A 144,179-nucleotide genomic window follows, 5' to 3' on the forward strand; every position below is an offset into this window, starting at 1 on the left:
GTAAGGGAAAAATATTCATGGTGGTTCCTTTTATATACCTGCAACTTTATGAAAAGTAACTTGAGAAGATTCTAAAAGGAAAGATGAATTAACTCGTTCCACCAACCTCAAGGTGTTGTGGGTCTTTGGTGCCAAGGTGGAGGTTGGAACATTGAAGTATTCTTCATTCCCTTTAAATACATCACCTGCCATGCCTCGTTTCATATTTACTTGTTTCCATGTTTCATCAAACAATCTATCCAAACCAGGTCTCGTCACCAGTGAACATTCATAGTATGAATAATATGCATACGTACTTAGAATCGTGACAGTTAGGAGTTACTATTACTTGATAAGCCTAATTATTGGATATAATCATATAAGACATTAATTTGTTCTCATAGTAATGTTGTATATTGTATCTTCTTGTTTTATATATCTTTTTTAATTTTAGCATTATATAAAGTGAATATTATCAGGCCAGCTTAAGGCCTAGGCAGTGCAAGTAAGGGATTTAGGCTTCCAAAAAAAAAGACTCCAAATTTTTTTTTTAGTATTAATATACCTCAAAACAAATTTATTGTAAAAATATATTTAAAAATAAATTTTAATTAAAATATTATAAGTAACTGTTAATCTTTTTATTAGTACCGTAAATAACAATTAATGAGTAACAACTATTCACCAATATCATAGTTTTGTTTAGAAAAAGAGATTTAATAGTTAATAGCTAAAGAAATCTAAAAAAATTTCTTTTATTTCTATTCTTTTTATTATCTTCCTATTCAATTCTAATTTTGTCTTCTTTTCTCACTGTCTCTCATACTTTTCTGTCTTCTCACCTGCTTCTTTAGTTTACTTGATTATTGTTTCACTTTGACACATTAGTCAATAGCTCTCTAATTTTATTCTCATCTCTTATGTGCATGTGTCTCTATTTGGAGAGTAGAGGAAACAATTGACATTTCTTCCTTTTGAGTGTGTCAATATCAGGTAAAAGTCAAAAATAGAACTTATTGTACTCTTATTTACTCAAATTTTCTTTTGTTGATAATTGTTACATACTTACATGTTCCTTTATCAAATTATAATTGTTTTTTCTATTGAAAAGTGTTAATTTAATAATCTAAAATCTTATACATACAGTAATAGTCGCATTCATTATTGTATTGACAAATGACAAGTTTTATATATATTATTAAGCCTCTATCCCAAATCCTGATGAATTGCGAGATTGATCTCAAAATAAGTTTATTTTTTATTGTTTTATTAATGAATAATGATTAATCTCAAAATAATTTATGCAGGTTTAACAAAAAGGTTGAAATTTGGAAATTAAGTTTAAGCATTTACCAAAGAAGAGAAAGAGACTTGAGACTTCAAGATACTACGATCAAGTTCATTTTCTTGACAACCAGAATCAGGTTTTATTGTTTTAGCTCATTCTTATTTTATATACTCATTTGTGTAGTGTTTTATATATTATAATTTTTAATTTCATACAAAAATATATATAATAAGTATGTCAACTAGAAAATATGAATCAGGCTATTCAAAACTTCAGAAAAAGAGAAGAGTCAAGGCTTTAATTGCATCGCAAAAAGGAGCTATGGATAAATTTATAAAAATAGATGAGAAACATGAATTAGAAAATATAGGTGGGTGCTCTTTGAATGAACAAGATAACAATTTAGATATATGTTAAAGCAACAATAGAGAAGTAGTTAGTGATGAGGATAATTATAATTGTGATTCTCAAACTCATGATAATGAGGAGAAGATTGGGAGACTAGATGATTCTACTTTTGAAAATATATATGATCCAAGCCAATGGAAGAATATTGATACAACTTTGAAAGATTTATTAGTAGAAAAAGATCTTATTAAAGTTACTGATATGGATTTCCCAAAGGATAAATATTCTAGGCACTTTTCTTCATCGAATTACATTCAAAAATTGCCTAATGGAGAGAAACATAAAAGAAAATGGCTAATTTATTCTAGAGATTTGGATAGAGTCTTTTGTTTTTGTTGCAAATTGTTTAATGTTGTTTCTTGTACAAGTAAACTAGCTAACGAAGGTAGTAAAGATTGGAGAAATCTTAGAGCTAAGTTGAAGAGTCATGAAATAACGAATGAGATTACTAACATGAATGCATGGATTGATTTGGAAATGAGATTGGAAAAAAATAAAACAATAGACAAAGATGTTCAAGAACAAATAAATAGAGATAGAAAACATGGGAGAAATGTGTTGTTAACAATTGTTGCAGCTGTTAAAACCCTTGGTAAAAATAACTTAGCCTTCCGTGAAAAAAATGAAAAAATCTACCAAAAAGCTAATGGAAATTTTTTAGTCTAATTGAAATGATTGTAGAATTTGATCCAATCATGCAAGAACGTATTCGTCGAATTAAAGACGATAAAATTCACAACCATTACCTTGGGCATAATATACAAAATGAGTTGATAAATCTGTTAGCAGGCGAAATAAAAAAAAATTAAGGATGCGAAATATTATGCAATCATACTTGAGTGTACTCCAAATATAAGTTATCAAGAGCAAATGCCTTTTGTATTAAGGTGTGTGGATATTTCATCAACTCCAATCCAAGTTAATGAGTATTTTTTAGAATTTTTAAAAGTAGATGATACAAGTGGAAAAGGTCTTTTTGATGCTATTATAGATGAATTAAAAATTGTTGGACTTGATATTAATGATCTTAGGGGACAAGGATATGATAATGGATCTAATATGAAAAGAAAACTTCAGGGTGTGCAGCAAAGATTCCTTGATATTAATCCTAGATCATTTTATACTCCTTGTGGTTGTCATAGTTTAAACTTAGTACTTTGTGATATGGCTAACTTTTTTCCTAAAGCTACACCTTTCTTTGGTGTGTTACAACGTGTGAACACTTTATTTTCTTCTTCTACAAAAAGGTGGAAAATTTTACAAAACCATATACATAGCTTAACTTTTAAATCATTGTCACAAACACGTTGAGAAAGCCGTATTAAAAGTGTGAAAGCTGTAAGATTTCAAATTTTACAAATAAGAGATGCTTTATTTCAATTATCTAAAGCTAGTGATGATCCTAAAATAAAAAGTGAAGCTAATTGTTTAGAAAATTATGAACTTGAAAATTTTGAATTTTTGTTAGGCATGACTATTTGGTATGACATTTTATTTGCAGTTAACTTAGTTCGTAAGAATTTACAATCAAAAGATATGTGCATTGATGAAGCTATTGAACAATTAAAAGGTCTTCTTTCATTTTTTGAAAAGTATAGGGAAAATGGATTTGAAAATGCATTGATTTCTACCAAGGAAATTGCTTTTGAAATGGATATAGAGCCTAAGGTTCGTGAAAAACGTATTAGTCGTAGAAAGAAATAATTTGATGAAAATGTTGAGGATGAAATTGTAAAATCTCTTCAATAATCATTTAGAATTGATTACTTTTTGTACACCGTAGATAAAGCAATTACCACACTTCAATGTAGATTTGAAAATTTTAAAATATATGAAGATATTTTTGGTTTTTTATTTAGTGTTAAAAAATTAAAGTTACTACATTGTGTACTTTAGAAATGTCTAAATCTTGAAAAATCTTTGAAACATGATAATTTGTTTGATATTGATGGATTAGATTTATTTTCAAAAATAAATATCTTAAAGGAAATTATAGGATTGAAAAATAATAAACCAATTGACATTCTTAATTATATAAAAAAGAATAAATTCTTTTCCAAATGCGTATATAGCTTAAAGAATAATGTTAACAATACTAGTATCAATTGATTCATCTTAAAGGAGTTTTTCAAAGCTAAAATAATAAAAACTTACTTACGATCAACAATGTCTCAACAAAAATTGAACGGATTGACGTTATTGTCTATTAAAAAAAGAAATGTTAAATAAAATTAATTATGACAATTTAATCGATAATTTTGCATCACAAAAAGTCCAAAAAATTAATTTTAAATAAAACAATGATAATTTTAATAAATTATTTTATGAGTAAATAAAAGACCTCATTCTTAAATTTACTTTAAGTCTCTCAAATCCTTGAGTTGCTGGGAAGTAAATATATTCAATGTCTTGAAAATATAAAATGTATATAATTTTTTCTTTATTTAATGATAAGTAGCTAGGAAGATTTTTAAAAAATATTTTATAAAAGGATTTAAAAAATATTCTATTTGATAGAGTTCAACTTCAACAAGTCGGAGTTGGTCCCTCCCTTATATATACAGAAAGGTGGGTTCTTTCAGAAATTCACCCCAAGGTGAAAATGCATACAGAAACTCATTATATGCAAAAGTAAATAACAAAAGAAAATAACACATTAGTTATAAAAAAAATACACAAAAGCGTGATAAAAAAAATACAGAAAGCCCAATTGATTTGGATAGGAAAAATGATTGTGATTATTATACAATATGTTCATAGTACAACATCTAATTCATACATGAAGTCGGCAACACGTGCAAATAGAAAATTATTTCATTAAAAATGGTATGTGTCAAAATAACTGCTCTCAAAACAAACCTAATAACAAAAAAAATCTGATATTAGCCCATAAAGGTAATGGTTAACATTTAAGCCATAACTTAACAGAATAGAATGGAAAAAACATGTTACACCTCCATGAACAACATTTTAAATAAAACCCATAACGTGGACGCGTAAAATCAATCACCAAATCAGATTTTCAGGTAATCATTCTCTCTTTCTTAATTATAAATTTTTTTTCAACTAATTCACACATTTTTAGAAAAGTAATTATTATATTAAATTTATTAATTATTTGTACTATGATTATAAAATTATTTTTTCTCTCTATTTACTTACTTATTTTTTATTAATGTTTGAAAAAGAATAATTAAATAAGAATATATAAGAAGAAGAAAAATTAATACATCTAAAAATTAAAAAATAATCTTATAAAAAGAAATAATTAAATTTTTAAAAATAATATGAAAGAAGTGTTGATTAGAGTTTCACTTAACCTCCCACACAAAGGCACAAAGATGCATATATTTACACACGCTCCATGAAAACCATGCACACCCGCTCCCACAAACAACCACACACGACTACCTTCACGCATCCACAAACATACACGAATGACAAAGATCGTGCACCAAGGCCCCACATCCATGAGACACTTCAGTAAAGGGAGAAGGAGAAAAGACAAGCCAAATATAATGAAACCTTAATGTAATTCGACCCCTTTTATGTTTGTGTTCTAATTTTAAATTCTATTTCATTTTTATAACAAAATGGGGGGAGTCTTTGTTTTTTCCCCAAAAATTATAATTATTTTAAAATAATTGATAAATTCATGACAAATGGAATGGCATTACATAAAGAAAGATTTTTCCAATATGTTAGGAATCAATCTACTCTTTTATATCTGGTCCTTTAGTAAGGACATTGCTCGAAAGTTCAAAAACTTTCCTTCAGAGATGTCCATTGTGGCATCGACGCACGTCACCCCGTTAGAAATGTCACCTTTTTTAACTATAGTAAACGATAGGGACGAAATTTGGAAAGTTTACAAATATTGTAAGGCGGTTCAATTTTTTTTTAAAAAAAATATAAGTACTAAAAGAAAAAAATAAATTACAAAGACTAAGTTCATATTTAAGCCTTAATTATACTAGTTGGGTTATCTATGGGATGTACGATTTTAGTGATAAATTGATATGAAATTATTTTTAAATATTAACTTTTCCTCAAAGTTGAAGGACTTTAAATTAGCTTTTAATTTCAGAGGATTTCCAAGTCATGACATCAATTGATGAAACTGCTAGTTTTTTAATCTGGCATCCGGCCAGAGGGAGATGTATGCATGTGCATTTTGGATCAAATGGATTTGAAAAATTCTTTTTTTTTTTTTTGTTTTTTAAGAAAGGATTTGAAAATTTCTTATAAACATAAAATACCGTCATTTTTTAACTTTTAGAAACTATTAAACCATGCTAATTTTATTGAAATCGTGAGTTTATGTTTAATAAGCTTGTGCACTCAGGCACAATTAGGTTGACCTAAATTATATCCATGGAATGGGAAGAATAATAGATCATCTGTTTCAAGTTGGACTTAAAATGTGTTGAATTCGTCTTTATAGCTTTATTAGAATAGAAATTCAATAAAATAATTGGAATTGCTAGAAAATCATTTAACTAAACATGTTGAATATGATAAATATAATACTAATGCAACAACAATAAAAATAGATAAGTCCATATAAACCAACTATCCTTCCAGTTCCAAGGGAAGGGAAACATAGTATTCGAGCATTTGGATTGGTCTCATCGTAAGGCCAATGCGAGAAAGGAGGGAAACACTAGGGGGTAGGCCCAAGCTGGAGGGACCACAGTGGTGAGAAGGGTGATTTACTCACTTCCCAGAGACATTCCAAGTGGTGGACTTGTGGAAGATTTTTGTTAAATGGGGGAAGGTCTGGGCTGTTTTTATTTCACATAGGAGGAGTAAAAGTGGCCATAGGTTCGGTTTTGTAAGATTCAGGGATGTCAAAAACCCAATATGGCTAGAAAAAACAACTGTTTGAACAGGTGGTTGAGTGGACACTAGATCTGTGTTTCAACAACAAACTGGTGTGGATCAGAATTGGAAGGGTGCCTTTAAATGTCTGGAGTAAGGAGTGTTTCTTAGAGATCATTGCGGAAGTCAGAGAACTTGTTCTAATACAAGAAGAAACTAAGGCTCTGTCCAGGATGGACTTTGCTCGTGTTTTGGTTAGAACGACGTCTCTGAAGATGATAAATAAGGTCGATAATAGTTAAGATGCTAGAAGAAAACTTGTTTTGGGAAAATACTCATTCAGTATACCCAGCTGAGAAAAGGGATGATTCTGACCAGGAATCATCCATCATGGGTTGTAATGCTGATGGAAGATCAAGTGTATCAAAATGTTAGGGCACTGGATGTGTGTGACGACAACGTTGGGACTCTTAAAAAGCTGCTCTCAAATTTCGAAAAAGCGGAAAGAGAAAGTTCTCAACGTCAAATGTCCAATAGTGATGGGCCTAAAGTTAGAAAGGAAAATAGTAGGGGGGGCGAACGTACAGAAGCTGCTCAAAACTCCTTAATACTTGGAAAAGAAAATCAAGGCACAACGTTTTGTATCAAAGGAGTAAAGGAAGATAAAGTGTGCTCCGGAGGAGAGGAGAGAAGGACGACAAAGAGAACATGCCACCTTAGGCATATTCCGAAAAGTCTGTTCACATATTGGGAGAATGAATGGACTATGTAGAGCTTACTATTGAGGTGTTTGCTGGTCACAGAAAGAAGAAACACAAAGGACTCTCGAGAAATGCTAGGAAAAAACAATTTAATGATTGTTGTCTTTTCAAGAGGAAAAAGTTCTATTTGGGCCAAGTTCCTAAGCCCAGATACAGCTATAAAGCTAAAAAGATTACACCAAGTGATGAAAAGATGAGTGGTAAGGCTGGTGAAGGTACGTTATTTGAGAAGGACTGTGGTGAATAATAATAGGCCAACGAAAAATGGGTTGCTGCATAGTAAACAAAGCCTAAAGGGGGATGATGAAGTGGTATTGGTGACTGGGACTAATGATGTTAGCCCATATGATAAGGAATTTCTCTTATTCAATTTAGACAACAAGGAACGATGGGAGGAGATTGGTAGATGCCGTGCTGAACCCGTGGCCAACAAGATTGAGAAGAGACACACTAAGGCTTCTCCGTTACAAACCCAAGATAAGAGAAACATTGGTGTGATGACTATAAAAAGAAGAAAGGAAGGGGGTAGTAGGGACAGTGCAAGGACGAGTGATGGAGGTAAAAAGCAGAACCAGAGTAGCGACATACTTGTGATCAAAGATGATAAAGCGGAGAAAAAAAAAAGATTTGAGAAATGGCAAAGAATATCCTGGCAAGGAGCATGTCATCGTTGCAAATATTCATCGCCTGGGAAATAAAGATAAAAGCCAGAAAGGAACTATGCATGCAACATCGGAGGGGTGTTCTAAGAAGGTTTTATAAAGATCTTAAGCTATAACATAAGGGGGTTGGGGGGCAAATTGAAGAGAAGGGCTATTAAAGATTGCATTGTTAAAGAAGAGGTTCAATTTGCATGCATCCAGGAAGCAAAGATGGGGAACGTGTTTAAATCCTTATGGGGAGATGGAAATATTGATTGGAGGGAATCTCCGGCTGTTAATTCAGCTGGACGATTACTATGTATGTGGAGTCAAGATGTGTTGGAGGTAATTGATCCTTTTATCGGGGATGAGTATCTAGGAATAAAAGGTATCTGGAGAGAGGGAAATCGTCCTTGTGTAATCGTTAATGTTTATGCCCTCTATGGGCTAGAGGAGAAGAAAGTGTTATGGGATCAACTTTTGAACTTGAATCCCAGGTGAATGAAGCCATGTGGTGCCTTGCTGGAGATTTTAACTCAATGAGGAAGGTAGGTGAGAGAAGGGATGCACTTAATTTGAATACTGGGTGAGGGAGATGGAGCATTCAACAAATTCATAAGTGATATGGAGGTGGAGGATATACCTTTTGTTAGGAGAAGATATACTTGGTATAGATCAAATTCTCATGCTAAGAGTTGGCTTGATAGATTCCTTGTCTCTAAGGAATGGATGATAAAGTGGCAAGGAAGTACACAATATGTATTGAATAGAAGTTGTTCTGATCGCTGCCCGATTGTATTGAAAAATAATTATATCGATTGGGGACCTAAATTATTCAAGGTCTTCAATTGTTGGTTTATGGAAATGGTTTTAAGGAAAAAGTGGAGAAATTGTGGAACTCTTTTGATATCCAAAGAAGAGTGGTTATGTGCTTAAAGAGAAGCTAAAGTTACTTAAAAGGGGGCTTAAAAAGTGGAATTCCCAAAGCTTTGGCAACCTTCAACATCATTCTAAGGAGTTACTTGCAATGATTAATCTCTTGGATGTGAAGGATGAGGAAGTTGGGCTATCTACAGAAGAAATTAAGAGGAGAAGGATTTGTTTGGGGGAGTATCACAAAGTTGCTAAGAGACATGAATCCCTTGCTTACCAAAAATCAAGAACCAAGTGGATCAAAGAGGGTGACGAAAATATGAAATTCTTTCATAATAAGATCAATTGGAGAAAGAGGAAAGATGGTATTAAGGGCCTAGAGGTGGACCGTGTATGGGTGGAAGAACCAAAGATTGTTAAGAAGAAGGTGATGGAGTTAATTGAAAAAAGATTTGAATAGTATCACTTTAATAGGCCAAAACTTGATGGGATGTCGTTTAAGCAACTTGGAGATGAAAACAATATCTCTCTTTGTAGCACTTTTATGGAAAAGGAAATAAAAGAGGCGATTTGGGAATGTAGTGGAGATAAAAGCCCGGGTCCCAATGGTATAAATTTTAACTTTATTAAAAGATGTTGGAAGACATTAAAACCAGAAGTAGGAGTATGATGCATGAATTTTGGGAGAATGGTGTTATTCCAAGAGGTGGTAATTCCTCTTTCATTGCTTTGATACCAAAAAGAGACAACCCACAGTGGCTTGAGGAGTTTCGGCCTATATCCTTGATTCGATATGTTTACAAAATCATATCCAAAGTGTTGGCCAAAAGGTTGACGATGATGCTTGAAAAAATTATTGATGATGAATAGAGTGCATTTGGGGGGGGGGGCAGACATATGCTTGATAGTGTACTTATAGCAAATGAGGTGGTGGATGATGCTAGGAGATGGAAGAAAGCATGTCTCATTTTGAAAGTGGATTTTGCAAAAGCTTATGATTGTGTTTGTTGGGAGTTTTTGCTATACATGACGAGAAGGATAAGGTTTACTGAAAAATGGATTTCTTGGATTAAGGTATGCCCGGAGTCTACATCTATTTCAGTCTTGGTCAATGGGAGTCATTATGAGGAATTCCATCCTGGGAGAGGTCTTAGACAAGGAGATCCTATTGCTCCCTTCCTCTTTCTTATTGTGGCTAAGGGTTTGAGTGGTTTCACTAAGGAAGCTTTGAGGATGACATGTATTCTGGTTATAAAGTTGGAAGACAGCAGGTGGAGGTCGCATTACTCCAATTAGTAGATGATATATTTTTCTTTGCGGATGATTTTATGGAGAATATTATGTGCATGAAAGCTATTATGAGATGCTTTGAGTTGATGTTGGGCTTGAAGGTTAATTTCTACAAGAGCTCTTTTGGAGGAGTAAGGATGAACACATTTGTTCTCCATAGGTACGCTTCTATCCTTAACTGTTACCCTATGGTTCTATCTTTTGTTTATTTAGGTATTCCCATTGAGGAAAACCCTAGGAGGGAGAGTGTATTGGTGCCTATTTTAGAGAAGTGTAGGAAAAGACTTAGTAAGTGCAGGCAAAAAACCATTTCTTAGGGTGGGAGGGTAACCTTAATTAACTCTGTCCTTTCTTCTTTAGCCTTGCTTTTTTTGTCTTTCTTTAGAATTCAGGTGGGGGTTGCTAATAAAATTGTCAAAATACAAAGGGATTTGCTTTAGGGGTGTGAGGAAGAGGGTAGAAGGAAAATTGTTTGGATAAAGTGGAAGGACATTTGTAAACCAAGAGAGTTGAGTGGCTTGGGAATAGAAAATGTTATACAATTTAATTCGGCTTTACTTGGGAAATGGAGGTGGAGGCTATTGAGGGAGCATGGTTCGTCGTGGGGTCTTGTCCTAAAATCTAAATATGGAGACATATTTGGTACACCTATAAAAAGGGTGTCAAATTTTGATTCCATTTGGTGGAGTGACTTAGTTAAGGTTTGTGGTGAAAATGAGGGTGGATCATGGTTTGATAACAACATTTGTAGGAAAGTAGGTGATGGGAAGAGAAGTAGTTTTTGGCATAAGAAATGATTTAGGAATGAACCTCTAGCTACCAAATATAAATGGTTATATTTGAATTCTAAACAAAAGGATAACATTGTGGGGATTGTTGGAAGTTGGGAAGATGGGAGGTGGGTTTGGAATTTGGTGTGGAAAGAATGATTTTTGTGGAGTTACCTTTGGTGGAGAACTTCATGGCTGATCTGAGGGGGGTAACTCTTAACCAATATGTGGAGGATAAAGTGCTTTGGAAGAATAGTTCAATAGATAATTTTACAATGAAGCTAGCTTTTGATGTTATATCAACTAATTTGATCCCTATTGAAATGTTATTCTATAAGCAATTATGAAATTTATTCATCCCGGAATATGTTGTTGTGTTCATATGGAGGTTATCGGTTGACAAATTGCCAACTCTGGTAAACCTAAGATCAAGGGAAGTGAATGTGTAGGGCTTAGGATCATCATGTTATTTCTGTCAAGAACAAGAGGAGAACGCGGAACATATGTTTTTCACATGTAAATTTGCTTTGAGGGTGTGGAATGAATGTTACTCATGGTTTCAATTGTCATTAGCACAACATAGGGACCACTTTAAGCACTTTTATCGGCATGAGTGCGGATGGCTTAGGGCTATGAAAAATAAAATATGGAAGTATGTCTGGTGTGCAACAATGTGGACCTTATGGGGACATAGGAATGGTATTGCTTTTGAAAACAAACTACTGGATTTGGATCATGTGTTGGAGACAATTAAATTTCATTCATAGGCATGGTTGGAGTCAAAGTTGATTGATTTCCACTTTTCCTTATTTGAGTGGCATTCTAACCCATTAACTTGCATGCAAGGTCTACGTTTATGACCAAAAGTTGTGCCTCATCTTCTCTTTTGATTGTTGTGCATTAATGAATAGGAAACAACAACAAAGTATGTCAATAACATGGTTTTTCTGTAGGAGACAATAAAGAGGATACTGAATTTGATGAGTAATTTGGGTCATAGTATTTATTAATTATGCAGGGGTTATTAATATACTGGGTCATGGAAATTTGATAGAGTCATCATGTAATATTCTTGACTTTGTATCCTCAATTGGTACTATTGGTACCCTCTAATAAATTTTTTTTGCTGATCAAAAAAATAATCCATATAAACCAATCTACCTATCTTCACAATTACTAGAGTATATATTAGTAGAATTTTAGAACTTTATCTTTAATAGAACTCATTTATTATTGAAAAATGAAAATCAAGAATCCATAGCTATAAAGATTAATTGTTAAAGATATTTTATAGATGAATTCATATATCAAAGTCACAACATAAACTAGCTTTCATATTTCAAATGAAAGATACAACACAAAACATTTAAAATCATTGCCACTAATAACAAAACCTATTAAACAACATACATTCAACATTCACCATAGATACAAAACTACCATTTGAATGTACTCTGAATCTTGGTGTCATCTTAAAATGAGAATTTAGATTAACAAAAGCACTATATTATAAGATGAAATAAAAATGAGAAATGATAATGAGAGGCAAAAGAGAGAATGAGGGTTATCAATTTTTTGGAAGCCATGGATGGAGATCAAGATTTGAAAGATGAAGAAAGTTGTGAAAAGGGACAGAGCAAATTAAAAGGGAAGGTAAAGAAATAGCTAGAAAGATCACACCTTTGGCCATCATTGCATTGTTGGAGCTCCTATCCGCACCTCCTATCACGTTCTTCTCTCACACAGACTTGATTCGTAAGCAATAAAAAGGAAGTATATATTGTTGGGTCACATCAAATTGGTCCACTTTACTTTTTTTAGTCTAAATTTATATAATTTCAAAAAGAAAAAAATATTGGCCCAAAATAAGCCAATTGAAGCCTGAGACGTGTTTCTTGAGTTCAGCTTGTCTTGGTTGACCTATTGGGTAGAGTCGAATTAACTTGATTCTATTTGGGTTAACATTTTTTTAGTTCAGCCTAGTTAGACGGGCTAACAGGCAACCCACTTGGCTTTGCCCTTTTTGTCGTCTTTCGTGTCAATTATATAATGTCAACATATGACACCTTCATTTTTTAAAAAAATTCTTAAAATAAATGTAATTTATCAATCTTAAAGTGATTTTTATAGACAAAAAATTATAAATTCAAATTTTATAAGGATAAAAATAAATAAATAATATTTTAAGGAACTAAAACAAGAATTCATTTATTTTACAAGGATTAAAAACTAATTTTAAATTTTAGAGAGATGATTTTTTTATAAGAACCAAAATCAAAACAATTTTTTTACCTAAAAAATACAAAAAAATAAAAAATTACACAAATAATACAAGCTAAAGATTATTTATCCTAATGATACAAAATACTATTCAAGGTGAGAAATCGGTCCCCCCGAACCAATTTCTCACCTTCTATTTTTCTTTTACTTAATTAAGAAATTGGTTCTTCCACTTTATTTTGTAGTACTCCTTTTTTTTAACCCAGTTAAGAAACTGGTTCCACCAGAACCAATTTCTTATTTGTAATATTTTTATATGTTTTTTGTTATTTGTTTTTATTTTTTTGTTTTTATTTTATTAATATATATATATATATATATTAATTTTTATAAAAATAAATTTTTATTTTGTATACATTTTAATTTTATATTAATTTTTTTCGTTTAAAATTCTTTCCAAACATTTTTTATTGTGTTGTCAATTTCACATAGCATGTCAGGAACATTCATTTAAAATTAATTTATTTAAAAAAAAACACATGTAATATATTTTTATCAAATAATATGTTTTAAAAAACACTTGTAATATATTTTTTTATCAAATAATATATTTTTTAAAAATAATTAATCCTTAAATGAAATATTTAGAGTAGGTGACATAATGTGAAAGTAAGCGCACCTAAAAAAGAAAAAAAAAGTTGAAATCAAGTTTATCATGATTGAAGAAGATGAAAAAAATAAAGAAAACATAGATAAATAACTCAATAACTAACATGATTATTAGAATAATTAGTTTAGACAATGACTACACAAATTTATCATGCATCAGAGTAATGATCTCATCAACAATTCTTGGTATGTGCAGCAGGACAGATGAAAGGTGGTTCCAAAAAGTGCACATGTCTTGTTCTCATGTTGTTGCTGCTTGTGAAAAACATGCTCACCATGAGTATAAGAACTACATGAATCTTGTGTATATGTTGGAAAGTGTCTCCAACATTATCGCATGGGACTTCACATTGTTCAACCAAAGAGGTAGAGAAGTCGCAACAATGATTACATCTGATCAAGTTTATACACAAGTACTAAACAAGGCTACAAAATACGCACAGAGATAGACAAACTCTCACATTGTTCTTGAGTTTGATCGATGTAACATATGATTCTTAGTCTAGGAGACAATTAACCTGAGAGAGGTTCTACCTATTGGAAATTTCATGGTCAGGTTGGATGAAAGGTGGTGTGACTGTGGCAAATTCCAAAAGGTGCACATGCCTTGTTCTCATGTTGTTGCTGCTTGTAAAAAATGCTCCCCATGAGTATAGGAACTACATGAATCCTGTGCATACATTGGAAAATGTCTCCAACATTATCGCATGAGACTTCACATTGTTCATCCAAAGAGGTAGAGAAGTCGCAACAATGATTACATTTGACCAAGTTTATACACAAGTACTAAACAATGTATCCTGTGCATACGTTGGAAAGTGTCTCCAACATGTATTGTTTGGAGAATTGCACAATGAAGCATATTGGACACCGTGTCATGAGCCAAGAATCTGCCCCGACCCAAAGATGAAAAGAAATTCTAAAGGTTGTCTTGTCTCCTCTTGTATACATATCGAAATGGACATCCGAGAATCACGTCAACCAAAATGATGTTCCATGTGTCGCATCCCGACCATTCAAAAAACAAATGCTCTCATCATGTAGGCTCAAACCAACAACGTTAAGTTTATGTCATATTGTTTTTATTTTAAAAAAATTTGTTGTATTGTTTCAAATTTAAATATTTTGTTCTATTGTTTATAATTTTATATCTATTTTGTAATTTTAGTTCAATTCAACTTCTTGATTAATATGTTTTTTTTAATTTCAATTATGTATTTTAATAATCAAATAAATTGAAAATAGAAAGGATTTAAAAAAAACATATGCATAATGATAGTTTTTTAGCTACAACATATGCAAAATAATATTTTTGCTTAACAAAAAAAGATAAATATAGACAATTATTAAAACAAAAAATACAAAATAATTAAAAAAATTAAAAAACTTAGTTTAGAAATCGGTTCTTGAGGAAGTGAAAAATTAACTTCTGCACAATAATTTGTATTACTTATGTAAATAAAAAAAGTTGTATTATTTGTGTATTTTTTTTTTATTTTTGTTTTTTTATGTAAAAAAGTCAATCAAAACATACTAATTTTATAGGAACTAAAAATATATTTAAGTGTAAATTTTATTTAGTAAAAATACATTACTTACCATGATTAAATTTTTTCAGAAAATATTTCTATTTTGAATTTCTGTTAAAAAAAATACTCTAAGGTACTATCATTGTTTTTCAATTCTTCGGATAAGATGGGAAACATTGATTTGGTTTATTATTTTCAGTTTTGGACTTATTTTATAAAATATTTTCAAAATGTTAAACAAACTTCGAGTGAATAGACAATTTAGTCCCTGAGATTGTACCCATTTTGCATATTAGTCCCTAACTTAATATTAAATTCAAAATAGTCTCTATCTTTGCATAAGTGTTGCAAAATAGTCCTTCCGTTAAATTTTAAAGTAACGCTGTTAGTGAGATCAATTTTAGTGCCACGTGGAATATCCACGTGGCACTAAAGGATGACGTGGCATGACACGTGGACGTGCCTGATGCCACGTCATTTGATGATAACAAAACGAGTAAATAGGTAATTTAGTCCCTGACTTTGTATCCCTGTTGCATATTAGTCCCTAACTTAATGAAAAATTCAAAATACTCCCTATCTTTTGCATAAGTGTTGCAAAATAGTCCCTAACTTAAAAGATGCCAGAAATCATGCTTAAAGTGTCCATGCATTGCAAAGGTTGTGCCTAACACGATTTCTGGCAGCGCAGATTCCTCCTTAGATTCCTTGTCATCTTTTGATTCCTCTGGTTTTTTCTCTTCTTCTTTCTTTTCTTCTTCATTTGCTTTTTTCTCCTCCACTTTGTTTTCCTCTGGTTTTTTCTCTTCTTATTTAAAACACACAAAAAATCAGAACCCAGAATGATACATTGATGGTAATTGAAGTAAAAAAAAAAGAGGAAAAAAGAATGGTTATGCAGACCTCGCCCATTGGTGTTGACAGCTACAGAGATAAGGTTGTTGCTGTGGATTTTTGGTTCTTTTTATTTGTGCAAGTGTGTGTGAGTTCTTTTTCGTATATATGTCTCAATTGGTTCAAAACCATCAAATTTGAAGAAGTCACTCATTCTATAATCATCAAATGACGTGACACTAAAATTGACCTTACTAACAACATTACTTTAAAATTTAACGGAAGAACTATTTTGCAATACTTATGTAAAAGATAGGGACTATTTTGAATTTTTCATTAAGTTAGGGACTAATATGCAACAAGGGTACAAAGTCAGGGACTAAATTGCCTATTTACTCGTTTTGTTATCATTAAATGACGTGGCATCAGACACGTCCACGTGTCATGCCACGTCATCCTTTAATATTTTGCAACACTTATGCAAAGATAGGGACTATTTTGAATTTAATATTAAGTTAGGGACTAATATGTAAAATGGGTACAATCTCAGGGATTAAATTGCCTATTCACTCAACAAACTTCAGCAAAAGGTTTTGTAAAACAAAGTGGTGCTTGATTATTTGTTTTCTCGAAGATAGTAAATATTGGTGATCTGAACTTAGCCGATTGGCACAACTAATGATTATACTTAAATCTCAGTTTTGTAAAGACCTTCTAATTAATTAGTTTTAACCCATCCCCACCTGTCTCTTCGTTTTCCTACTTAACTTCGTAGAGAAGCCACCGATTCTCACTTTCCCCCTCTCATAGCAACTCAGGTATATGTTAATGTTACTATGTACATAGTTACATACAATAAATCTTCTTTTTCCACAAAATATATGTTTTGCTTTTGCTTTTTGTTGTTGCTTTTTTTAACCAATGCATTGAACGTTTTCTTTGAATCAAACACACTAACATATGAATGCAATAAATTAACATATTTCGACAGTGTAGTGTGTAACACCGATCACTCGTCAGAAAAGCATGTCATAGCCATTTGAAGCATACGAGTCATAACTAAAGTTTTTCTCTTTATGATCTCTAGTTAAGCTGGCACTACACGCAAGAAAGAAAGAATCCGAATTGAATCATTAGAAGCTGAGAAATTAATTCACACAGATCATAGTAGCCATAATGGGCGTGCCTTCGTTCTATAGATGGTTGGTTAACAAATATCCCAAGGTCGTGCAAGACGTGGTGGACCCCACCATGCAAGAAGACCCAAATGGAGTGAAGTTTGGTAACTTGTATCTTGACATGAATGCAATCATCCACCCATGTTTTCACCCCGAAGATGATGACAATGTTGGTTACTCACTCTTTCTTTCTCACTTGTTTTTCATGCTTCCTTTTATTCTTCTGTTGTTTTTCTTTCCCTTAATATGTAGGCTTAATCTGTGCTTTAATTGTGAAGTGTTTTCTTTTTATCAGCAAATATTAGTTTGTTAGTTTTGTTAGAAATGTCAGCAGGTGATGTGTTATCTTTTTCAGATTCCATTTCCTACAACGTTCCAAGATGTGTTCAGGAATGTGTTTGACTACATTGATCGGCTTGTTGAAACTGTTAGGCCTTCGAAGCTCCTTTACATGGCTATTGGTGAGACACGAGACTTTCATAGTTTCATTAATTAATTCATCATGAACCCCACTTGATACTTGTTTTTATTTTCTTGCCTTAGCAACTGCAACTGCATTTTGCCTCAAATATTGGTTTGGGCTATCAAGCACTAATACCTCTCTCTGTTTTAAGCATCAAGTTGACACATTTATACAATTCAGACACTTGAGTCGATGCTTTTCTTATGAATGGAATAATGCAGTAGTATTATTAAGAAAATATTTATTTTTTAATTTTTAGAAAAGTCAGCTAAAAATATGATATAAAATGTAAAAAAATAATGTTTCTTGCCTGTTTTAATGTGAGGTTTGTTATCTTGAGAAAAAATAAAGTTTTCTTAAGAAGGTGAATATACATTTTTGGTGAAGTGATCAAGTTTTTGTTGTTATTATAATGTGTCTTGGTATTCTTATCTAAGGTTCATTACCATAAGAAAGAAAAAGGTGAATACAAGAAGAACATGCAAATATTGATTATCAATTTAGATTAATTGTTATGTTTATCTTATTTGATTTCATTAGTCTCTTTACATGTCTATGTGCAATGTTCAGATGTCCTATATTTTAGACATTGATCATGTTAGAGTGTCGAGTCGAGTCTGATATCTGTGTCAAAGTATCAGAGTATCTGCTTCATAGGTTTTGGGTGCTTTGTTGTTGCATATGTGTTCACCATTAGTACTTTTTTTTTTTATTGGCAAATGTTCTGTTATCTTAAGTTCACTACTAGTAGTAGTTGCATGAAGTGAATGCACATTGATTGGCTTAGAGAACTTGCCCCATCCATGCAGAACTAGTTAGTGCTTCAATATCTTTGCTTGTCTTTTAATGAATAGTTCAACAGAAGAGGCTCTGTGTTTCTCGTGCATAGACGGGGTTGCACCACGTGCCAAAATGAATCAACAATGATCAAGGCGTTTTCGAGCTGCCAAGGACAATGAAATTCAAGTGGGTCATTCATCCTTTTCTTTAATCTTTCTTTTTCTCATTTATTAAATGTTTGCCCTCATCATTACCACAGTATAAGAAAATCTTTTATTTCATTTTCTTCTTGTATATTTGTAGGAAGCTGAGGAAGAGAGGCTAAGGAGACAATTCGGAATGAAAAGGAAACAAGTTCTTCCTAAACAGCAATCTGATGTGTCAGATTCAAATATCATAACACCTGGCACTGAGTTCATGCATGAACTATCTAAGGCCCTTAAAAGCTACATCTCTTCAAGGATAACCTCTAACTCATTATGGAAGGATATTATGGTATGACATGCATAGTTCACAATGCCTGATGTGCTATCTCGCACTAAGAATGTTCCACTCACTCCATCCTTAATATTGTAAATCACTTTTGTTGTTTTGTATCAAGATAAATATTTTTCTCTACTTGTTAATTTTAACTTAGGTAATTCTTTCTGATGCTAATGTTTCTGGAGAAGGGGAACATAAGATTATGTCATACATAAGGAAACAGCTTAGTCTTGAGGGATACAATCCAAATACCAGTCACTGCTTATATGGCTCAGTAAGTAAATCATAGTTCAAACAAATTAAGTTGTTTTGACAAACCGCTTTTTTCTTCTGATGTTTCAATATTAATACAAGCTTTTGAATTTGAAATGCAGGATGTTGATCTTATAATGCTGGCAATGGCAACTCATGAGCCCCATTTTTCAATATTAAGAGAGGTGATTTTGACAAGATATCAATAGATATAATCATGTGTAGTTTAATTTGAAAAATCAAATATCCTGAACCATGTGATAAAGTGATTTTTATTTTTAACACAGTATGTAGCAATAGCTACAGATTTGAAATTTACTATTTTACCTTTGTATACAAAATTAATTCCTAACATTCTAGGCATGTACAGGATGTACCAATACAGCGGCAGCACTCAAAAGATGCCGCTAAGCCTTTCAAGGTATAATAACCGATTTACATTCTACAACTACAATTTTGCTGTTGATATCATCATGAGCCTTATGAATTTAATAACTGTCTGCAGTTTTTGCATATTTGGTTATTGAGGGAGTATCTTGAGATAGACATGAAAATAGAAAGATCCTCATAAAAATTACAGCATTGAGTTTGAGCGAATTATTGATGATTTCATCTTCATTTGCTTTTTCGCTGGAAATGATTTTCTGCCCCACATGCCAACTTTGGAAATTTGTGAGGTTATTAGGAAACTCTTTGTACGATATGGTGAGTTCATCTTTTGTTATTTTTTTTGGCTCAATTTTGTCAGGGGGCTATTGATTTGCTAATGACTGTTTACAAGAAAGAATTCAATAAACTTGGAGGATATCTTGTGGACATGAGCATGAGCAGAGTAATACTGTTACTGTCTTGTTTCTTTTTTTTTTTTTAATATCCTTTTGTTTTTCCATCCCTATATTCCATTAATTGGAAATCTATTTTATGAGCAATGCTTGTTTGTCTATGATATGAAAGCAGATTGGGGAGAAAAATGCTGCTTTCTTGAAGTTATCCAGACTTGAAAAATTTATACTTGCTGTTGGTGCATATGAAGAGAAAATCTTTAAGAAAAGATCTGAAATACGAGAAAAATATCTGCGAAGGTTTATTAGAGATAGTGAGGATGCTGTAAGTAGAAATATATTTGAAAAATGTACATATGTAATCAAATTTTAAAGTATTTAATTCATGTGCTTCCCTGATTTCCATCCAGAAGCAGGACGAAGAAAATGCAACATGTTACTCAGATCTTGATGAAGAAAATACTTCTGATTGTACTCTTCTGATTAAGTCTGTTTTGGTCAACAATGTTTCAGCTACACATGCTGAAGTAAGTTGATGTTTTGTCAATCAGGAGTTTGTCTTCATTTATTTATTTTTGTTGACTCCTTTGATTATTCACAAGCATGTATTGATGGAGTTTAATGATGCTGATTGTTGATAATGTTTTTTCTCCTTAGTATCAGATTGAGCAGAACACAAAGGATTTGAAAGACGAATTGAAGATATGTATTAGAGAAAAATGTGACTTGTTTCAGAGCGGGAATTTCCTAACAGACAAGGTATATACTACAAATTTAATTAGAATACACTCCCGGTATATAAGTTTTTTGTATTATCATCTAATTACATAGAAAGTTGTTGATTTTTATAATAATTACTTTAAAAGTCACATCTAAGATGATTTTTTATAGATTACACCAACACCCCAAATGAAGATTAAACTCATATACTTTTGCCCCAAAGGCTTTTTTTAGTTCTTGGTTGATTTTTTTTTTTTTAATTTGACTTTTTCTTCCTCTGATCATTGGATATGAAGCGTGCTTATTTTTCAATTGGATACAAGGTTGGTAAGTGCTATTGCCATTCATTTCAGATAAAATTGGGAACAACTGGTTACAAAGAAAGATATTATAAAGCAAAGTTTTCTGTAGAGGGACCTACCGACATTGAGTGCAAAAGAAAAGAAATAGTGTGTGTTTCTTCACACAACTTTGCCAGCTGCTTTCATGTTTGGTTTTGTTCTTTTCCCTTCTCATTAGACATGCACTAGCAGAGTACCTTTTGCTAGTCAACTTTCAATGGTGGTGGTGATAGATTGCAATTTAATTGTAGGTCCAGAAGTACACGGAAGGTTTGGTGTGGGTTCTTCAATACTATTTTTCATCAGTTGCTTCATGGACATGGTAAGCCAATATGGTTTAATATTTCACTTGAATTTTCATGTGTTATACATTATATAAGTATGGAAAATCTGAAAATGTGAAATGAACACTGCAATGTACAGGTTTTATCCATTCCACTATGGTCCATTTGCTTCTGACTTAAAAGGCATGGGTCAGGTGAGAGTAAAATTTGAAAAAGGTGTCCCATTTTTACCACGTGATCAACTTTTAAGTGTCCTTCCCCCAGCAAGGTAACTTTCTTATGTTCTCCTATTTTCCAATTTCAACCCATTTGATACCATAAACTTTGAATTTAATATAGATTTCTTTTACCATGTTAAAATTATCTGATTTTACTCCTAGTGCTCATGCACTTCCAACACACAAATGTGTTTAATACTAAAGTTGCCAATGTTTTTTCTTAATGTCCTCTAAATCTCCTATTGTGTTTTATAGGAAAATGAGGCCATAAGAAATTCAGTCAAAGCTGATAGCTTGTTTGTTAGAAGTGCTAGCGAATTAGCTGAGAAATTTGGTTCTCTTTCTCTAGACACAAACCCACCATGCAAATTAGAAACAATAAGGTTGGTTTACAGTGATTGATTGTTGTTGTTAGCAATACATATCCAACACGTTTTTATTAACATTCTTTATTATTAGTTAAATTTTCTTTTGAAAATTATAAAATATTGGTGGTTAAAAAGTGGGACTTGCAGAATTGTGATTTTCAATAAATTTCATCCAATTCAATGATAGAGTATCTTTAAAAGAATGTGTTAGAAAATGTGTTGTTAGCATTTTTCAATAATAATTTTATCCAGTCTTTTCTTCTGCATGTTTCTTCTTTGATGGTAGCCTTGCATGTACTTTTTTGTGTTGGAAATAACAGTTCAATTTTTCCTTTGTTTTGTGTTCTTATACTTTTAGCAGTGACGGCATTGGGGGTAACATAAGTCTTTGTGACGAGTTCATTGAGAAGCCTTGCTTGGACATTTGCGACAACAAAAAAGAAGACAGTGTCTTGTATGCTATTAGGAAATAGAAATATACCTTTCATTTTCATAATTAGCATTCAACTTCAGACAACTTCCTATAATTTTGATATTGGTTTATGTTTCAGATGTGTCTATTACGAGCTTCCGGCTGGTAGTAATCATATTCCTCGTTTACTTTCGGATGTGAAGCTTCCAGAAAAGGTAAAAAAACTCAATTGATTCTTTAAACAACTTTATGATCAAGAAAACTATATGATAACTTTATGTAACATAGTTCGTTCCTGAAAATCATTCCAATTTTTTGTAGACAATCTTTGAAATTGACATTATGGAAACAGAACTCTGGCATGAACCTCAGAAATATTATAGTCGTTTTGAGAGGTACTCTTCCTAATCCTTCCTTTTACTTTCAGTTTCCATAACTCCTAATAGCATGTTGTCAAGTGTGTTTTTTCATGTTTCACCATCATTGAAAAGCTAATAGTAATAACTTGAACATCCGTGACATGATTTCTTACTTCTTAAAAGGTTTCCAAACATGCATGTAATTGACCAACTTGAAATTCAGGGTGCAAAATCAAGACAAGTGGAGGAGTGAAAACACAAGCAATACTTCAAGGTTTCCCCCCAATGCAAGTAACCAACATGCAAGAAGCTTTGTTTACAAAGATGCTGGTGTTGGATTGGGTTCGGGTAGAGGGAAAAGAATTGATGCAATGGCAAATGAGAGTGTGCCAAACAACATAAGAACACAGCACTTTGTGGACAACTTTAGACAACTCAGAATATCAGAGTCTAATAATCATTTTCCGAGGCCTGGTGGTGGCAGTTCTCAGTCTCGACCGCATAATATTGGTCACATTAATCAGTCAAGAAATGCTCCTTATCATCAAGGCTCACAATATAATAATGGTTACATGAATCAGCCAAGAAATGCTCCTTATCATCAAGGCTCACAGTATAATAATGGTTACATGAATCAGTCCAAAAATGCTCCTAATCATCAAGGGTCAAATTACCTGACTGTGTCTAATGTTGGTCCAGGACAAGGTAGGGGTGCATCTAGTAACAGTTCATTGCGGCCTCAATGGAGTGGTGGAAACTCTTACCAAGTGAAAGATCAAAATCTTTGGTAAATTGTTATCTTCTTAATGTAGCTTGATGGTGTAGTGGCTGAAGACTATTGTTTTGCTAAATGAAATTGAGGAAAAGCAAAGAGGGGGGATGTTGTTTTTTTTACCTGATAGCATTGTTGATTAGTTTTGGGTTTGGTATGGTATGTTATAGTTGTAGATGTCTATTTCAGGGTACAACATAACAGGATATGTACTAATTTTTGTATCTCTTGTTCATGAGTTCTTTTAACATCAGTAAGACTGTGCACGGTGATAAGGTCAACTTGTGCTGCTTTTATGCTTACTTCATGTTTTTTTATGGAGGTGTAATTATGCTTACTTCATTTTGTCTTACGCCACACTAGCATCTTGAGAATTTCTCAATATTTCGTGGATTTGCTATTTTGCTTTATCTTTTTGTTACTTAGAAAAGAAAAGTTGGGTCATGCAACTTTTTCTAAAAAAACAAATAGTTGGACCAGGTCTTGTACTACACTATTATTATTTCCATCTTTATTTATAAGAACATTTTAAAAAAATTGTTTTCCCTTTTTATTTTTTTATTAAAAGATCCTTAATTATTTTACAATTTTTGTAGTTAAAAAATAATGTTATAAACATGATATAAATTCATTCATTCTCTACCAACAAAGGTTCATGGTTGACACACATAGTCTAGACTTATCATCTCCGATAAATATTAACCACGGTTTCTGATATGATTACTTTCAATTAATATCATGGTTAAAAAAAAAACTTTCATTCTTTTTTTATAATTTGAAAAAATGACTAGCACATTGATATACAATTGCATAGATGAATTTGCAGAAAGTTGTCATATGATGTATTTAATTTTATTTATTGAATAAAATCTAAAACCTCAATGGCTAAAATCAAGAAAATTTCAAAAGAACTAATTAAAATTAAGAGTCAACTACTTATCAAGAAGGGAAAGTGTAGTGTTTTTTGCCGTTGACTTGAATCAAATGAATGATAAGAGGAAAAGCCCAGTCCAAGAGGATTAACAGGACACGTGCCAACTTTCTAAAATGGTAAGCATCACTGCATCAGTAGTGGTCGAGTCTTGCGAGGCCAGAACAAACACGTTTAGGAAAATAAATGAGGTTTATTATTTATTACTAATTTGATGGAAGAAAAGAAGATTTCTTCTCTTTTATAAAAAAAAAAAAAATACCATTTTCTTAATGATTTATGCCAACGTAAACCAAACTTTAAATTAATACAAGGCGCGCAAGCGCAATTGCCAATTTAAACCGTCTTTATTTTCTTTTTAATTAGTAGAATAAAACAAATTCTGATACATAAATTAACTTCCTCTAAATAAGCCTCTTCTACATAGTAATCTTTAAAGTTTAAAGAACTAATTCTCATAATTTGTCCGTTATATGAAATAAGATGCCATCCTTAATCATTCTTTACTTTAATTTAAAAAGTCAACACAACAATTTTAATCAAGTTTATCACTTAATCATTCGTTATCTAACTCAAGCTTCGTATTTAAAATCCCATCCTTAATAAATAATTAATCTAGTCCAATTATAGTACGTGGTGGTTATGTTGGGAAGTGGAAGCGAAGTTTGAAGGAGTATTGCACATGTGATTCGCGCTGAACCCTAACGGACTAGAAGCGGTTTAAGGAAAAGCCAACTTTTTTTGTTCTTTCTAATGAAAAAAATAAATAAGACATGAAAATAGAATTTAATTAAAAGAGACTCATAGTATAAATGTTTTTTTATGCTCCTTTTAATCATAGAATGTTATCTATATTAAGATTATTGATTATTTTTGTAGATATTTATCTGTAGAGTTTAATTAATTAACAATGTAAATTTTACATTAATAATACATAAACATTTAACTAAAAAAAACCACTCATAAAAATTTGATAATAGCTAAAAACTAATATCAATTGTTACTTTACACATTGCTGACCCATTTTATCTTTTCAACCATATATAACGGGACAGATTCTCTCTCCCTTGTTGATATACTATAGCTATATATAGTTTATAATTTATAATATAATCTTAATTTACTTTTACAATAATACTACAGCATTATGTTTGAAATTAATTTTTCTCATTCTATTTCATTTCACTAAAGAAATGCAATCAGGTAGACACAATAACAATGACAATATCCATTTCAGTTTCTATTTTTTTTACCAATTTTATTTCTTTAACTCCATGTCATAATTTCATTTTCTTAGAATATAAATATTTTTTTATTTATTTAATCTATATATTTTTAACTTTCCGTTTATCAAAACTTATTAGTATAATCAATAATATAATTTTATTTTCTATATGCTCTTTTCCTATTCTTTCACTTCAAACTAGTGGATACATCAATACTATCATGTTTTTTTTTTTTTAACAGAGTAATCTTGAGTGGAAAAGAAGAGATTAATTTCTGAAATAATCATATCTATTTAAAAAATTAATCTTTTTTAATAAATATTTTTCATATATATTACATATGAATCATGAATTGATCTCATGATTATATACTTACCGGACAAAATTAGTTACTATCAGATCCGAACATTTGGATTTTTATCCCGCTAAATTTAATTATTATTAATTTACTCTGCATTGACGTAAATGTTAACTTTAATTAATTTAATAATATCTCTATATTTATTCTGAATAAAAATTCACAAAGACAGATCGTGCATGTCTTGCACTTGTGACCTGTGAGTGACAGTAGTAATAAATTAATAATAATAGATGGTTCATTTTTATTTTTTTTACTTGTTGTGAGAGAAAAAAATACATATAATATATTATTTATTTATTTGGAAATTATTGTAAGTGCTTCCCTCCACATCTATATCTAAACCAAATTCCCTCCTTCTTCTTCTTCCTCTTCTCTCTCTTTTTCTTTCTCTTCCTCTTTCCCTCGTTTTCTGCTCTCTTTCTCTCTCCCGCTTTTTTCATTTTCCGACTCGCCAAACGATCAGATCTCCGCCATTCCCTCTTCCGATTCCCCCAAATTCCCGCCCCCAACCCTCCGACCCCCTCCGCCGCCGATCGCCGCCCGGCGCATGTCGGCCTCGCGCGCTCCCCCCGCCGGCGCCGGCGCCTCTAAACCGCCGGACCAGATCATGCACTCCATGAAACGCCAACTCCCGTTCTCCTCTATGAAACCTCCCTTCGTCGCCGCCGGAGACTACCACCGCTTTGCCCCCGACCAACGCCATGACGCCGCCGAAGCCATCGTCGTCAAGACTCCCGTTAGTTTCGTTTTCATTCTCTAAAAATTTTCGGTCTTTTTTGTGTTTTTTTTTTTTTGTCGCTGTTGAGTTGTTGGAGTGGGTTTTGTGGTTTAGTGTTCGTGGCTCGAGGACTTTGTGGAGAACTAGAGATCTGCTCAATTCAAGGGTTTAATTAGTTACTGAGTTGTTAATTTTTTTGAATTAGCCGATAAATTAGTTTATTGGAGCTAAATTGTAACTTGGGGTTTAATAACTGGTAATTGTGATTAAGGTATGTGAGAGATTATATGTGTTTTTATACACACACACACACACACACACACACACACATAAATTGTTTAATATCTTTTATAGAAGGTGATAAACTGTTTCTTCTGTTTAGTCTCTTCAGTGATATGAACTTTTTGAGTTTGGTACTAGAGCAATTAGGAACTTGAGAGGATGTGCTTGTTGATTATCCAGAAGTTGAGTTCATGATGTGATTGTAAATTGGTCAGGTCAGTTTCAGGAGGAAAGTAGTGAGTGAGAGGGAAACATATTGGTTGTCTTAGCTGCTTTGAAGTGTTTATGGAAGGCCCCATTGAGTTTATGTGCTCATTTTTTTCTTTTGGCCTGGTTATTTTTAAGTTGAATCATTTTATTCAACCTAAGATTTAAGTAGGGGCCTGCAAAATGCATAGGTTATTGGGCATTTGACCACTAATGAGTTGCTCTATCCATATGTTCTTCGGTTAGGAATTCTGAATTTGGCCATGATGCATTTCTTTGGGGCTCCTTTCATACTGTCAGATGAAAGAAGTTGTACATATTTGTGCATGTGTCATGCCTAACCCTTTTGTGTTTGGGGCTTCTGAGGGTTTCACATTAAGTGATCATGTGAAAAAATTAATTATGCATAGTCTTGTGATGGATTGACCTGCCAATTGTTATAAATGCAGCTTTTATATTCTTTCTCTTTTAAAAACTCTATTGGCATCTTTACAAAGTAAATACTGCTTTACAATTATCTTGCAATGCTTTGGACCTAAATATAGATTGTACATTTTGGTCTGATGATTATGGTATGTGATTTATTTGTGAAAATGTATTTCTTACCATTCTAACTTCTTCTGTTTATTATCATTTCTATTGATTGCAATGATTATATTTTCACATTTCAGCAACTGAAGCGGAAGAGTGAAGCGGCTGATTTTGAAGCTGATTCCGGTGATAGGATGACTCCTGGATTCACTGAAGCAGCTAATAGTCCTTTTCAGACACCTGTATCAGGAAAGACGGGGAAGGGAGGCAAATCCTTTAGGCTGACAAAGGGCAACAGACTTGGAACTCAGACCCCAGGCTCAAATATTGGTTAATATCATCTTCCAAACTTTGTATAATAAGTTTATATATTTTTATTTTTTGTAAATATCTGAAGAAAATTCTGGTAAAAGAATATTTTGGTTGGCTGTCAACTAACACACTCCATCATTCCTTTACCGGTCAATTTTAGTGTGTGAATAATTCTGATACTTATTTTTTGTGTAAACTTGGCAGGTTCTCCTTCAGGCAATAATCTCACTCCTGCTGGTCCATGTCGTTATGACAGCTCTTTAGGTATTATAGCTTTTGATAGTTCATTGTTGATCACCAGGGTTTTATTGTTATTCAATTCTTTATGGTGCAAATTACACTTTGATCCCTTCTGGTTTCATCCTTTTTCAATTAACAGCCTCAACCTTTTTGTGTACCCCTCTTAACTTGTAGTTTATATATATACTAAAAGTAGAAAATATTGGTTTATAACTTAATTTACATATACAAAGTTTCTTTTTGAACTGTCACACACACACACACATATATGAACTTTGGTTTAAGTTGAAAATATTAACTTTTCAAATAACATTTACACGAGTTGTTTATGTTACACACTATCTTGTCATAGTATAATATTTTCACAACCTACCCCTCTGAAGTTATGGGGGAAAAAAAAACTAACTTTAGGAGGTGCATAAAGGTGGGCATAGAACCACTAACCACCAAACTGAATTGCAGACTTAACCCGAACCAGACCAAGACTAACCAAATTGTAATAGCATTCTAATAACCACCAAACTGGTTTCTATCTTAAAAGCAGTTTGGATAACTACTCTCAAGTCTGATACAGTTAACTGTATTTAACTAAACTGAGCTAATCAAATTTCTAACACTCAACTTTGCCAAAACCTCCTAAAACACATTATTCCTCTGCCACTACCCAGAGGCACAACCTGGTCCTGCTCTGCTACCATCTGTCACTTCTATCCTCCATATTGAAGGACATCCTAAAATGTTCAACTTGTGGCTAATCCAAAGAATAACTGGTGCTGTTAGTGGCAAGGATCTGATGTCTGAGGCAGATCCAGTGCTGCCAGCCCACTCTTTTATTGTGTTTTTCACTGCAAATGGTGGATGCAGAGGTCTGAACAGTCACCACTATCCAATTTTTGTGTAGTTTTGAGTAGAAAGGTAGCACAATTGATTCGCTGCACATCCATCAACATTCTTCTGCACAGCATCATAATGGAAACTGTAAAGGATCATACCCATGGTTATGTTGATGAACTGGTTAACCAAATGAAAAAGCTAGTTTTAATTTCAATTTGAACTACTGGTTTTTAAATGCGGTGTGGTCTATAAACTGATTCTGTAATTAGTTTAATTGCAGTTTGTCTCAGGTTTTTGAATCAAACCAACCAATCATGCCCTAGACCGATAGGTTGAGTAAATGTTAAATTGCCATTGAAGTTAACTGTAGCTAATGATTTTAAGTTAAACTAAAGTTGAGGAGGGTTCAGTTACAAAAAAGTCAGGTGGCTTTATCTGAAAATGGTGAAACTACTGGTGGATAAAGTGTAATTTGCCTTTTGTTTTATGTGTTAGTTTTTCTGACAAAATGAAGTTGCTATATGTTTTTTAATTATTGTATTTATCATTTTCATTGAAAAATAGGTCTGTTGACAAAGAAGTTCATCAATTTGATCAAACAAGCTGAGGATGGTATCCTTGATCTGAATAAAGCTGCTGACACATTAGAGGTTTATATAGTTTCATCTGCTCAAATGATTCCAAGCTGTAAAGTTTGATTATTTGATTATTTTCTTTTTGGTATCTGCAGGTGCAAAAGAGGAGGATATATGATATAACAAATGTTCTTGAAGGGATTGGACTTATAGAAAAGAAACTCAAGAACCGAATTCAATGGAAGTAGGAATTTCTATACACCTGTCCTTGCATATTTGTTTTCCGAGGTATTGAAAGTTTGAAACTCTTTACTGACTCCTTTGATGATTGGTCAGGGGACTGGATGTTTCAAGACCGGGTGAGGCTGATGATAGTTTTCCTAGTTTACAGGTTAGGAATGATTCAATTTTCTGCTTGGAATTAGCATGGAAAGGGTTTCTTTGGAAGATATGAAGCCTGATGATATATTCAATTTATGATTTCCTGTCTATAAACTTCCTGTTTTCATGCTGAAGCTTGTTGTCAAATCATTTTTATGTAGACAGCTTGTGAAACATTTTATTGATCGAAATAAATTACAGACCTTCTGACTTGAATTTCAGTAATTTGCTTTGCAATGGGTATTGTGATTGAATTTATGTTTATATAATTTATCTTATATATTACATTTCAATGATAATATTAATTCCTGAAATTTCGTTGGCATTTGATTTCTTTTTGTTTCTCATCTGCAGGCAGAAGTTGAAAATTTAACAATGAAGGAGCGCCAGTTAGATGAACAAATAAGGTTTGGGTGCCATGCCTTAGGTTATTCATCTTTATTGAATTATTTCATTCTTTTTTGTTATCTATACTAAAGTTTTTTAATTATTGCAGGGAGATGCAAGAAAGACTGCGAGATCTTAGTGAAGATGAAAATAATGACAAGTAATATTTATTTGCCTTTATCCATCTTTGTGTTATTTGGCCTCTATTTTATGTGCATAACTATATTTGATGTGTTTTTCTTTAATCTATTTCCACCTTCATAGGTTGCTTTTTGTTACTGAGGAGGATATAAAGAATTTGCCCTGCTTCCAGGTAGGTTTCTTCGTCTATGTTCTTTGTATCACAATATTTTTTTTTGGGATGTTTACCGAACCCTTTGTCTTTACTCTGCCAGAATGAAACCTTAATAGCTATTAAAGCTCCTCATGGAACCACATTGGAGGTCCCTGATCCTGACGAGGTAATTTGAGAGGGCATGAAGAGTTAAGTAGAAGTTATATAATAAATATCACATGCATCTTTGTAAATGAAAATCCCCCTTTTTCTATTAGGCTGTTGATTATCCGCAGAGGAGATACAGGATAGTCCTCAGAAGCACAATGGGCCCAATAGATCTTTACCTTGTTAGGTATTTTTTTTCATGGTTCTAAAGTCATTTACCTAAAGGGTTTATGATCAGATGACAATGCTAGATGAGGCAATGGTGCTTCACAATTGCAACATGTAATAAATTCAGGATTCCTGACCTCTCCTTTTTTCTTTGCCATTTTAGTCAATTTGAAGAAAAGTTTGAAGAGATTAATGGTGTTGATGTTGCACCCAAACTTCCATCCAGTCCAGATGGTACTAAACATCAATCAACAGTGGTCCCGGAGGATAGAGGGAAGGACATAGAAGTGCAGGGACAAGAAGCTCCTGGGCCTAGTTCAGATTTTACTACCTCCCAGGATTTTGTGAGTGGGATCATGAAGATTGTTCCTTCTGATGTTGCTGTAAGTATCACCTCAGTCTATGAGACATTTGTTTTATGCATTATGATTCTAGTGTTAGAATTCATCTATTGCAAATTGTGAGGGAAGAGTGTATCTTATGGACTATGCCAACAAAGTCTCAAGCTGTAGGTGGTTATCTTTCAGATTTGTACGCAGATCTATTAGGGGGTTATAAATTGTTGCATGTTTCTTTGTTGTAACTTTTAAGCATAAGTCAGTATCGTTTCTGATCAAAGAACTGAATGAGCTAGTGTTGGAGCTTATGCGAAACTTTTCTTTCTCTTTGCAGAGTGAAGCTGATTATTGGCTTTTATCAGATGCCGACGTTAGTATAACTGACATGTGGAGAACAGAACGTACTCTCTCTAAACTCCTTAGCCTCTATTTCATTCTTTAGATATATCACGTACTCTTACACACACACCCCAAGGCTTGATGATGTTCTGAAACTTCTTTGTTACATTTACAGCTGGAGTTGAATGGAATGAACTGGAACCACTCCAAGAAGATTATTGCATGACTCGCGAGAACACTGCGACCCCAAGTCATCCTTCAAATGTAGATGAAGTGTCTTCTGCACCTAAATCTACTGGAGGTTGAAGCTTCCAAAGGATGCATTGTGAATACAAAATTGAACGTGGTGTTCCTTTTCCTGCTGAGAACCTATGACATCCAGCCATCTCCCTTTCATATCCTCTCTACATGGTGCCAGAGGTTGGATTGAAGGTTCCATGAAGATGCTTTCTCATGTTTCTCCATGAAGTTCGATCGAGGAACTGAGTGGCCAATCAACTGGCTCATTGTACTGTAAATATTACATTACCTCTAAGCGACCTTAGTTCAAGATAAAAGTCTTGCTGCTTTGCTGAACCATCTTTGTATATTACATAACCCTAAGTCTTGGTTTTCTAGTGTACTTAGCTCGATGTCTTGTGTTTGGCAAGCATTAATAAAAACACTTAGGCATGCAAATTGAAAGAGTTATGCACCCAGGCAATGTTATCACCTGTAACTATTCATCCATTTCAATAGTTGCAATGCTTGCAATGTTGGTGAAATGACAAATTTCATCTGTGATCATTCCGTTTCTTTGCGACTTGGTAATTTACCTTCTCGCGTCTCTGTTTCTCCCTCGATATTCCAATGTATGTGGCTAACCAGTAACTTGCTAGTCAGCCATATAGCAATTCTAGTTAAATGGAGAATGCAATCATGCAAGCGAATTATAGCAATGTTGGTGACGTACACTTGGCGAATAGACTGTTTATTATTTTTAAACATCATTTTCATTATCGTAAAGTAATAATAAGGATGTACATGACCAGAAGGGTGGAAAATAAATGTTCATTTGAAAATACTATGTAGAGAAGCATATTACAAGGGAACATTGTTATTTGAAGGTACCACTACAAGCTACTTATCTTTCTCAACTTTCTTTCCAATCCAACCAGCTAAAATTGGGGTAAGAGCTACTGTGGGTGGAAACCTAATTGGAGATGCAGCTTTATGTGCAGCATATGCCAATGCAAAGGTACCAACTTTCTCTCCAGTCGCATCAGTTGAGATTCCAACCTGAGGATAAACACGCAATTTATTAATCCGAAGCAATTGTTTTGTTTTCAATTTGATTGCAATCTACATTAGGTTTAGTTTGTGTTGCACCTTCTGCAGTAAAGATTGTACATCAATTCCAGCGCTAATTAATGCATAACATAGTGCGAAAGAGATCAATGACAGAGTAATGGAGGTGGCTAAGTATGCTCCTCCATATTTTGCTAGCAATTCCTTGGCTTGATCACCTTTTGATTTCTGTTGTTCAGAATTATCCTTTCCTTCCTCTTTTGAGCTGAAAATCTGCAAAAGACCATAATTTTCATTTTAAAAAAAGAGGCACTTAACATTCCTTAAAGACAAAATTTCACCCAAAACCCATCATTTGCTTTTGCTCCCCAAAAGTAGGAGAAAAAAAAAACATGAGGCCAAAGTAAGGAAAGGAAAGAAAACCTACACAATTCAGGGATAAACACATAAGCAGAAGCTTAATAGGCTATGACTTAAAAAACAAAACTTCGATCAAGTGGCATCTACTAACACAACATTATCTGCATCAAGGAAGCAACTCGAATTCAATTTGACTAGCAAAACTAGTCATTTTGCCTCACTGTTCAAAGACTTTTTTACCCACAAGGTTTCTGTTTTCTTTATTGGAAAAATTCAGCAACAAAATCATATATTGGCATATCCTTCAACTATACTTATGACTTTCTCTAAACTCAATCCAAATTGTGCTTCTTTTTTGCAACATACTTAATAGAGTGGGAACCAACAATACACACTTTGCATTCAAGCCAAGAAAAAAAGGTAGCTTTATCAACAATTACACACAAAAATGAAACACCCCCAAAACAAGAAACCTTTGATTTATAAAGTTGGAATCTTTGAGCTACCTTACACTCCTAGTTAAGAAAAAATAGACGAGAAAAAAGAAATGGGCACCTGCCAAAGACCAGCTTCAAGGCCATACTTCTTTGTAACTTCTTCAGGTGAAGATTGTTGAGAAGGACTTTCAATTTCCTCTGTCTTTTCTTTAAGTGCTCTAACTCTGAAGCCCTTCTTCACATGGGATTTAAGAGTGTGAAATGAAGCACGAGTGCAAATTCTGTTAGTCCCTTTGCTCAGTATAGAAGCACAGGAAGGAGATGGGAGTAGAAGAGATGTGGTCATTGCTGGCCCCTCACGAATCTTGTACCTAACAATCGAAGAACTTGTTGTGTGATGAATGATCAAAACTGAAAGCAGAAAAAAAAATGGGAAATTTGAGACACAAAAAAGTGTTATGCGGGAAAAAAGATAGTAAACGATAATGATTGGACAAAATATCAGTTTTATAATTAGTTGTTTTTTTTTCAGTCCGCACTACACCACGGTTGTTTGGGCGTTTCTACACCCAATCAGTAAGTGGGTCAAATGATTTTTTTTTTATAATTTTTAAAAAAATATATTTTATGAATTAATTTAAAATTAATGATCCAAATAAGAATCAAACACGTTTTAAACAACTAAACTACTAAGTCAATTATATTATAAAATAATTAATATCGTTATATATAACACTAAAATTTTTAATGTATATTTAATATGTATTTAAGTTTAAATAATAAATTTTATGACAATTAATTTTGATATAATAATTAATATGTTTACATATATAAATTGTAAATAAAAATCATGTGTTTATTAATATAAATCCATTAATGTATTTTTTGACTTTATTATAATTGATTTTGATCTAATAATGTATTTTTTATATATATAAATTTTAAATAAAAATCATAGATTTCATAAAAATTCATATACATGAGCATTAAATATATATTAGAAATTTTAGTGTTATATATAATGACATTAATTATTTTATAACATAATTGACCTATTAACTTAGTTGGTTAGAACATTGTGCTAATGACACGAAAGTTACAAGTTTAATTTCTATTTGAGTCATTAATTTTAAATTAATTCATAAAATATATTTTTGAAAAAAATTAAAAAAATTGCTTGGGTCACTTACGGATTGGAAAATCCGTAAGCCCAATCCTTAAACCACATAACATATTGACCAATTTATATGAGACTTATGGATTATCCAATCCGTATCAATTTAATGAAAAGAGAAAATGAGAATCACACATAATTACTAGGTGTACCGGCAATTTTGCATGTGAGTGTAGCAACGCCCCGGTTATTTGTTGCTGAGGATGTCATGAACTCGTAGTGGCAAAACTCTTCTTTGTTCATTGCAATGGGCTTCAAAATTAAGCCCAACAAGAAGAGAATGTAGCCATGTCACGTGGCTTGAAATTTATGGTCATGGAAAGTGAGTGACACGTACCACGCAATCTGGCACAATTACTTCACTGGCTCATCTTTGTCCAATTTGTGCACCTTATTTTTTTTCATAGATTCAAATATGCTTTTAATTTTTGTAAATGAAATTTATTAATAAAAATAAGTGAATTATTATAAATCTTGATACCGGTCTTCAGTTTCTCCTATGAATAAAGAAAAATGAAATTTGTTAACATATACTTACTTATTTTAAAAAAAAAATGTTTTAGTAAATCAGGACTTTAATTCTTTTAAAATACATTCAGACTGTAACTTGCTAAAATACCCATTTTAAAAAAACGAGTGTTGTTATATCCAATTGTTTCTTACTAATATTTTCCTTGGCATTTTAAAAAAAAATCCAACTATTAAAAAAAGTAGTTTATCAAGTTATAACTTTATTTTTTTAAATACCCTCAAAATGTAATTTTTAAAATTTTAAAATATAAATGAGTGTACATTAATAAATTTATTTATGAAAATGAAAGATTTTATTTTAGATTTTTATTTTATTTGTTAATTATAATTTTAATGAAATTATTTTTTTATTATTTAATAACGATGTAATATGCATTTAGATATATCTCATCCATAATTATTTAAAAATTATATATAGTCTAAATAAATGCTATATTTATTAATAAATATGATAGGAATTATTTTTAAAAATTAAATAGATGAAAATTATTTTTTTAAAATTAAAACTAAAATGTATAATTAATCTCCATATTCAACCTATTTTATATTATTCTTGTATATCAATAGTTTTTCCTATAGGCAGTGATTATTGGTTAAAAAATTAAGATGATAATTTTTTTATATTAAAATCATATAGGAGCGCATTTAAAAAAAGTAATTTATACAAATTCTTATGAAAATTTTCCTTTATATTTTTATTTTTTTAAGCAATGCCTTTAGAACATTAATTAATATATGCCTTTAGTTAATAAACTAGCAAATAAAGGATGCCTTGATAATATGCTATGCACGCCTGCAACGAAAGATATTTGTGTCTTAAGACGAATCAAGATTTTTAATTATTTTGAGTATATGTAAATAAATACAAATGTTAAAAGTTACATATTATGTGATATCAAATTATGTTTTATGAATTATGATCCTACGTCTTATACTTCAAACAGAAGCACAACTAAATCATTATCTGATACAACATAAAATATGATATTTAGAACTTCATTTAATACTTTATGTTTGAAATTCGTTTTACAAAAACCGTCTCATAAGACTTTCTCCTAGGACATGTCGAATCCCAAGAAGAATAATTGAAGTTCAAGTTCTAAAAGTTGTCAAACAACATAAAAAATTATACTCTACAATGACAAACATGTTCTGACTCAAAAAGAAGTGATTTTATATTGTACTCCCCTCCGATCTTATATATTGATCACATTTTAAAAGAAATATTTGATCATATTTATAAGTCACCAACTAACCTATTAATAATGATTTTCCAATTGTGTCTTGCTATTGGTCCATATCCATTAATGGAGATAGTAGAGTAATAGATGAATATTAATAATGGCATGGAAGAGAGAGAATATGAGATGATAATTTAGGTTAAGCATTTAATTAGTTATTAGTGAAATTAGTTGGATGTGTAATTATGTTAGGGTATAATTGAAAACTTATTTTATTTTCAGACATATTTATTGACTTAACTTCCCTTCTTTGATCTTGATGATTTAGTTAAAAGTGACTAATATATAGAACCGGAAGGAGTAATACTCAACACCAAAGCCAACAAAAGTAGTTTTTCAACATGAAGAAACGTGTATATTTAATGTGCATTGAATATTCCAACAATCATAAACTTCAAATGAAAAAATCTATTTGTTTAGAGACAATAAACACTTAAAGATTAATGTTTATAAATATCAAAAACTTTGAAGAAATGAGTTTTAAACCTACATGTTTTCGTTCAAATTCTTTTTATAAAAAACTCTTTGTATCATGACTCGATGTCATCATTAGAATTTCCATATGTGGATTGATATGCAGAAATTTATCTTAAATTAGGCTTCACTGCATGTGTAATTTGTGATAAAAATGTTTTGAGAAGTTATTTCAAATAAATTTCTTTTCATACTACGCTAAACTTTCTTTCATATTAGGATGAGATAATTAATTAATGAAAATCTGCCGCTAAAAAATTGTTTCGTATTCCTCAATGTGTTTGTTCTGAAATTTGAATTGAAAATGATGCCATATTATAAGGTTATGTTTGGTAGACTAGCTCCAACGGATTAAATGTAAAGCTTAACATGCAAGAGAAAGTTGGTGGCATAATTGCGTTAGAGCTTTGTTTCTTAAAGTTCCTTGTACTACTGCTACAACTTCAGATGGTTTAAAATTGATCTTCCAATAAGCACAATGCGCTCCTTGTATCCAATTAATTAATTTATTGGCCTACAATTCAATTTAGAAATTCAGTTTCCATCCACGTGGTAAATCTTCCATACACATGAACATCATATAAACGCGTGATTGAATATTTTTAGCCCTGATGGCATAATCAATGAACAAAATGTTCATGCATCTAATAAAGAAGCAAGTTAGTGGGACTTCAATGTCAAGACTCAAAGTGAGTTATGGACAAGACGGCAAGACCTATTATTTCTCCACTAAAAAAAAGAGCAAATGATGGAAGGAGGTCTACGTGAAAACTTACGGATTTTTTTATTTTTTTTTTCTAGTCTTTCTATAGTACTATTAAAGAAATGCTTTCTATATTATAGTTGTTGACGAACATGTAATCATCTTGTAAATTTAATATGCAACTCAAGTTTTTTAGCAATATAAAGCGACCAGAAAATCGTAAAAAAAAAAAAAAGCAACCAGAAAGAGCAAAATTGGTGACTTCAGTATGTTGTAATATTTTAATTATAACCGGCACAAAATACTATAGCGTCTAAGTAGTATGCTAACATTTATAGCACCAAGTGGCAAATGGTTGAATAAATGACACAAAAAGGCATTTTATTCTGTTTTACTGTGCTACAAAGCAATTGTACGATAGAATGTGCCATTGAACAAAATAGGTTTAATCAACTATCTTGATTATCCACTGATACCAAATCATTTATTTGAATAAAACTTCTGGTGCCATATTTGGTTACGGCAATTTTGAATAATAGCTTGTTGTGAAATAAAGCTGCAGATTTTTGTCTAAATAAATACATAAAACTATGTTTTACATATCTCTAGTTGAAGTAATTTAAATTATTTATAAAAATATTTCCATACGTCTGCGTTTACGTTTACCTGTATGTGAAAGAATAATCTATTTAATAAAATAATTCGTATTATCTTATATATTATTTAAAAAAATGATAGTTACGCATTATAAACAAGATATTCGATTCTCATCTTTATCTTATGTATTATTTAAAAAAATGATAGTCACGCATTATAAACGAGATTAATTTTTAACAAAAAATTAAGAAACATTCATAAAATCTCTAACCTACGATAAAAAAAATATTTTCATGCTCCCCGGTGTTAGACACCAAATACAAACAAAACTTGAGCAGAAAAAAAAAAACAAAAGAGAAACATATTGGTAGAAGTAAGTCCGATGGAGGAAAAAACAATTTAGGATTCAAATAAGTCTATAAAATAGTAGTATTAGTTTGTTTCCTTGGAAGCCAACTTTATTAACAAAAGAGTATTCCTATTCAGAATAAGTAATTTTCGTATTTTTATTACGCAAGAAGTTTATTATAAATTCAATAACGTAAGGACGGCATTACTACTATTTGAAAATTAACAGTTCTCTGTTTTATTGAACTATCGTAGTATTTTTTTTTATTTTTTTTACAATATATCGTAGTATTTTTTGGTACATGAACTATGTAGTATAGCCGTAATTGGAAATATTATAGAATTTTATGGAAACCTTCATTGTATTTGAAAATATTAATTCTTTTATAATTGCTTTAAAAATCATACCTACCATAACTTTTAATTAGTGGATATAGTAAAACATGTTTACATTAATAATATATCATATATAAAAAAATATCATATTTTTATTGAATATTTAAGAGTTTAATTTTTATGTATGATTAGCATAAAAGATTACACTATCAATAAATAAATAAAAAAACATGATAGATATAACTTTTAAAATAATTATTATAAAAATTAACAATTTTTTTTTTATAAATGATAACATAAAATAATAACTAATTTTTCAATACTTAATCATTTGAAATTTAACTCCTTAATTATTGAAAACAAACCCAAAAGAAGAAAGTCATCGTGATGATTTTTTTCTTCCGGAAGATTGATCCAAATGATTAATCACTTTTACTCCTACGTCAAGTCAAATACCTTCATAAAACCCCTTTTAAACTCCAACCCATTTTTTCACCAAACATTTCCGAAAGAGACTCCCATGTAACCCCAAACCCACCTTTCTCTCCAAGCACACTAATTTAATTGACCACTCTATCCGCTTTGTATCTCTCAGTTTATCAAAACTCACCACAGAGTTAGTTTGAAAAGAAATCCTACCAACACCCCCCATTTACTTACCTCAGCATATCGAACTTCTACTTTGGTCCATTCTCATACCTCAAAAACAGAGTCCTCTGTTTTCTCTGTTTTTCCCATTCTATATATTACTACCCCTATTTGTGTATGTCAACCAACTTACGAGGTTAATGTCTTCCAATAAGAAAAGCCTTCTTAGAACCGTGTTCACAGCAAACGGAAGCTGTGGTTGCAGCAAAACAAAATCCTCTGAAGTGCACGAGCCAACACCAAAATCCAAAACAACACACATTCACCAAAAGGCTAACAACAACAACAACAACAACAACCACAACCTTAGCAGCATGGCTTCTTCCACCACTTCCCCTGAGCAAGTTGATGAAGAGGAGTTCACTTCCACCACAATCTCCGAATCCGAGACATTTCACGATCACAACAACAACAACGACGACGACAACGTTGTACTCAAACGAAGCCCCCTTGTGAATAGCGTGGCGATTGAGAAGGATTCGTCGAATCCGTATCATGATTTCAGGCATTCCATGCTCCAAATGATCTTTGAAAAGGAGATCGAGTCAGAGGACGATCTTCAAGACCTTTTGCAATGCTTTCTTCAGCTGAATGCGCAGTGTCACCACCACGTCATTGTTAAGGCCTTCAATGAGATCTGCAAAGAAGCATTTCCTCACAAGGTTAGTACCACTCCTGCCGTCTCTGAACCTTCTCCCTCTCACCGGAGCCCCCTCATCGTTCAAAAGAGCCGGTGAATGCAGCCGCAATACCATTGTACACATAAGGTGTGCTGGTACGCCAAAGAAGATTAAATCTAAACCCTACATCTATAGATGGATAATTTAGATTAATAATCACATAATTATGTACTTAAAAAGTCACACAACTTTGTGATTTAATTCCAATATTTTATGATTTGATTTAATTGTCATGATTCACTCTTTTCACTTAAAATTTTATGGTAATATCCATGCCGGAGCTATGTTTATATTTTCTTCTTTTCATTGATTGTGTCTACACAAAGTATTGTTTCATGGCAATGGATTCTTTGCTAGCTACCTAAGATAGGCCACACGTGTCTAGCTAGGACATGTGCAGGCATTGAATTCACGCGTGGGAAGAGGATGCATGTAAACATCATGGTTTAAAGTTGGCTCCTTATTCATTCTTTGATAAGTAATGCATGATATAAGTGTGTGGGGTTGAAGTTGGGGTTTTGGTTGAAAAGTATAAAAGCTGGGCGAGCTTGAGAATTGCAAGTGGCTGTTGTGTAAGTTTAAAAGAGATAATGGTTTGACTATCTTTTCTTCATTTGTTTATATAATACTCTTTTTTAGTTTGATATTAACTTAATTAAGACCTTAGGCTGCTGAGTGGTGGTCAAGATATTTCTACAAATTTCAATTAGTTCAATCCACTATGGGACTAATACTCATACTTATATGATACTCTTTTGATGTAAATTATTAATTAGTGGAAACCCAAGATTTTTTCAAACTAGTAATTATTAGGAGTAATTGTGCATTCAATATATTCCGGTTACTAGCTGCTAGATGCTCACTTTTGATAAATGGATTTTCTTGGCGCTAAATCTAAGTTTTTAATTTATCAGTTGTGCCAAGGCTTAGAGGAAAAAAAAGTTAATTAATATATATTTTGGAATCACATGTTTATGATTCTAACTATTTTTTATGTTATATATAATTGAAAATTTTAATTTAAAAAAGGGTTAATAAATAATAAATTTGATCATGTATTACGTAGAAATTGTTTATAGTTATAGTGGTCCTAAACTATAAAATAAAATTTCATTTTATAGACACTTTTTTTTATATATATTTGATGTTCATAAAATACTTTAATTAGTTTCTTTCTTCTAATTGCTCCTCGCTAAGCTTAGCAGATAGGGGATCCGGATTGCTAGAAGTATGTATACTTTAAGTTGAAATTACAGAGAATTTATCATATGTAAAGTTTAATATTCATGAAAATATATTCATGACTAAAAATGTTTGAGTATATGTAAAATATATTCGGATACATTTTAATATTCATGAAAATATCTTTTAAAATTAAAAATAATTTAAATAAAAAAATAAGTAAAAATAGAAGTTGTTGGTATGTTAGAAAATAAATTCTCTTTTAACTAAAGAAATATTATTTTCCATCCCTTCTCCTGAAAATAAAAGTGTAGAAAAATATAATAAAAATGAAGGTTATAACTTTCCCAATAGTCAACAATACATTGAGAATAATTTTTCAAAACTTATAACATGTATATATTTTCAGGAATCAACTTTTAATCTATAAAAAAAACAGACTCAAATTTATACTCTATATAAGCTGCCACTTGATTACAATAATTTGATTATAATAGCAGCTTAAAAAATCTTATCTCACAACATATTATTGATGATATATATAGGGAGAATATAAAACAAGATGAACGTCAGAAATGAGAATTATAAATCTGACTTATATTTATATAGAAAGATTAAGATTAAAAGTTTTTATAAAAATTAAAATTAAGAGTTAATGGTGATATAATCACTTAAATGTGATCTAATGATTTATATTTATAATTTTAATTGTTTAGCATAAGAAGAGTTCTTATTTGATTTGTTTCATACGTATGTGTAACTAATAATTACTCACATGTTTTTAAAAACTAATATTTTGATAAATTATAATTTCAATTTTTTAAACCATACTTAAAGTGTATTTAACTTAAATATTCTTGATACATGTTTTAAGCTTAAATTTATCATTTTGTTAGGTGATCACATTTGAAGTATTATTTGTTTTACAGTTGATTTAAGTCTTATTTAATATCTCAACCATAATTTTAATTCCATGTTGTTTTCTAAGGAGAAAGATGTTTATAAATAACCTTTATTCTTGATTCTTAAACAACGTTAGAATATATTGGTATACTAGGATAGTATTAGTCCCAAGTCGAGGTTAAAGGACTAGAAGGCCTGTTGTTCCTTGTGTGTGGCTTATGCTATTTTTTAAGCCAAATTTTGACTTCAAGTCTAGTAATTACATCGTTCTCCTAAAAAAAAGTCTATTACATTGCTAGGGTCATTAACTCATCATATATGAGATATCGTTCGTTTTGATATTAGTATGGAACTTTTTTTTTTTTTTTTTTGATAAGAAATATGAATTTATATTATAATGAAGGGAGCACTAGGAGTACTCCAACCCATTACAAGAATGTCTCATATGAGAAGTTTCAAACTTTACTACATAGAAAACGTGAATTCCACCAATCTGAAATATTCGATCCACCTACCCCTCCTACCTTTCCCATGAACCAGGCCCAACATATGTGCTTAATTTGATTGATAGTCTTGGGGATGTCTTTTTCCTCCTCCTTGAAGATGCTATTATTGCGCACCTGCCAAATGATCCACAAAGTAGCCAACCAAAACATAAAGGGCACCTTGTTTCTGCTAGTGTTGTATTTGAGGAGCCTATCATATTCCCAAAAATGTTGAACTCCCCCCACTGCTATAACATCGACAATCCCAATCCAGCTCAAAATTTCTTTCCAAATACATTTAGAAAAATCACAGTGAAAGAATAAGTGTACAACATTTTCATCACAAGAATCACATAGAGAGCACCTACTATTATTAATGACCACATTCCTTCTAATTAAATTATCCTTGGTTGGCAATCGATCCAATAGTAACCGCCAACAAAACAAAGCTACTCTGGATGGCACAGGAACTTTCCAAACTATAGATAGTATATCCAGTATATCGCTATTCATTTGTGTTTGATTTACCAAAGACATGGCAAACGAATAACAAGAACTTACAGTGAATAATTTGGAGTTGTGTAAGGACCACTTCCACCTGTCATGAGATTCTGCCACTAGATGCACATCAACCAGAATGGTCTCCAAAGAGTGAAGTGACTCTTCCTCATTCGGATTTAACTGTCTCTTCCAAGTCAAGCCCCACGTCCATTGGTCTCTCCTCCATGAACCTGCGTTTCCTACAGACACCAACTGCTGAGATGAAATTGCAAACAGCTCCGGAAAAGCATCCTTCAACGGCTCGGACCCTAACCATTTATTATACCAAAATAGAATTGATTGTCCATCTCCTACATCACAACTCACTGCTCTTTGAAAAAAATTCTGGTTTTGTGACAAATCTTTCTCCAACAACATCAAATCCCGCCACCATATTGAATCTTTTGTGCCCCATGATCGATTAAGACTACAAGTTTGCTTTGCTATTAAATTACCATATCTAAAAGCTAGCAAATCCCTCCAAAGTGCATTATGATCATGAATACACCTCCACTTCCATTTAGCAAGCAAAGATATGTTGAAAACCTCTAAATTCTTCACACCCAACCCTCCCTCTTTCTTCGGTTTGCAAATGTCTTCCCATGACACCCAACAAATCTTCCTTTCCTCCTCATGTGATCCCCACAAAAAATCTCTTTGAATTTGTGTTAGTTCCTTAATAACCACTTTAGGAGCTTTGAAAAAGGAGAAAAGATATAGAGGTAAACTCGAGAGAACCGAATTAATAAGTGTTACCTTTCCTCCGATGGATAGATTACGTCCCCTCCAACAAGACAATTTAGCCCTCATAGAATCCACCACTGGTTTCCAAGTCGATCTTCGCCGCAGGTTGGCACCAACCGGAACACCCAAGAACTTAAAAGGTATTAAAGTCATACAACAAGAGAGAAAGATTGATGCTGACTCTAGAAACCCTTCATTGATATTCAAACCAATCAACTTACTTTTGTGGAAATTGACCCGAAGACCAGATACTAACTCAAAGCTTCTGAAAATATTTTTGATGCTCCACAAATTCTTCCAAGACCCCTTACCCAATAAAATTGTGTCATCAGCAAATTGTAATAGAGACAAGTTCAAACCATCTGCCACCTGATAACCATCAAAATTTCCAACCTGAATTGCCTTTTGTACCAAACCAGAAAGTCCCTGTGCCACAATGAGAAATAAAAATGGAGATAGTGGATCTCCTTGTCTTAAACCTTTATGAGCTGTGAATTCATCCGTGGGGCTCCCATTAACCAAGACTGACATAGAGCTAGAAAAAACACACGCCTGTATCCACCCAATCCATCTCTTATCAAAACCCATTATGTTCAACATGTAAGTCAAAAAACTCCAGGAAACCGAGTCATATGCCTTCTCAAAGTCTACCTTAAACAACAAACATTCATCCTTTCTACGTTTGGCAAGATCAACTACCTCATTAATCATCAAGACACCATCTAAAATTTGTCTTCCTGAAATGAAAGCTGACTGACAAGGAGATATAAGTTTAGCTATTACCTTCTTTAATCTAGACGCCAACACCTTGGAGAGAATTTTATATAGGCACCCAATCAGACAAATGGGCCTATATTCCTTTAGATTCTGGGGGTTATTGACCTTTGGAATCAAAGCCAAGAAGGAAGCCGTAATAGCTTTAGGAAGCACACCTGTGATATGAAATTCTTGTAAAAATTCAACAATATCATCCTTGACCAACTCCCAACATTCTTTTATAAAGCGCAAGTTGAAACCATCCGGACCAGGGCATTTATTACCATCACAACTCCACACTACATCCTTTATCTCCTCCTCTGAAAATGGTGCCTCTAAGAAAGAATTTTCTTCCGACCCCAAAGTCTGAAACTCTATCCCCCCCCTACACCGGTCTAGAAAAAGAAGTTTCCTTGAATCCTTCCTCAAAAAATCGACGCACTTCCATCTTCACTTCCCCAACCTGGTCCACACAACGCCCCTCCACTTGTAAGGATAAAATTTGATTCTTTCTCCTCCTATCTTGAAGACAAGAATGAAAGAATTTTGTGTTAGAATCTCCTTCTTTAATCCAACGCAACCTAGATTTCTGTTTCAACAAGCTCTCCTTCATCATTAGTTGTTGCCAAAATAATGCATTTGCTTCTTTCTTCTTCACCACCACATTAAGATTACACCCCTCCTCTATGCCTCTGTCCAACTCATTCATATCAGCCACTATATTTTCTATATTAAGGTCTAGCCACCCAAACACCTCCTTATTCCACTTTTTCAAACTCTCTCTAATAATTTTCAGCTTCTCCTTTATGACATATGCCTTTCTTCCAGTAATCTGAATCTTCTTCCACTCCTCAACAATAAAAGACTTGAAACCATCATGTTCAAGCCAACAGTTATTAAAACGAAAAGGCTTAGGACCCCAATTAAGATTAGAACATTCCAACCATATGGGGCAATGATCAGAAATGTCTCGTTTACCAACCCTCTGCCCCTTTACTTGCCATAGATTCATGATGCCATCCGAAACAAGAAACCTGTCCAGTCTACTAGCAGCAATACCATCAGAGCAGAAATAAGTAAATTTATTCCCATGCAAAGGAGGATCAATAAGATTCATTTCATTCACAAAAGCATTAAAATCCACCATATCAATATACCCCCAATTTTCGCTTCTGCCCGTCCTTTCCTCCCTATTAGATACCGCATTGAAATCCCCCACCAGACACCACTCTCCCGCAGAGCTACCATATTTGAGATTATATAAAGTCTCCCACAATAATCTTCTACCAGCAGTATTACATGGAGCATAAACATTAACGAAGAAGAATAATTTCGACTTAAACTCAACACAAACACCTATGAAGCCATGACCAGAAAAATTAGACTTAACCACCCATAATCCCTTTTTCCACATCATTAACAAACCACCCGACAAACCAAACGAAGGCAAAGCTATCCAATCAATTAACTGGTTACCCCACATATTTTCAACAACATAATCTTCAATAAATTCTCTCTTAGTTTCTTGGAGACAAACAAGATCAAAATTACCTGAATTGATGATTTTGGCCAACCTCCTTCTCTTTGAATTGTCTCCCAACCCTCTCATGTTCAAAGACATAATATTCATGAGACACCATTGTTGTTCACCCTTTGCTACTTTGCAACTGCATCTCTGCTCTCACATAAATTAATCTGCTGAATGTACACCTCGTCCTTCTCCGTGCCTTCCACCCCTATGTGACGTGCCTCTTCCCAAACCCTCTGCGCCACTGATTTGCTCTGTAAAACCCAGAACTTGTTGTTACATAAACGCATATCAGCGCTTGACAACGACCCACCGCACAAGACCGAGCCACCAGAGAAATACGTTGAGGCTTGCTATGTTGCTGTGCGCGACTTTACAGGAGCTTCGTTCATGGAGGATTGCTGAGAAATTGATTTTAAATCGTGAATGACCCTGTTGGAACGTGATGCCCGACCCGGTTTTGAGAGAAAGCCACGTTTGGAAAGTTTTCTCTGTTTCACGCGTGGGATCTATGAAGAGAGATTGTTTCTTTGGATTGAAGAGAGCCTTTCCACTAATGGGCTTGAGTTATTATTAAAAACTGGACCCAAATGATTCTGAGATACAATTGGGCCAAACGAACTTAATGAATTTCCTGGGCTTTCTTCACAAAAACTCTCTTTACACCCCCCTAATCCACGTGTTGCACTCACATGCGAATTTGCTGAATATTCCCCCACTTGTTGACTCTCTAATTGTTTCATAAAATCTCCAGCAGAGTTCCAACACAATAAATTATCCTTTGAGTGGTCTTTTGTCTCCTCCACGTAATCCTCCCCTAATTCCTGATTACCACTTTTACTTACCAACTCATTATTGCCTTCATTTGAATTTGAAATTGATATTCCAATTAATGCCTCATTTAATGCTGAATTATTTCCATAACTGCCAGCTTCATCATCCTCCTCCACCAAATCATCTTCCGGCGAACTCTCCGGCCACACTTCATCGTCACTAGAAGGATTTTCATCATTATATAACTCGCGCTTACTTTGATCCTGTAAACTACTCCATTGTATTGGACCAAACCAATCCTCCACCATCTTAATGGAAAAGGAGACGCCATTGATACACACTTTGCGGATCATATGAATTGTCTCTTTTTTGACTGTGCGCACCATTAATCGAGCTACATCCATTGTCTTTCTGTTCATGGTGTTATCATCAGAGTTTACAAAAATGCCAATATCCTTCGTTAAAAATATGGAACTTTTGATTTTATCTTTAAAAAACATCTCAATGAATTAAGGAATGATGGTATTTATAAACTATTCCTAATTTCAATTTTAAATTATTGTGAGTCTATCTTGATATACCGAAACAATATATAGTCGCACATTCACACAAATTGAAACTTGATACTTGGATATATTATGCTTGAGATAGGTTTTTTTTTTATTATCAATCAGCAAAATTATGGTTGAGATAGTAAATAAGCCTTATTCTTATATAATAAAAGGTTAATTAAATTTCAACAACGTCTCAATTTTCAAACAAAGAGTTTCTCTTTTACATGAACAAGTGACATTCTGAAACAGTTGTACAGTGCTATATTTATAATAAAACTTTATTCATAGATTAATTTGATTGTTGCATTTACTTTTGAAAAGTAATTAATAGTTAGCTAAAGCATCTAATAGCGTAAGAGGATGGATATGGGGCCTTAAATTTGAAAGCATTAGATGGAAAGTATTATAGTTTGTTGCCTACAACTACAAGTACCGAAACTTAAACAAACACTGTACCTTTAATTTTATCTTTTCAGTGAAGAAAGCATTATTAACAGATAAGCTAATTTGATTAGGACAACGTTTCGCAACCAATAAGGACGCTCATAAATTTAAGGGAGCGAAGTTTCGCGTCTTCCGCTATATGACTTTTGGGAAACTTGCATTCTGAAATCTGAATATCAAATTATATATACGTGTATTTGGATTATCTTATTTTATATTTAAAACAGTTTGTAAATAAAATTTCATTATTAAAAATAAGAAAAGTCTGTAAAAATTAAAATTTACCAAGCATGAACTGTAGTAACAATAAAAAAAAGGTCATGGTAATGCTAATGTATTTGATTTATCCCCACGACGTTGGTATAATTTTTATCTAGAGAAATTAAACTATTAATTTTCACATTGTGAATGTATAATATTATTATGATGTATTATTTTTTTTTATCACCTATCATGATGTATTATACTAATAGATATTTTTGTTGGTATGTATAAAAAATTAATTAATATATATTAAGGTTTAAATATTTTTTTAATTTTTATAAAATGTGTTTTTTTAGTCTTCCAATTTTTTTCATATTTGTCTATGCCTCTATTCAACTTTTTTTTAACCATTGATGTTAGGATTTCTTGATAAATATTAAATAATGACGTGATTACCATAAGTTATAAAGTAGGTCTGATATTTCCTAAATATGACAATAACTAAAATAAAAATATTATATTACGGATAAATTAAAATCTATATTAAAAGATTACAATTTTATAACAAATGAAATATAAGTTGAGTATTGCGACAAGGACTAAAATAAAAATAATAATAAGAATATAACAAAAAAACAAGAAATTTTTAAAGGATCAAAACGAGAATGATGCAAATTTTTAGAAATTAAAAATATATTAAAACCTATATTCTAATGAAAGCTCGTATTATATCATGCTGTTATTGTATACTCAAAATGTCTATGCTAATCGTTTAATTTTTCTTAAAAAGAAATTATATTAATATAAGAAATTGTAATACCTAATATTATATTTTTCATTAATATTTGACTTTTTTTAGTGTCTGACTAAGCTTTGATGGAAACGCGTAAGTTCTCTTTGTTACAGATCACTCTGCAATCAGACGATTTAAAACAAAAGGAAAATAAATTTTCTTCTATATTAGCCATAACCCAAAAAGCCAAAGAATTAAAGTGAAAATACTGCGGATTGTGAATCTGCCATTTAATTACGAATTATATTATTAACGCAATATTTCTTACAATATTTTCTACAGACTACAATATAGTGTTATTTTTAATTTTACCTTCGTCACATCAACTATTTTATTTTATACTTTTGTTATCAATTATGTGCGAAAACTGTGAAGATGTGATGCTTCCTTCATGTGCCCAAGTTAAACTTCCACTTCAATCCAAGATATGCTGAAATAGAGAGAAAGAGGGTCAAGATGTACGACTTTCAATACCTCCTTTGCTTGTAAGATTGTTCTCAACAAGTACCAGTCAAAATCAAGAAACGTAACATCTCTAGCATACGACATGCAATGTAACAAGTTCAATCAAGTTACCTCTATATCAATTCTTACGGGAAATCAAGTTATATATATGGTTGAGAAATGGTAGTAATGGGTTTTTTATGACATTTTTTGAATATACCTTTTATTACAACAAATCACAAAGTTTCCGTAAGCCTTTTTTTTTATTTATTTAATGAGTCTTATTCAATTTAATGGTAGATTTAAGACCCTAAGTTAGAGAGATAATTTATTTAAAAAATAAAATTAATAATTATTATCATAAAGGAAGTAAAAAAAAATTAAGGACATGGGACTCAAATATATAAAATTAAGAGGGACAAAATATATATATTTAAGGTATTTATATGTAATTTTTTAAAAGCAAGGGGTGTAAGTGTACTCCTTCGTTCACATGAGGATCCACTATTGTCACTCACATTACAAGAAAAATTATATATACCTATGGACAAAAATCATCACTAGATGTTAAAATTGTATAGGTAAATGTAATAAAGACTTTGTTTTACGGATATTTTATCCGTCAACATTGAGGGGGTGTATAGTGACAGATTATAATCTGTCAGTAGAGGTTTTACCTACCGATTTATTTTCACCTACAATTACATTTGATTATCACTATATATGATTTCTACAATTTTGTATAGGTAAAAGTCATTAACTTATATCTACAACCTCTAATTGTAGGTAAAAACATTAATTTGTACCTACAACCTTCAACTGTAGGTAAAATTCATTAGTCTATGTCTACCATTGAAAGACTGTATATACAAATCATTTACTTATACTTATAGGCATTAATCGTAGATAAAAGTCACATAATAAAAAACTCACATTACTCGTTATTTATTGAAATGCTTTATTTTTTCCAAATTATTATTGATATTATTATTCAGTTATCTAGATAAAATGAATATCAATTGTATCTAAGTTAATTGTCTAAGTATTTTATAAGTTCAAGAACTAATCTATGCATTAAAGTAATTGCCTTATTTTAAAAAAAAGTTCTAGTAGTTTTGAAACATTGGAACAAATATTGAAAATTGACAAACATGGACTAGTTAAACTCCTCTCTCTCTATATGAGATGACCACAACACTAAGGCTAACCACAAAATCACTTGTTATCCCTTCTCCCATTTGGTTGCAGAATTTCCCATACATTTTGCACACCTTCATCCACTGAAGTTTTGCTTGCCTTGTCCTTCCAAGCACACCAGATTGCAATACAGCCGCCACTGCAGCCACCATCATATATGCCATCACCTGTATACTCAAAGTCAAACCAAACATGTTATTGTTGTCATGTTGTGTAGTACAAGTACTCCTTATTAAACTTATCAAAAGCAATTTATACTTCATAAATGGCACCTCTGCTTGTTGAGAAGAAAATTCAAGAATGTTTGATCAAAACGACATATTCATGGATCCCAACTCCCCATTCATGGTCATCAATGTAAATTAATTAATTATAAAATCGAAATAGCCATAATCTGAATTTTTTTGATTAACAGCAGCAGGCAATTTACCATTAAATGCATTCAAGCAATAAACAACTCATTTTGTCTCTTTCTCAGCAATTAGATGCAGTTTTCCATCTTCAACAACAAAAACAAGAATTCTTCCCTAAATGTTTCAAAATGGCCAAAGGAAGTAGGATATCAGAAGCTTTGACTAGAACAATGCTAAAAAAATATAAATTTCTCAACCTATTTTGGTTGGTTCATTTTCCTTTGGTAGTACCTATGCAGTTCCAACACATTAATACGCATTATTGTCATATGAGAAGGAGCAGCTAATCATGAAGCAACCATACTCCCAAGTGTCAAGAGAATAAGTTGGTATGAACTTAAAAGTCTGGTCATCCAACAAGCGGACAAAGTGCATTTCAAAGTCTTCACCACTAGCTGGATTGTATTTCAAAATACAAATAGCAAAAGTCCTAGATGGCTCCTGGTGGCAGATACGTCGTGCATGCTCCCCTAGCAGAATAGAGCGAATATGAAGTTTTTGTATATCATCAATAGTGCCAATAGTAAGCTCACCTTCTTTTGCAATTGGCAAACTGTTTTAGTTATTAACAGTAGATGAGTATCATCACCAGTAAAGGATTTTACATTAAATTGTACAAGATCCAAGAACAACATAAGGGGATATGTAAACAACTCTAGTAAGTCAAACTAACAAAGACTAAGATACTGTCTAGAAAAGCAGCGGAATTGAAAAGACACATGAGTCACTTCCTTCAGATTCACATTACTATAAAGTAATTTTTTTTTACTACTATAAATTACAGTTGGCCGATCAGATGCAGCAAATACATGAGTAGTATTTTTGGAGGAGAAAGCCCGTAGTGTAATAGGTTGTGTCCCAAGAGATATCTTTTTCCTATCTGATAATTCACCGGTACTTGTATTCCACATAAAGTTTAAGAGATGACAATCATCGAGGGCACACAGCAAGTACGATATCTGGAGAATAAAATGAAAAAAGCAACACACTTTAATAAGATATTTTTAAGAAGGAAACTACCATTAAACTTGTGACATTTAAAGTTAAGCAATGCCTCAATTAAATATGAGCATAAGAGTAAAAAGATATTAATGTTGCTGATCTTGTATATTCCTCACAACTGTCACAAATGTGAAAATCCAAAATCTCTACTTCAAAAATAGAACTTACAAGAAATAAAGCAAGAAAGCAAAATGCCAGAATAAAAAAAAATATAAAAGCAGCTACAAAAAATAACTCAAGGAAAACCTACCCCTTCAAATGCACAAAGAACAAAACAAGGCATGATCTACCCTCCTAATTGTTCCTTTGTGATGACACTCAGATCAGGAAGAGAAAAAATTCTAACACTTATGTTTGTCCACATTCCAACTGCTGCTAGATTACTGTGATTGGGGTTTTCACCAATGGGATTTATGTTCAAATAAGCCACATTGGCGTGGGAACCCATTGCAATTAAAAAACCATTAAAAAAATATCGCCTATAATTTTTTAAGATAATGGTTTTGTAAAGCATCCAAATCACACCTGGGTAGTGTTTACCGTAGCTACATTTATTGAATAGCCTGATGGTGCATGCCATTCATTCCAAAGTTCTCTTGTTGTGGAGCTAACCAGTCTGACAGAGCTTGAAGTGACCTATAATGTTGGTTTATTAGCTAATGGTAGGTGACTGCCATAAAATAAACTAATAAAGCATAGAAGAGTACAACATAATAGCATCAATTTATGGCATCGATTTACAAAAATTAATCAAATTAACTACAAAGGAACATGCAAAACTTAAGCTTACAAAAGAAGGTTCAAGAATATTAACACATTATATAAGTTTAAATCTTTATTTATTTAAAGTTCTAACGCATTTTAATTCTTGTAGTTTGATTCCAATTATGACCTACCCACAGTTTTGTATTATACAAAAACTCTAAATAAATTTCTTATTTTTTTCAAAAAATGGACAATCTTTTATATAACAAAGAAACTAAAAAGAAGCTACACAAACATTTTGTATTTTGAAGAAATCCACTGAAAGCATACCTCATAGTAGGTACTAAGATATCATTCCTGTCTTATGTCTTGTGTAGTTACAGATAAAAAAAAATGCTTTTGGCAAGAAATCAAAATTTGTTAAAATTGAAAACATAAAAATATACACAAACACATTATACACACATCTATACTGATATTTTGATGCCACATAATTTTTATATAGGTATGCAGAAGATTAACCATGCACTAATTATTATAGAAAACAAAAAGAAAAGGTTTTATTATACCAAAAAGGGTATATATTTATAGTAATATTTCAAAACTCTCAACCTTGTTGTTTTACTATATAAATAAAGTTGTGCTCTCTAAGCTATATTTAAACAAGTACATTCAAGAGTCATAAATTCTCAAATCTAAATACAATTAATAAGCAATCAACCCAACGTAATCTACAGATTTTATTTCATATTAAAATAATGAAATAAGTCAAAGTCTCCATACTAGTTCAAAATTAGTACTTGGGGAGACAAAAATTTGGAAATAATTCACTTTCATGTTATGATCTCACAAAATGAAAATTTATAAATTAATTTTCCAGTTCATTACCCCACCTATGAATCTCCATAACTTGAACCAACGTAGACGAATGCATTATCAAGTTGTGCTTACCATAACCGACAAGATAACAATTGTAGAAGTTTTTGCCTGTTTATCCAATGATTGCAGCAAGGACAAGATAACAATTTCATCTTCACCTTAATTTAGTATATCTCCAAGTTGAATCAACACCTAATCCATGGAGAGAAAAAGAATCATATGTTACAATCTCTCAATTTTATGATACAAATTAAAGATACATGTCGGTAATAATCACTAATTAAACTTGTAATTAACAATAGAGTTGAAAATAAAGGAAGATATCTTATTGATGGAGTTACCAGAAGTTCCCTCCTCATTGTAGCATTTTCACAAACACCTTATGGGAAGTTAAAAATGGACTGAATAGTATTTTTGAAGGCATACATCATCTTCGTTCACACATCATCGACACCAGCAACGAGCTATGAAACACTAGCAACTCACCGCCAGCAATACAAGCACTCACGGTGGTTTCTCCATCCTTCGCCATGCCATCGATAAGATTTTTCCTCCTCTCGTAACTCCATTCCTCCTGTTCAAGAGCTCGTTGCCAGGGATTTGCATGACACAGTTTGGACATTCTGCCACATATATCGTGGTACATTTCAGAGTCCAAACACACCCAATAGGTTTTATCTCTAATTTCTGAATAAAATCTCATTATGAAAACGTCATTTGCATACCACTGGATTGAGTCTATTTGTAGTGGAAAAAGGCCTTTGGCCGAAGACTCTGTTTTGTTTATTAGGTATGTTCATTCATTCTTGCTTTCTACAACTTTCAAAATATCACTTTTCCTCACTCGTTTTTAATGTTTCTGTTTGTCTTCAAAGTAATTTTTCGTAGTGACGGTTAAGAGGCTTCAAAGTAAAAAGTAATTGACATAAAAAAGTAAAAAGTAATTAAAATATTTAGTATTGAATATTAGAAAATAATTACTACAAGTAATTTTTTATTATAAAAATAATATATATTAAAAATCATTTACAAGTAATTTTTATATAAAATAATTTTATTTATATAAGAAGAGTAATTTTACCTACACCAAGTTGTTATAGGTATAAGTTCTTTGAGATTTCATCTACACTCATCATTTGTATGTAAAAGTTTTTATGATTTTACTTACACTAATTGATTGTAGGTATACTTTTTTTGTTTGGAATTTTACCTACACCAAATAACATAGGTGTAAGGTCTTTAAGATTTTACATACACTCACTATTTGTATAGGTTGAATTTTTTTTATATTGAGTTTTTCCTGCACCAAACAACTATAGATATAAGTCTTGGATTTCACCTATGATAAATATTTGTAGGTAAAAGTTTTTTTTAGGTTTTACCTACACTAGATTAAACATGTAGGTATAAGTGTCTGTAGGCATAGGTGATTTTTCTTGTAGTGTCATAATTATTGTTGTGATTAAAGTGTGAAAGGTTAACTTGATTGAACTCTGGAATAACTTCGATGAAAATACTTCTCTTGCTGACCAACATTCGAAGTGTATGAACAATGACTCTCCACTCTAATATGGTTGACATATCCTAAATAGGGGTTAGATATTTGCAAAAGGTATTTTGACTCTTAAATCAATAACGATTTTACCAAAATGAAGACATGCAGTGAATGTTAAGATGCATTAGTTTGTTTGGGTTAAGGGTTTGAGTTTTCTCTCATATATTCTTCATAATTGGATCTCTTATGATTTAATGTTGAGTTATGTTTTTAAAAGAGCTCAATTTGACCCCTCTTGAGTTATTGAGAGCACTTGGTTGACAATATACAATTTAGTTCTTAAGTTAATTAGTTAAAAACATATAACCAGACGATGTAAAAAAGAATAAGTATTCTTTGATTTATCTACAAGTATTCTTTGCTTCAAGCTTCCTTATAAATTTTCTCTTCAAGCAACTATATAAGTATTCTTTCTTAACAAATTAAGCATCTTCATGCTCTCTTCAATTTCACAAAGAAATGCTTTAGGGTAAACTCACAAGGCTATTGTCCTATCACGCGAATGTACACGATATAAGCTCAAGAACTCATAGAAAGTTATTGCATACAAAGAAGACACTTAATTAGAAAGAGATTGCAAAAATTGTTCGTTTAGAATTGTTGTCTTCATTTGTTCTTCTAGAGACTTTTATAGGAAATGAGAAAATATTCATTGAAGATTCTCTATACCAATGAAAATATGGATGTTGGTGCATTTAGTGCAATAATAAATATCTTTCACTAACTTGTCACATATGAAGTCATAAAGCTTTCTACTTATCTCGCATTTTGGTAAGGGTAAGTGATTTTTGTAGGTTTTCTCTTTTCTAACACAAGCATGTTGTGTTTACTAAATTGTTGCCCTATTGCTTAACTTTTCTTTTTTCAACATTTGAGGTACAATAATTGGTAGATTTTTCTTTTACTTGTTTCTTCTAAATTAGATTTTTTTTTTGTGAAATTTCTTTAAAATGTTTGCGTATGCTTTAGATAGTCCTTTTAGATAAAATGTTAAATTATTCATTTGGTTCTTATAGTTTCATGATTCTTAACTTTTTAGTTCCTATAATTTGAAAGTGATTTTTTTAGTTCCTATAGTTTACATTTTAATTTTCTTTTAGTTCCTGTAGTTTAAAAGTGTTATTTTTAGTCTTTATAGTTTGTATTTTAATTCTCTTTTAGTCCGTAGAATTTGAAAGTGATATTTTTAGTATCTATAATTTGTATTTCAATTATCTTTTAGTCCTTACTACAAAAAAATATAAAAATAATTAGTTATAAATTGGTTATAAATTATCAATTATTTTTTTATTACAAATTGTCTTACAATAAATTAGTTACGAATTACTTGCTAATATTAATTGTAATTGATAATATTACTCATATTTTGATGATAAATATTAAAAGAAAATTAAAATTTAAAGTATATGGACTAAAAAGAGCACTTTCAAACTATAGAGACTAAAAGAAAATTAAAATATAAATTATAAGGACTAAAAAAATCACTTTTCAAAACTATAGAAAGTAAAAGAGAATTAAAATGTAAATTATAGAGACTAAAAAAATCACTTTGAAACAATAGGGACCAAAAAAATAAGAATCGTGAAATTATAGGGAGCAAATGAGTAATTTAACCTAAATAAAAATTTCTTAAAATATGAATCTTTAACCTATTCTTGTAGGATGATATGTATAAGACAATCTACAAATAAGAAAGCATAATATTCTGTTTCTCTTTGAAATACAACTAATCATATGTTTTATTTGTTTTCATGAAAACACATGACTTAAGCAAATATTTAGAAGTTATTTTAATTGACTAATTTGAATTGATTTTTATTAATCAAATATTTTTTTTACAATGTTCATTTTTTCGATTTATAAATTTCAAATCATAAATTTTATTTTAAAAAACTCTCTAAATCACAAGCCAAAACCGTACCATTTTTAACATTAATGTAACACTATAAGGAATAGTTTTACTTATATGTCAAAAACTTATAATATACTTTTATAACAAATGAAAAAGATGGGTAGAGAACAAAATTGTGAGATAAAATTTATGATGTAATAAAAATTGATTGACAATAATGAATTATAAAAATTTATTGTAAATGTAGTACTTTTCCACTTTTATAATTAGAAAGTAGTGGGAATACTGAAGCCTTTGAACAATTTTTATATGTGTATGTGTGAGTGCATGTATGTGCTTGTGTGCATATATGTGTAATCAAATTATTGTAAGAGTAATTTTAAAAGAATTAAAATTAAAATTTTTATTTCAAATTATCTTCACTATTTTATTTTTAATCTTTTTTCTTCTTCTTTTTCTCTTATTTTATTAAGACTTGAATTTAATTGTCAAAGTGAATAACATATGTTATATTAAATTGTTGAAATAGAAATTATTAATAAATAATTGTCTTTATTTCTAAGTTCTTCCGTCTCAACATTTTTTCTCATTTATTTTATTTTTTTATTTATAATTTATATGGAAAAGATTAATCATTTTATCTATTGAGAGTAATTACTTGATTATAAAACATTGTTAAATTATGTTTACAGCTAAAAAATTTAATAGATTAATATAAAATTCATAATTAATATTTGGCTAAAATACAATTTTCGTCCTCTTATTTTTTTTAAATTCATTATTTTAGTTTTTTATTTTTTAAATGAGATATTTTGTCCCTCACTTTTAAAATACTTATGATTTTAGTTTTTTTATTGTTTAATTGAAACATTTTGTCTTTCACTTTTAAAAAAATATGAAATTTTAATCTTCTTTATCAATTGCAAACTACTATGTACTTTTTTAATTCTATTTTTTTAATAAATTAAGCTTGTTAACAATTAAATAATTTTGAAAAAATATTTATTATCTAGAGGTCGATCCTTGATGAAAATAATTTTTTTTATCAAACTTTACTTACGTCCTGACCAAACTACGAATGAATCAGAATCTCTTTTCTCTAATGAATCAGAGAATTAAGACAAAAAAAATATTAAATATAAGTTTAAATAAAACTATAAAAATGTTGGATCCATTGGGAGACCTACAAAAAGTAAGCTTTCAACTCAAAGTAAGTTTTACCATTAGAAAAAAAATGAAGATGAGTTCTAGTATCTCATGTGAAATTGCATCACCCACAAAAAATAACTTTTGAATTCAAAATGGGTTACTACCACTAAGAATGCTCTAATATTTCTAAACACGACCCAACACTCATCAAACTCTTTGCTTTTAATTGTCTAATGAAGTTTTTTTATTTATTTTTCTTTTACATGAATAATTTTCAAGTTATGAAAATAATGGTATTAGGTATATCACTTTCTGATCCTCCATTTTGTAATTTTATCTAACAAGTATGAACTGATATAAGAAAGACAACTAACTATTCAGCCTAGGAACGCAAACCCTGAGTAAAAGACAAATATAACCATAATAGACAAGTTGTAACTTAGCATCAAACATACTATGCAGTGTACTTCTCCAAAGCTGGAGTTCCAACTTGCATATATTTTCCCCCAAAGCATACAATTGAGATAAAATAAAAGCCTTCAGACCAGTCAAATGCATGTTATACGTTCTTTCATTCACTTCTTCTAAATGTTTGGTGCAGGAAACAACAACTTGAAAACTAATTATGCAACGAATAGTCATAATCACCTTTCTTTTATTAAAGACTACTTTCATTCTTCCAATACACACTTTCATACGCAATTCGTTAGGTCATATATGAGACTAACACTTGCATCAATTAATATTTAATAACAACTATATATAAACCAAATCTTTCACCTTTTGAAACTCAGGTTCTGGAACATATATCTTTGTTTGGATTTGACCATCATTAGTATTCTGAAGTATTATCCTATTAGTAGGATAACTATCCCTTGGCCTTTGGGATGAACTTGCTAGATTTGGATCCAAAGGTCTGTATGAGTAATTGTTAACTTCACAGAGATGTCTTGCCAGCTGGTTGCTATAACTTTCTTCCAAGGGATATGCTTCAAAAGTTTCCCAAATTTGAGCTTCATCTAGACCAGAGTTGTCCTTGCTCCATAAAGTAAGGACGGTGAATAATCACACTAAAAACTAGTTCTCAATGTCCAGAATTTGTTTCAGCTTCATATGCCACCATGCTAAAGGAGAAAACCACTCTAACATTGTCCATAAAAGATATTCATCTTTATATGGATCTGTTAAGATGTCGTATGTCATCAAAGGTTTTAGGGCGATGAAGATTGAATATTGTACTGTATTACACCAAATGATCCATATGGTTGGTTCACACAAATCCCACCCAATCTCACGGAACAGTTCAAATATACCTTCAAAGGGTATCTCAGGGTCAAATATTTGTTCTGGAGTATATTTGAATCTCATGGTTTCATGCAGAACATGGAAGTAATGAGACTTAGCATATTCAAGGATCTGTTCAGGAGTATGGCTAATCAATCTTGGAGGGAAAACCTTAATAGTTTTGGTTGTCTCAGATAATGATTTTACCATGAATATCAATGGGAAAGAGTGAGTGGAAGTTATCACCTTAACGGTCTAGTTGTTTGGTCTGGATAAGAAATCAGGAATCAAATTATTCTTCCCTTTATGTGTTTCACAGAAAAATCATATATGGAGAACCAATCCTTGAGCCTTAAGATTTGAGGATCTGGTGGCATTTTGTTTTTGAATTCCAAAATTTTTGGGAATGACTAATTGTTCATGTGAACCTAAAACTGATGTCCTCTCAAATGAAAATCAAATTTCTTGATTCCATTTTTACTGTCAATGCCTCTTTGAATGCAGTATGATAATGTTTCTCAGCTTCCTTGGATTGTCCAGTGGCATGACCACAATAATAATTTTTCTCTCCTTCTTGTTCTATCATGATAGCTCCCTAATAATGATCTCTTGCATCAGTTTCTAATATCCTCTCTGGCCTGTTCTAGGAATCTCCAAGGCTGGGGGATTTTGGGCATGGAGAAGAACTAACTGCTATCGTCTATTCTTCTGACCATGGAGAAGAATTTTTCTTCAAAAGTTTGGACAATGAGTTGGTATATTGAGCTGATTTGGGGATAAAATCTTTGATATAATCTACCATTCCCAAGAATTGTTGGATTTGTTTAACTGTGAGATCTTTATCAGGAAAATTTAACAGCTCTTGAACTATGTGTGACTGAGGCTGATAAGTACCTAGGAAAAAATGCATCCCTAAGGAATCAATCTGGGATTGAGCAAGCTGAATCTTTTTTTCTGTGAGCATGATCCCATGCTGGTTGGCTATCTATTCAGCAATTTTTTATGAGAGGCAATATCTTTTGAGAAAAAATGAAGATGTCATCTATGTAGACAAGAGTGTTTTCTAGAATAGGTTTAAAGATTTTGGTCATGGCTTTCTGGAAGAGAGAGGGTGCTATATTCAGACCAAAAGGTAGGACTGTTCATTGATACCGAGCATTTGGAATACAAAAGGCTGTTTTATACCAGTCTTCTGGTTATAGGCCAAGTTGCCAAAAACTTGATTTTAAATCAAACTTTGAAAATAAGTTTGATTCTCTGATCAAGGTTGGGAGAGATGAGTCCTTTGGGATTGGAAACTTATCATCTTTGAGAGAATGATTGAGAGGCTTATAGTCAATGACTAATCTTTTCTTTCCCCTTAATTTTTTCAGCTTTTTTTTCCTACGTAAAAAGCTTGGCATGCCCATTTGACCGGGTTGGCTCAATCAGACCTTGCCTCAGCAGATCTTGGCATTCTTGTCTGCTTGTAGATCTGAAGGTGTCATCCCTGGATGGGTTGCTTTTGTTGGATTGATATCTTCATTTAATCTGAATGGTAGATCAACAAAGTATTCTTTGTTTTTCCAGAAAGGATATGGATGGTTGAAATCTTCATGACTGTCTGCGCATAGTGAGGAGATCTTTTGTTTAAACTCTCCAACTTTTGGTGGGGCTTCTGCTAAAGAGAAAAGCCTTGTAATTTCTGAAAAAAGGATTGAATTCTCTTTTGAATTTGATCCCGGTAGAATGTATTTGGAGTTTATTGACAACAGTATAGACATCCATTCCTATGAGGAGGTCTCTATCAAGAAATTTGCTTCCAATGACTTTGGTCCAGATGATACAATCAGGAAAAAACTTGATGCCTATTGGAGCATGACTTACTAAGTCAGTTTTGAAAACTTTCCCATCAACTGCTACAAAATAAGCTACTTCATCTTTCCAATATTCTTGTGGAAGAATATCTAGATTCATCATCGTCCTTTGAGCTCCAGTGTCTATGAAAGCAATAACTTTGATAGGTTTTTCAAACTTTTTGTCAATACTTGAATTTCAACACATGGTTGAGGAATCGATGACCTGATAAACTGTTTTTCTTGTATAGAGAAGATGGGGATTGGAGAAGTGGGAGATTCTTCGTCAGAAGAATCTGTCTGATTTAAGGCAAATTCAGTCTCATCATCTAGTTCACTCTGTTCAGAATACAAAGATTCTATATCATCATATTCATCGATTTGAAGATGAGAGATTAGTTTGATGGCCTTTTGTGACTTCTTAGGACAATTTTTTGCAAAATATCCTATCTGGTTGCAAATGAAACATCTTTGTCCCTTGGATTTTCCTTTCCTCCGACTTTTCCTAAAAAACTTCAATGACCTTCTTTTTCCCTTGGTGTCAGCTTGTAAGACTTTCTTTTTCTTTGGTGAGCAATGACAAGTCTTCTTTCTACATTTGATCTCCAAGTAAGGCTTTTTGCATGCTCTGCTATACTTGGCTTTTTTGTTCATGAGATCGGAGAAATACTGGTGTTGTCTACATGATTTGTCAACGACCTCCAAAGTGAATTGAATTGATGGATTTGTCCCATAAACATCACATCGTAGAAAAATCCATTTGAGCGGTCGCTACCATCTTGTTCAATTCTGGTTGTATTTCTTCTGGTAATGAATCTACATATGTATTCTCCAGGTTAGGATCATTGAGACTGTCGATAAGATAAAATCTCTTATTCATTCTTTGGAAGTGTCTATCCAAATCTTTTATTTTTAAAGAACAACACCTCATTTCAAGAATTCTTGCCTGATCTTTCTTTCAATGATCTTTCCTTCTCCAATACATTCTTGATGGAGAGTTCCTAGAACAGCTACAGTAAATCCCAATTCATGGAATTGGTTTTGACGCACAGCTCCTAAATTGTGATACCATTCCTTCAATGTTCCCATCATCCGACAACAAAATTCTTCAATTACCTTGTAAGGATCTGCATCTTTCATGAATTTTGTATTGAGCCATGCTCCCATCTCAATGAGTTTTTTTCCCCATTCTCTTGGGGAAGTATCATCAAGGGTAAACCAAGGTCCTGCATTCGGCTTGGAGGATGAACCCTTTGAGATCACTGGTTCTTCTTCTGTGGGAGAATCATAGAATGGTTCTTATGTGGATCGGGCCATCAAGATGTTTGAGATTCCATGTATCCAACCTCTTTTTCCTCGTCAGAATAAGATTTTTGTGCTTCTTTCAGAGATTCTTCAAATTGTTCCTTAGATTCATCATATTTTGTTCTAGTTTCATCAGGTTCGTCTGAGGTTTCTAGCTTGTGTTGAATTGATAACTGGGAGTAGGGATCTTGAGAATTGAGAATCTTGAAAGTCATGAGGATCTTTCTTTAGAGTTTCTCCTAATCTTGTGGGAGATTTGGCTGACTCTTGGGAAGAGATATTTAATTTTGTGGATTCTCTCTTTGGAGGTTCTGGTTTTTTCTTATAAGCCGAGACTGTGGGCAAAGACCAAGACGAGCTAGCTTTGGGAAGTGGAGGGCTTGGGGATGAAGAATAGAAAGTAGGAGAAGGAGGGGTTAAAAAGGAATAAGGATCTAAGACAACCTTTTGTTTTTCTATCATCTTTGATTCTATGTATCTATCTAGATCTTGGACTTGAGCTTTAAGCCTCCTTATTTCCCTCTCTTTGGCATCAGAAGCTGCTCCGAAAGTGGTCTTTCTCCATTCTTCTTCTAAGGTGAGAAATTTCCTTGGAGAGTTTATGGTATTGTTTCTCTTTCAGACAATACTATAACTTTTCATCATTTGTGCTCACTTGGGTACATATCTTGTCAATCTTCTCATCTATCTTTTTCAAGAGACGATTCTGAGCTCTGGCATTATCTGTCTGTCAGTTTAAGACTTCTTCGGCTTGGCTAGGGCTTTTAAGCTTCCCTTCTGGCCCTACTTCTGTAGGAATTATGTAAGGCTTGGTTGAAACTTTTGTCACTGGGTCTGCTTTTCTGTCAAGAGATGGAAACTCTTGATCATAGGATGTGGTGGAAGCAAACATCATGCAAGGTATAGGTGCCTCAGGGATCTTCAAAGATGGATGATTCCAGCCTAGAATTTCTACCATCCATTTCTCCTTCCAAAGAGGGTCTTCTGGATATTTCTTCTTTATCCCCGTCCACGGTCCATTTTTAGGGTCACTCCTTCTTTGTGGTGGTGGAGGTGGTTTGCAAGGCCTTGGCTCTGGCTTCCATCTGTCTTCATCATCATCATCATCATCATCATCTGTATTTTCATCTGTCTCCATCATGGTCATCACAGGAATAGTCTGAATCACACATTTTGGGAGCAACATCCCAAATAAAGTGTCTATTTACTTTATCTGAATATATCACACTTCCATCTGCCTTGACGGCAAATATCGACATTCTGCTATCTTCTTTAACTTTAGGTTTTATCATTAAAGAATGAAAAATCTCTGAAGAGTTGTTGTTATTGGCTTCATCTGGTTTCTTGAAGGTCGTGGTTACAAGCCCATCTACAGATCTTCTGAAAGTGGCCTGAGAAGTACTAACATGCTTAGTATTCTCTCTGAGCTTCTCATAACCGGTCACCCATTGAAGAGGGATCAGCTCCTGTAGTTCTTTTCTAGAGATGTTTCTGGGGATCTGGACAATAGATGGAGTTTCTTCCTGATTATTAGTCAGGATAAAGAGAGCACTATCATGGCTAGTAGGCATAGATAGATTGACAACATGATTCTGTATTTGAACTTTCATTCTTTGTGGGAGAGTGGGATCTCTCAAATTGACGTTGTAATTTAGGAAAATGGTGAGAACTACACTTCCAGCATAGAGGGTAGTTAATACAGTTCTGATCACAACATTTGCATAGTGGATGTAATTGGAGTCTAGAAGGGAGACTCTGGCAGTTACAGGAAGTCCTCTTCTACCATGTAAGGATAACACCAACCTAATTGCTCCATAGTGAAGATGGGTGTATCCCTGTTGTTGCCAACCCCTGATCAGTTGTTCAGGGATCTCAATATTAACATATTGCTCTTCAGAAGTAGCAGTTAAAGAGCACTGGTCCATTCTTGAAGACTGGACATATTCTTTCATATGGGGTCTTCTAGTAGTGATCAAACTGGTGATAGATCTTAACGAGTAACGATGTCTTTTAAATATGTTGTAGGGACTTAACAAGGGATTTAGTGACTGAGAGATCTGAGCGTCTTCTGGAATTTATGAATATTCCACAAGATTCTCTATTTTTTTCTGAAAGGGTTTTGGAGATATTTCTGGGTAGGAAAAAAGTAGAATTTAACAAAACAGGTTACTTTTCAGTGGTTCTGCCATTTGTAAAGATGTTCTCCTACTCCTCGTCCTCATATAATAAATAGAGTGCATTTTAAATACTGCAAAGGCATCTTTTAAAGTTAGCTGCATATATATGTTTTCCATACTAAGAAGACAGAATTTGATCAAAGCTTTTTAACTCCTAAACTGTTAAAAAACAATTCAAATTTATAATTTTAAATCTTAAGATATTGTTTATGAAAAGATATTATCTTATCTTTAGGATTTGTTAATATATTATATGTATATTAGGAATTTGTTTCCTTATTTAAGATGAGAATAATTGTTTAGCCTAGAGAGGGAATCACCCCTCTAGGTGAGAGAGAGAAGAGGCCATGTGGTGAGAAGATTTTTAAGTTTGTCCAACTGATCCCAAAAACTTGTTTTGAAAAGATAATGGATGTAAGAATGAAGAATTATATTATGTTAACATAGATGGCGTGAAGTAGGGATGAGAGCCCAAACTACGTTAAGTAAATTTGTGAGATTTTTTTTTATTTTTTTATGATATTGTCTTTTTTTTCAATTACGTGTTTTTTCATCAATACAAATAAAAAAATAATTATGTTTTTCCCCAACATAAAGTATCCTTAGGTAGAATTTAAGCATGAGATAAAATCTCTTATAACGTCGAATAAAAAAATTAAATATCATATAAATAAAAGAAAGACTCACTTAGTGTTTACCTCCTCAATTCTCAACACACTCCCATAATCACTTATATATAAAAGGGGTGGGATGCGGATAGTAAGAAAACAGATTTTTCCCTATCATGAGCAGTAAGTAAAGGCTTTAAAAGCTAATACCTGTTTGCACCATTCTTTTAAGTATATCTTTTGTTCGTTTAATTCAGTCAAACTATTAAGGAGAAATATCTCGAGATTGACCGTGGAAATCAGACTAACCAGTGACAAATTTTCTAAAACATTTGCAATAAAAATCTGCAGCCAAATAATTAGAGAGAAGAATAATGAATCCATTATGTGGATATCAGAAAAAGAAGCAACTAAATTACTCTCTTGACCAAGCTTTTGTTCAGTCATCATTCCAACATCTTCAAGAAAAACCGACAGTACTAATTTAGAAAAATGGGAGAGAAAATGAAATCCAATTAAAAATGAACCGAAGTTACAAGTTGCAAGAATCAAGGAAGTGGTCATACATAAGCATGACACAACAGCACATACATGTGCCCAACTTGTCCCATATCTGTTGTCCATGAAACTAAGCAATCATTAAAGGATCCTTAAAAGTAACTTACTTGGGAGCCTGCTGTTACACTCAGCAAATTCGATAGCTCGTATGCATAAATATCTTCAAGTTCATAAAAAATCATATACATGTATATTTTCTTTGAAAGTCTTAGTGCCACAACCATTTTGACATGAGATAAATCAGATACGCCAGTAAAAAGCTGCAGTACGAAATTATACAATCCTATATATATAACATGCCTTAAAAGTAGTTCCAGATAATAACCTTAATCTATGTTAACCAATAATTAAGTATCATATATTCATACCAGTTTGAAAATTCGGCATACCGTCAAGTTGCAATAACATCTATGCCATACAAACAAATTACCTTGCCAGTTGCCATTTAAGCGTAAAATGGCATGATGGTGTAAAAGCAATCAATCAGTATATGTAAACTGAATGGAGTTTACCACTATCATTTTACATTGAGATGAATTATATCTATCAATTCATGAGATGAATTTCATTGAAGAAGTATAATTCTACATCAACCTCATGCACCGTTAGATTCTTTGAACATTACACCGGTTACACCAATTCACAATTGAATCTCTGGCAATTATAGGCTGAAAACAATCGAAGAACAAATAACAACAAATCCATTAGCAGCTGAGTTTTTTCAGATTATGTTCAGATACATCATCAGAAATTAGGGAAGAGGGAAATATCCTTCCGTAACAGGCTAGCTCCTTAACCTATCATTCACAATACAGTCATTGAGGCAAAAGAGAAAATAAGGTAAAAGGATACAAATAAAATGTGAAATTGGGCATAAACTCACCTTCAATCACATTGCTTTTGTGCTCCTGCATCCAATATATGATAATCAAGCGAGAATCTGTTATGGCTAACCAATGGAAACAATCTATTAGAGAATAATATTCACACACTTTGCTTAACACTGTAATTTACTCGATTCTCAAGTTTTCATTAAATTGACAACTACTCATAATATGCCAAATACCATTACAATACCTTGCTTAACACTGTAACTTTACTTAATTATGAAGTTTTAGTTTATATTTAAGCCACATTTTAGATTCCACTCCAATAAAAAAATTAGAGATACCAAAGGTATAATCATCATTTCCATGCACCATCTCTAAACTAGTAATTTTGTCTTTGATTCACGCAATCTCCTACCAAACGTTGAAATCACATCAATATAAAACTAAACAAACCCATAGAATTAGTGATGTAAAGCTTCACCATTCAATGAACATAAAAACTTGCTAGGAGACATTCATAATCTCTGAATATAAAAATATAAAACAAAACAAAATAAAATTATCCAACAAATAAACAATCAATCAAATGAATTTTTATTATTTTTATGATTTAATAATTTTTGTAATTAACAGAAGACCTCTAGTCCATACAATACACCGGCGTGTTTTCGGTGCTCATCCTTTACAAAATAAATGTCAACAATCTTCTGGAACGCGTGCCACGTCAGCAAGCTGTCTGACCCAGCCTGGTGGCACTTCCCTACGGCGCGTTCCACGTTAAGCGTCCGTGCGACGCGGTCCAATCCGCCGTAGAGCGTGTCACAGAACCTCATCATGTGCTTGACATCATAAACGTTGTCCCCAAAAAACACCTTCACGGTTTTCAAGAATTCTTCCAACCGCGTCGGTAAGTTACGGCGCGTCAAGATCTTCACCAAGTAACCGAAATCGTACGCGCTGTGAAACGTCACCCAGCTCACGGAATCGTTGCAGACGAGTCCCGAAGACATCATGAGTTCAGCGAAGCGCGTGGAGTCTACGCCGTCGGTGGCGTTACGCGCGAAATCGATTCCTTGACGGCGGAGGAGATCGATGGAGTCCAGCGCGTAGGCGTCACGCGCAACGTCGAAGTCACGGAAGTTGAATTCCCAGATGGAGCGGTTTCCGGCGAGATCGGGAAGGTTGCCGGCGGCGTCGGTGAGAGTGAGGCCGACCTGGATGAGGTTGAGAGCGTCGACGTTGGACTTGAGGAGGCGGTAGTGGTCGGAGTGGCGGTTGCGATTGTTGTTGCGGTGGTTGTAGGGTTTTGTGGGGTCCAGGTGTGGTCGGAAAACAACACCGGGGAATTCTGTGTCCATCGAGATAAAAGGATAGTGGTCGATGAGTTCGCGGATGAGTTGGAATTCGGATTCGAGATTTGAAGCCCAAACCTGGCGGATCACAACCGGGTCCGGATTCGGGTTTTCGCTGAAGACGCCCATTAGTTTCGGTGTCGTTTTAATTACAACGTGTTGCGCGTTTTGGTCGGTGGGAGTGGAATTGGATTTGAGTGTGGGAAAGAAGAGAGGGTGAGTGAGGTTTATATATGAGGAGTGGGACAAGTATAAGAAGATGTTGCGTGGAAAGTGATTAAGTTCAGTGTATGGGTGAATAGGGCATAAAAGCGTCAAAGTTCAACGCGTGAGAAACCACGACTGAACAAGGTAACCCATGCTGAGTCAATGCCAGACTTGGTCATATTAGGCACCTAAATTATTGTTCTTTTTTTCTTATTATATCATCACATGCTTCGGATTATGGAAAAGTCATTGTGGTGTCAAGCACTACTAAAGTTACCGTGTGTGTAGAGTATAGATATAGCCACAAATTGTAGCATTCAAATCGTGTGTATAAATTTTATTATATTGTTTTCCAAATGATAGAATAGGAATAATACTCCCATTTGAACACGTTACTTTTTTCTTACACTCTATAACGGATTCCTTATTTATTAGATTTTGACATACATTCTACGTTTTACACAATACTTCTTCCACTATAATCCAAAAACCTGCATCTTGAATCTAGGGGCGGAGTGACGGCCATTAAAATCTGTAATTAATCCTTACTTTATTAATCCAAATTTTAAAATCTGTAAATTAATGTTTACTTTATTTAAAGGTTGAATATGTTTAGAGTGTTGCTAGGTGTACCCGGCATTCTTAAAAAATGGTAAAATTGTTTTTGTTTGGTTTTCCTCCTACGGATCAACTTGATCCGGGTAAGTTGATCCGTATCCGTAAGAGACTTACGGATCAACTTGATCCGTAAGAGAAAAAATAATTATAATATACTTTAAAGATACAACATATTTATTTATAATATAATTAAATCTATTTTTTTATTTTATTAATTATAATACATTTATAAATATTGATTTATTATAAATAATTAATTTTTTAATATATTTTTTTAGAATAAATTTGTTTAGAAGATAATATTAAAATACTTACTCAGTCCCATTATAATTATTGTTTAAGGTTATTTTATACATATTAATAAAAATCAATAAATACATAAAAGATAATATTATAAAGAATTAATCATATCATTAATATTATAAAGAATATAAAAAAATAATTAGTATTATATTAAAAATTAAAATACTAACTAGTTTATAATACATTTTTTACATGATCATTAGTATAAGTGGGAAAATAGTAATTATAAGATAATTTAAAAATATTAGTACGTTATATAAAATAAGGATCTTAGATAACGAATGATGTCCATTTTTTGTTTAATTTTTTTATACCTTTTTGAACTTCTTTATTTCAATTATATTTAAAATCATATTTCAAATTATTTTTTATTAGTTGGTAAACTAAGTTAACTAGACCATTTATAATAATTTACATATACTATAACTAAGTTAACTAGACCATTTTAATAACATGCGTGTATATAGACACAAATGAAATACACAATCAATGAAAATAAATAAAACTAACATTACTAATGAAAATAAATAAAACCAACAATACTCATGAAATGAGTTCATGTACAATATCTGTATATACATGGAATATCAATATAAAATATGTACATAAACTACGCCTGATCCGTGCGCCGCCTGCGTCTAGACCTAACATATACAAGATGGTCATGTGTCATACTCCTGGCCAACTTGAGGCATTCTTCGATCACCTCATGTGTCGATGAGCCAGGCGTGACCACCCCTAGACTCAGATGACGCTCCAACCTCTCAGCAATGTCATCACAAACTTCCTGTTACATACAAAACAAACTAATTACACAAATTATTATGCAAATATTGAGGTAAATGACGTAAATTATTAGTATTACTTACCACTACATGTTTGGGCTCCTCCGCAAATGTCGACGAGGGATATTCGTCTGCGGGGCCTGAGGGGCGACTCGGGGCTGCGGGGCGTGACCATGAGGCAGATGATCTAATGCGTGACTTGGTGTCATGAAAGGATGGGAGATGCGGAAGAACCAGTCCATGTAGTCACTGGAACACGCCCCTAGCACAACGCACACCTCACCTGCTGGAACGATATGATCCTCATAGTGCATCCACTTGTCATGTATATCATCATACGAGACCCATAAATCGACAGGAGGAGCAGGAATGGTCTACGTGTAGCCAAACTGTCGCACGACCCTTTCCGGTCGGTAATAAACAGCAACAGGCCCCCAACGCAAGAGACCGAAATAGCATGATCTGACGTGGAAGTCCCGGACCTCTCGGTGCTCCCCATAAGGGATCCAACAGACATCCGGAATCCGGAGTCGGTCCAGGCGCTCCCTGTACGCCGGCGTACGAATGCTCTTCATGATCTTCTTGGTCGTAATCCACCTACACGCGCGCGGAGAATCCTCGTCGTACTCCTGATCAGCAGTGGAGTCCGCGACCGACGGAAAGTGCTCGTAAATCCAGCAATATAGATGTAACATCAAAATTATAAACATTAATAATGAAAGTGTAACAAAATTTAAAGTTGAACATTGTTGAGGCTGAACGAATAAAAAACATATTTGTTACCTGCAACAGTGTGATGTAACCGCCGAGCTGTCGGTTGTGGCTCATAGATGCATCGTTCAGCTGGTCGTACATATGCACCAAAGCAGCCACTCCCCAAGCGTACCTCTCCGTCATATTGAGGTCACGAAGGGCCTCCAAGTAGACAACATGGACATTGGTTGCACTCTTGTTAGCAAACAGAGTGCAACCCAGAAGGTGAAGAAGATATGTGCGAGCTGCAACTGTCCAATGACCTGCTTGGCATCGGTGCTCATATATATCACGTACCCATTGTAGGCGTACGTACGGTCTGCGACACTAGACTGTCTCAGCCCTAGCAGACTCTGGAGAGACCATCAACAAGTCCACCAACATCTGAACCGCATCGTCCACGTGCAAGGGCTCAAATGCGTGTAAGTCGCCAATAACGGAAAGATGAAGAAGAGAGGAGACGTCGTCCAATGTGATGGTGAGCTCTCCCACCGGGAGATGGAAACTAGACGTCTCCCGGTGCCACCGCTCCACAAACGCGGACAAAAGTCCCCGATCACCGGTGTCTACCGAACACGCGATCAGAGGACTTAGTCCTGTACCAGCAACAAGTCCCTCAATGGCAGGGACAGACCTGCCTAAACTGTGGACCTTCCTCCCATGAGAGGATAGCTTCAATTCAGGACGCTCCTGAATTGAAGTATAAAGGAACACAAAATTCGTTAAAATCATCATTTAAAGGAAAACTAATTACAAGTAACTAAAATTAAATAGTATAAATACCTCTCCCGTCCATACGCTGCAAGCAACGTGATCTGCATACAGGGTCAACATGGATGGGTCGCTTGGACCACCCGAAAATCCCTCATGCGCGTCCTCAGCAGGCTCTGCGCCTGTGTCCGCAGGAATGTCCGTAGGAATGTCCTCTACAGCAGCTGGTGCCTCTATCGGGTCATCCTGAACATCTGGCGCAGGGATGACTGGCTCATTGACGTGATCCGCAGTCATAGCGACTCGCTGCTTCCGTGCGGATGCAGTAGGCCGTCAACGCTGCAGAGCATCATCGGAATCATCACGATCTCCTCTGCCGACACCTCTGCCAGTAACCTGACCTAAGACACGACCTAATCCTCTGGTCCTAACCATGATCTGCAAATGAGTGACGCAAATTCAATCACCCATTTCATTCACTCAAATTTCATTGGTCTAACGTAAATTTCATTGACTGAAAGTCACGCAAGCTGTCAGGCTTTCAAGAAAGGCATGTCAAGAAAGGCTACACATGTTAGGCTTTTATCGGGTTAGTTTTTATTCAGTACACTATATGATTGAATGGAAATTGATTATGGATCCTAATATTATTGATATTAGATGAACAAAGCCAAAGAAAGAAGAAATCAATCTTCTTGATATTAGATGAACAAAGCCAAAGAAAAAAGAAATCAACCTTATGTGGACTGGTCAAGCTTTATGCTTATTCATTTGGTTCAACCTATAAAGGAAGTACATGGTCATAACTTAGTTAAAGGATACTCTATCCTTTATGAGTTATTTCTTTTCTAAGGATACTCTATCCTTTATGGCCATAACTTAGTTAAAGGAAGAAATGGAAGCAACTACTCATTTGGTTCAACCTATACTAGCAGTGAAGTGCATTCCTATGAGCCCCAAGCAATATTAATTGAAATATTAACTACTAAGTAGTTTACCAAGTGTTTTTATGATTCATTCTAATATCTCATGCAAGTTGTGATAAAATAATGTTTAGTGTAGCCCAAAGTCAATTCAAGGATCTCGAGGTTGTGATTAAATTTAAAGTCCCTTTTATTAATTGAGAATTCGTGTTTTGTTTCTCTACCTTTTATGTTTTTAGTTTTTGAAATTTAATTGATGATTATGATAGGGTTTTGGGAATTGAATTAGTATTAGCATTAGGTGATAGAATGGTTGCTTAATTGATGACCAAAATGCTTATTGCTCTAAAGTTTGATATAAAACCATTTGTATGGAATAGTTGGTTCATCATTTGTGATATTATATTATAGCCGACCATGTGGCTTAGAGTTCTAAATAACTTTAGGTTTTGGGATAGTTGGTTCATGATTCCAAATGCATTTCTTCACATACAGGCTCAGAGGTTCTAAGCAAACTACCATCATGCCAAATTCCTAGTTCTATCATGTCAAATTCCTATTTCCTAGTTTAATCCATTAATTGCACGTATTTGCATCTATCTAAGGCATGGATTTAGGTACAAGAAGCTGCATATTGTTATTCATTGTTCTCCTCTAATTTGGATTTTCTATTTCTATTCATTGTTGTTTTCCTCTAATTAAATTGTTAGATATGAATTTAGGTACAAGAAGCTGCATATTGCTTGGGTGCTGACTGTGTGCCTCGATATGTTGAGATGAAGCACATGGAAGTTGACTTATAGGGATATCAATCATATTGGTCATAACTTAGTTAATATGGAAGCACATGGAAGTTAGCTTATAGGGATATCAATCATATTAGTCATAACTTAGTTAAAGGAATGAATTTGTATGTAATCACATAAAAGGCAATTACATATTCGCATTAAATCAAATAAAGTATTTAGCAAATAATTAGCATACATTCATGACAATTTGTATGAAACAGTAGATATTCATGACACTATTTATCAAATAATTAGCATACATTCAGAGGTATCAAATAATATTTGGCAATTTTTCAATTAAAATCAAACTGTGAGTTTTACAGATCAGGTGATCCGTAAAGTATGTTGAGTATTTTACGGATCAAGTGATCCATAAACTACTCAACATACTTTACGGATCAAGTGATCCGTAAAGCTCCCAGCGATTTCTGACAACGGTTTCCGCCATCGTCGGCAACACTGGACCATAAAAAGTTAAGGTTCACGATGCTTACCTCGACGGTGGACGCGCTAACCTCCTCAACGACCGTTGCTCTTCGCAGAAGCTTCCTCGCAGCACCACCGCAAGCTACCTCAGCAACCTCCTCAACGAAGAAGAAGAAGAGGCACAAAGAAGACGTGCAAGCAATGAAGAAGAAGACACAGGAAGAAGAACCAGGAAGAAGAAGCAGGAAGAAGAACCAGGAAGAAGAAGTAGGAAGAAGAAGCAGGAAGGTGATCCGAAAGAAGAAGAAGCAGAAGCGCAAAAGCGGGGAGGGAGAGAGAGAGGTTTCGTTTTTAAAAAAAAATTAGTAAGGAGCATTATGGTCTTTTCACAGTAATTATTGGGTGCACCAGCAAAACTGCTGGGTGCACCTAGCAACACTCATATGTTTAATGCCTTGTTGTTATAAGTTTGAGGCCAAGGCCCAACTTGCCAACCATACCCATGGATTGGATCAGTGGGCTGTTTCTAGGACAGCTCCAACCTGATTGGGATCCAGCTACTCATGTTGCAAAATTATACAGTGGAGTGGATTGGATTCTATTTGCAACCCTTTTCTTTCTTTGAAATTTAAAATTAAATCATCAATATTATAGATTTACAAAATTATAATTAAATAAACTAATCATCCTTAATTTTGGTCAATTAAATTAGAATAAATCAATTTATTAAAATAATTGTTTAATCTATTTTAAGGTGATATAATGAAGAAAAAAATGTATAATTTAAATTAAAAATCAACTGTCCCGTCAATTATGTATAAAAAAAGGCAATGTATAAAAAAAATGTTCTGTGAATTAACCAAACCTTCCAATCACATATAGCTGATTTATATTTCACATTTGATTGAATTGATCCATTTTGGTTTCTAATCAATAATCAATTTATGCAAATAATGGTTTCTGAGTAAATCAATTGTTCCGTCAATTAAACTTTCTGTTTTTTTTTTCTTCAAATAATTTATTACACCTTTACTAAAATTGATGTCACAATTAAATCAATTTATATATATTATAAATACATTTATTAAAAAGTATTATTAAGAAAACTACTTAATTGATTCATCCATCAACTCGTGCATCACATGGGTGATGACCATCTCATTTTTTTTAAATATAAAAAAAATTCTTTATATATATGTTGTTCATTTATAAAACTTTATTAGGGTTAACGTCCATAAATATAAGACTATTTTTTATTCGACTCTTTTTAAATTATTTTTTGGATTAATTTTTATCAGAATATTTATAGTTGTTTTACAATAAATATTATAAATTGCCAATAAGATAAATTCATTCTCTTTCTCGTATAAGAATTGAGAAGAGTAACCCGCATTAATTAAATAGGTAGAAAATAATTAAGTGAAAAAAATGAGATGATGAGTCCAAATAATTTTAAAAATAATTTTGAAAAATAGTATAAATTATTATTAAATTATATATTTTTTAAAGAAAACAAAAAGATATATTTACCAAATTATCCAACTTTCTTAGAAAGTGAGAATTTAAATGGTATTATAGAGAGTTAGTAATTTGATAATCCTGTTACTAAATAGTTTCTCTTCATTCTTTTTAAGATAGCATTTGAGGCATTTCTAATTTTTGAGTTTTGCCTACTCTTAGGATCAGTAATTAATCTCACAAACTAACACAAGATTTTATAACGTGTTTTTGTTTTCACTCACACTTTTTTCAAGAAAACTTTTTAAAATATCACTCATTTTATACTTATTCTAAGTTAAATACACTTAATTATAAAGTTTTTAAGTGATAGACTATATAAGTAGTACTAATTAATTCTTTTAAGTCATCATTAACAATATTGTCTCATATCTACATAATATTTGGATCTCATTCCGATATGATTTGATCGAGGTGTTATAATATTTATTATTCACATTAAGTAATATTGACCCGTGTATAAAATTGTTTTAATTTAAAATTTTAAATATCATGTGAAAGATAAAAAGAAACTTGACTTGAATTGGATTTTCTATAAATTTAAATAAATCTAAACTAATAAACAAGTATATAGATAACTAATTACCAAAGCTAAAGTGTTTTTATGACGAGTTTGTAGATAAGTGCTCCCCACTAGACAAGTCTTGCTAAGAAGAGGTGTTAACTGTTCAGGTTTGTGCCATTTCTGTGATGCCCAACTCGAGAATAGGTGGCACACTATTGTGGGTTGTAGCTACACCATTGAAGTATGGAGGGAAGCTGGGCTGTGGGAGTTTCTTCAGAGCATAATCCTCAGGTGCGAGAGTTTAGCTCAACTATGCTTTATTGTGTGTTCTGAAGTTGAGGAGAGACTCGCTTATGATTTTATTATGCTTCTGTGGGTTATGGTGCAGTTGGAATGAGCTGGTGTGGCAAGATAGACATGTGCAGCAGAACCATGTTGTCTATTGAGCTCGGGAGGCACTTGCAGTCTTGCAGAGTGGAGAGAAGCTCCGGTGATCGAGAAGGAACTAATTGAAAAGTTAACTAGTAACTTAAGTTAAAAATTAACTTATTAAATTATAAATATAGAGATTTGGAGATTGAAGATATCATCGTCGAGTGCGATTGCCTGTGGTGAATGGAGTCCATGCCAATCGTTCAGAAATCTCAGAATCTGATGCTATCCTATCAAATTGTCGTACTATATTAATTGATTTACCAAACTTTTGAGTTTGTTTTGTAAGGAGACAAACGAACTCAATTTGCTAGAGTTCTGAATTCTCAAGTTGGTCCCCGTTGTTTTAGTGACGTTTCAGATTGTATTGCTGATTATATTCTGAAGGAAATAATATAAATAATTAAGTTGCCATAAAAAAAATTACCAAAGCTAATTCTTTCAAAAAAAAAAATCACCGAAGCTAATAGAAGTTCATCAATGAGAAATATGAACTATATACTATAAACGTTACACAGGTGCTCTTTTTTTGTTCAGTACTTGGATAGTTAATGATTCCTAAGGATTTTTAACTTGCATGAGAAAGCCTTTGCATAATTATATATTAAATTTCCAATATTATTTCACATTAGAGCTCATGATCAGCTGCTAATTATGAAATGAACTAAAAACCTGTATTTATGTGAGAGAGAATATATAAAATAATATCAATTTTGCGGGAGAGACTAATTACGTAGACCAGTTTGCTAATTTTATATTGTTGGACCCGTTGATTTTTAAAGTTTGTACATAATATAATAAATTTAGATTAATATAGCACGTTTTACTTTCCATGGGATTAGATTACTATATTATGCACAAAAGGCGATTTACATTCCTTATTTCTCCACTGCATATTTGAAATTTAGAAGATATTTGCTATGACAAATTACTATGCCTTGTAATTTTTTTTGAGAGAAACTATACTCTCCATAAATACATGGAACCGTATACATTTTCTTAATTTTTAAGGTATACAATAATAAAGATTAATGTAACTAATAGGAATATCATATACTGTGATTGATTAGTTAACAAATCGTGCCCTACCCAATTATTGCATTATTGACACATGCATAGGTAATGAATAATTATTAATTAATTTATCTAATTTGCATAATCATTGGACAGAATTTTTATGCAAAATTGATGATTTTTTCCCCTAAACTTCTTCGCTTTAATATTAAGAGATAAAAATATTTAAAATTTAAAATAGGTGTTTAATCATATAAAAGTACATGATATATCAATCTTTGAGCTTAAAAGGCGAAGGAGAGTGGAGACAAGGCATTACAAATTCATAACATGATTTTTTTTAATATTTAATTATAGTAACTTTGTAGCTGTGTAATTCATTCTTCTTTGTAATTCTTTTGGATTTGATTTTTTAACTTTATGTATTTTTTCAATTACTTAAATTCTAGTGCAATGTCCTCTTCTGTATTCTTTATTTTTCTTTTAAATTCAGATTGCAAACAAAAATTTAGACCATATACTTTTTCTATCCCATTTTCACACTTTCTCTTTCTCTTTTTCTTGGCTTCGCCTTAATGTTATCATTTCATTCTCCATTGGTCCTATCTTATTCGACTCTTTTGGTGACACTAAAATCTTCCTTTCAACTAGTTTTTTTTTTGGGTATCTAGTCCTCTAAACTAATATGCATATATTTTTTTTAATTATTTTTTTTCGATCAGTTGGAATCGACTTTATTTAACATGTATATTGCAGGTAACAATTAGACACATAAGTAAAAGGAGAGAAAGATAACAACACCATGATTGAAGAGAAAGAGAGAGGGCTTTGTTTAAGACACTTCTTACTTTGTATAAGATGGATGAATGATAAAGAGATAGGTGTTTTAGATTTATTAATTGATTTCTTATATTTGTAAATTATTATTTTATTTAACCTCTTTTTTTGTTAATGAATAGAAAAATGGTGAATCTACTTTTTAAAAAAAGTAATTTTGTTATTAGAATTGAGAAAAAAAATAAGCAATAGTATTGTGGGAAACTTTTCTTAATTGACTATGCAACTGTGCATTGCTTACATTTGTTTTTTCTTCGTATTAATCCAACGTTTGATTTTTTTTTTTAAATTTTATGATACTTAAATTTTTGTTTCTCTAAAAAGCATGTAAATAGTGACTAGCGATTTTTTTTAATATTTTTGTGATATATAATATTATTATATTAATTATTTAGTTAGCTTTATTTTTTCAATTTATTTTGAATCATAATTTTTTTAAAGGAGACAACATCTTATACGTGCTTATTCAATCAAAAAAATAAATTCTTATAGTCCTTATGTAGCGGTACATCAAAACATTTCAAAGTTGTGCAAGTACTTGTCTACATGTATATCTAAACACTTATATTACAAGCTATTATATAATAAAAAATTATTAAAAATATCTTAATTAAGTTATTTTTGCAAACACACCCTTTGTTTAAGTTACTTAATGCTAATTTGTAAGTTTAGGATAGTAATATTGAGTTCTCAACAAGACAACAACTACAAGACTTTTTCATTATCTCAATAATTGACTATTCTAAAAACTACGAAATTAGATGGATGCACAAAAATGATTTGAGTATCTAACATATAGAATAAGGTTGTAAGATAAATTTCTTTATAAACATTTATAAAATAAAAATAAAATAATTAAGTTTCTCCTATAAATAAAAATTGGTTTATGTATAAGTTAATTTGTAGAAATTATCTTATTATATCTTTTCCAAAAATTAATTTTAACTTATGTATAAGTTAGTTTTAGCTTATGACAAAAAGTTATTTTTTTTTTATTTTCTTAAGGAAAAATTTACATAAATAGACCCTAATTAGATTTATGTTGGCATTCCATTTTAGTCTAGGAACTTCCTTTTATGTTATGTACGATTTTCCAAACCAAAAGAACTATATATATTTGTTTGAATAAAATTCTAAATAAATATTTATAAAAAAAGAGAAAGTAAGATGATAAAACGAAAAAAGGTTCTTTTGTAACTTACACTACTACAAAAAAGCAATTCTACCACACTACATCAAGGACGGTTCTAGAAAATCATCGTATTTAAAAACATAGTGGTATTTTTGTAAATAATCACAAATTTTCAAAGGCAGTCCTTTATCCTATCATTACTGTTAGAAAATAGGTTTTTAACATCGGTTATAAATCGATGTTGAAACTATTGACGTTAAAAGTATCTACGTTAACATCAGTTTTTGAAAATTGATGTTAACTAAACTACACAACATCGATTTTCTAAAAAACCAATGTCGAATAATAAGAAATAACAAAAAAAAAAAACTAAAAAAAATGTACAAACCAACATCGGTTTTTAGAAAAGCATATGTTGTGTTTGACTAACAACATCGATTTTTCTATAAATCGATATTGTGAATTGACGACAACATTAGTTTATTTAAAGACTGATGTTATTTTTTGCTCACCAAAATCAATTTTTAGAAAAATCGATGTTGTCAGTCAAACACAACATCGATTTTTGAAAAACCGATGTTGTTAGCAAAAAGTAACATCGATTTTTAAAAAAATTGATGTTTTTGTCAATTCACAACATTAGTTTTTAGGAAAACCAATGTTGTTTTTTTGGTAATTAAACAACATTGATTTTTCTAAAAATCGATGTTGTTTTTTGGATTTTGTTTAATATCCTGTCTGCTTTTTTAATTACCCCAAATTAACCTACAAATTGAAAAAGAAAACCAGTCCATACAATTTTTATCAAGTAATTCAAATTTTGTTCATAATAATTGAATATTTACTATCAATTGAAAGAAATATTTAAAGTAATGAAAGTCAACACATAAAATCATTCGTAACCTAATCTTAATTAACATAACCCTACAATTCTAAAATTACTTAATACCTAGTGTTTCATTTTTAAATTTTAGATAATATCTTGCCCACTAAATACAAATGGCCTTCATTCCCTCTTGTTCCAATGATCTTGGATTAGTTAAATACTACATGATATGATGAAACATAAGTTAATAAGTATAAATAATAACAATTATAATAAATTGAATTAGTTTTGAAGTAAATAATTATCATTTCCCAATTATTCTTGAAACCTCTTGGGACTATCGTTGACATCCAATGCATTACATAGTACCTGCACTTAGTGCTTCCTTTTTGCTTATTACACTAAATTGAATAGGATATTTAGATATTTAAAGTTAACTAAAAATTAGTGTAAAGAGTAATAAAATTTAATTTTTAAGGCATCAAACATTGTGTAAATGACTTACTTTAACTACAATCCATCTAGCAGCAGCCTTGGATCTACGTCCTTGACTATCGTTGAATTCCTTCAAAGCACTGATTAAGAGAAACATGCATGTGTATTGTACAATTAAAATATTGATGTCAAATACTAATCATAAAGTAAATGTATTACAAAATACAATTGACCTATTGATAATTACTTTCAAGTAGTTGTCGAGCCTATTGTGCAAGGAACAAAATTAGATGTCAACATTGTCCTTAGGACATATAACGACCATTTGCCAATGTGCATTGGATTGGAGAATATTAAGTTATTATAGTGCATACATGATTTAAATTGATTTGTTCAGTTTAACTTACTCATTCAAGTAGGCTCCTAGGTAGACATCTCTTTGTGAATTCTGCATTCATTTCTTAGTATAATCTTCTGATTCAAATTGTGATTGTCCAGATCTCTGTATGGACTTTGGCTCGAAGAATCCATAAACAGAGGCATTCCCCGCTCGCATACTTGTCTCAGTCACATGCCTATTGTTTTTAAAATAAAGTAAATATGTATGAATTTAAAATAATCAATAAGCTAATATACAATAATTTAAAGTGACTGACAGAATCCACAATTGTATAACAAAGATGCTGAGACATTGACTACCGTGTGCTATTTCAGAAAGATCTTCATACTTTATGTACAAGGGGAAGTTATCATTATACACCCCAAACATGGTAGCATCCCACGACACCTTCAATGACTTGAGGAAAAGCTGTGGGATGGTCAATGCCATCAGGTATAGGGGATCGACATCAGGATCTGACCTATCTACAGGTTTCACCAGTCCCTCAACTCCCTGTTTATCCTACACAGTTAATAAACATAAGTGAATGATAGTGGACACTTTATTTGTAACAAATTATTTTGTTTAATAATTGTAAAAAACAACAAAATGAAATACCTGTTTGAAAAAGGCTTTGCAAGATGTGTCGGCTAAGCAAGGAAGGTGCTAAGTGTTTGCCCCACTAACTAAACCTCTTGAGTGGGTACGGAACACAAGCATCAGCTTCTCAAACTTCCTTAACACTGAACTTCACTTGATCATTGTCCAAAGGGACGTTGTGGATGGTCGTCAACCCCTCATAAACTTTTCCAAAGGCAACCAGGCAGGGAGGATTCTCATCGACATACAACCCACATTTCTCTGAGTCACCCGTGTTTGGGTCCTGCCCCAAGGGATTGACACAACTTTCCTTTGTGCTGGCACGAGCAGCGGAAGGACCAACCTCAAGCTCAATAGTTGTCGAATCACTTTTTGTGTGATCGAATCCTCCAGCTGGTCCTTGATTTTTTGTTTCAGCTGCTCTAGGTCTTCGGGAACCATTGGCTCCAGCAACACGATCATGACCAGGGTGCTCTGATCTCCCAATGGCAGCAGTCAGTATATCCTGATGTCCATGAGCGATAAAGCTTTCTTGTGAAGCCTGCTCTTCCAGGGAATCCTATAGTCAACAGATGAAACAATTTTGGTTTATGATCCAAGAATTATTATAAAAAATGACCACAAACGAATAAAAGTCACTTAAAATCCTATCTGCAATTTCCTTTATTGCATCAGATGTCATGTGACTAGATTTTTTTCATGCGGGCCATCTTTTACTTCACGTGTCGCCTAATGGGAGATGGAGGATTAATGATAGTGTCAGTGGTCCCGGATTGGGCCGCTTCCTCCAATCATTTCTTTTTCTTGTCCTCCATTAACTTTTCTTCTAGAAAATCATAACCCCCATGAGACAATAGGTGAGGGGGCAATGTTTTGTTTTTGAATGGCCTGCGTCTTCTTTCAAACATCCTATAAAAATTACACATAAGGATAACTTAATACGTTTGACAATAATGCATAAATATGAAGTTTAAAAAACAATGAAAATCAGCTAACCTCTTATGACAGGTCTTTACGACTTTGACAAAACTGGTTCCACTTTTCTTTGCTTATGCCGTACTTTTCACAAACTTTATCATTCTCGCCCTCCCTGCCGTCTTCTAGAGCCCATTTGGAGGTCAAATTTGACTTCAACTGCCTCTATTGCTCTCCTACGGTCTTAAGTATTTTTTTTCTTTATTCTCAAATCGGATACTTCAGGAATATCAAATTCTGTCCGTGATACAATAAATACATTTTATAGTTAGTCAATTACAATTTTAGATTTTTAGTACAACCAATTTCAACAACATTTAACATTCAATTGAAATACCTGAATATCCTCCAAATCAAATCCTTTAGACCTGCAGGGACTTGTTTCCAATTATCAATTGTAACATCCACCTTATCATGAGCGATGATTCTCAAATACGTTCTTAATTTATTTCCATGGGGATCATCGGCTTTCCTAGTGACAAGATCCACATGAACCATAGGTCTCTCACCCCAATTGGTCTAGTAGCCAATGATCTGAGCTGTGTTGCTTTTCTTGTCTTCTTTGACGTAGACGGCGAAGGTGCTGCTGACTCAGGAGAAGAAGGAAGGGAACTAGGTGGTGTAGCCCTGTGCTTGTTAAAAAAAAATTAATTAAAGTCAACTCAAAAGTATATTAAGTTATGTAATTGAAACTATGAAAGCAAGTAAATATAAAATAGATTACATTACACAATGTTATTTAATTCTCCTTCATCATGATTATTACAATTTGCATGGACGTCATCAACTTCTTCTTATCCGTTGATGTTAGACAACATTTGTGTGGAGAAAGGATGAAGACAAGTATCAACAGTTGAATCATCATCTTCAACATTAACATCAATTATTTTTTCCGTGTAGAACCACTGACCACCTTTCATCATAAGGATCTTGAACATAAAACACTTGTTTAGCTTGTTCTTCCATGATGAAAGGCTCATTTTGAAAAGTGAGCTTCTTCATATCTACCAAAGTAAATACAAAATCATCGATTAGCACACCGATATTGGTATCAACCCACTTACACTTGAAAACACAAACAATGAATTTTACATAATTAAGCTCCCAGATTTCTTCAATGACTCCAAAGTAAGGCATGAAAGCCACCTGAGGATTGTCGTCATGTACAGTAGCAAAGTGTTGAGATTCAAACCTTAGACTAACCCCATTATTTTGCATCTTACTCTTGTCGTCTTGTGATTAAATGTAGATCAAATACTTGTTGATATCGTATCATTGCCAAGTTATAACATTTCTTTTAGGCCCATCTGCTAACTTTCTTGACGTTTCTGAAGCATTATCGTTACCAAAGATTGTATCTTTAAACCAATTTAGGATAGTCTTATTATGCTCTTTCAATACCCTATTCTTGGTCATTTTTGGGTTACTTTCCTTGACTAAAGCTTTGTGACGAACTATGTATGGCATAACTTCATTACTGTTATTCAGTATATACAAATGAACTTGTTGCAATTCTTCTAAACTTGGAGTGATAACACGCAATCCTTTTGAACCCTCACCTTCAACTCTTTCATCATGTTGAGACTCGGGAAGCCCAACAGGTTTTGCCTTTTCAATGTACTCTAAACAAAACCCAATAGTTTCTTCTGCATTGTACCTTTTAATAATAGATGCTTTAGGATGGTGAAGATTCTTTGTATACCCTTTTAAGATCTTCATGGGTCGCTCAACCAAGTATATCCACCACAAATAAACGAAACCACAACATTTAATTTCCCTCACCAGATGAGCAATTAAGTGAACCATTATGTCAAAAACTGAAGGAGAAAAATACATCTCCAACTGAGACAAGATAATAACAACCTCGTTTTCCAGCTCATCTAACTTGAAAGGATCAATGACTTTGCTACATATGACATTAAAGAAAAAAAATAGGCAAGTTATGGCATGCCTGACATTGTTAAGCAAAATGTCTCGTATCGTCACGGTGAACAATTGTTGCATCAAGACATGGCAAACATGAGACTTTAAGCCAACTAACTTTAGATCTTTCAACTGCACAAAGATCTTAATGTTTGAAGAGTATCCCTGTGGCACTTTGACACTACGCAGACATTGACAAAAGCTTATTTTCTTACCATCAGACGTTGGATGTAACTGGTCTCATATACTCATCTCAGCTAGATCTTGACGAGTATTCAAACCATCCTTTGTCTTTCCTTGAATGTTAAGAAGTGTTCCAATGACACCATCACACACATTTTTCTCAACATGCATAACATCAATAGAATGTCAAACATCTAGATCAGACTAGTATGGAAGATCAACTGATATCGACCTCTTCATCCATATGCCAGTTTTACTTTTTTCCTTCTTTTGTGTCTTTCCAAATATAGTATTGATGTCCTCAACCTGCTCAAGAACCTGCTGACCAGTTAACGGTATCGTTGCAATTTCATGCTCTTGATTTCCATTAAAACCTGTTAAACAATTAATGGTAAGGATGAAAAGGTTTCAGAAAATGTCGATGCTGAGTGTATACTATTTTTCTGCCATGTTTCAGTTGTATGTAGCTCGTTTCTTCTTCATAGATAGGACATGCATGATTCCCCTTAACACTGTATCCACTCAAATTCTCATATACTGGAAAGTCATTAATGGTACAAAATAGCATTGCATGAAACTTGAATGTCTTATTTCGATACCCATCATACACGACAACCCTCTCATCCCACAAATTTGTCAAGCCTTCAATCAATGGACTGAGATAAACATCGATGCCATTTCCTGGTTGTCCTGCGCCAAAAATCATCATAGACAACATCATGTATTTTTGCTTCATGCACAACCAAGGAGGCAAGTTGTAAATTACTAGCAAAACAAGCCACATAATGTGTTGATTACTGTTGATGGATTGGCAAGTGCATCAATTTGTCCCAAGTAGTAAAGTTAAAATGGAAGTTTGAGTATCGTATCCATAGAGACTTTATTTGTACTTAGGTAGATCAATATTTAATTAAGAAAAATATTTGGAAAGGTTGTAGAAAAATAGTAATTTTAATTGACAAAAAATTAAATTAAACAAGAAGAGAAATTAAATAAGAATTTAAATTAAAAGACATAAAGATTAGAGAATCCAATAATATTGTAGAAGTAAATTTAGAAGATAAGAATGTTGGAAACTTAGCCTACCAGAGTTACTCTTTGATGTAATGTTAAAATTTTTTCTCTATTTATAAATATTTCAATTTACACCCGCATCTACTAATATACTCTAACTTTGGTCCCCCGTATGAAAGAGCCTAATTTATCTATTTTCTCTCGCAAATTCCTTTGCAGAGCTAAAATAGTAAATTGCATTAAGAATAGAGATGTATAACAGGCTAAAAAAATATTAACCTATCCCTAGTGATGACTTTGGTTAGATATCATTTCCCAGTTCTATTAGAAAATAACGTTTCCCAACGCTACCCCTAAAATTTATCATAAAATGGGTGATCAAGCCACAAGCAGTAATATTAAGCACGTGAAAAGATAATACCAATGTAATATTATTGAATAGATAGGAAGAGAAATTATATCAAGAGTAGTTGGATGTCAAGTTCCCAAGAAAGGGGGTTTAACCTTTCCTTGTCATGGAGGCTTTACAATTGTAAGAGGGGAATATTTAGTAAAAGGGGAAAAGATAAGAAAAGGAATGGAGGGAATGAATGACTCTCAATGCTTGCTTCTCCTTCTTCTAGTCTTTGCCTTCTACAAGGAATTGTATTCTGTTAGAATTTCTGTGTGTCTTTTCCTTCTTATTTCTTCTTCTTTTATAGGTACAGACTAGTGGGCTTCTTGCTCTAAGCCTGCCTTTATTTTCCTTAATTAATCATGCTTTCCTTAATTAGTCTTCTTTCCTTGATTAGCTCTCCTTTCCTCAATTAGTTTGCTTTCCTTAATTAGTCTTTTTTCCTTAATTAGCCTTGTTTTTCTTAATTAGCTTTGCTTTCCTTAATTATCTCTAATTTCCTTAACTATTCCTGCTTTTATGGGCTTTATTTTACTCTTTAAGCATCATAAATCCATCACTTTTAATATTCTCTGCACAAAAACTTAAATGATGTTAGTTTAACAATTATTTGCTCAAAAAGGAAAAATTAGGAGAGAAAAATTACAATTTCCTATATAATTTAACCCCAAAATATACTCATAATTAGTAGTTATCAATTGCTTAAATTGCCAAAGGGATTCATTCTGTCAGTGGTGAGTCCAAGCCTAAGATTTCATGCCTCTTTTCCGAATTCCAAATAAAGACGATTAATCTTCTTCCATTGAGAGGAATTGACTGGATGATGGAGCATAACATTGCAATTTCTCCCATCTGCATGACATGTAAGGTCTTTTGCATCATCTGCATTAGCAAACAAATGCTTGAACTTTGGAATGATCGGAAGATACCATAACACCTTCATTGGGGGGCCTTTCTTTGTGCTTTCATCACTGCTACACTCGTCATCATACTTCACTTTGTACCATGATACTCCACACTTGGGGCATTTATGCATTTATTCATACTCATGCCTATACAATATGCAATCATTAAGGCATGCATGTATTTTTTGATGCTTCATACCCATCGAACACAATATCTTCTGCCAGAAGTAGGGGGAGCAACATGAATAGCATGAAGACTAAATGTTGAAGCTTGGGAAAAAGCTTGAAGGTGTTTTGTCTTTTACATGCCTAACTCCCTTGAGTGACATTTGTATTGGTTGTTATCTTGTGTGTTGCATCTTAGTACATATCAAATTTTTATGCATCCTTCATCATCATAGTAAGTATGAAGAAAAGTTTCCAAGTTAGAAAGGTTTCTTCAAGAGGCAAAACTCTCTATTTTAATCGATTACAAGGTTGTCATAATCGATTACAACAAGTTGTTTGAAGCTGGGAGAGTTGAGTCTCGTATCGGTTTAATCGATTACAGTAGTCTCATAATCGATTACACTGTTGTTTGAGATAATGAATGATATATTCAAGAGTATCTGATTTAATCGATTACCAAGTGGTTTAATTGATTACTTCTCTTTTGTTTGGTAGTTCAAAAGTGAACAAGAACACTTTAATCGATTACTTTGAGTATCTAATTGGTTACATTGTTGTTGAGTTATTTCTAGATGTTGGGAAGAACACTTTAATCGATTAAAAAGATAATCTAATCGATTACTTCAATGAATTAATTGATTACTTTTTAGATTTAATCTATTACAGGTGGTTATAACTGTTTCCTCTATAAAAAACCAACTTGTGTTCCCTTCAACTAACATAAAAAGAATACTCAATATCTCGAAAATAACAAACAAGCCTTTGAATGAGCTAAAGATATTGAGTTGTTATTAGTAAAATAAGAACAGAAGAAAAGTGCTTTGTATGGTAACTCACAACCTCAAATTCGTTTGATTGTGAAGACTTTTTCTTAAAAGTGAGTTGTGTCAGTTTCTTGAGTTCAAGAAGAACGCCTCCTCAGTCAAGCAAGGTTTTATGGAAAAGATTGATCAGGTTGTATCTATCTTTACTCTTGGTTTTTGTGTATGGTTTTACACATCTTTTTGTTTGTGCATGAATCGCTTAAAGCATGCTAGAATAGGTGTTTCTAGTTGGGTTGAGAGTAGGGTTCTCTTAGGCTCTTATTCACAAAGGGCCCTAGTGTTGGGTGCCTAAGTCTCTTTTTTCTTGGTGAGAATTGTAAATTGGTTGTGATTGATTGTAAGGATTCCTGATGCATAATGGAAATCTAATTCTGGTTTTGGATTAGATAACTAGATTAGCTTCTCTAGAAATAGAGAGTTAACCAATATAAAAAGATTGTGTATTTCTTCTTTTAATCTGATCTTTTTCTCTCATTCAAGTATTAATTAGTTTTTCATAAGAAAATGGTTCGAGTTTTATCTTTGTGAAAGAAAGGATGTTAACGAAGGATCTTTTATAAGGGTGGATTGATTAAGTATTGATTGAATTCAGTTTATAAAGTTTTGTAATATGATCCATACGGGCTGAAAAATGCCCTCAAAAGTGCCCCAAAAGTGACCCTTTTGCCCTTCTTTTGAATATTTTGCACATTTCCTTCTGAAGCATCACAAAACCCTACGGATTGCATGACAATTAGTGTTAAGTAGCTTAATTCGGTTGGCGAGAATACAAATGTTGACAAATGATCGTCCCCAAACGAAATTAGTGTATGACAATGTCCAAGTTCAGCTAAGTCTTATTTTCCACCACATGGTTTGCCTCCCAATTATACATTGCCCACTACTGTATATGCTTCTGGTGAGAATATCGATAATTCTACACTCATATTCACTGAGAGTCAAAAACCTCAACCCGATCATACTCATGCCCATGTCTCTCAACCCAAGGGGGAAACACATGAAGCTCCTCAAGACCACACTCTGACCGATTTTGGGGTTTATCCGGGATATACCACTGAAGAGCACGCTTTTTTTGGTGTCCCCATGCCAAACACTCTGGGGACGCCTCAGTATCGACCACCATCACAACCTTCATTTTGTGATGGGAGGAGGACCTCCTGCTGTAGTTGAGAATGAAAATTTTGATCATCTAGAGGAGAGGCTGAGGACCATTGAAGGAAGAGGAAATTATGGCTTTGCTGACATGTTAGAATTGTGCTTTGTTGATGGATTGACAAGTGCACCAATTCATCCCAAAGTTTAAAGTTAAAACGGAAGTCCGACTATCGTATCCACAAGGATTTTGTTTGTACTTAGGTAGATGAATATTTTATTAATAAAAGAAGTTAAAGAAAATTAACTTGAAAAAAGTTATGAGAAAAACAATCATTTAAATTGGCATAAAATTAAATCATACAAGATGATAAATTAAACAAGAATTTAAATTAATTAATTAAAGATAGAAAAGATGAGAAAATCCAATATTATTGTAGAAGGAAATTCAGAAGATGAGCATGTTGGGAACTTAACCTACCAGAGCTACTCTTTGATGTAATGTTAATGATTTTTCTCTATTTATAATTATTCCAATTTACACTTGCATCTATTAGTATATTCTAACTTTGGTCCCCGCTTGAAAGAACCTAATTTATTTATTTTCTCTTCCAAATCTCTTTGCAGAGCTAAAATAGCAAATTGCATTAAAAATAAAGATGTAGAATAGGCTAAACAAATATTAAACTATCCCTAGTGATCGATGACTTTATTTAGATACTCTTTCCCAGTTGTTACAAACTACCTCACGATGTGACGACGAAAGGAAAATAAAAGAGGCGTTTTCTAAAAAAGAAAACGAGTGGGAGTCGCCACCAACGTTTTTTTTAAGGAAAACGTTAGAAAAACCAAAAAGAGGTCTGCGAATTTTGAAAATAAAGGTTCGGGAATTGATTACGCATAGGGAAGGTATTAGCACCCCACACACCCATCACAAGGGACGACAACCTTTAATCGAGTGTGCACAACGTGACTTCAAAATTATTTATTTTCCCAATAGCGGTGAATTGCTTTTATTACATTATTTTATTATTTTATATTATATATTTTTTTAAATCGACAAGGGTGTTGCCCTTGCTCCTACGTATCCCCAGGTGCGATGAGGAAATCAGACCTACGTAGTTCTTTAAGTTTGAATGTTTGTGTGTTAAATTGATTTTATGTCTTTGAAAGAATTATTTTAATTGCGAACAAAGAGTCGTTAAGGCGTTGGATCTTGAAACAATCTCAAGGATATTTGATAAAAAGAATTTTGGGTTTGTGAATTGATTTCCCTTTTATTTATTTGTGTCATTAATTTCTAGTCTTACAAAAGAAAAGAAAATGATTTCACGACACTAGTGATCGGCTAGAATTAAGCCTTACAAATAAAATGAAATTACTAACGAAGAAAGGGAGAAGATGAATACATACATAATGTCAGAGAGGACCCATAAGGGTACATGGATTATATTCAACTCTTAAGAAAAGAAAAGGAACAAAAGAACTAACCGACGGTTGCACAGGGTACAAGGCTAGCAAGAGAAACGATGTAGGGAAATGATCCACAATTGCGATTCGGTAGAGCCTCGACTTCGTTTTTTCCTTTTTTTCTTCCTCTTCCTTCATTTTTTCTTCCTCCATAGATTTTCTGAACCCCTAAATCCCTCCCCCAACATGGCTATTTATAGGAAAATGCCATTTGGGGTAGGGGCAGCTCACCTAGGCGAGCTGGCCCAGGCGAGCTGGCCCAGGCGAGCTGGTTTCTTATAGTCGAAGGCATTAGCTCGCCCAGGTGAGTTGGTTGCTTAAGGCTGAAGGTATTTCATGGTCCAGATGAGCCAGATGCTAGCCTGGGCGAGCTAGGGTCCAGAAAATTCCAAAAATGATCATTTTGCCCTTTCCTGGTGACTTTTGTTTCCGGAACTAACAAACAACTATCAAAACCCTGCATGACCCCTTGGCCTTACACTGTAATCGGTGCCAAACACCATAATTCGATTAGAGATGATCAAAACATCATATCCGAATGATAAAACATTATACCCGGATGAAATTAGGGTTTGACACCAATTCTATTAGAAAATAACGTTTCTCAATGCTACCCCTAAAACTTACCATGCAAATGGGTGATTAAGTCACAAGCAATAATATTAAGCACATGAAAAGATAATGCAAATGTAATATTCATAAATATATAGGAAGAGAAATTACATCAAGAGTAGTTGGCTGCCTAGTTCCCAACAAAGGGGGTTTAGCCTCTCATTGTCATGGAGGTTTTACAATTGCAAGAGGGGAATATTTAGTAAAGGGGGAAAAGATAAGAAGGGGAATGGAGGGAAGGAATGACTCCCAATGCTTACTTATCCTTCTTCTAGCCTTTGCCTTGTATAAGGAATTATATTCTCTTGGAATTTCCATGTGTCTTTTCCTTCTTCTCTTTTCTTCTTTTATAGGTGCAGATTAGCGGACTTCTTGCACTAAGCTTGCCTTTACTTTCCTAAATTAGCCTGCTATCCTTAATTAACTTATTTTCCTTAATTAGTCTTTTTTCCTTAATTAGCTTGCTTTTCTTAATTAGTCTTCTTTCCTTAATTATTCATGTCTTCTTCGAGCTTTATTTTACTCACTAAGCATCATAAATTCATTACTTTTAATATTCTTTGCACAAAATTTTAAATGATGTTAATTTAACAATTATTTGCTCAAAAAGGAAGAATTAGGAGATCAATATTACCAATTCCTATATAATTTAACCCTAAAATATACTCATAATTAGCAGTTATCATGCTTGGTACCCGATGTTGTTATTCCTCTGAAGTTCAAGGTGCTAGACTTTGATAAATACAAGGGGACCACTTGCCTGAAGAATCACATCAAGATGTATTGTAGGAAGATGGGAGCATATGCAAAAAATGAAAAGTTGTTGATGCATTCTTCTAGGAAAGCCTAGCTGGGGTAGTTATTATCTGGTATACTAACCCGGAACACTCTCGGGTTTACTCATGGAGGGATCTAATGGATGCCTTCATTAGGCAGTATCAATACAACTTTGACATGGATCCAGATAGAATGCAACTACTAAACATGTGCAAGAGAGATAATGAATCATTCAAAGAATATGCTCAAAGGTGGAAAGATCTGACAACTCAAGTAGTGCCCTCCATGACAGAGAGAGAGAGATGATAACCATGATAATGGACACATTGTCGATGTTCTACTATGAGAAGATAATAAGTTACATGCCTTTGAGTTTTGCAGATCTAGTGTTTGCTGATGAAAGAATTGAAGCAAGTCTAAGGAAAGGAAAATTTAATTATGTTGCTTTTGTGAATCCTGGTAATGGGGGATTTGGGAGGAGTGGCGAGAGGAAAAACAAGGGAGAACCTCATGTTGTCAATGTAGTTCCCGATAGCCAAACTTTCCACTAGCCTCTTATAATCCCATGTACCAATATCCTCCTCAACAATATCATTACTCATCCAATATCAATCCTGCCCATTACCCACCACTCTACCAACCAAGAACACCCAATTAGCCACAAAGTTCACCCCTAAATCGGTCACAAAATCCACTTGTTGCATAGCCAAGACCAAACACTACCCCTAATAGCAACCAAAACACCAACCAGGGAAGGAATTTACTAGAAAAAAAAGTCAGTAGAATTTACCCCAATCCCAACATCATATGTTGACTTACTCTCATATATGCTCAATAATGTAATGGTAGCCATAAGCCTAGCAAAGATTACTCAACCTCCATTTCCCCGAGGATACAACTCGAATGTGACACGTGCTTATCATGGGGGAGCTCTGGGACATTCCATTGAGCACTACATAATGAAATAATAAGAGAGAGTCAATCTATATTTTTCACTAAAAAAAAGAAACAATATAATAAGAGAGAGAAAAATGTCATGAGCATTGCACAATTTTCATGATTCAAAACCTTTTGCATTGCATTGTGGGGGTACAAAGCCTACATTTACTGTATTTTAGGGCGAAGTTTGCATGCCTATTTTCATTCATCAGAATGCATTCCAAAACTTGTATGCTTCATATCAGGCTATAAGTGCATAGATTTCTCTTTATATGTGAATTTTCAAAATCCAATGTCTTATCTTTTGAGTTTAGGATGAGTGGCTTTTTTAAAGAGTCAACCTCTTGCTTTCTAATAAGGTTAAGCCCTTGGGTACTGGTACCTATTGGCATGTTTCATAGGACTCAACATCCTCTGTATTTTTGTTTCAGAGGACTCAACGTCCTCTATCTTTATGATTCATAGGACCCAACGTCCTCTATTTTAATCTTTCATAGGACTCAACATCCTCACCTTCATGTTTCATAGGACTCAACATCCTCACCTTCATGTTTCATAGGACTCAACATCCTCACCTTCATGTTTCATAGGACTCAATGCCTTTGTATTTGTGTTTCATAGGACTTAACGTCCTCTATTTTTATATTTCACAGGATGCAATGTCCTTTGCTTTATGTGTCCTAGGACTCAACGTCCTTTGTCTTTGTGTTTCATAGGACTTAATGTCCTCTGCTTTTACGTTTCACAGGATGCAATGTCCTTTGCTTTATGTTTCATAGGACTCAATGTCATCTGTCTTTATGTTTCATAGGACTAAACGTCCTCTGCTTTATGTTTCATAGGACTCAACATCCTTTCTCTTTATGTTTTGTAGGACTCAACGTCCTCTGTCTTTATATTTTCATAGGACTCAACATCCTTTGCTTTATGTTTTCATAGGACTCAACGTCTTCTTGCTTTATGTTTTCACAGGACTCATCGTCCTCTGCTTTATATTTTCATAGGACTCAACGTCCTCTATCTTTATGTTTTCATAGGACTCAACATCCTCTGTCTTTATGTTTCATAGGATTGAAGGTCCTGTGTCTCTATGTTTCATAGGACTCAACGTCCTCTGCTTTTTGTCTCATAAGATTCAACATCCTATGTCTTTATGTTTCATAGGACTCAACATCCTTTGTTTTCAGTTTAATAGGACCCAATGTCCTCTGCTTTATGTTTCATAGGACTCAAGGTCCTCTGCTTTTGTTTATAGGACTCAACATCCTCTGCGTTTTGTTTTGCGAGTCTCATTTCCCTACCTTGTCATTTTGAATTCAAAGTGCTTTATTTATTTTAGATTCTTTGTTTTCATGTTGTGATCTTTCAAAGAATCATCTAAACAGAATTAATGTCTTTGTCTTTACTTATCTTTTAATTTCAATAAAAGACAAGTAAAGAGGGGCAACTGTCAGACCCTAATTTTGTTCGAGGTCCCGAAAAAATATATTAATAAAAAATAAGAAAATTAAAAAAAATGATGAAAAAATAATAATAAAAAAAGAGAAGAAGAAAGTACAATAAAAAAATAGAGCAAAAAAAGACATAAAAAAAGGTGAACACGTAAAAAACAAACAAACAAACAAACAAATAGACTGTGCGACTTATTGGGCTCTAAAAGAGAGCCCATTAGGTCAAGAAGAAAGAGCACAATGTATAAAAGAGAAAAAGGAGGAAAGTCAATGCATTAATGGCACACAGGGGACACGATCCTAGGAAGGAAATGTAGACCAATTCGACAACGTCATTTGGCAAGCTCTGTCAGCGAAGGGAGAGGGGTGTCTAGGTAATCCCCTTATTCCCTCACTTTCTCTCACATTCTTCCCTCTTTTCCCCCTTTCTCCCTCTCTTATGCTATTCTCCTATGTTCTTCTCTCTCTCTCTTTTTTTTTAAGTGCGTAGCTTCGTCATTTGTCTCACAGTAAACTCCATGGTCGCTAGCGAGATCTGTACATGCTAATATTGCCATTTTTTTCTTGATGCTTTATTTTGTTTCATGATTTTTTTTAATTCCATAATCCTTTTCTTCTTTTATTCTTTTTCTTCCTTCTTTTTTTCATTTTCTGGTGATGCCTCGCACGTCACTGCCGTGGTGCCTCTGTTGCCCCCGTGGCGGCCTCGCACTGTTGGGTCATGTATCGATGGCGCCGAGGAGGCATGCCACCCTTCGTGGAGGTGCTCCTTCTTCTGCACTGTTTGGAGGCTATAACACCTAGGGTTTTCCAACCTTGTTGTCTAATTATGGGTTGGGACGGGTTGCCCTAACTCGGTCCAACCCTAGCTCAATAAATTAAAAAAAATGAAAAAAAGAAACAAAAGAAAATAATATACTAGCGGAACTGGTTTGTTAAGCCTGAAATAAACACTGCTATTTACACACACCCTCTAACACATACAACCTCTTTACTTTTGGGCTAGCTCGTTGTTGTTATGTTTGAAATAAAATACAAATCACTATTTACACCATCTTTGTTATACATACACCTTTTATTTTGGGTCTAGCTGATTTTTGTGAAGTCTAAATAAGATTAATACTACTAGCTTCACACACTTTCTTCATTTTTGCACCCCTACCACCATGACCACTGACCAGGCCCACCATGTTGTTAGTGTTGACTAAATTAAAGTCAACCCTTTGACTTTGACCCAAAAAGTAAATAAATAATAATAATAAGTAAGTGAATTTGTAGGCGGTTCTTTATTTTATTTTATTCTTTTTGTTTGTCTTTATCATTTTTTTTTTCAATTTGATTGTCTTTTTATCAATGCTTGATTAGTTAGTTTAATTAGTAATGTGTTGAAATATTTCATTATTGATTTATTTTACTTCCCCCGTATTTCAATCCCACATCCTTAATTACTAAGTGTACTCCCCACTTTATTCTATCCCTTTCTCACTACTAGAAATAAGCGAAACAACAACGGTTTTGAATTGTCTTAAAAGCTGACGTTGTCGAAAGTCTTGACTTTCAATGAAAGTTCCATAAAAAATTGTCTTAGAGAATGATACCCTTGTAAGATGGTTATTAGCTAAGAACCGTCTTAGAAGAGGTTGTTGAAAGTCTTGACTTTCGATGACGGTTTCATAAAAAATCATCTTAGAGAATGATACCCTTGTAAGACAGTTATCAGCTAACAATCGTCTTTGAATGGTACTCTTCTAAGACGGTTGTTAGTTAAGAACCATCTTAGAAGGTTATCATTCTAAGACGGTTTTTAGGAAAATAACTGTATTAGAATGTATTTTTGTTAAAAAAAATAAAAAAATTGAGAATTTCTAAGACAGTTTTTGAGAAAACCGTCTTAGAATGTTTTTTTTAAATAAAAATTGAGAATTCTAAGACCATTTTCCCAAAAACCATTTTAGAATGTCAACAATCTAAGACGATTTTTAGGCAAAAAATCATCTTATAATTTTTTTAAAATTAAAAATTCTAAGATGGTTTTTCCAAAGAACTGGCTTATAATGTCTTTTTTTAAAAAACATAAACCCACTCCTTAAAAACAATTCATTCATTTCCCTCTCTCAACTTCCTTTCATGCATTCCGAAAGCAACTTGGTATTTGTGTATAAATAAAACTTTTGAAACAAAAGGCCAACCTTAGGCAATAAAGGGAGAATTTATGAGTAATTAGTGTCAGACCCTAATTTCATCTGAGTATGATGTTTTATCATTCACATGTGATGTTTTGATTATTGCTAGTCGAATTATGATGTTTGGCACCGGTTACAATGCGAAGCCAAGGGTCACTCTGGGTTTTGATCAAGGAAACAAAAAGATACAAGGGAAAGGGGGCAAAAGGGTCATTTTGTGGATTTTTCTGGACCCAAGCTCACCCAGGCTAGCATCTGGCTCGCCTGAGCCATGAAATGCCTTCAGGCCTAAGCAGCCAGCTCGCCTAGGCGAGCTAATTCCTTCAGCCATAAGTAATTGGCTCGCCAAGGCGAGCTTTAGCTCGCCTGGACGAGCTACCCCTGCCCCAAATGGCCTTCTCCTATAAATAGCCATGCTGGGGGTGGGGTTTAGGGGTTCAAAAAATCTGTGGAGGAAGAAAAACGAAGGAAGAGGAAGAAAAAAAGGAAAAGCGAAGTCGAGGCGCTACCGAATCGCAACCGTGAATCATTCCCTACATCGTTTCTCTTGCTAGCCTTGTACCCTGTACAACAGTCAGTTAGTTTTTTCTTCCTTTTCTTTTCTTTTCTTAAGATTTGAATATAATCCATGTACCCTTATGGGTCCTCTCTCACATTATGTATGTATTCATCTTTTCCCCTTCTTTGTTGGTAATTTCATTTTGTTTGTAAGGCTTAATTCTAGCCGATCACTAGTGCCGTGAAATCGTTTTCTTTTCTTTTGTGAGACTAGAAATTAATAAACACAAATAAATGAAAAGAAAATCAATTCACAAACCAAACTTCTTTTTATCAAATATCACTTGAGATCATTTTAAGGTCCAACGCCTTAAACAATTCTCTCTGCTTTTCAAAATTCTAAACGTTGTTTCAAGGTGCAACGCCTTAACGACGCTTTGTTCGCAATTAAAATAAATATTTCAAAAATATAAAATCAATTTAACACTTAAACATTCAGACTTAAAGAACTACGTAGGTCTGATTTCCTCATCGCACCTGGGGATACGTAGGAGCAAGGGCAACACCCTTGTCGACTTGGAAAAAAAGTAAAAAAAATAAGAAAATAATGTAATAAAAGCAATTCACAGTTCTTGGGAAAATAAATAATTTTGAAGTCACGGTGTGCACACTTGATTAAAGGCTGTCGTCCCTTGTGACGGGTGCGTGGGATGCTAATACCTTCCCTATGCGTAAACAACTCCCGAACCCTTATTTTCAAAATTCGTAGACTTTTTTTTGGTTTATCTAACGTTTTCCTTAAATAAATGTTGGTGGTGACTCCCACTCATTTTCTTCATTAGAAGATGCCTTCTTTTATATTCCTTCGTCGTCCCGTCGTGAGGTCAGTTGCGACAATTAGTATCCCTTTTTACATACCTCAAGTAGTATCTGTGTAAAAAGAAGTAGCCTTTGTCTTCCCATGCAACCAAGTTTCCCTATTACAACGAAACACATGGAAAGAATACTCCTTGTTACAGCTAAACACATGCCTAATATATATACATATATATATATATATATATATATATATATATATATATATATTATTGTTTTATGTTGTTTTTATTAATGGATTGAAATTATTGTCTTATTTTATCTCTTTTTAAATATTGCACGTGATTAAATAGTACTATTTTTTTGGTTTTTTTTCTCTAATCGCCGCCCGGATGTAGTGAAAAGTAAGCAAGGGTTCCCACATTTTCGTGAACGGGTGTAGGTAAAGAAGCTAGTTCATGACAGGAGGATTCGCTTTGGTACATGGAATATAGGCACACTTACATGAAAATCTATGGAAATAGTGGATGTTATGGTGAGGAGGAAGATCAACTTTATGTGCCTACAAGAAACTAAGTGGACAGGTGAAAAAGCGAAAGAATTAGACAACTCGGGATTTAAGCTGTGGTATACGGGAAAAATCAGATCAAGAAATGGGGTAGGAATTATTGTGGACAAGGAGTGGAAGAAGGATGTCGTAGATGTAAGAAGAGTAGGAGATTGTATCATAGCCTTAAAATTGGTAGTGGGACAGGACACCTTTAATGTTATTAGTGGGTACGCACCTCAGGTTGGGTTAGCAGAATACTTTACGGTAAAATTTTGGGAGGATCTAGAAGGGGTACTTCAGGATATACCCCAAGGAGAGAAAGTTTTCCTAGGAGGGGATCTCAATGGACATGTAGGTAGCATGGATAGAGGTTTTGAGGGGGTGCATGGGGGTTTTGGCCTAGGGGAGATGAATGGGGAGGGTAAATCCATCTTGGAGTTTTCGGAGGCTTTGGATCTTTCTATAGCCAATACATGGTTTAAGAAAAGAGAGGAACATCTTATCACTTACAAAAGTGGAGGGACATGTTCTCAGATAGATTTCTTCCTTATCAGGAAGTCTGATAGGAAGTATTGCTTGAACTGTAAAGTTATCCCGGGAGAGAGCTTGACTACCCAACATAGAGTTTTGGTTATAGATGTAAGAATTAGAGATAGGGCAAAGAGAAGAAGTCCTATGGTAGCACCAAGGATCAAATGGTGGCACTTAAAGGGTGAGAAACAAGGAATCTTCCAACAAAAGATATGGGAGGGATGGTGTGGACAATCACAAGGAAGTGCAAATGATATGTGGAACAAGACGTCCCAAGAGATTATTAAAGTGGCTAAAGAGACGTTGGGTGAATCTAGAGGTTTTGGACCTAGGGGTAAAGAATCGTGGTGGTGGAATGAAAGTGTTCAGAGCAAAGTTAGAGTAAAAAAGGAGTGTTTCAAGGAGTGGTCTAGGTGTAGAAATTCTGAAACTTGGGATAAGTATAAGATAGCTAGAAATGAAACCAAAAAGGCAGTGAGTGAGGCAAGAGCCCAAGCTTTTGACGGACTATACCAAGCTCTAGGAGCCAGGGACGGAGAAAGATCTATATATAGGCTTGCTAAGGGTAGAGAGAGGAAGACTAGAGATTTGGATCACGTAAAGTGTGTTAAGGATGAAGAAGGCAAAGCCTTAGTGAATGAAAAAGATATCAAGGAAAGGTGGAAGGTATATTTCCACAACTTATTTAATGATGGATATGGATACGACTCTAGCAGTCTAGACACAAAAGAAGAGGACCGGAACTATAAGTATTATCGTCGGATTCAGAAACAGGAAGTAAAGGAAGCGTTGAAAAGAATGAGTAACGGTAAGGCGGTGGGGCCAAACAACATACCTATTGAAGTGTGGAAAACTCTTGGAGATAGAGGTCTTGAGTGGCTCACCAAACTCTTTAATGAAATTATGAGGTCAAAACGCATGCCGGGGGAATGGAGGAGAAACACGTTAGTGCCAATCTATAAGAACAAGGGGGATATACAAAATTGTGCAAATTATAGGGGAATCAAGCTCATGAGTCATACCATGAAATTATGGGAAAGAGTGATCGAACGGAGATTAAGAAAGAAGACTCAAGTTACTGAGAATCAATTTGGTTTCATGCCGGGAAGGTCGACCATGGAAGCGATTTATTTATTACGGCGGGTGATGGAGCAATATCGCATGGACCAACAAGACTTGCACTTGATTTTTATTGACTTGGAGAAAGCGTATGATAGAGTGCCTAGAGAGATTTTGTGGAAAGCTCTAGAGAAGAAAAGGGTTAGGGTTGCATATATTCGAGCTATCCAAGATATGTATGATAGGGTATCAACTAGTGTTAGGACACAGGGTGGAGAGTCAGACGATTTTCCCATCACAATTGGTTTGCATCAAGGGTCAACCCTTAGCCCCTACCTTTTTACCTTAATTCTGGATGTTCTCACGGAACAAATCCAAGAGATAGCGCCGAGATGCATGCTTTTTGCAGATGACATAGTCCTCCTTGGAGAGTCGAGGGAGGAGTTGAATGAGAGGTTGGAAACTTGGAGACGAGCTCTAGAAACACATGGCTTTCGCCTAAGCAGAAGCAAATCGGAGTATATGGAATGTAAGTTCAACAAAAGTAGGAGGGTATCTAACTCAGAGGTGAAAATAGGAGACCATATTATCCCTCAAGTCACACGGTTTAAATATCTTGGGTCTGTAATACAGGATGATGGAGAAATTGAAGGGGATGTGAATCATCGCATTCAAGCAGGATGGATGAAATGGAGAAAAGCATCGGGGGTGTTATGTGATGCAAAGGTACCGATCAAGCTAAAGGGAAAGTTTTATCGGACTGCGGTAAGACCGGCGATTTTGTACGGAACAGAATGTTGGGCGGTCAAGAGCCAACATGAGACTAAAGTAGGTGTAGCGGAGATGAGGATGTTGCGGTGGATGTGTGGTAAGACTCGACAGGATAAAATTAGAAACGGAGCTATTAGAGAGAGGGTTGGAGTAGCGCCTATTGTAGAGAAGATGGTGGAAAATAGACTTAGGTGGTTTGGGCATGTAGAGAGAAGATCGGTAGACTCTGTAGTGAGGAGAGTAGACCAGATGGAGAGAAGGCAAACAATTCGAGGCAGAGGAAGACCCAAAAAGACTATAAGAGAGGTTATCAAGAAGGATCTCGAACTTAATGATTTGGATAGAAGTATGGTACTTGATAGAACATTATGGCGGAAGTTGATCCATGTAGCCGACCCCACCTAGTGGGATAAGGCGTTGTTGTTGTTGATTATATTCATAAAGTCACGTTACATGAATTTCAGCTAACTAACAAATTAAGAAACACAAATTAATATCAAATTATAAAAGAATCAAACTACAAATTTAAATATTAATAAATTTATTCTAAAATGATCTCATTTTCTCAATAATAAAAGATATGGATGAAGCTAAAACATGTTAGGCTCATGCAATAACCTTGATGTCCGCACTAGAACAGGGACCTTGCATTCAGAAAGGAAAAATAGTATATAAGAACATAGAGCAAAAATACTGCAAAACAACAGAAAAGCCAAAAATAAAAAAACATTAATGATTAGTTGAATCATAAATGGGACTATAAAGGAACTTTAAATGCATGGAAGTATGCATACACAAAGGGGGGGGGGTGTTTATAAAGCTCAATTCAGAGCTGAAAATTTCAAGTTTCAAACCCACATTTGGCAACCTATTGGCAAAGAATGATTCTGTATTGGAAGTTGGAACTTGAAAGCCTCAAACCCACATTGGCACAGGTTATTCAAAGTTGAATTGTTTAATCATATCTTACTGCAAATTGTTTAATTTGGTGATATTTATAGTCCAATTGGTAGAACTTTATATGAACCAAAATTTGAGTGACTACTTAATTTTAAGTAGGTTGAAATGTTTCTTACCCTTTGTATAAGATCTCTATTTGATTCACCTAGAAAGTGTTCCTTCACAAGTGACATATATGATTGAATCGGTGAGTAAGGGAAACATGCGGAATATCAATGACAATTACACATTGACAAAAGAAAGAAAGGATAATGGACCTCATACCTTACGTTGTAGATCAGAAAGCTGATCTAGCATGAATTGGGTCTGCATATATAGAATGTTATGAGAAAAGTTGACATAGACCATTGACCATTGAGACTATATATAAAGTTATGAGAAAAATAAATTAATTTCTTCTATTCTTTATTGGACAACTTTAAAAAATAATTATATATGTCAAAATGGAAATTGGCAACGTTGGAAACTTTAGTACCCTTATTGATCTGGTTTGTTTCAAAGATGAATCTAGCTGCCTTTCAAGTGACTCAAGCTCTTTTTTGCTTAGAGGACCAAATCTTCTTCCATAAGGTTCCTAATGAGTATTAATCAATCAAATATATTTTAATAACTCATCAGTTTGTATTATGTAGCTAGCATATACTTCTAAACATAGTCGAGCCTAGCTCTTTACCTTTGAGAATGCTAAAGAGCTTCATAACGTGTTTTTAGCCTCAAGTAGTATAGTTTTGAGCATGATTCACGTTGACATATATAAAATAATAATGTATAAACATTTAAAATATCATATAATATAAGTACAAAGTAAATGTATAATTCCATTACTGTAGGACAGATGCACAATCAGTAGTACTTGTGCCCCATATTTGCCACAACAAATTTTCTACCTCCCAGGTTGAATAACCTCTGCATGTAGTGGAATGTTAATATAATAGTAAGTTAGTAACTATAACACCAAAATTTGTAGGAGAAATATTTAGAAACAAAACAAAGGACTTTATAAAATTATAATGCTGGTAAATATTACAATGAGTTGAACTCTGAGTTTTGATATCATGATGGTCACAAAGATTCCGCCTCCACCAGAGGCATAGTTTACACCCTTCAGAACTATTGGTCCAATTGTGGAGGGTGCCAAATAATGTGGGGTGAAACCATTACCAAATTCCTGACCTAGTGGAGCAACAAAAACTCATTAGACAAAACAAATAATAGTATATTAATAATAAACTAAGTAGCATGGGAAAAAATGTATAAGAATATCCTATGAGACTAATTATCAATGAAGGGAACTTAATGTGTAATGTGTCCTTTTGATCAATTTTGTGCTCTAGAACACAATATTATGAGAGAAATAGAGCAATATGGATACAACTTATAAAAGAAAAAATTACATGAACTTAAAAGTAGAAAGAACTGAAACCACTACCACTAACGAGCCTTTCAGCCTTCTAAATTTATTCATAGACTGAGAAGAGAGAGTTATAGCATTCAGAAAGTTGAAGTTTTAATACCTAGTAGTAGCTAATATTTCCCTTCTCATTGATGGTGCATGGTATGGAAAACTCTATCCTACTATGACTGTGTGAGCTATTGTTAATGCAATGATGATAGTACAAGACAACATCACAAGAGGATCTACTCTAGAATAGATTATGTGTATGAAGCAAATAGAGGAATCACCATAAGATGAAGCCTAGTGTATAAATTTATGATACAATCAGTTTTTAACACATATATGTACATTATATCTTACCAAATGCACACGAACAAATCAATTTTTGGAGCTTTGTTTGTTGGATCAAGTAGCCTCGGAATAATTAAGAGGGGGGTTGAATTAATTATTAATGTGTCTTGACTAATTAAAAATTTATCATTCTTAATGTTACTAGATTCAACTAGGCTTTTACTACTAAGTTAAGAAAGTAAAGAACATAAATGACCCGTGCCTACATCCAGTCCCCAAGCAACCAATGGTTCTTGAGATTTCTTTCAACCTTGTAAAATCCTTTACAAGCCAAAGATCCACAAGGGATGTACCCTCCCTTGTTCTCTTTGAACAACCAAGTGGATGTACCCTCCACTTGAACTAATCCACAAGAGATATACCCTCTCTTGTTCTTAGTATAACAACCCAAGTAGATATACTCTCTACTTGTGCCACAAAGGATGTACCCTCCAATGTGTTAGAACAAATAATTCTTAGGCGATTAGTCCCTTGAATTCTCTGTGGGGGGATACAAAAGATAGCTCAAGCGGTTAGTCCTTTGAAATCTTTTATATAAAGGGAAAGGGAAAAAGATATCTCAGGCGATTAGTCCTTTGAAATCTTTTGTCAAGAGGGAGAAGGGAAGAAACAAAAGAATTCTCAGGCGGTTAGTCCTTTGAATCTTTTGGCAAGAGAAAGAAAGTTAATGAAGAAGAAGAGTAGCACAAGTTTTTGAACAATGAACTTTTCTTGGAAGAGAAAATATTGAACAAAAACTCTATGAAAGAAATCCGTTGATCATAAAAAGAAATCAATCTTTTAGAATGAAAGGAATTAGTCTTAGTTGTATATGAAATTCGTGCCATGGTCACATATTTATAATCATTTGATGACTCAAATTAAAGTTTGTGACTTTTGGCAATTTCTTTAAAAATAGTCACTTTAAAAGTTGTGACTCTTTTTGAAAAACTAGTCACTTAAAAAAGTTATGACTTTTGAAAAAATCTTTAGAAACAAGTCACTTTAAGAATTGTGACTTTTGGAAATTTATTTTTCGAAATCAGTCACTGGTAATCGATTACCATTATAGTGTAATCGATTACACATCAAAAGATGTGACTCTTCATGTTTAAATTTGAAAATTAAAATGTTTAGAAACATTGGTAATCGATTACAAGTATTGTGTAATCGATTATACAAGTTTGAAATGATTTGAAAATGTTTTATCACTAGTTGTGACTCTTGAAATTTGAAATCTAACGTTTTTAAACATTGGTAATCGATTACATGCTCATGGTAATCGATTACAGCTTTGTAAATCATTTTTGAAAACAATGCTGGCTACTGGTAATCGATTACTAGCTTCTAGTAATCGATTACCAGAGAGTAAAACTCTTTGGTAAAAGATTTTGTGAAAAATTCTTGTGCTACTCAATGTTTTGAAAATCTTTTTTTGTATTTATCTTGATTGAGTCTTCTCTTGATTCTTGAACCTTGAGTCTTGAATCTTGATCTTGATTATTCTTGAATCTTGATTCTTGAAACTTGATTGAATCTTGAAACTTGATTATTCTTGAATCTTGATTCTTTGAAACTTAATTCTTGAAGCTTTTTGACTCCTGATTCTTTGGAACTTGCTTAACTCTTGATTCTTTGGCATCATCAAAATAATCTTGGAAGTCATTGCTTCCACATTGTTATCAAACAAGATCACACCTGTTAGAGCTATTAAACAATAATAACCTCACATTTCTAGCACTAAGTCAATTGAGCACTTGAACTTGCAAAAACAACAAGTGGATTAACTCATAAAATTTGACAATTTTGCGGACATTTCATGTGCAGTGGTGTATCTAAGACAACCTAACCTGCAGGAGAGATTTATGAAATGAAATATATTTTAGTCACCAAAGTAAGATAATAGAAGATTTTAGTGCTAATTGAAATATAATAAATTGAGAATAATGGAGACAACACAGTGATAGAGAGCAAACCATTATATGGTGATAACACTATAGACATTAGCCAGTGCACCTGAAACCAGAACCAAAACTAGAGCATTAATGATGCAAATGCAACACACTCTGAGAAAATTTTGGAGAAGAAAAGACATTGTAACTTAGTGAAAATGTTTCAAGGCTAGTGATGCTAACATGCTCCTCCAGATCATTGTCACCAGAATTTCTCAAAGTAACTTCAAGATCATTAAATGTGTCCAACCTTCTAAGTAGAGAAGATATTTTGTGAAAGTGAAATGTTGGCATCATGTGTGAATACTGAAGTTTACAGCTCTGAGAGTTTCTTACAAGTTGAATTAGTTACTTACCACAACATAGGTTAAGCCTTCATGAAAATGATCTGTTGCAGCTGCTATAGTACACAATGTAATGTCTAGAAGAGAGTAAACAACTGAGAGGAAAACAAGAACATAGAAAAGGAAAACCACATAATTAGAATATAAGTCCCTTTCAAAATTAAAATAGGAAATTGACAAATTAAATTTACCAAGAGAAAAAATATTTAGGGTAAATTCAAGGATATTTCATTACTATACCTGCAGCTTCTTAACTAAAACTTCATCACGCTTTTTAGCGAGTTCATCTCGTGCAATATCCATAAAATGTTCAAAGAAGTCATCCTATGTGATCATGAATATTATATTATAATACAATGAATATAAGCCAAGAAAAAAATGGTGTTTTTGAAGAGTACATTATCATTGGGAATTGATTGCTGCAAGGAAGAAGAAAACTCGTCTTTGATATGCATTTGTACAATTATGGGTAAACCCTAAATTAGTTTTTAGAGTCAGTCACTTTAGTCCCTGACTTTTAAAGATTCTTATTTAGTCCCTGACTTTGTAGTCATTCATTGTAGTCCTTAACGTCAGTAATAAATGAGATAGAAAAGGGCTAAAGACTAAGGAGAGTGCCTTTTTACAAAATTTGGGAATAGATTTTAAAAAGGGACAAAAGGGACTATAGTGATTGATGAATATAATCTTAGGGACTAATTTAAGGGTTTACTCATACAATTACAATGTCTTTATTGAATCAGCTGAACATTTCCTTCCAATGAATAAATCATCAAACACCCAAAACTCAGGAAGTTCAAAACAAAGACTTCTATTTTGCAAAAGCTTTTTTTCAGCACACAAGATCTTAAATAGAATACAGATACACAAGGGGGACTTTGATTTGAAAAAAATGTCTCTTGTTTCCATTTTAACTACACAAGATCTTACGAGTTATGATTAATGGGAATCATTGTAACTTGGAAAGATTTCCAAAACAGATAAGTATTATAATGCTTGTGAATGCTTTTCCACTGTATTTTTCCTGTATCAAGCATTCCAACTTTACTTCTCTCACCAATGCAATATATAACAAGATCACCATCTTTTGGAAGCACACAACCACAGATTCATTGTGTCTTCACTTCAATCTTGCAAAGTAAAGTTGCAAATGTGCAATATGAAAGAGGGAAGAAACTTATACAACTTAATGAAAATTTAGTGAAAAAATCAAATTTTTGTCTTCTTTCTAAGGAGTATAATATAATTATAACCATTCACATTATTTTTACAGGAATCTAAAATTAGACGTTCAATTAACCCAAGAAAGAAAAATGAAGAAAGCTGAAAATTGCAGTCCACTTTTCCCATCAAAGAAAAAAAGGCAATTAAGATACCTAGCCACCCTTATTCAGTTGATCCCCCTTTTCTTCTAGTAGGGGAAAAAGAAAGTTGAATGATTAAGCGTAATGGAAAAGTTTGATAATAACAACAAAAAAAGGAATCTACTATGTTCTTTCATGAAACTAAAAAAAATAAAAAATTTGGAATAAAAGCAAAAATAAATAAAAGAAGTAACATCAGAGCATGAAATAAAAAAATCTGGAATAAAAGAAAAAATAAATTTGCTATGTTCTATCATGAAACTAAAAAAAAGAATCATGAAAGCAGAAAAGGAAGCTATGAAGTCTGAACGCATAAATGGAAGCACACCTCGAACAAACGTTGGAAACTTCGTTGAAGGATGCCGAGGGAACTCCAAAACCAAAAGAGGGAATGCTGAAATCTGAAGGAGTGTTGACATCTCACTGCTGCTCTGGAGGAGCTCTAACATCTCGCTGTCGCTCTAGAGGAGCTCGTCGTTGTCGCTATTGGTTGTGGAAGGAGAAGACGTAAATGAAAACGGTGGAAGGATATATTTTGTGTGAGGTTAGGGCAGAAATAAAAAGGGTGTATGAGGAGAACCACACAGCCTGAGACTAATTTCAAAGACAGTTTTAAGATACATGATTTTTAAGAGGATTTTAACAAAACTATCTTTGAAAATTTAATTTATAAGATGATTTTTATAAAACCGTTGTCGTACATTTCTCGTTATTTACAAAATTGCCACCGCTTGACATTCTAAGACGGTTTTATGGGAACCATCTTAGAAGGTGCATTGTAAAAAACCATTTTTTTAGTAGTGTCTATTCCCATTCTATTTATTTGATTTCATAGTACTATGCCAATTATTTGTTTATTTTTGTAAATCCACATTAGTATTCTTTAGTACATGCTTACGTTCCATGCACTCCATGTTGGGTCTTTGACTTGCTTTGTGGTGTTTCAATAACGTGTGAGTAAATTTTGTGAATGTCATGTTGGGTCTCTGACTTGCTTGACTTTGCAAAGTTTACCACAAAACTAAAGTCTTTTCTAAAAAAGGTAAAATTCTCAAATAAATGATCACTCAATTCTTCTTTTTCATGTTCCGCGCATTCCATGTTGGATCTCTGACTTGCTTGGCAGTGCTTTAATAAAGTGTGAGTAAATTTTGTGAGTGACATGCTAAGTCTCTGACTTGCTTGAATTCACAAAGTTTACCACAAAACCAAAATCTTTTAAAAAATAATAAAATAAAATAAAATCAACCTAGCCCAAGCTCTTTTTCTACAAAAAACTACGTAAGTGTGATTTCCTCATTACACCTAGGGATACGTAGGAGCAAGGGTAAACCACTTGTCAACCTAAAAAAGTAAAAAAAACAAAAAAAAAACAAAATTTCTTCTATTTCTAAGAAAAATTCTTTCTTTTTTTCCTAAATAAACAAAAAGATAACATACATAATTCATGTTCTCAAGGGACAATAATAATTAAAAAGTCACTTTATTTTTAGCACACTCGATTAAAGGTTGTCGTCTTCATGACGGGCGTGTGGGTTGCTAACACCTTCTCCGTGTGTAAACGAATTTTGAATATTTTTTTCTCAAATTGTAGACCATTCCTTATCTTTTTATTTTTCCCAATGTTTTCCTTAAATAAACGTTGATGGAGACTTCCCAAGTTTTCCTTTTCTGGGAAACAATTTATCTAATTTTATTTCGTCGTCCCATCGTGGCCCACGCTGCAACACACACCTTAGAGAAATCACTTTGTAAGTTAGTTATTGAAACTTGATATCATTTTCAATTACCATTATATGACGTATTTTCTATCATGCATTGTTAGTTTCATTTTGTCATGTTATCTTTGTTTTCTAAAATTCATGTAATATGTCAAAGTTTGCTTTTTGAGGATTTATGATTGCATCACTACCACGAGACATGGCTTTCCCAAGAGCTATATACATTGACAATCATAAGACTAGCTAGCTATCATGCATCTTTGTCAATGCAAAATGATGAACCAGATTCATCTCCAATCTCTCATTCACAATACATTGCAGTAGGATAGTCAAGAAGGAAATTGAAGAATGGTATTACACACACTGAGACCAATTGTCTACTCTCTAGAACTTAGAAAACCTGAGGCCAATTGACTTAGTCACTGTCAACAACTACCAAAATATAATCAATACTTTTTCATTGTTCACTCACTAATTAGACCCTGAGTTTTTGGAAGTAGAAAGAAAGCAATGAGCACTAGAACACAAGTTGCAATAAGTTTAACTGAGTTTAGCCTTTGGAGTACATGTAGAATCAAAAAAGCTATAGCCATAGTCATACAAGAATGGAATTCATCAACAGTAACACAACAAACAACAAAATTCCAACCAATCACACTCACAGTCACAAAGCATCATCAAACAAAAATACCTTAAATCAAAAGAACTCATGAACACTAGGTGATTGCTCCTCACCTTTTAAACTCGGAGCGCGCCTTCATGCTTGCTCTACTATACATTCCTCCCTTTTCTACCACAACAAGAAGCAAAAGAGGACTCGTGAACAGTAAGGACATAATAATCTACAGAAGGAACAAAATAAAGAGCAAAGACAGCCATGAAAGAACATAAAGGAACTTGAGCAATAGTGAGTAGGGAGAAAGAAAGAACAAAACAATGGGCAAAGCGACAGGAAAGACAGAACAAAACAGCGGGCAATGCCTTGCAGCTATGGCAACGCAGTGGGCCGAGGATCGTCGCGAGTGACACTGGTGAGGCTGAGGACCATCATGAGTGAGGGTATGATGGTGAGAGTAGTGAGCTTTTGTGAAGGGTTTAAGGATTGAACAAAGACCGCGAAAAGGGTTGGGGTTTTTATTTATTTGGGTTAAAACACAAACAAGAAGCAAAGGAGGACTTGTGAACAGTAAGGACATAATAATCTACAAAAGGAACAAAATAAAGAGCAAAGACAACCATGAAAGAGCATAAAGGAACTTGAGCAATAATGAGTAGGGAGAAAGAAAGAACAAAACAATGGGCAAAGCGACGGGAAAGACATAACAAAACAGCGGGCAATGCCTTGCAGCTATGGCGACGCAATGGGCTGAGGATCGTCGCAAGTGACACTAGTGAGGCTGAGGATCGTCATGAGTGAGGGTACGATGGTGAGAGTAGTGAGCTTTGGTGAAGGATTTAGGGATTGAACAAAGACCGCGAAAAAGGTTTGGGTTTTTATTTATTTGGGTTAAAACACAACATTGGTTTTCTAAAAACCAATGTCAACGACCTCATGTTATTTACGAGTATGTCATCACATTTTTGTTAACATCGATTTTGTTAAAAAAAATGATGTTAAAATCATTCTTTCTAGTAGTGCATGAATGCAAAATGTATGGAAGGTTTTTATTTAGGCTTATGATTTTCCTATATCATTTTAGCTTATTCCAGTATGTTTCACCACCAATCTTATGAATAATAATTCTACTATTATTATTATTATTATTATTATTATTATTATTATTTTAGCATTTATGAAACTTGTGATGTAAAATGTATGACCATAAGAATATATGAAATTGAAATAGCATGTGGCTATGAATAGAAATTAATTATTTTTTTTAATAAAAAAACATTTTAAGACAGTTTCAATTGTTTTTAAAAAAAATGATATTCTAAGATGATTTTTCAAAAAAATCGTCTTAAAATCCTTAATTTTTTCAATTTTTTTAAAAAGACATTTTAAAACAGTTCATTCAAAAAATGTCTTAGAAAATAAACCTTTTATTTTGGGAAAATAAACGTAGAAAGTAAACTTTTTAAGATGATTTTCTGGATGGTTTTTCGAAAAACCTTCTTAGAAAGTAAATTAAATTAATTTCATTCAAAAACCTTCTAAGATAATTTTTTAAAAAACTATCTTAAAATTTGTATTTTTTAAATTTTAAAAAAAAGATATTTTAAGACAATTATGAAACATAATTGTCTTAGAAATTATATTCTTTTAGTACAGTTTAAAAATCGTCATAAAAATTATTTTGACTTTATAAAAAATCTTTCAAAACCATTGTAAAAAATACTTTTGAAGTAGTGTTAAAGTTGTTTTATAATACATAAATTAAAATAAATTTTTAGAAGTCAACAAAAAATTTTCATAAAGTTAAACTGCATAAATTAATTTTAATTTTATAGAAAAGTAGTTTAATTTAAATTGTTCTCTTATTTCCTTCTCTTTTTTTTTTAGAATAATTTATTCGAACAAAACCTAAAATATATATTAGTAAGAAGGATAAAACTGAAAGAAAAAAAAAATTCCCTGCATAAAACTAATTTAAATTCTCTTCCCTTAATTTGTCTTGTACACGTACAGTAAGAAACAGCCAAATTTCACAGAAAATTAAAACTTCAGAGATAGGAAAAAGCCAATCTCTGCTCTAATTAACCAAAAAACGGAAATCCAACAATAACAGAAAACAAACTTTTTCTCGGTACTAGGTGGAGTGGTTAATCTTCCATGGTGATGCATGTAGCTAGTGTTCTTCACATGTCTCATCATCACTCGCTGCTACTCTTCTTGGTATTGTTGTTTTCCTCGTTGTTGAGGAAGTCAAGCAACACAGTACTCTTGCACTTGGGGCATTTGGGATCAACCTCCGACAACATAACATACATGAGGCACCGAGGACAGCCCACGAGAAGCATTGCCCTTGTCTCTTCAGCCTCGGAGGATACACACGAGCTCTCCAACGATTGAACCGACACCGGCGACGACATCGATGACTCTGTGGGCGACAGCTCCGAAGAAGATATAATTGAGGTTGCTGCTGCCCTTGGTGGGGACAAGTTCAGCCTAAGCTCCAACCTTGGACTCCTTACTCTTTTGCTCATGATCTCTCTTTCACAATATTAACCTAAAACAAAGTGGTGTGAGTGTGACTCTTCTTCACTTTGAGCATAGGGTATTTAGTTATATATGTAGAGCTAGAGAAGTTATTTAAAGGGATAGGAACGAATTGAAGTGAGGAAAAGCATACAGAGGGAGGCGATTGATTGAAAGTAAATGCCAAATTTAATGGTAAGTACAAGTGGAGAAGCACAGAAGAGAACAAGCAACAGGAGACATATGAGACAACTCCAATAGTCCAATGTGATATGTCCATGGCCACCTGCGCATGCATATAACTTCTAAAATTGTACGGTTATACTAATAGACGCTAGTTTGTTTTTTTTTTTTTAAACAATCCGAAAAAAAGTTTTGTTATAAATTATATTATTTTAATAATAATTATTCTAAAGCATATTAATAATAATTATTTTATTTTATAAAACTCTTACGTTAAGAATACATATCTATTAAACTGCATGTATCATGCAAGCATTTAAGCCTGCCATATGTCACAATGTTCAAACTTAAGAATTGTTGGAGACATTTTTTTTCATAAGCCAAAATTTTATTAAAAAAAAGTGTTAAAAGGGATATTCCAAATTCATATATATATATATATATATATATATATATATATATATATATATATATATATATGTATGTATATATATTATAATTATTGAAGATTTCTAAATTTTCCTTATAAATGCTTATCAGTTTAAGTCATACATACTACTTGATTTTTCCTAATCAGGTATAATATTTTAAATTTAAGTTTTGTAAATGAAATAAATAACTGTTAAATTATTTTTATCAGTTTAACATTAAGGGTAAATTGGCTATCAAAAACATTACTAGTAAATAAGTGGTAAATTATTTACTCAATAAATTCAACTGAAATTAATAAAGATTGGTTGTTGGAAGCTATCCTGATGTTTCGCAATCCTAACCTTTATTTTAAAAAAAAAAGAGAGATTCAAATTGAATTTCAAATACGGAAGTCTTAACAAAAATGTAATTCACGTACCATATCTAAACCAAAGAGAGGTATTAGTTCAACAGGAAATGCAATAGTGATCATATCTAAACCAAACAGAGATATTAGTTCAACAGGAAGTGAAATAGTGTCCATGGAGCCCTAATAAAGAAAGTATACCTAACAATTGACATCAAACTCATCAAAAGAAGAAAGAATCGTCCATTAAAACTAGTGAAACGATATACTTAACTATCTCCACCAGATTCTAATTAAGAACAGAGTGATCGAGGTGTGGTAAACAAACCAAACTTTACCAAACCAATAAGACCAAATCGTGAATAGTCCACCTTCATGTTTTATGTAGCTGACAATTTTCAAAGTTTGTTGGTCTTCGTCATATTAATTGAATTATGAATAACATTGATTTGCATAACAAATTCGTCAAGCGCATAAATAGTTACTACGTTATTTTCGTTTGTACAATTAGAGTAATTGTAGACTAAATTTTACATGAATAGAAATTGAATATCTTTCATGAAAAAAATCAAAAATTAGTTTTCTTTAAATAGTTTATTTTCCTTTAAAAAATAGTTTTTTTTACAGAATTCTTTAAATAGCTTTTGAAAACTACAAAATAAAATACAGTCAAACATATACTAATTATGTTTCCATGTACTGTAAAATGCTAGGTTAGTATGTATATATATATATATATATAATTTGCTACTCAAGACTTATATTCAAATATTCAAGGTAAATGATTAAGACATCTCTATATTTTTCTTATTATTTGCTCGAGGCCATATTAATTAATGAAATCCATAAGTTGGAAAAATATTTGACAATTCCCCAAATTTAGGATCTCTTATCATGCCTTCTGATTGGTCATTTAACTATGATATACTGTAGTAATAATTTTCCTTCGGATAAGTACTCAGACGAGTCAACCTATATTTAATTTATGTTATTTTTTTATATTTAAGATAACATATAATTAATATTTATTTATGCATGGAATATTTTAAAAACGGTTGGTTTCTAAGAGATAAACTCTTACACATGCAATAATTCAAAAAAAATATTAAAGATGAAATTTTCATATTAATAATCTTTTTACGATCGTTCTGTCTCACTAAAACACATGTATTTTGAAAAGTGTGTATTTTGTTTCCCCTTTTTATCAATAATATATCCATGTGAATTGCAATACACGGATTAACACAAGATGAATTATTCATTGATACTGATCTAAATTAAGATTAATGTTTTACGAAATAATGCAAGCTTTTGTATGATGCTTAATTATATATAGTAGTTGTGAAAAATATAATATTAATTCAATACTATTGATTTGTAATATACCAAAGTTTCATAAAATAATACACACACAATGGTGGATCTTGGACCCGGGCCGGTCAGCAAGGACAAACTATTATTTTTAAAAATCTCTAAGGACAAACTATTATTTTTTAAAATCTAACATAAAAATGAGAGAGTGAGTTCAAACACAAAAACAAAAAGTGTAACATATAAAACTTTAAAATAAATATTTATGATTTTTTAAAATAAGTGGGTATATTTGTTTACCCTCCCATGAAAATAAGTCATAAAGTTCAAACATATAAAATTAGAGGGTAAAAAATATAAATTTTATGAAAAATATATGTGACTTTATGAAAATGAGGTGGTGCATTGTCCTCCCTTACACAAGAATAGGTCTGCATATACACTATTTAAATAAATTAAAATACTAATCAATTAATAATTTGTTCATTACAAACTTTATTTTTCTTGTTTTTTTTTTTTTTAATGTAGCGTGATTAAAAGTGTGTATATCTAAGTGGATGCAATATAAAATGATTGAATTTATATAAAAAAATATTACAATAGTTTGAAGGAATTTTGGTAGCTAGCATAGAGAAAATATTAGAAAATGTGAAATTAAACAAATATAATATGCTCTATACTGACAACGATTTTTCTGTTAAATTCATCCTTTTCATGTTAAATTCATCACTTAAATACTATTTTGTAGAGAAATTAGTTTTTTCATTTAAAAAATGTCAGATAATATCAGTTCGATGTTGGGTTTACATCTGTTAATATAACTTTTATCGAACAATAATTAAATTGTTAATCTAACAGAAAAAAGTGTTAACGTAAATTCATAATATTTATCAAATAGTTTAATTTATTCGGCACATTTTATACAAAAAATAATCCTTAATTTATACAAAGCATATATCAATGCAAATAATTAATCTTAATTCTTAACAGAATTTCCGTCAAATTATGACAATTTTGATATATAGCGTGTTGAATAAGATTAATTTAAACTTAAAAATTCATCATGATTAGAGAATGAAGTGTGTACATGGATTTTGTACAACAAAAACGACCATATATGACATTTAAATACAAATGAAAGTGATATTAGCTAACTAAGCATATATATAGTTACTTGAAACAAATTTAACTCAAAAAAATATAACTGTGCGCAGGGTTTTGTACAGCACAAACGACAAGATTGTTTTATGAAAAATTAGCGTATCAACCCAACCTAACGACAAATAATGTGAAAGTAATTACCGTAGTTACATGTATATTAATTGATGAGAAATAGTAGCCACTTAAAATTTCAAGCCCTCTTAATTTGTTTATCTACCATATATTAAAGCGCTAAGAGAAAGAGTGAGGTTTCTCATCAACCACAACTGCTGCTTTTGACGGTAAGTGTAATGGAAGAGAGTGGATCCAACGGCTGTTGTAGATGATTGCACATAATTATACGGATATTGTGTCGTTGGTCTAAAATCTTCATGATAATAAAACTTAGCCAGTAATAGCACAACCATAAAATTGCACATTAGTTGGAAAACAGTTGTATACGCATCCATCTACTATAACTGCAAGTTTCAGATTTCGATACATGAAAGTTGGTGTACGAATCTAGGTTTCATGGCATTTCCTTTTTCGTTTGTTGGGTACTCTAAAGTCTTATTGTCTCAACTCACCCGTGACATATAAATTTAGTTATCTATTTATCGTTATATTGGTAGGATATAAAACTTCTGACAGTTTTTTTTTTTTTTTATAACTTTTCTGTCATAGTACGATTATCTTGGGTAAATTTGATGAAAAGGATAATGTAATAGAACATAAATATATAATTGAACCGAAAAAAAAAACAAATAATGTTGTACAGAAAGTATTATAAGAAAAATGTTATTATGAATAATATAATTTATTTACAAACTTCTTACTTTAAAAAATTAGTAATATTTTCTCTCGAAAAATTATAAAGTTTATTTAATCTCAAAATAAATTAATCTAAGCATATTTATATACGTACATTCAAATTTTTTTTAAGTTGGGAAATAATCTTTACCCCCCCCCCCCCCCCCAGCTCAGTCTTTAAAAGCAAGGATGAAGAGATTATTAGTTTCATTGTTTAAGCATAAAAATTGTGTGTTATCATATGCAATTATATTTCTATCTTTCACAAACTTTTTATTTTCGTGTAAACATATTTTTGTATTCAAATAATTTTCTTTTCCAAGAGAAGATCTGAAGCATGAAACATTATTTCCTGTGTTAAACAATTTTTCTAAGAAATTAACCCTATTTTTTTTTTCGGGTATACAATATTGACACGGAGAATATCATACCTGAAATCTCACACATATTATCTAAACCTTCTACTACTAAGGTGAGCTTAATAGATTTATCACATAAGGGGTAGTCATATATAGTACCTTGATAAAATACTAGTTAATACATTAATTAAGTTGCATTTTATTTTATGTTTTTCTTTTCTTTTCCGAGTTTTAATTAATGCTCAGGGGTTGGGAAATCAATTTAATTTGTCATAATCTAAAGTTAGCATGCACTAATTTCACTCTTATCTCTCACTTGAGAGGGGCCATGCAATTAATCATACTTAGCTTAGCATACACGATGAAACATTTTATCTATTTTCTTATTATACTAGCTATATTAATTAAAATTACAGACAGTGAGTTGAGTATCACGCTTATTGATAATGTTTCAGGAGTTTCTTGACTTAATTAATTATTGCTTAGTTATTTTCGTGTTTTTTAAACTAGCTCAACTTTTAATAATAATAATAAGATTTCCAAAGTTTTTTTTTTTTTTTAAATCAGCAAAGAGGTATCACAATACAAACCAACCAGTACTTACAAAATGAAAACCTGGTTATAAATATTTAACCCGGGTATGAGAAAAATATTGTTAATCAAGTGTACTCACTAAAATCTGGAGATGTCCCACGTCAGGATGGACGTGATCAATGTGCGTTCCAAGACCTCCTACATCGAACTAAGAGTTTCCTTTGTTAAGAGGACAAGAAGGGGGACCTACAAAACAAAGACTTTGACGCTCAAGTAAATATGTGAGTTAGGAGAGTATGGGTGAGTATGAAAAGAGTGAGATGAAACCTGATACTTATAGAGTGGAGTGGGAGCTACGGGTCCTTGCTTGTAGGGATTGTTACGGTGGTGTAACAGTCCTTACAAATAATTACAAGATTATAGATAATAACTAGTAGATAATTATAACTTATAGATAATGTGTAACTTATAGATAATCAAATACCTGCTATGAGATAAGGAGGTTACAACATATCTTAATAATGAAGTGGTTAGAAATAACCTATCCGTTGAGAGCCTGGCTGCTAAAGGCATGACTTCCATGCTCCTGGGTCACGGCTGACTTGCGTATCAGAGTGCCACAAGGCTTGCCACGTGTATTTTATGGATCCTAGACGGTACATAAGTCCCCCAAGCTCTAAGTTGGTTTGCAGGTGAAAGAGGTTGTCCAATGTTGAGGGAGATTGTCCTGTGTCGATGGTAGTAGCCTTGACGAGTAGGAGGGTCGCAAGTTTGTCGAACCCCCAAGCATGGACAAAAGTTGTCTGGTGTCGAGAATGGTAACTTTGACAAGTGCAAGAGTTGCAGGTCTGTGAGACTTTTAAAGCCCCCTAGTGTTGTCCAGGCTACTTCTGTCAAGTTTTTCAGGGTGTATATGCTTTTGGTTTTGTAGGTGAAATTAGACGTGTTAGGTGAGGAAAGTATCTATATTTAACAATTATGCCCTTTTTTTTACCATTAGAGAGTGCATTGAAGACAAGCGCTTGGTTTGTCTCTTTGTTGTAGGCGTGTGTGACGCACACGCGTTGCTCTTACATACATGTCACTCGTGGAGTAGACATGTACAAGAGACGTGGTACGTAGGTGGGTGGAGCTGCATTGTGGTGCAAAATTTTAGGGCACCATTCTAGCTCCCGCCAATTATCGAAGAGTTGCACCTCCACTTTAAGTGGAGTGGACGTTTGCTTTTTTATCACCACCATTTTCAAATTTCTACTTTCTCTTCCTGAATTTTCCTTGCTTTTTTGCTCGTGATTTGTGATTCCTTTTCTTCTTCATTTGTCTTCTTTGCTTTCAAGGTATTCTTCTTTGACAATGTCTTTCATTTCTAACTCCACCATGGGCATGAGCGACAGTGACTCCGGGGGTTTGATTCAACAACCCCTGGTGGACCGAGAAGTCATCTCCATCAATAGTTCCTCCTTGTAGGAGACTTGCTGTTAGACAAGTGGCCTCAGATATCTTAAGAAGGGGGGTTGAATTAAGATATTGCAAACTGTTTCCCCTAATTAAAAATCTATTTCACTTTTTACACAAGTTATGAATTCCCTTAATGACAATCTTCTTAAATGTTAATTCAAATGAAGCAACTTGAATATGAATATGAAGCAATAATAAATAAAGGAGATTAAGGGAAGAGAAAATGCAAACTCAGTTTTATACTGGTTCGGCCACACCCTTGTGCCTACGTCCAGTCCCCAAGCAACCCGCTTGAGAGTTCCACTATCTTGTAAATTCCTTTTACAAGTTCTAAACACACAAGGACAATCCTTCCTTTGTGTTTAGAGATCCTTTACAACAAGAGACTCACAGTCTCTTAATCCCTTAGAGAATGAGAAGAAGAAGAGGAACAAATCTCTCTAGAAAGAGATGGATTTTACAGATTGAGCACTCAAATAATTCCTTAATGAATTGCAATCAAGTTGGCCAAGGAATTCTTAAGAGGATAAAATGAATTTGCTCTTTGAGAGGATAAACACTTTGTTGTTCTGAAAATCTCTGAGCAATTTCGTGTTTAAGTCACATATATATAGACCATTGGTGGTCATGAGTAAAGCCTTTGAAAAGTTGTGACTCTTGAAATTATTTTTCTGAAATTCCTGTCTGGTAATCGATTACAGTAATTGTGTAATCGATTACAGCTTTTAAAATTTGAATTAAAACGTTTACTAACTGCTGGTAATCGATTACCAAAATTGTGTAATCGATTACACAGTCTAAAATTTCGAATTCAAATTTTTATAGCTGTTATAAAACGTATTTGGCCACTGGTAATCGATTACATCCTCTGGTAATCGATTACCAGAGAGTAAAACCTTTGAAAAACACTTTTCATTTTAAATCACTTGGCCAAACCTTTGCTAATTCAATTAGGAATTCCCTTCCTAATATTCTAGTGATCATCTTGATGTTGTGACTTGTAATCTTGAAGTATTGTCTTGAATTTTAATCTTGAAAAGCCCATTTGCATCAATTGCAACACATCATCATGATCATCATCAAAACATCAAAGCCAATTGCATCTACAATCTCCCCCTTTTTGATGATGACAATACAATACCTGAAATCAAGATTCAAGCAAACAACAAACAATTGTATATAGATAAAAATGTGCATCCGTTTTCTCCCCCTATATTTCGGAATACATGATCACTTGATTTCTAAGTTTGTTAAGCTTTTTCTTAAGCTTTTGCTACAACCTTTTTCTCCCCCTTTGGCAACATCAAAAAGCCAAAGAACTCGGAAATCAACACAGTTATAACAATGGAGTAGCAAGATATAAGTATCAGAGTATTAAATACAATAAGCCAAACTCATAATCAAGAAATAATCAAACCAGAATTCAAATAACATAAAATGTCAATAACCACAAAATATCCAAGACTGAAATTTAAAACCACAAGATAAATAAGCAAAGTACTTAGCATAATAATGTAAATTCTAAGAAACTAAAAGCCAAAATACACGGCTTATAAAAGATAAATAATCAGAACCTAAAATCTAAGAAGACGGAGGAGGTGGTGGAAGATCGAAACTCTGACGAATGTATCCGACATCCTCTTCAAGCTGTGTAAGACGAATGTCCATACCGGCAAAGCGTGAATCTAACGAGTCAAAGCGGTCACCAACATATGAACGAAGACCCCGTAATTCGGAGAGGACTTCATTCATGAGTGCGGAATCTTCACGTTGAGGAGGAGGTGAAGGAGTACGTTCATCTTGAGGAGGGAGTGCATCCTTCTTCAGCCATTGTCCATTCCGATCTTTACGATACCCAAAGGAGGTCACTGCTCCAGCACCAATTGCAAAGGAACGCTTGACTTGAACAAAGGGTTCATCATCAAGCGGAATTTGAAAATGACGCAAAAACAGAGTAATCAAATGTGGATAAGGAAGAGGTGCATTGGCCCGTAATGCCTTATGCATTCGGTACCGAACCAAATGGGCCCAGTCGATCTGACGACCGGTTAAAAAAGCCCACATAAGAATCAAATCCTCCTCAGAGGCTTGTGCTAAATTTGAAGACCGAGGAAGCAGAATTCTAACGATGATATAATGCATGATGCGATTATCAAAAGTTAATGACCCGGCCAACAATCTACCGGTCATTTCAGCTTGATCATTGCAGACCATGCGACGAGCATCATGACTCGAATAATCGAATTTCCAGTCATCAACAATGGTGCCCTCAAAAGGTGCACCTTGACTGGGTAAATGAGTCAAAGAAAAGAAAAGTGATTGATCAATGACCATAGAAGTACCATGCACCTCAGACATAATAATACCATCCTGAATTTTTAAATTGCAGTAGAAGACCTTTACAAGTTCAGGATAATATGGCAATTTAAATGACATGAAATCAACAAGACCAGAATTTTGAAACACTTGATAGCAATCAAATGTTTCATCATTAAAGAACTCTACGTCTAGGTACTTAGGGTCTAAGATTATTCTAGAAGAAAACTGAGAAAGGTACCGTAGACGTTGATCATCGGATGAAAACAATGTTGATGATCTTGGAGATGACAAAGAAGGAGGAATAGGTGCTGTGGGTGCTCCGGATGGGCCGTGACGGCGATGGGCAGCAGCGGTAGCGGTGGAGGATGATCCCTTTCTCTTCTTTGATGGCTCTGTCATTTGATGAAGTTTTTCTGGATTTTGATCGGTGGAAGTGAAAGAGGAGTGAAAAAGAGGAAGATTGGGCTTTACGGGACGTGATTTGGTGAAGAATTGAGTGAGAATCGAAGGTTTGAAGTTCTAGGTATGGAGGAAAACGTGGAGGAAGCTTTGGCTGCGCAGCAGCTCTGATTTCGTGAGTATTTATAGAAGATGACGCATTGTAATCGATTACAGGTATTGGTAATCGATTACAGGCCCAATAAGCCTTCTGGTAATCGATTACAGGATGTTGTAATCGATTACAGGCTGCCTGTTCATGTGTAATCGATTACACTGAATGGTAATCGATTACCAGAGCCTATCCTAGGCTAGTTTCTAAGAGAATATCTATATTTATGCTCAAATACATCCTATATGACTAATTTTCACTACTAATACACTAAATTCAATCATTCAATTACTATATACACAAGAAATCATAAATTCTGTCATAAAAAACAAGAATTCAAACAAGATCAAACAAAATAATCTACAATCAAAAGGTAAAAAGTAAATCAACCAATCAATCAACCAATCATTTCCTATTTTTCTAAATCTCTTACATCTAAGAGACCTAATTCTCTTCTAATAGAGAAAAACACTTCCTTGGGGAGAGGTTTAGTGAAAATATCAGCAAGTTGATTCTTAGTATCAACAAATTCTAATACACAATCTCCCTTTAAGACATGATCTCTAAGAAAGTGGTGTCTAATCTCTATATGTTTAGTTCTTGAATGTTGAACTGGGTTTTTGGATAGATTTATGGCACTAGTATTATCACACTTAATAGGTATGCGATCAAGAATGATGCCATAGTCAGATAATTGTTGCTTCATCCATAAAATTTGTGCACAACAACTACCGACAGAGATATACTCCGCTTCAGCAGTAGATAAAGCAACACTGTTTTGTTTCTTACTATGCCATGAGACAAGAGCCGATCCAATAAATTGACAAGTTCCACTTGTACTTTTTCTATCAGTTTTAGATCCGGCAAAATCAGAATCAGAATATCCTATTAAGTTACATGTTGAATTCTTAGGATACCATAATCCTAAATTGATTGTTCCTAATAGATATCTCATGATTCTCTTTACTGCACTTAGATGTGATTGTTTGGGATTGGATTGAAACCTAGCACACATGCATACACTAAACATAATATCAGGTCTACTAGCAGATAAATAAAGAAGAGATCCGATCATACCTCGATATTGTTTTATGTCTATAGACTGACCAGATTCATCTTTATCTAAGTAACAATTAGTGCTCATCGGTGTAGACATATGTTTTGCACTATCCATCCCAAATCTTTTGATCAATTCCTTGCAGTATTTGGATTGATTGATGAATATACCTTCTTGAGTTTGCTTGATTTGTAATCCCAGAAAGTACTTTAGTTCTCCCATCATTGACATTTCAAATTCACTTTGCATATCAAGGGAAAACTCCTTGCACAATGAATCATTAGTGGATCCAAAAATTATATCATCAACATATATTTGAACCAACAAAATATCATTATGCTTTCTCTTTATGAATAATGTGGTATCCACTTTACCTCTGGAGAATTCTTTTTCAAGAAGAAAATTACTTAATCGTTCATACCATGCCCTAGGGGCTTGTTTCAAACCATAAAGAGCCTTTTGTAATTTATAAACATGGTTTGGTTTATCAGAAATTTCAAAACCAGGGGGTTGTTCAACATATACCTCTTCTTGAATTAAGCCATTTAGAAAGGCACTCTTAACATCCATTTGATAAAGTTTAAAGTTCATTATGGATGCATATGCCAAAAGCATTCTAATAGCTTCTAATCTTGCAACAGGAGCATATGTTTCTTCATAGTCTATCCCCTCTTCTTGATTATACCTTTTTGCTACTAACCTGGCTTTATTTCTAATAATTATACCATGTTCATCTAATTTATTTCTAAAAACCCATTTTGTTCCAATGACAGGATAATTTTCAGGTTTTTCTACTAATTTCCATACATTGTTTCTTTCAAATTGGTTTAGTTCTTCTTGCATGGCAATGATCCAATTATCATCTACTATGGCTTCTTTTATATTTTTAGGTTCAATCATAGATACAAAAGCCATATTATTGCATAAATCTTTAAGAGAATGTCTAGTTGTTACCCCTTTTGAGATATCACCAATAATGTTGTCGAGGGGATGATCTCTTGAAGTTTTCCATTCTCTTGGGAGTGCATCATTGGATTTGCCTTCTTCTGGAGGATATTCATTGTTTCCTTTGTCATTTCCTTTGGAATCTTGTTCATGAATGTTCATATGTTCTAAAGAATCTGCAATGTCATCTAGCATATTCTTTGTTGACAATATAGCATTAGATTCATCAAAGTTAACATGAATGGATTCCTCTATATTCATAGTTCTCTTATTATATATTCTATATGCTTTGCTTTGTAAAGAATATCCAAGAAAAATACCTTCATCAGATTTTGCATCGAATTTTCCTAGATTATCTTTACCATTATTAAGTACAAAGCACTTGCAACCAAAAACATGTAGATGAGAAATATTAGGTTTTCTACCGTTAAATAACTCATATGGGGTTTTCTTTAAAATAGGTCTTATCAAGGCTCTATTCATAATGTAACATGCAGTATTGACAGCTTCAGCCCAAAAATACTTTGGAAGAAAAGTATCATTTAATAAAGTTCTTGCAATTTCTTCCAATGACCTATTTTTCCTCTCAACAACTCCATTTTGTTGAGGAGTTCTTGGTGCAGAAAAATTATGTTCAATACCATGTTCATCACAAAATAATTCAAAATCTTTATTTTCAAATTCACCCCCATGATCACTTCTAATGGATGCAATCTTGAGATTTTTCTTGTTTTGTATGACTTTAGCAAGTTTCCTAAATGCATGGAATGAATCACTTTTATGTGTAATAAATAATGTCCAAGTATATCTAGAGAAATCATCAACTATAACTAAAGCATAGTAATTTCCTCCAAAACTCATGGTTCTAGATGGACCAAATAGATCCATATGCAATAACTGTAATGGTCGAGTGGTTGAAACAACATTTTTAGATTTGAATGAGACTCTTGTTTGTTTGCCCTTTTGACATGCATCGCATAATTTATCTTTTTCAAATTTCAATTTAGGCAAACCAACTACTAAATCTTTTGAAATTAATTTATTTAAGTGATCCATGTTTATGTGAGCAATTCTTTTATGCCATAACCATGGATCATCATCTTTACTAAGAAAGCAATGATTGTTTTCTTGTTTTATGCTTAAGTCTATCATGTAAACATTATTGACTCTATGTCCTACATGCTTTATATTAATGTCATGCTTATGTTCTATAAGACATTTCTGAGAATCAAATGATACTAGATAGCCTTTGTCACATAGTTGACTAACGCTAAGCAGGCTATGCTGAAGGCCTTCAACAAGTAGAACATTTTCAATGGAGTTTGAAGAATTTGTACCTATTTTACCCACTCCAAGAATTCTACCTTTGTTGTTGTCACCATATGTTACATGCCCGCTTTTCTTTGGAGATATGTGTGTAAAATTTGATGCATCTCCAGTCATATGTTTTGAGCATCCGCTATCTATGTACCACTTCTTTCTCAAAGATACCTGCATAATCAAGTTTTTGACTTAGGTACCCAAATTTTATTGGGTCCTTGCATGTTAGTATAAACTGAGGATCCTTTTGGGACCCATATCATTTTAATATTACTGTAATTTTTCTTGAAGTAGCAAGTTGATATGCCATGTCCTCTTCTTCCACAGTAAAAACAAGTGATAGAATTAGAATTACATTTTTGTGTGGAAGTGGAAAAGTTTTTATGAACCTTTTGTAGTTTTTCAGATTTATACCCTAGTCCATTTTTATTAGACACATATCTTTGTTTACTTAATATAACATCTAAATTATTTCTACTATATGAAAATTTTGCAAGTGAATTTTTTAACTCTTTAATTTCTTTTACATATTTATCACAACAACTACAAGAATCTGTTATTTTCTTGTCATTAATAGTGGAGATATTAACTTTTTCATTTGTTTTAGAGATTGAGACTTCATTTCTAAGAAGATCTAATTCTTTGTTTAATTTTGAAATTTCATTTTCTAAATTTGAAATTGTTTTCTTTGATGATGAAACTAATTTTGCAAGTTTAATTGATTCTTTATGCAAATCAGCAAATGCATCTTGCAATTCATCAAAAGAAATAGATAAGTTGTTTGAAGATGTTACCTCTTCATCACTTTCGTAACTTTTTGCCATAAGACAAAGATTTATCTCTTCATTTTCAGAATCATCAGAGGATTCCAAATCATTTTCATCCCATGTGATGTATGCTTTCTTTAGTTTCTTCTCACTATGATTTTTCTTTTCAGATTTTTCCATCTTTTTCTTGAAGATGGGACAATCAACCCTCAGATGTCCAGGTTGATTGCATTCAAAGCATTTTAGAGTAGAGGATGAATTTTCTGTCCTTCTCTTTGATTTAAAATTTGGTCGCCTCTGATTTCCTCTTACTTTAAGAAATTTGTTGAATCTTTTTACAAAGAAACTTAGATCATCATCATCATCTGCATCATTATCCTGATCACTTTCTTCTTGAATTGAAGATGATGCTTTAAGAGCAATTCCTTTCTTTTTCTTGTCATTTTCTTCATTTTGGTGCAATCTCAATAGTTCCATCTCATGTTCCTGCAACTTACCAAATAAAGTGGCAAGAGACATGTTAGACAAATCTCTTGATTCAGAAATAGCCGTTACTTTGGGTTGCCATTCTCTACTTAAACATCTTAGCACCTTGTTTATAAGATCTTCATTTTGAAATTCTTTGCCTAAGGCTGCTAGATGATTTACTATATGTGTAAATCTCTTTTGCATACTTTGAATATTTTCATTTGTATTCATCCTAAATAATTCATACTCATGAGTTAGTGCATTTATCCTAGATCTTTTAACATCTGTAGTTCCTTCATGTGTTAATCGAAGAGTGTCCCACATTTCCTTAGCACTCTTACAATTTGAAACTCTGAAATATTCATCCATTCCTAGGGCAGATGTTATTATGTTTTTGGCTTTTAGGTTGTATTGTACTCGTTTTCTATCCTCTTCAGACCATCTATCTCTAGGTTTTTCTATGGTTATGCTTTCACTTGATGAACTACCATCTATTGAAACTCTTTCTACTGTGGTGGGTATATAAGGACCTATTTCAATGGCTTCCCAGATATTTAGATCTATTGCCTCGATAAAAATTTGCATTCGGGTTTTCCAGTAGTGGTAACCCTCTCCATTAAAGATTGGAGGTCTATTGATAGAATTCCCTTCTGGAAATAAGGAATTTGCTGAGGCCATCTTTTTCTTGAAGCTTCTAAACTTTGTACAAGAATGAAGCTCTGATACCACTTGTTAGACAAGTGGCCTCAGATATCTTAAGAAGGGGGGTTGAATTAAGATATTGCAAACTGTTTCCCCTAATTAAAAATCTATTTCACTTTTTACACAAGTTATGAATTCCCTTAATGACAATCTTCTTAAATGTTAATTCAAATGAAGCAACTTGAATATGAATATGAAGCAATAATAAATAAAGGAGATTAAGGGAAGAGAAAATGCAAACTCAGTTTTATACTGGTTCGGCCACACCCTTGTGCCTACGTCCAGTCCCCAAGCAACCCGCTTGAGAGTTCCACTATCTTGTAAATTCCTTTTACAAGTTCTAAACACACAAGGACAATCCTTCCTTTGTGTTTAGAGATCCTTTACAACAAGAGACTCACAGTCTCTTAATCCCTTAGAGAATGAGAAGAAGAAGAGGAACAAATCTCTCTAGAAAGAGATGGATTTTACAGATTGAGCACTCAAATAATTCCTTAATGAATTGCAATCAAGTTGGCCAAGGAATTCTTAAGAGGATAAAATGAATTTGCTCTTTGAGAGGATAAACACTTTGTTGTTCTGAAAATCTCTGAGCAATTTCGTGTTTAAGTCACATATATATAGACCATTGGTGGTCATGAGTAAAGCCTTTGAAAAGTTGTGACTCTTGAAATTATTTTTCTGAAATTCCTGTCTGGTAATCGATTACAGTAATTGTGTAATCGATTACAGCTTTTAAAATTTGAATTAAAACGTTTACTAACTGCTGGTAATCGATTACCAAAATTGTGTAATCGATTACACAGTCTAAAATTTCGAATTCAAATTTTTATAGCTGTTATAAAACGTATTTGGCCACTGGTAATCGATTACATCCTCTGGTAATCGATTACCAGAGAGTAAAACCTTTGAAAAACACTTTTCATTTTAAATCACTTGGCCAAACCTTTGCTAATTCAATTAGGAATTCCCTTCCTAATATTCTAGTGATCATCTTGATGTTGTGACTTGTAATCTTGAAGTATTGTCTTGAATTTTAATCTTGAAAAGCCCATTTGCATCAATTGCAACACATCATCATGATCATCATCAAAACATCAAAGCCAATTGCATCTACACTTGCCATGAGACTTCTAATAGCAAGTCGTCTTCCTTGAAGAGGTTGACGCTCTCGCACCGTACCGGTGGAGGCATTTCTCGCCTCCGGAGGAGGGCACAACCTTTCATTGCTTCTTCGATTGGGGAACCGGTTTCGATCAACATGATTCTTCCCCTTCTATTTTTGGGGGAGCATGGAGGAGTGGTGGTGGGGATGTTAAGGCGTCCCCCCACACGCGGCGTAGCCACAATGCTGGGTCGCCATTATCTCCCCTGTCGTTGCTGGCTTTGAGAGGGTAAGGGACGATGTTTTGAAGTATCGATCCTCCATTACTTCTGCAATGAGTTTCGTCACTCTGTAGCACCAAGTGAAATTGGCGAACTCGGAGGATTCTTGCAAGCTAGCCGTATAGGCTTGTAGGAATAATGATTTCCTTTTTCTGAGGGCAGCGTTGGGTAGTCTGCTCTTCTTTTTTATGTACATGTGTCTATTCGAGGTCTTGGATTTGGTTCTCCCCTTGACCTCCTTTCAATGTGCTCTACTTGAGCACTTAAATGTAGCCTTTCTCAACTCCACCCCAATAGTTGGGCCCTGGTAAGGGCTTTCAAAGTTCTATGTTTTTTCTTCAACATTTGACCCAGTGTGTCAATGTTTCTATACTTTTTTCAAATGCAGTTGACATGCGAGATATGTTGGGCCTCCTTGAACAACATGTCCAAGAAGCTATTCAGTTTTATTTGAACATGTTTCACCATTTCAAGGACCATTTCTTCAAGGTCTTGGCTACTAACATCATAACTGATGGCTTGCCTCTAATGTTCAACCAGGATGGGGAGCCCTGCTTCCTATTCTCTTGGTAGTCTGACCCTACCAAGTTCAAGTCTTTTGACGAGGATCTATTGACCTTTGTTTTAAGTTGAGGAACTTGGACCATTGGCTATGCTCGTCGTAGTTCCAAAGGAGTGAGCTTACCAAGGGCGTGCCTTGGATTTTTGTAAGAGTATGTACCAAGGGTGGACCCTAGGTTTCTTGTATTCCTGCACAGATAAAAGTTAGGAATAGAAAAGATTGTCAAGGGTAGACCTTGCGTACCTTGAGTTCTTGTGGAGATGGAACTTAGTGACAGAGAGGCTCACTAAGGGAGGACCTTGGGTTTAACAAGTCTTGGACTAGGGGTGTGTTCGTCGTGAGTTTTGGTAAGGATCACCAAGGGAAGGCCTTGGGTTTGTCAAGCCTTTGGAGATGCGAGACTCACCAAGGACGGACCATGGGTTTGACGAGCCTGTGAGACTCATAAAGGACAGACCTTGGGTTTAACGAGCCTTTGGAGAAGCGAGACTCACCAAGGGCAGACCTTGGGTTTAACGAGCCTGTGAGACTTACCAAGGATGAACCTTGGGTTTGAAGAGCTTTTGGAGAAGCAAGACTTGCCAAGGGTGGACCTCGGGTTTGATGAGCCTGTGAGACTTACCAAGGGTGGACCTTGGGTTTGAAGAGCCTTTAGAGAAGCGAGACTCGCCAAGGGCGGACCTCGAGTTTGATGAGCCTGTGAGACTTACCAAGGACAAACCTTGGGTTTGACGAGCCTTTGGAGAAGTGAGACTCACCAAGGGTAAACCTTGGGTTTGACGAGCCTATGAGACTCACAAAGGACGAACCTTGGGTTTGACAAGCCTTTGGAGCTACAAGACTCACCAAGGGAGGACCTTGGGTTTGATGAGCCTATGAGACTCACCAAGGATGAACCTTGGGTTTGACGAGCCTTTGGAGCTGCGAGACACACCAAGGGCGGACTTTGGGTTTGATGAGCCTGTGAGACTCACCAAGGACGGACCTTGGGTTTGACAAGCCTTTGGAGATACGAGGCTCACCAAGGGTGGACCTTGGGTTATTGAATCTGTGAGACTCACCAAGGAAGGACCTTGGGTTTGGCGATCCCGTGAAACTCACCTAGGACAAGCCTTGGGTTTGACAAGCCTTTGGAGCTATGAGACTCACCAAGGGTGGACATTGGGTTTGATGTGCCTGTGAAACTCACCAAGGATAAACCTTAGGTTTGACGAGCCTTTGGAGAGTTGACATAAGAAAATCATAAAATGTGAAGGGAGGCAGAATTTTCATCAATGTAGTCAATTGAGTAAAAATTCCCTTCATTACCCCGAATGTCTCTCGTTAAAACCTCTCAAGCCAAAAATGTGATTTTTCTCTTTTAGGACAAAAGACTTGAGTAAGAAAAAAAGTACAACACCCGGTCATGCAATAGGTCAATTGAAGTAGAACTTTAGATGGGTAGCTTTCCATGTTCTTGGAATTACTTTACCATCTAGTTCTGGTAGCATGTATACTCTGTTGTCTAGGCTTGCCACGACCCTAAATTGGCCTTCCCAGTTGGGACCAAGCTTTCCTGCTCGGGGATTTTTCTGACTTCACCTTGGACTCGTCATATGAGGTCGCCAAGTTGAAAGGCTCGAGGTTGAACCTTTGTATTGTATCTTTTTTATGCTCAAAGCTTGGTAGCTTCTTCTTTGATTTTGACCATCTCTTGGAATTTGTTCGTTGTCTCAAGTTCTACCCCTATGTTTTCTTCATTTTGTTGTTGCTAGAGCAACAATCTCCTTGTCAGTGCTTCCCCAATTTCGACAGGGATCATGGCATTTGTGCCATATGTGAGTCAGAAAGAAGTTTCGTTGGTCGTTGTCTAAGGTGAAAAATGATAGGCCCAGAGTATACTAGGGAGTTCCTCCTTCCATAGACCCATATACTTGTTAGGTCTAATGCATAGGGCCCTGAGGATGACTGTGTTGGCTGTCTTTGCCTGATCATTAGTCTGGGGACGTTCGATAAAGGTTACGAGGTGCTTGATGGCTAGCCTTGTCAAGAAGTCTTCATAAGCCTAAGCTTTGAATACTGTTGTCGGTGACAATGGCATAAGTGAGGCCATACCTACATATGAAGTGTTTCCATTACTAGTAAGTATTTGATTGCTCCTAGGGCCCTCGACAATGGTCCCAATATGTTCATTCCCCATATGGCGAAGGACTAAGAGGAGCTTAAGCTATGGAGATTGTCAAGAGGGGTGTGTGGAATGCCTACAAACTCTTGGCATCATCTGTACCTCTTGGTAAAGTGTAGGGAGTCTGTTCTAAGTGTCGTCCAATAGTAGTTGGCACATACCATTTTAGTGGCAAGGGATCATCCTTCAGTGTGAAGGCTACAGATCCCTTCATGAAGTTCTCACATGACATAATTTTCCTATTGGCTATTCAGGCACTTGAGCAAGGGTGTTGTCGACCCTCTTTTGAATAGCTCGCCATCAAGGATGATGTCGTAGCTAGCCTTCTATTTTAGGCATCGAGCTACATTCTTGTCTGATGGTAACACTCCCCAAACAAGGAAATTCTTGTAGGGGGTCATCCAGTCTGGTTACTTCTCTTCCCCTGTCATGACCTCCTACGTGTCTATGGTGGGAGTTTGGAGTGTCTCCTGGATGATAGTCTTGAGATGCTTGGTCTTTTTGGTGCTGGTCAGCTTGGAGAGCATGTCTACTCTGGTGTTGCTCCCCCTGGGTATGTAGTACATCTCAAAGCATTTGAAGTGGTCAATGTGAGTTTTGGCAGTGTGGTAGTACTTGAGCAGTACTGTTTCCTTGGTTTAATATTTGTTGGCAACTTGCCCTTGGACAAGCTGCGAGTCAGTGTAGCATTTTAGCTTCTTGACCCCAATTTCTTGTGCTAGTTTCAAGCCTGCTATAAGTGTCTTATACTCAGCCTGATTGTTTGAGGCTTTGAAGTTGAGCTTGAGGGCTTGCTCTAAAGTGACATTGTCAGGGCCTTTGAGGATGATTCATGCCCCGCTTCCCTTCATGTTGGACACATCGTCAACTTATAGGCTCCAATAGTCTGGGGTGGTTTGGTCGTTTCTAGCAAATTCTGCCAGAAAGTTTGCCATGAACTGTGTCTTCTTGGGGCCGCGACATTTGTACTGGAGATCAAACTCTGAAAGTTCTACGGACCATGCTACTATCCTCCCTGCCAGTTTGGGCTTTCACATATCCTGTTTGCTATGGTAGTTCATCTTGACTACCATTTAATGACTTTGAAAGTATGGCCTAAGGCGTCGGGCTAAGGTAATGAGTGCTAGCTCCACCTTCTCTATCATTTGGTAGCACTTCTTAGTTTCATGGAGGATACGATTGGTGAAGTATATGAGGAGATGGTGCTTCCCTTCCTTTAATACGGGGGTTGAGCTAACAGCTTCGTCAGCTACTGAGAGATATAAGAGTAGGGGTATTTCTAGTCCGGGTCGAGTCAAGACAGGCAGTGTGGTAATGGTCTTCTTGAAGGCCAAGAAGGCTTGCTCTTAGGCTTCATCCCATAAGAGAAAGGCTTAGTTTTATTGAGCAACTTGTAGAATGGCTTCTCTTTTCAACGAGGTTTAGAAGGAACCTAGACAAGGATGTTGGTCTATCGTTCAACTTTTGGACTTCCTAGACATTGGTAGGACTGTGCATCTCCAGTATAGATGTGCATTTGTCGGGGTTGGCTTCTATTCCCCGATGTGTGATCATAAAGCCCAGGAACTTGCCTCTACCGACCTTGAAAATGTATTTTTCTGGGTTGAGGCGCATGTTGTATTTGAGGATTTCTCCCAATACCTCTTCTAGGCCTACCATGTGTTGGGCTATGCTCTGAGACTTAATGACTATGTCGCCAATGTAGACCTTGAAATTTCATTTGATATGCTATTTGAATATCTGGTCCATCAATCTTTCGTATGTAGCACCTGCATTTTTTAGGCCAAAGGGCATGACCCTATAGCAAACGTTGGCATCTTCAGTGATGAATGTCGTTTTCTCCTCGTCTGAAGCATGCATTCGGATTTAAATGTATCTAGAGTATGTGTCCAGGAAACTTAATACTTAGAAACCAGACACTTTATCGACTAGTCTGTCAATGTTGGGCAGAAGGTATGCATCCTTGGGACACGCCCTGTTGAGATCGGTGTAGTTGGTACACATTCGTCATTTGTTGTTGGCTTTTTTTTACCATGACGACATTCACGAGCCAGATAGAGTACCTAACTTCTCTAATAAAATTTTCTTTGAGGAGCTTGTCTACTTCCTTAATTTCTAACTATTTTGCGTCATTCTTCTCCCATTTTCCTGTTCTTCTGTGGCACAAGTCTTGCTTGGAGACAGATGGCTAGCTTGTGGCATATAATGTTGGGTGAATGTCTAACATGTCAGATGACTACCAAGCGAACAGGTTCATATTCCTATGTAGGACATCAATTGTGCACCTGTGCTTATGGCTGGTGAGGTCCCTGCTGAGTTGTGTACACTGCCCGGGTTTGGGTCCGAGTAGTAGTTTGATGAGTTCTTCAATAGGTTTTGGGCCTCTATCAGTAGTGTCACTGTGCGGATCTACATCAAATACATTGTCCGGGCTTGCTTGGTAGATGGTTAGGGCTCGAATTGGAGACCCTTCGTCCATGCTCATGACTTGAGTATCGCCACCAACTGTGGGGTGAGGCTTAGTAGGCTCCCTAGTGGAAGGATAGAGCGTAACTTTCAGGCTTTTGGCATAGCACTGTCGTACCTGATTTTGATCTACCTTGACAGTCATGATCTCTCCCGTCAAGGTGGGAAACTTCATCTTGAGATGAGGCATGGAGAGAATGGCTTTAAGCTTGTTCAACATTTTCCTTCCAATCAAAGTAAAGTAAGAGGTATTTGCATCAACGATTAAAAACCTGATTGTAAATCTCCTCGAGAGCTAGTCTTGACCGATGGTGGTCATGAAGTCAACGTAGCCTCTAGTCTCTACTCTTTCTCATGCAAAGCCGATGAGTGGACTAAAGTGAGGCAGGATAGTATCAGGCGAGACTTCAAGCCTCTGGAATGTTTTCCAGTATAAGGTTTTGATGGAGCTGCCTTGGCCAATGAGGACCTTGGACACCATGAAGTTGGCGATTATGACGGAGACAACCATAGGGTCTTCTTGATTTATAGGGTTGATACCCTTTAAGTTATATCGTTGAAAGTGATAAAAGAGAAACTTTGTGAGGATGATAGGTTGACACAACTGATGTCGATGCCCCGGATGGCATGGTGGTGATGTTTGTGGGACTGGCTGGACTGCCCTTCATAGGAGAATTTACTGGGCGAGCTTGTTTTCCCGTTCCTGTGGAGGTTGTCGATCGCGTCTTTGCTTGTGGTGTCTTTGTCTTCTTTGATCTTTTGATCTGTCTCTTTTTCTGTTGGCATCATGGTTTCTGTGTCTTCTTGGTGTCCTTCGGGTCTGGCTTCTGTTGCATGACTATTCGCCCTCTTCATGAACTGGGCTAGATACCTAGCCTGTATGAGCTCTTCTATTTTGTCTTTCAGGGCCCAACAATATTTTTTGTGATTGTAACTACGATGGTATTTTGCAGTATTTGGTCCTATCTAACCCCGGCCTTGGAGGAAGTGGCAGAGGTAGTTTTACAGGTATCTCCGTGTTGAAGGCCTCCTCGAGGATTGTAGTGCTATTGCTATCAGGGCGTGTAATGCTCATACTTGGGCCCTTATGGGAGAGGCTGACGCTTGTCCGACTTGTGCATTTTGTCCAACTTATGTGAGTTAGTCTTGGCACCTCCTTCTCTCTTGTTGCATTTTGTCCAACTTGTTGGACCTCATTTTTTGAACCTGGACATCTCCTCCATCTAGATGTAGCCTTTGGCTCGTTTGTTTAACTCATCCATCCTACTAGGGGGTTCTTTTGCACAGACTATCTGCAAACTTACCTAGCCGTAGGGACAAGGAGTATGGAGTGTAATGCTACCTTTGGGTTGAGATTTTAGATCTGGACAATAATGCGTTCAAACCTATCCATGAATTTCTAGAGAAATTCATCATCTACTTGTCGCAAGCAGGCCAGAGCAGCCGATGTCATACAGTGTAAGTGGCTGGATGCATATTGTGAATTGAAACGCTAGACAAAAGTGTCAAAGCTATCAATAGACTTGGAGGGAGTCCACCATACAAGGTTAATGCTTCCCCTTTAAGAGTAGTTGGAGAGTATCAGTATCTATCATGGTTGCTGAAGGAGGATTGGAGCCTTTGAAAGGGATCTCGTGTTTGAGGCTAGACCGCATGCTAATCATAGGTGAGAAAGAGAGGTCGCAGGGTATGTTTCACCGCCGCCCCACGGTGGGCACCAAATGCACTTACGAAAATCTGGAGTTGTCCCATGCCAAGGTAGACGTGGCCAATGTGGGCTTCAATATCTCGCACATCAAACTGAGAATTCCCTTTGTTAAGAGGACAAGAGGGAGGACTTGCAAAACAAAGGAGTAGTCATGGTGAGAATCACACATAGGAAAAAAGCATGTTTCATAAATATTGCGAAACATCTCAAACCATTAGGGTGTGTAAACTTAAACAACTCAATCAATGTTGATTTCTTAAGGGTAAGAAGTTGGTACATCCATTTATCTAGACAAACATTGACTTTAATATAGTCTATCTAGCTAGCTAGGGGTGATGCAATTCCCAAAACAATGATAACTTGCACGTTGCTAATACACAATATTCATACTATATCATCATATGAATATAAAGTCCATGATTTATAATTAAACATGAGGCGTAATAGTACTAGCTAGGGAATAATTAATGGTTAACTTTAATAAACCAATTGACTCTAAGGATGCTTATATAATTCAAGAAAATCATGTTATGTATGAAGGCGTAAAACCGAATCCACGATGTACCTAGCAAATTATTGTCACTGTATGACCATAAAATCATTTTGTTTCTGTGTCTTTCCTAATATCATTTGGTTTGCTTAACTAACTTGATGTATGCAAGATCATGACTAAACATGTTACTGTTTGATATATCATTTGTTTTTCCACTTTCACTAACTACATGGTTAATAAAGTGGAGGTAAGTGTGTCAATACCAACCTTTGCTAGCAGATTTCCTACCAGAGGTGTCCAGAACAAAGCCTGCATCCCAGAACAGAGAAAGAAGAGAATATTATTTTTGGTCAATAAAGTGGAGGTTAACCAAAATTATTTTACATTATGCAAATTTGCTAGTAGAGGTGTCCACAACAGAGAAAGAAGCAAATATTACACCTAACCCAGATATAGATGTCTATATGAAGGTAAGACACATATAATTGTCTACTAGGGATATGTTTGACCTATTTGCCCTGCATCACATGAGGTTACTTTCAATATGGATATGTTTGTCCACTAGAATGATAAGCTTTCAAACTAACGAAAGAAAAATGATTGTTTTTCAATTGTAACAACATATTTGTTGAAATTTGGGAATTCTATTTGTACCCATAAGCAGTGGAATTTCCTTTCGGGAAGATGTATGCAATCAACACATCCATTACAGTTGCTTCACTTTATATTTTTATTGTATTGAAGTTGAAGGCACCATCTATTTATCCCTATTTCTTAAAATTAAATGGAATGCTTGATAATTAAGGGGTTGAACTTGTGATTTGTAATGCTCAGGCTATAGCAACTGAAGGCCAGAAAGCAAGTTTTATCACAAATTATATTCTAAGGGTGAAAATTCCAACACTCAAATGTTCTCTGAGAGAGCTTAAAAGTTATTTTGTGTTAAATTCCGATTTGATTTGCTTTATATATGCAAATTTTGGGATTGGAGGTTTGTGCTGATACTATTGTGGGAAATGCAATGTTAAGAGATATATTTGGTGGACAAAGAAAACGTGTTACAATAGGTAAAACAAGCTTGATTTCAAATTTTGAAGTATATATCATGCTTAATTAACTCAAGCAATCCATCGTGCAAAAATTCTTAGCAAATATATATCTATAAATACAGGGGAGATGCTGGTTGGACCAGCTACAGCTGTATTCATGGATGAAATATCCACTAGTTTGGATAGTTCAACAACTTTTCAAGTTGTGAATTCACTCAAGCGCTTTATCCACTCTCTCAAAGGAACTACTGTCGTCTCACTCCTACAACTAGTACCAGAGACCTATAAAAAAGATTGTAGGTCTCTGGTGCTATCATTGGATTTTTGGGGAGGTGTCGTTAGAATCAAAAGTTAAAGGGTATCCAATTCCATGGCAATAATCAATTGGGGAAAATCATGAACAACCCACCCACAATCAATTTACCAAATTCAACTCAAAGTGTGTGTGAGTGACTAAAAAAAAATGAGACAGAAAATAAGGCAGCTCAACACAAACACGGCCACTGGAGTAAAATGCACTTACCTGGATGATGATGGCTGGAGGCGACACCAAGGACACACAGGAATGACACGCCAACTGGGGGCACGAGCTGTAGGACGGAGGACACGAACAATGGGAGAACACAACGTTGACTCTCAACATAGGGTGTTTAACCTCGCGCGCGAGAGGCGCCAAATTAATTAGGGTAACAAAAATGGCGACGGCCCTTCAGTGAGACCCGTCTTCGTTTAAGTTAACCATAATTACAAAAATGTCATAGAGTTGCATTCTAAGACAGTTATTAATAACCGTTTTAGAATGTGCGTCGTAAAATACTACTTTTTTAGTAGTGAGTTATAAAAGTAAAAAAGAATATCTTCATCATGAACTTAATGAATTAAACTTTTAAGGGAAGATATATACTCTTATAAAATATCTCCCCTTAATTTAAAATGAATTACACTTTTAAGATATTTTAACTCAAATTAAAAATAAATATTTTTTTCATTTTATTTTACACACTTTATCGCTGTTCACTCATCATGTGTATTATTGTCTTGACTCCTTAGTTAACCGCGACTATATCCTAGTCGAAATTGGTTTCTCTATTGTCCCTTTTCAAGCTGTCCTCGTGTTGTCTCTTCAAAATGATGTCGTTTTGAAAGGACAGCACGGGAACAACTTGAAAAGGAACAACAGAGAAGTCAGGTCCATCCTAGTCATGTAGTTTCAGTTATAGATACACAATTCATAAAATAAATAAAATAAAATAAAATTCAAAATTCACAACAAACTTGCGATTCTAATCTTTTTCTATGGTAATTTCTATGGGGACCAATGGCACAAATGACCTACTGGTGGGAAAGTAACGGTACTGTTACAGTAGATAACTTTATACTGTTTGATGTAAAATAAACGGTCAGATTTTAATATGATAATGTATATGATTTTTATTTTATTCTTTGACAACTGTATATGAATATATTTTATATATTTAGATTTAATATATATATATATATATATATATATATATATATGATGTATTTTAATTAAATATTATAACTAAATCCATATACAGTTGTCAAAGAATAAAATAAAATTCATATACATGATCATATTAAAATCTGACAGTTCTAGAGACGGTCTTGAATTTCTCATAAATTTCAAAAAAGTTTGTAACATTGTACTGCTGATAGTAATTCTCAGGCCGTATAAGGTTGTGCTGATACAAACCATTGCCTAAACAAAATAAATACTACAAACGAAAATATCAATCCATAATAATAAGGACGTGCTGCTCCACTCACTATAACAATTTATTTTGAGACCTAGTAGGCAAGTGGCATGCATCTTTAGGAAAAGGATCTCCAAATCTTACAAGTCCCACTAGGGACAAAATTCACATTAGAACAGTAAAAAGATGTCATTCTGCCAAGACCAGAATGCAGGACCATTCCCACCTTTCAGCAAAGAAATATATAGGACATATATATAATAAAAAGAAAAAGAAATAGGACATGCAAAAAATACATTACCATTAATAGCAAAGAACAGAACCTGTCTTCCATACAGATATGTCATCATACATTATGAATGCAGTGGACCCATCCTTCACGTGTTTATGAGGCACAAATTGGATCTTTACCCTCTGAAATGATCAGTAGGAAAAGACTTGGATCGAATTAATTTTTGCTTTTAACCACACCCAGGATATCAGACGTTGATAAATAAAATAAAATAAAAAAAGAATTCTTCCATACACAGTTTTAGCATTGTCTGTTTCCTTGCGAACAAAATGTAGCTAATTAATAATAAAATATATTTTCTAGAGCACAATTCAGCTCTGTAGAAGAGAAGGCATTAATTAGGAGAAATGCAATGAGTTTGCTGTGTGTACTTAAGTTGATGATCGACCAAATCGTAGAGGTTGCATTTTATTTTTAGGTTTCCATACACTAGTTAACTTTCTCTTTTTTATGATGAGTGGCGCACTGGTTAATCTATAGAGAAATGATTTTTAAACACAATTTTTCCCAATATTTAACTAACATTTAACATTTATCATTTTTCTTTATTTTTATTTTTTTTATCACATTATATTACTTAAAAGTCATTTTTGTATTGATTACGTGTAAATATTATAGAGATTAAGCCGTGTTCCCCTACTTAGCCAACAAGTTGAAGTGCTGAATTTGTTTATAATTTAATATGAAATCTGATACACAAACAATAATATATACATGCACAACAACATTTTTTGTATTTATATGTAATAAATGATATGTAATAGAGAAATAAACACAAAAAATATACCAACTGTTATATGAATTGTTAGACATGTACAAATTCTCATTTAATATTGAGTGCAAGGAAAAACAATTTAAAAAACAAATGATAAAGACTTTAATAATTATTTAGTCCTACAATATAAGGGTATTTTGCTTTTAATTCTTTATTTTTTTTCCTGTCATTAGATTTCTCCATTAAATCCAATTGAAAAATTACAATAACCAAAATTAAAACAAAAACTTATAGAGAGAAAAAAATTAAGGGATTTGTTTGATTCACAAAATATTATAATATTGAACAAGATAAATATTTTTGTTTTATGTTTGATTTAAAAAAGATTATGAGATAAAACAAATCAAACAAAGGAGGATAAGATTTTTGTCACTAAAAAAATAGACGACAAAATTTTGTCTCAGATACAAAATATTAAAAAGATACATATATTCATATTTTTATCTCTTTTGTAACAAAAAATAATAGCTAACCTATGTAATCATTTTAAAAAAGAAACATAAGATTTTTTTATTCTAATCTCTCTCTTTTTATTTTGGTAAGCACAATAAATTTAATATAAAATGAATTAGGATAATTAATATTAGATATTTTACTGAATTTTATATTATCTTACCTGTATTTTCTATTATTCGTTAAACTATATATAAGATAAAAAAGTATTATGTAACTTATATTTTTATCTTAGTGTTGTTTTTCTTATCTTGTTCAATACCATATTTTAAACGAATCAAACCTACCTTAAAAAGAGTAAAATGAAAGAAACCAAAATTAATTAAGGGGATAAAAACAAAAATAACCTTTTTTAAAGAACTTTCTACAAAACTCTGCTAATTAATTATCGTCTATTACTGTTTGTGTATAAAAGCTTCTCTTTGAAAACTCTTATTAGACGAAAAAATGTCTTAAAAAGAATTTTCGGTTAAATTATAATTTTATCCCTTCTTGTAATTTCTATCTTTACACCCTTCTTATAACTTCCTATTTTTCTTTCTCTTGACTTAGTCCTTCATCCAGTGTTCCTTCTTGTTCCTCTTGCTCCTTGTCCCTTCATCACTTGAAGTTCAAACCAGTATAACATGAAAGTCAATTATAAAGTATTGAAAGATTACAATGAGACTTGTACATTTCACAACAATAATTAAACTGTCCTTCAGAGAATAAATTTTATAATAAAGATAGATCAACAAACAATTAGGTCTGACAACATTAATGAATCAAATAAACTCAAACTTTAAAATTTGATTTGACAGTTGATTCATTAAATTTAATTTAAGAACCAAATGAGTCAAATTTGCGTTCAAAGTTATGCTCCTTAAAGAGTTGAGCTTGAACTATATATAACTAGATTCAATTGACTCGTGAACTAACTTAATATATAAATTTATCTATTTAATTATATCTAGATCTATCTATTTATCTATGCATATGTTAAATATTTTATATTATTGAATTCTTATAATTATTTATAGTTAATTTAATATATATTTTATGAAATGCGTAAACAAAAGCATGTACAATAATTATAAGTTTAGCATATACATATATAGTAATATATTTAATATTATTAAATTGATATAGTTATTTTTTTGTGCATAAAATAAATAAATAAAAATATGTAAAATAATTATAATTTTAAATTGAGTCAAGCTAACAGAGTGTTCACGAGTTTAAATCGAATCAAAATCAAACTAGAAATATAGATTCATATTGAACTTGAGTCAAATTTCAAACTGAATCAAGCTCGACTAATCTCAACTCATTTTAAACCCTACAAACCATCATTAGTGTCACCAATGATGCAAGACCCAAACTTAGAATTAATATAATATAGAGAGAAAAACATTTCAGAATATTTGCATCTTATGATGCTCTGAATTATCATTGATAATTTAGATATGTATTCTATAATACGTATTTCAAAATATATTTGTAATATTCTGAAATAAGCAAGTATTCAAGAATACATTTATGGAATACCCATGATGGAACAACAGTTCTGGACAAGGCTTTAAATTCCATATTGGTTAATCCAAACAACAACAACAAAAAAAGTGGTTGCTGCGAAAAAAAAAATGTAACCCAGAACAACTTGCCTAAAACGACTTCTTGAACGACAAGGACAAGTTGCAGTGGTAGTTAAATTATCCTTTACTTCATTAATGGCGGTGATAGCTAGGCAAAGGCGCACAAATGAAAAATGGAAAGGATAAAGAGAAAGTGAGAGAGGTACTTCGGCAAGGAAAAATTATAATAAGGAAAGGAGGTGCTAGGATTATTTCTAGGTGCCTGATGAGTATAAGAGGGACTAAGGGCATTATTATCCAATTATTGTGTTTTGACTTTCCTACGGGTGCAAGAAGCTAATTCTGTAGTATAGGAAGCAACGGCCTAATAACATTTGCTCTAGGTAAAGGCTTTACGTAGGGCCCAATTTGATTGCATCTTGTTACTAATTTGGGTGATGCTAGGTGCACCCAGCACTTTACGTAAAAAGACTTTATTACCCTGCTAATTTTTAAAACATTTGTGCACCTAGCGCTTCACTTTCTCTCTCCCACTTTTTGTATTCTTCTTCTTCTTCACCCAGCGCTTCACTTTCTCTCTCACAGCTTTCATATTCTTCTTCTTCTTCACCCAGCTTTTCGTTTCCCTGCGTGCCATGGTCTTTGTTTCCTTGCGCAATTTTGGTATTCTTCTTCCGGGGCATTGTCATTTGCAGTGACGTGGAGTTACAGTGAGGTGCATTGAGGAGGTTCCCGTGAAGAGCTTCGCCACTGTCCACCGTCAAGGTAAGCACTGTTTCCATTTCTTCTACTTTTGCACTGCTGTAGTTAGGTTGATCCGCTAGGGTAGTTAGGTTGATCTGCTAGTGATTTAGTTGATCCACTAGGTTGTTAGTTGATTCGCGTTAACAGCAGGTGAATAAACGTAGAGGATCCATAATTGTTTTTGATGATCCGCAATTGTATTTGGGGTACGAATCAAGTTGATCCGCAAGAATGTATTTTAATTTTAAAAAGTGGAAATATGAAAAATGGTTTTTAATTAGGGTTTAGGGTTAATTTTGAGGCTTTTAGCCTAAAGTATGATATTGTATAATGGTTGTTTAAGATATTGGTTTGAAATTTGGTTTTGAGGCTTTTTATTGTATAATGTATGAAAGTATAATGCTTGTTTAAGATATTTGGTTGGTGTCAATTTATATTTTGAAGGTTTCAGTGGTTTATTACTTTATTTATATCCTGTATGGTAGTGAATAACAAATTGAAAATAGGAACACAAACTATTAGGTTGTAGCTTTACTTTGAACACAAACTATTAAGTTTTACTTGTCATATGGTGCTTCTCATATCCTGTAATCTTTTTAAAGGGCTTCTTATGTGGTGCTTGTCATGTGCCTAAAAAAGATTAGAACCCTTAAATTTAGACAAGAATTAGGTCCAAAACTTATTGAAATTGTTGTATAATAGATCATTAATCACATAACAAAATGATAAACTATGTTAGCAATAAGAGAAATAAATGGTGCCACTCGGATGCCACATAGTTGAACCTAGTTGAAGTGGAGGTGTATCATTGGGAAAAACTTATGATTCATGGGACACAACCATTGATCTTAAAGTCACTGCCTCTGTTCCTAGTGAAGATTCTGATTGCATTGTTCTTAACCAAACAAGAATTGGATTCTCTCAAGCTGAAAACAAGCTTCCCTGATCCTTCGTAGTCTAAGCTGTAACCTTTCCACTTCTTGTAAATGCTCAGGGCCTCAACCATGCCTCCTTGCACATTTATTGAAAATGTTAAATTAAACAAACTACAACCTTCCATATGAAATTGAATGACTCAAACTTAGAGATTGAATTTCTAACCACACGCTTACATTGCATTTTCTATCTACAAACAATATTGAAACCCACCACTTCTCTCCTCTCTCTCTTTTTTTTCTCATCACCAAATCAATATTAATATTATTTCTGCTAATTAAAGTACATGTACACACATTATATATATATATATATATATATATATATATATATATATATATATATATATATATATATATATATATGTTGGATCAAGTGGCCTCGGAATAATTAAGAAGGGGGGGTTGAATTAATTATTAATGTGTCTTGACTAATTAAAAATTTACCCTTCTTAATATTACTAGATTTAACTAGGCTTTTACTACTAAGTTACGAAAGTAAAGAATAGAAACAGAAACTTAACCAAAAGTAAAAGCGGCAATTAAAAGTACATAGCGGAAATTAAAGAGTGTAGGGAAGAAGAAGACAAACACAAGATTTATACTGGTTCGGCCACAACCCGTGCCTACATCCAGTCCCCAAGCAACCAACGATTCTTGAGATTTCTTTCAACCTTGTAAAATCCTTTACAAGCCAAAGATCCACAAGGGATGTACCCTCCCTTGTCCTCTTTGAACAACCAAGTGGATGTACCCTTCACTTGAACCGATCCACAAGAGATGTACCATCTCTTGTTCTCAGTATAACAACCCAAGTAGATGTACCCTCTACTTGTGCCACAAAGGATACACCCTCCAATGTGTTAGGACAAATAATTCTCAGGCGATTAGTCCTTTGAATCTTTGTAAGGGGAAACAAAAGATATCTCAGGCGGTTAGTCCTTTGAAATCTTTTGTTTAAGGTGAAGGGAAGAATCAAAAGAATTCTCAGGCG

At 33.6% G+C, this 144,179-nt stretch overlaps 6 protein-coding genes and 1 long non-coding RNA gene across 8 annotated transcripts; 3 read left to right on the forward strand and 4 right to left on the reverse strand.

Annotated features, from left to right (window-relative positions):
* Positions 1-16,819: 16,819 nt before the first annotated feature.
* On the forward strand, positions 16,820-23,080 carry LOC114375534 (5'-3' exoribonuclease 3-like). The gene is made up of 19 exons (XM_028333324.1): positions 16,820-16,901; positions 17,171-17,430; positions 17,617-17,722; positions 18,587-18,690; positions 18,808-18,999; positions 19,142-19,261; positions 19,362-19,424; positions 19,610-19,660; positions 19,988-20,071; positions 20,197-20,346; positions 20,432-20,548; positions 20,679-20,780; positions 21,095-21,404; positions 21,506-21,634; positions 21,840-21,967; positions 22,311-22,406; positions 22,504-22,579; positions 22,686-22,759; positions 22,947-23,080. Exons 5-13 carry the CDS (start codon positions 18,844-18,846, stop codon positions 21,269-21,271), a joined length of 1,020 nt encoding a protein of 339 aa, XP_028189125.1. The 5' UTR covers positions 16,820-16,901; positions 17,171-17,430; positions 17,617-17,722; positions 18,587-18,690; positions 18,808-18,843; the 3' UTR covers positions 21,272-21,404; positions 21,506-21,634; positions 21,840-21,967; positions 22,311-22,406; positions 22,504-22,579; positions 22,686-22,759; positions 22,947-23,080.
* Positions 23,081-26,371: 3,291 nt separating this feature from the next.
* Positions 26,372-32,553, forward strand: LOC114376662 (transcription factor E2FB-like). Its single transcript, XM_028334871.1, has 14 exons — positions 26,372-26,749; positions 27,892-28,081; positions 28,268-28,327; positions 29,702-29,787; positions 29,868-29,956; positions 30,049-30,103; positions 30,448-30,500; positions 30,590-30,640; positions 30,745-30,793; positions 30,876-30,941; positions 31,033-31,109; positions 31,254-31,473; positions 31,763-31,829; positions 31,943-32,553. The coding sequence occupies exons 1-14, from the start codon at positions 26,561-26,563 to the stop codon at positions 32,071-32,073; spliced, it is 1,383 nt and encodes a 460-aa protein (XP_028190672.1). The 5' UTR covers positions 26,372-26,560; the 3' UTR covers positions 32,074-32,553.
* Positions 32,554-32,721: 168 nt separating this feature from the next.
* On the reverse strand, positions 32,722-34,326 carry LOC114376663. The gene is made up of 3 exons (XM_028334872.1): positions 33,970-34,326; positions 33,136-33,327; positions 32,722-33,045 (listed from the first exon to the last, which is right to left on the reverse strand). Exons 1-3 carry the CDS (start codon positions 34,195-34,197, stop codon positions 32,887-32,889), a joined length of 579 nt encoding a protein of 192 aa, XP_028190673.1. The 5' UTR covers positions 34,198-34,326; the 3' UTR covers positions 32,722-32,886.
* Positions 34,327-39,753: 5,427 nt separating this feature from the next.
* On the forward strand, positions 39,754-41,072 carry LOC114375559 (transcription repressor OFP6-like). Its single transcript, XM_028333387.1, has one exon. It carries the CDS (start codon positions 40,044-40,046, stop codon positions 40,638-40,640), a length of 597 nt encoding a protein of 198 aa, XP_028189188.1. The 5' UTR covers positions 39,754-40,043; the 3' UTR covers positions 40,641-41,072.
* Positions 41,073-51,002: 9,930 nt separating this feature from the next.
* LOC114375441 lies at positions 51,003-54,958 on the reverse strand. Of its 2 annotated transcripts, none has more exons than XR_003658766.1 (4): positions 54,472-54,958; positions 54,203-54,322; positions 52,797-53,182; positions 51,003-52,503 (listed from the first exon to the last, which is right to left on the reverse strand). It is a non-coding gene; the product is annotated as an uncharacterized LOC114375441 (long non-coding RNA). The 2 variants fall into 2 exon arrangements; XR_003658765.1 differs by having other exon boundaries at positions 53,072-53,182; positions 54,472-54,955.
* A 12,902-nt stretch (positions 54,959-67,860) lies between these two features.
* Positions 67,861-68,852, reverse strand: LOC114377015 (probable CCR4-associated factor 1 homolog 11). The gene has a single exon (XM_028335379.1). It carries the CDS (start codon positions 68,762-68,764, stop codon positions 67,910-67,912), a length of 855 nt encoding a protein of 284 aa, XP_028191180.1. The 5' UTR covers positions 68,765-68,852; the 3' UTR covers positions 67,861-67,909.
* A 42,753-nt stretch (positions 68,853-111,605) lies between these two features.
* On the reverse strand, positions 111,606-112,431 carry LOC114373138. Its single transcript, XM_028330676.1, has one exon. It carries the CDS (start codon positions 112,174-112,176, stop codon positions 111,844-111,846), a length of 333 nt encoding a protein of 110 aa, XP_028186477.1. The 5' UTR covers positions 112,177-112,431; the 3' UTR covers positions 111,606-111,843.
* Positions 112,432-144,179: the final 31,748 nt, after the last annotated feature.

Source organism: Glycine soja, chromosome 11 (genome assembly GCF_004193775.1).
Source record: "Glycine soja cultivar W05 chromosome 11, ASM419377v2, whole genome shotgun sequence".
In the NCBI taxonomy this organism is placed as follows: Eukaryota; Viridiplantae; Streptophyta; class Magnoliopsida; order Fabales; family Fabaceae; genus Glycine; species Glycine soja.

Excerpts from the sequence above, each read along its gene's own strand:
- LOC114376662 (XM_028334871.1), top strand. The coding sequence starts at position 26,561 with ATGTCGGCCTCGCGCGCTCCCCCCGCCGGCGCCGGCGCCTCTAAACCG. Across the intron at positions 29,957-30,048 it reads AAGAACCGAATTCAATGGAA|GGGACTGGATGTTTCAAGAC; the intron begins GTAGGAATTTCT and ends ATGATTGGTCAG. Across the intron at positions 31,830-31,942 it reads TGACATGTGGAGAACAGAAC|CTGGAGTTGAATGGAATGAA; the intron begins GTACTCTCTCTA and ends TTACATTTACAG.
- LOC114375559 (XM_028333387.1), top strand. The coding sequence starts at position 40,044 with ATGTCTTCCAATAAGAAAAGCCTTCTTAGAACCGTGTTCACAGCAAAC.
- LOC114377015 (XM_028335379.1), bottom strand. The coding sequence starts at position 68,764 with ATGGGCGTCTTCAGCGAAAACCCGAATCCGGACCCGGTTGTGATCCGC.
- LOC114376663 (XM_028334872.1), bottom strand. The coding sequence starts at position 34,197 with ATGACCACATCTCTTCTACTCCCATCTCCTTCCTGTGCTTCTATACTG. Across the intron at positions 33,328-33,969 it reads TTGAAGCTGGTCTTTGGCAG|ATTTTCAGCTCAAAAGAGGA; the intron begins GTGCCCATTTCT and ends GGTCTTTTGCAG. Across the intron at positions 33,046-33,135 it reads TACAATCTTTACTGCAGAAG|GTTGGAATCTCAACTGATGC; the intron begins GTGCAACACAAA and ends GTTTATCCTCAG.
- LOC114373138 (XM_028330676.1), bottom strand. The coding sequence starts at position 112,176 with ATGAGCAAAAGAGTAAGGAGTCCAAGGTTGGAGCTTAGGCTGAACTTG.
- LOC114375534 (XM_028333324.1), top strand. The coding sequence starts at position 18,844 with ATGAAAAGGAAACAAGTTCTTCCTAAACAGCAATCTGATGTGTCAGAT. Across the intron at positions 19,262-19,361 it reads GTCACTGCTTATATGGCTCA|GATGTTGATCTTATAATGCT; the intron begins GTAAGTAAATCA and ends TTTGAAATGCAG. Across the intron at positions 19,425-19,609 it reads ATTTTTCAATATTAAGAGAG|GATGTACCAATACAGCGGCA; the intron begins GTGATTTTGACA and ends AGGCATGTACAG.